Here is a 144179-nt window from a genome sequence, read left to right on the forward strand (position 1 = left end):
GCCTCTCCCTCTGCCCGAGGATGGTAGGGATAAACATGAATGCTTGAGGTGCAGTGGGTGATGGGTAGAACCCCAGGCATCCACTTTGAGGAGGTTCTCCCCTGTGACATGAGCTTGCTGTCTCCCATCCAGCTCTGTCGTTTACTTCATGGGCTTCTATGTGGGCTCCTTCAAGCCTTGGCACTCTGATAAGATGTGCCCTCTGTCCCCATCACCATCCTAACTCCCGTGTGCCACCCCACACCGTGATCCTTCAGACAGCTACAAAGCCTTTGACTATAATTTCATTCATATATATTCTTCAGCAAGAGCAACCGGTCTGGGCCCAGCGCCCCTCCCACTCCATCCAGGAACACTTCCTGTTTGCTTCAGGGGCAGCATCCTCCCAGCAAACAGGCAGGCAGGACCCAGAGCCTAGCTGTTTTGTGAGCCTGACTCTGAGCTGAACTGGCTGGAAGCCTGCATTTCCTATGAGGAAGGGTGGGTGTGAGGATCTGGAGAATTAGTGATGCCTCTCCAAGCCTGGGGTTTGGGCAGAGGCTGGAGGGGAGGTGGGAGGGTTGAGGAAAGGTCATAGGTGTCAGAGGCCGGGAGGGAGGAGAATCAGCATGCAAACGGACCTTCCCCACCCTAGGAAAACAGGAAGCAGGCTTTACCTCCTGACTCTGAGCCAGAAGGAGAGGAACCACACCTGAGCATCCCAAACACAAGTTTCTAGCCTGGGGAAGCAGGGAAATCCTAGTTCCCTGCCAAGGAAAACACCTACCTCGCTTTTGGTAGAGAAATAATGACGTCCAGTGGACATCTGTGTCATCCCTAGGCTTGGGCCAAGTGGCCATGAAGGGCTGGGGCCATAAATAGTAATGGATTGGATGCTGGAAAATTGAATTCCAGTATGGTCCTTGTTTGTTAGCTGTGTGACCTTGGGTAAATCACTGTCTCTCTCTGGACCTCTGTTGATACAAGCAAAGTCTCCTGTGAACTACTGCACAAACTCTCCCATACTAGAACTTGGGTTTCTTGCTAAGACTAGCCGCAAGGAAAAGGAAGACAAGTTTGAAATCAGAAAACCCAAGTTCAAGTGCACAGCCCTCCCCAATGAAGCAAGGGCCACCTCTAGAGATGAAGCTTTGCAGAACAGACTGGTGGCTGCCCTACCAGAAAGGGCCACAGCAAAGGTAGCCTCTAGAATACAGGAGGCAGACACATCTCTACCCTGAGAGCAGAGAGGGCTGTGTGAATGGAATCGTGGGTATTGGTGCTTTTGGAGACCGGAGAAGGCCCTCAGACCATCACACTTCCTGTACAGTTTCCAGAGCAGACTTCACAGTACATCACAGGACCTCAGGACCTCGGGGCCAGCTCCAGACAGTCAGGGCTGCCTCTTAGTGGAACAGTCATCCAGGTTAGAGAGAAGAGAAGCCAGGAGAGAAGTGGACCCCGCTCCCATCAAACCTCACCCCATTGCTACCCTGAGAGGGAGGGGAGGTCACACCTGAAGGGGACTGAGTTATGAACCCAAATCAAGAGGGTTTAATTCCTTGAATTTGAGCTGAAAAGTGGCTGCACCATGTGGTCTGCCATGAAATTCATGGCGGGGGTGGGGGTGGGGGTGGGGGAGAGGGGCGTTCAGAAGCCGGCCTAAATCTACATTCTAGAACCAAGGCTGCATGTTCACAGGCCAGAGATTGTAGTTGAGAAATGAACATTCCAGATGGAAGGCAGGCATCTGGATGCCACAGGCCCTTGAGAATGCTTCCAGCCATGCCGCTTCCCAAACTTGTCTCTCCCTAACCATGGCTCCTGGTACGGAGAGCCCAAGTTTACAGATATGTCTCTAAGAATGTTTCCCAGTCATTTGTCCTCAGAGAAAGGGAATGGTGAGTGGGACACCAACCTCTCTGAGGTTAGCCTGCTCTGGCCATGAATATGAATAACCTGGTCACAGATCTACTGCATGCTAAGCATCTCACAGACAGCACCTCTAATCCACAAGCCTGCAAGGGAGATGTACTGGCTGGTTTTGCATCAACTTGACACAAGCTGGAGTCATCAGAGAGGAAGGAGCCTCAGTTGAGGAAATGCCTCCATGAGATTCAGCTGTACGGTATTTTCTCAGTGATCCATGGGGGAGGGCCCAGCCCATGATGGGTGGTGCCATCCCTGGGCTGGTGGTCCTGGGTTCTATAAGAAAGCAGACTTTGGACTAGGCTGTGGTGACATACACTTTCGATCCTAGCACTTGGGAGGCAGAACTCTATGAGTCCAAGGCCAGCCTGGTCTACAGAGCTAGTTCCAGGACAGTCAAGAGAAACCCTGTCTTGAAAAACAAAACAAACAAACAAAACCCCAACAGCAACAATAAAAGCAGGCTGAGCAAGCCATGTGAGCAAGCAGCACCCTCCATGGCTGTTGCATCTGCTCCTGCCTCCAGGTTCCTACCCAGTTTGAGTTCCTGCCCTGACTTCCTTCAGTGCTGAGGAAGTGTAAGTATAATAAACCCTTTCCTCCTCAACTTGGCTTTTTGGTCATGGTGTTCCACTGCAGCAATAGAAACCAGTAGGTGGGTTTTTCTGTCCTGCCAGCTGGCTCCCAAATAACCTCACAGAGACTTCTTATGAATTATGAAAGTTTGGCCCATAGCTTAGGCTTGTCCCACTAGCTCTTAGAACTTTACCCATTTCTATTCGCATACATGTTGCCACATGACTCATGACATCTACCTGTCCTCCCATGTCTTGCTCCTTCTCCGGCTGGCTAGCTAATCCACATCTCCTGCCTTCTTCCCAGCATCCTCTCTGTCCTGAAAATCCTGCCTGGCTATTGGCTGTTCAGCTTTTTATTAAACTAATCTATGTGACAAATCTTCACAGTGTACAGAAAGATTACTTCACAACAGAAACCCTAACTAATACAGGAGGCATTAACCCCACTCCTACCCATTTTACCAGAGATGACTCAGGGGCTTCCTGAGCAGTGATGTTCCTCCCTGTGTCATGACAAGAAGTTAAGGGACTGGAGTTTGAGCCTGGCTTCAAGACCCTTCCACCAAGGACTCTGAGTTCAGGGGTGTTCGCTAGGCCCCGTGGTGTACAAAGCCTTATGCTGAAGCTTCACAAGGATGCAGAGGAGTACATCTGTTCCACAAGACCTCTGGGCTGGCACAAATTTCCTTGCCTCGAGTACATCATCATTTCCTGCAGAGTCGCAAAAATGCTTGTCCACTACTCCTTCCATTCTGTGCAGCTGCTGAGGAAAGCGAGGCTCACTGGAGTCACGTGACTCGCGTAAGGTCACTCAGCCCCTCAGTGGCAGGATCAGGACTCAGTCTCATATCCATGCAGATGCCAACATCAACCTTGACCACACTGCAAGGGGAGAATGATGAGGAAGGAGTGCATGAAGAACAGAAGCTTTGATGAATCAATGCCCACATTCATATACTTCCAAGGACTGTGGGGGACCAGTCCCCACTTTTACGACCCAGGGTACTCTTGAGTAGGGAGAGGTGAGAAGTATTAGAAAGAGATACCTAGAGGATGAGAGGAAAGACAGAAACACAGGATAGCCTCGGGAGGGCCTGGATCCTTACCCACCAGCCCAGAACTTTATTCCAAAGGGCTTTTTATGACAATGCCAAGGAGAGCGGCAAAGACTTCCCCCTTGCTAGATACAGCCAAGTGTAGACCCTTCCAAGCACCTGGTACTCAGGCCCGTGGTCCAGTCATCCTCTTTATGCAGACCTGCTGGGGAAAGCCTGAATGGGCTCCAACCAAGGACTTTCAGTTTTTAATCATCAAAATCAGCAGCTCCATCACCATGGGCAACATCATCAGGAATCCTGTCATCATCACCACCCCCATCAGCAACGCCATCATCGTGATTCAACACCATCACTCTGTTAGTTACTTCTCTGGATCCTTTCTGACATGAGCATGGGGCAAGTGCGCTTGTTTATAAGGGATGCAGTACATCGTGGCAGGGGAGCCTTGGGAGCTGGGGGCCATCCATGGCATTGAGATCTTGTGGCATGGCTTGTTATATCTTGGCAGATCAGGAAACGGAGAAAGACCAGAAGTGGAGTCAGCCTGTACTCCTGAAAGCCTATTTATATGGCCCCACATCCACCAGCCAGGCAGAGCCACAACCTCTAGGAACCAAGTGTTCAAACACAGGGGATGGCTGGGGAGTGCTTTACATTCAAACCATGGTGACCATTATCAAAGTCATTACCACTGTCACCAATCATCACCACCATCACTACCACATCACAATTATCACCACAATCACCATCACCGCCACCATCATACCATTATCACATGACCATCACTATCATTACCACAGTCACCAACCATCATCAATCAATCATCCAAATGCCTGAGACTATAAGACATTTCACTTCTCATCCTTCCTGACTTGCCCCGTGGCAAGTCAGATGCCACCTTTCTAAGTCTCAGTGTTCTTAGGCACGGAGGCTTTGTAAGTCCCGCCTGCAAAAAGAGCTTTGACCAAGGAGGTCTTTTCCCACCAGTCCTCTCCTTCCTGAGCACCCAGCAATAATGAGGTGGGACTGCAAGCCTGTCCCACCACAGGCTAGACCATCTGCTTGAGAACACCGTGAACTCTGCCTGAGCCAGCATTTTAGCAGCAAGGAGTTGAAACAGAATAGAGCCAGCCTTGAGGGGGAAGTAAATGATATTGTGATCCTGCGTCTCAGTCACAGACAGCTAAGGGTTCCATCAACTCCTTTATCCCGTCTCTGAGACTTGCCCATCTGTTAAATGGGTGGACAACAATGACCTCTGAGGATACTGGAGCAGATGAGGAATGACACACCACCACCCCAGACATGTGCTGTTCCACTAGCAGAGTATGGCCAATACCGATGTCTCAAGACTGTTTATCAAATGTGGTGCAGCCCTCCAGCTAACCACAATGCCTTGGGCTCCGTCTCTGAGCAAAACAAATAGGGGTCTTATCCTCAAGGTCATGCTTCTGGCTAGGAATTATATACAGTTGTAAAAAGCTGGGCCTCTCAGGTCACAGGTTCTGCACCCACCTTGGGTGAAGGCAGGAGGGAGGTGCGTCTGTTTCACACCTGTGCAGACACCTTGTCACTGTGTCCTAGGCAGCAGAGGTCACAGCAGCCTGTGCAATGCTTTCACCAGAGATGAGTGAAGGCACTTGGGATGATGCATGAGTCCTGTACAAACACTAAGCCATTGTACAGGATGGGGCCGAGTATGCCAGAATTTGGGTACCTGAGAGGTCCTAGAATTATCACCTGAAGACAGCAAGAGACAACTGTGATACATTCATTGTCTGTCTTCCTTTGTCATAATGTAGGTGTCATAAGGGCAGGGATATTTGTTTTGATCCTTCCCAGCTCTGTATGTGGTACATAGTAGGCCTTTGAGAAGTCTATCTTGAAGCCAGGAGGTGGTGGTGCACACCTTTAATTCCAACACTTGGGAGGCAGAGGCAGGCAGATCTCTGAGTTGGAAGCCAGCCTGGTCTATAAGAGTGAGTTCCAGGACAGCCAGGGCTACACAGAGAAACCCTATCTCAAAAACAAACAAACAAAATATATTAGTAAGACATGTACTTAAAGCAATACAGAATGTGCTAGACAGCGACATAGTCTGTTGAGATGACATGCTGAAGGTACCTCCATGGTGTGATGGACAGCACTGGACTCATGCTCAGAGAATCTTCTCGAAGGAGGCTTTTAGTTGAGACCTGAATGAGAAGGAAGCAGCCATGCACATGCCGAGAGAAATGCGTGCTAGGCAGAGGAACAGTATGTGCAAGAGTCCAGAGGCAGGAACAGAGATGGCAAACACTCCTGCAGCTGGCATGCAGGGCAGAGAAGCTTGATCCAAAATAGCAGGAGTGAGAGCCCTACAGCCTGTAGCAGAGTTCCTGTGAGACTCTGAGGACAGTCGTGGCTGCTGGAGTGTTGGCAAGGAGGTGGCCTGATCTCATTGGTGTATGCAAGAGATTGGCCAGCCTTGGGTGGCCGATGAGTTTTACTGGGAAGGAAGGCAACAGGGGAGTGCTCCCAGCATCCCAGGCCGATCAGAGCTGGTCAGGGCATGCCACTACCCGAGGCCGCATGGGCAATGCTGTGCTCTTCGTCCTCCGGTCACCTTTCCAGTTCTGCTCTGTGGCTGTGCCTGCCCTGCAGAGCTGGCAGGCCACCCTCAGGAGCAGTTCTCTTCTTGGTTCAGTTGAGGACCAGAGACGATGGTGCCCGGGCAGGGGGAGTGTGCCCTTCCACTGCGTGCCAGGGGCTCCAGCACACTTTTCAAGCCTGCGCATGCTTTTACCCTGGCTCCTCCATAAGAGACACACTTTTGGGTGTGCTTTGAAAAATATTCCATATGCTAATGGAATGTCACCATCTGCCAAAGAAGGCAGAGCTGTTTTTAAAGGAAAAACTATTACAGAAATGAGGTATTCACAGAGGGGCACTAAAGAGCCGACTGTCGCTGACCTGAGGCTGACCTGGGCCACCTGTGTTACCAACATGAAAAGGAGCAAGGAAGTCTGGGACCAATCCCCCCTTCCACCCTCTCTCTCCATTTTTCCTCCACCCTGCCTCCATCCCCCCCCTTCTTAGAGACATGATGAAATTTCCTGAAACAAAACCTCACAGCCCATTCTACAAACTGCTTTTGCCTTTGGTGGAAAAGTCCCCACGGCCCCTTTTATCTCCTGTTCCTGAGGTGCAGACCTGGCCCTGGGCTGTTTGTGCAGATGGGCCTCAGGAACGTTCCCAAGGAGGGAGCCAGCAAGCAGGAGCTAGGGAGAGGCTGGAGGCTGCCACGGGATCCCAGAGTTCTGGAAGGAGTGTGAGGTGAGATTAGGTGTCCAGTGTGTGAGCAGCAGACAGCCACTGCTCCCAGGGAGACGCCTGCATTCTGGTTCTGTCTGTCTGTCTGTTCTGTCTGTCTGAGGCTTACCCTCCTTTCTCCTAACCCCACGTTCCTCCAGACTCAGGAGCAAGCACAAACCCCTTTTCGAGGCATCTCTCCTCAGGTCAGCCCCTCTCTGAACACCTCCATTGTTCGAACTCAAAAGCATTACCTGTCCACACACACCCCTCCCCCAAATCTTCCTTTCTCCTTCCTAGGGCACTGGATGTCCTCTCCAGGGGTACCTACCTCAGGGCCTTTGCATCCCCACAGCCTCATCAGGAACATCCTTTCTTGACTTAGCTTATATCTGACTCCTTACCATTGAGGTCTTGGTCAGGTGCTCCAAACCTCCTCCAACCCCAGCCCACGTGATCGGTTCACAGCTCTCGTTCATCCTAATCAGCCTGGCAGTCTATGTGTTTTGTTTGACACGCTGGAGCAGGCACAGGGGACTGACTACTTCTTCTGTAGTGCAAGCTTCACGAGAGTGGGACCGTGTCCCCTTTCTGTTACAGCGCCACTGAATGAGACGTGAAGCCAATATGGGAGGGAGCCTTGTCCCCCCGCTCTCCCTCCCGCCCCAGGCAAGCCCTCACGACCTTCTTACCTCACCCCTGCCACCTCCCGGGTCCTTCCTTATTCTCGACCTCAGCACTCTTCTCCTGAACTGGGGCAGGAGACACCCAGCTCACTAGCCCAGGACGGAGCCCGATGCCCGAGCACCCTGCCACTTGCTCTCAATCACACCCTGAGTGTTGGCCTAGGCACATCACAGACATTATTGACCAAGAATGTATGCCAGAAGCCAGGTGCGGTGGTGCATGCCTTTAATTTCAGCACTCGGGGGGGCAGAGGCACATGGATCTCTGTGGGTTCAAGGCTAGCCAGGGCTACACAGGGAGACCCTGTCTCAAAACAAACAAAAACAACAACAAAACAAAACCAAACTGCATGCCAAGGCTGTGGAAGGGAGGGAGAAGAGATGAGCGGACGGTCGGCCAGCATGAAGGGACCACACAGCCTGAGGCCTGGTTCCTCTGCACGGGGTGGGGGTGGGGCTCTGCTGGCATCATGGCACCCAGAGAGCATGGAAAGAGAGAAGCAAGGGCCACTTACAGACATCAGCTGTGGCTACCAATATGACCAGAAAATCTAGACAATGCACTCTCCCATCTTTTCCAGAGGACATAATGGCCCTGCTTGCAAACTCAGGGCTCCATTGTGTGTGGGGGGGGCAGTCCTCACCTGGGACCGTCAGCTCATGTTCTAGGCTGGCCTGAGTACCTGTGTCCCCTCCCATGCCATCCCAAACACCACTATGGCCTGACTGGGCACTCTTAGCTATTTAAATACCACTGATGGAGCTACCAGGCATCATTTTTAGGTTATACCACTTATCCCTACAGCACTCTTGAAATACTCCGCTTCCTAGTTATGAAAGCTCACATTCCAGGCAATCAATGTCCTTGCTCACTGGCCTGCCTGTACAGATGACAGTTCCAGTCCGGGGGGGGGGGGGGGGGGGGGGGAGGCAAAGCTGCCCTTTCCTTGCCAGCGGCTAGCTGAGTAGCCCTTGCAGGACACAGCCTGCGAGACGTCAACTGGCACCAAGGGTATTGAGGATGGGCAGGGCAGGGGGGCTCCCCAGGACACTAGGCTGGGCTGTTCCTAAAACCCTAATCTGGGACTTCTGATTCTCCCTGGCCTGCCCAGAAGGAAGTCTCAGAGGCAGTGACAGAAGCAAACTGCTCTTGGAAAGGACTGCAGGTGAGTGGAGAGTAGGAGACAGGGAGCGGGGATTCTTACTCAACTCTCACAGCTGAGAATCCACCAGGGGGAAGTTCTGCCTGCCTGCCTGCCTGCCATGTTCACACAGCTATGCCTAAGCAGTCCTGCTCTTAGATCTGTGAACTAGATCATCAGAGGCCCAAGGCAGGCACTGTGGGGCATGCCTATGATCCTGGAATTGGGGAGCAGAGGAAGGACTGCTCTGAGTTTAAAGGGCAGGTTAGGCTACAGGGGCCATTTCAAAAACAAAAAACTTCAAGGACCACTGCCCTTTCCTCAGGCAGATGCTGGTACCCCAAGACAGGCAGCCATATGTTCCATGATAGCTGGGTACCCACTGGGTACTAGACATCTTAGTGCAAGAAGCCTGCAGGAGTCTGGAGACTTTGGAGCAGAGTAAAGCTAGTCTCTTGATAGAGACCAAGCCAACCCACACCCCAACGCTGCCCTGCTATAAGAGGATCCCAAGTCCATCTGAAGCAGGCCCAGCAACTGGAAACTGTGGAACCCAGTTCTTGGCTCTTTCCTCCTCTTCACCAACATGCTGAGTGACTACTGTATACTACACATATCAGGAGGCCTATAATCTTTCTTGTCCCTTTCCTCCATGAGCCCCAAGTCCTTCACTGATACAGTGTATCAGCAGATCACTAAAAATGCTTACCATCCACTAGTTCAGACGCAAGCTGGTGGAGAGGTTAGCTTTAAAAAAAAAAAAAAAAAAAAGTTGCCAAAGGCTGGTGAGATGGCTTAGCAGAGGACCCAGGTTCAGTTCTCAGCACCCACATGATGGCTCCCAACTGTCTGTAACTCTAGTTCAAGGGGTCCCTCTTACGGCCTCTGTAGGCACTGCACAGCGCGGTGCCCAGACGTACACAGAGGCAGACAGTGCTGGCTAGTGTTATCAACTTGATACAGCTGGAGTCATCTGAGAGGAGGGGACCTCATTTGGGAAAATGCCTCCACTCCGTACAATCCGGCTGTAGGCAAGCCTGTGGGGCATTTTCTTGATTAAAGATGGATGTGGGCGTGCCCAGCCCATTGTGGACATGGCCCCACTGTGGGCAGATGGTCCTGGTGGAAGAAAAACTGAACGAGCCAGGAAGAGCAAGGCAGCAGTCCCCCATGGATTCTGTTTCAGTTCCTGCCCCAGGCTCCTGCTCCTACAGACTCTCTTCAGGAGTGGAGTGTGACCCGAGAGCAGCCCTTTCCTCAAGTTGCTTCCGATCATGGTGTTTTATTACAGTGATAGAAACCCCAAGACAGGGGGGCTGGGCAGTGGTGGCGCACGCCTTTAATCCCAGCACTTGGGAGACAGAGCCAGGCGGATCTCTGTGAGTTCGAGGCCAGCCTGGGCTACCAAGTGAGTTCCAGGAAAGGCACAAAGCTACACAGAGAAACCCTGTCCCGAGGAAAAAAAAAAAAAAGAGAGAGAGAAACCCCAAGACAGACAAACTAAAATACATCTTAAAGAAAAGGTGCTTCTACAAGTTGGGGGAGTACATAATCTAGACTTCTGGGATACCTTGAAATCAGCTCTGGCATCACTGGATCTGCATTCTTGCAGAGTCTTTTGAGCTTGCCATGTGCCTCCCTGAGTAGCAAGTCAGACAGGAAGCAAAGACCCCCAACCAAGAATGCCAGGGAGCTACCAAGGAGGAGGATCATGAGGCAAATGTCCCATTGGACTCTTTATTTAGAAGACAAGCAGGCTGGAATGGCAGGGCAGCTCATCTCTGATGGAAGAGGAGTACAACAGAACCCTCAAATCCCCAGCTCGAGCGGATGGATGCAGCTGTAGCATTTAGGAAGAATGGATGGAGGGGCCGGAGGAAGGGAGTCCTCACCAGCTATGGAAGAAAAGGTCAGGTTCTGTCTTTGAGAGTTTCTACTGCTGTGATAAAACATCATGACCCAAAAGTAAGTTGGGAAAGAAAGGGTTTATTTGGCTTACTCTTCCACAGCACTGTTTATCATCGAAGTCAGTCAGTCAAGAATTCAAACAGCCGGGCGGTGGTGGCGCACACCTTTAATCCCTACACTCGGGAGGCAGAGGCAGGTGGATCTCTGTGAGTTCGAGGCCAACCTGGGCTACAGAGTAAGTTCCAGGAAAGGGGCAAAGCTACACAGAGAAACCCTGTCTAGGAAAAGAAAAAACAAACAAACAAACAAAAAAAACAAAAACAAAACCAACAACAACAAAAACAGACAGAACCCAAACAGGGCAGGGGCCATGGAGTGGTGCTGCTTATGGCTTGCTTCCCCTGGCTTCCTCAGCCTTTCTTATAGAACCCAGGACCACCAACCAGGGATGGCACCACCCACAGTGGGCTGGGCCTTCTCCCATCAATCAATAATTAAGAAAATACCTTACAGGCCTGCCTACAACCTGAACTTATGGAGGCGTTTTCTTAATTGAGGTTCCCTCCTCTCAGATGACTTTAACTTGTGTCAAGTTAACATAAAACTACCCAGCACACAATCCAAGCTACTATATACTCAGCCCCCCCCCCCCCACACACACACACACGAGTCCATCCCTTGCTGTTCCTAAGGACTAGCCCAAACCATGGGGAACAGCTTATTACATTTAACAGTTGGGCAAAAAAACAAGCCAATCTCCACTCTCAATTGAACTGGCAAAAAGATATACCTTATAACCAACTATCAAGGCACTGAACAAGAATGGCATGGAATGATGACCAGAGAGGGAGACAAGTAGCACCCTGTACTTTTTTAGGGGTTGTAAACTAGTTTTCTTATCCAAGCTCATGGGTAAGTCCATCAAAATACTGTTCTATTTCATTCGAAGAGCCTGCTGTCACGGCCAGCTCACTTCCTGCCCCTGTACCTCCATCACTCACACCGTTTCAAGAGGAAGGATCCTCTCACCTGGAAGTACTGGGGCCATTGTCCTAGTTGGCAGAACTCATGCACACCCGCCATGCAGATTTGATGGTGAGGAGTCCTCAGCTCTTGGAGCTTTCTGGGAGAGCGGAAGGTGAGGAATTCCACAGCCAGAATCATCGAGTCAGCTTCATCTATAGAGCAGATGACTTTGAAAATCTACCGTCAGGTAAGTCTCTTAATTCTTGAGAGTACAAAACTGTTTTTCTGAAAAATGTAACAGAACAGCGGAATACTGCAACACTTTATTGAGAGTATTGGCTTTGAATTAGTAGCTGAAGTAACAATCGCCATGAAGCCAGGTCAGGTGTACTGCATAATACTCATCTTGATTTACTGACATTACTTAGCAATTTATTGGACAAAGGTCAAACTTTTTTATTAAGCACATTCCACAGTACAAAGCCGTCATGATAATATCTGTACAATTTAACAGTTTCAATAGCTGTTCAGACACATATTTATTTCAAACAGATAATTGGCAAACATAATTAATTACCGTTAGAATTAGACTACCCCAGTGCTTTAACATTAATATAGCAGTAATTTACAGTTGCTTGATTACGGTTAGCAAAATAAAGTCCAGAGTACAACTAGGAATTACTGCTGTAATCCCAGAAACTGGAATTCCTTGGGTACCCAAGTCCCCTGCTGTAATTTAGTAGGCACAATTCAAAGGTCGTGTGCATATGTGAAGGCCCTGATCTCCCAAGGATGGACAGGAACTTCTATATTTAACATGCAAAAACAAGAGAAAGTCCGATTGTTCAGAATTCACTTCCCCCCTCCCTGCCTCCCCTGGGCGTTCCTGTCAAGGGGTGATGAGCTGTGAGGTGGTGTGTTCACACCCCTCTTATAGACAGGGGCCTACTTTCTATACATTTGAGCCCCCACCTCTCAGAAACAAATGTAGAAGCATGTGAGAACAATGTATCCAAAAGAAGAGGGAGAGAGAGAGAGAGAGAACAAAGAAAGAAAGAACCAACAAGGAAAAAGCAACGTCAACCCAGGAAAGCAATCACCGACACACACTGATCCATCCCCACAGCATTCACAATGCCAGGACGAGCGAGCGAGCGGAGCCCAGCGGAGCCCAGCGGAGCCCAGAGGAGCCCAGCGGAGCCCAGAGGAGCCCAGAGGCCTCTTCTCTCTCCTGCAGTGTGCTTCCATGGGAAGAGGCTCCACTCCCAGGGAGGGGCTGGTTGGTCCTTTAACGGTTACTTACTGACATTCCTTGATCTTTGGAAACAATGGTGAGGGGCAAATCAAAACCTAATCTTTTAAAGAGGGAAATGTTGACCAATGTCCTGTCTGTGCCTCTCACACCCGGGAGCTTTGAGAACTGAGGTGATGAGTCACACCAGAGCTGACGGGCCTGAGGCTGTGCTCCACACAGGAACAGCTGACCTGCTCCGCAGGTTCTGACTTAGCAGCCTCCAACCCCCTGGCAGGCAGAGTGCAGGGGCCCAGAGGCAGGAGCCCCGTCAACGGGGCTGCCTTCTCCCTGTCTCCCTGCCACAGCAGGACATCGGACAGAGAAGCCAATGACCCCGTGATGAGGTGATCACTAGCTCTCAGGAGGGGTGCTCATGAGGAGCAGAACAGTGACATGGAGACTGCGAAGATGCCTGTCCACTGCAGAAGCCACAAACAAACAAACAAACATCCTGATAAACTTCTGAAGTTCCATCTGAACACAGCACACACAGGACAGTGACAAATAAAACGCAAAGGAATACTGCAGGAAGGTTCTAGGAATCACAGCAACCCTGGAGTCAGGCTCTCGGGCCCACTGCGGCTGAGCGACACACTCCACAGCAGTGTCTCCCGTGCGGGGCCCGTCGGCAACCTTGAGCTTCAAGTGTTATGTACATTATATCTACATGCGGGTACAGTATTTTAAATTAGGAGGCAAGCACGTGGATAAAGGTGTTACTCTACCAAATATCAGGAAATGAAGAGGGAACAGAGAACAGTTAATAAAAGAAAATAGCTATATCACCTGTGGAGAGGTAATATAACTCACTTATTCTTTAAATTAAAAGAAACTGGTACAGAAAGGAAGTGTAATCCAAAAATACTAAAATAATCCAGCTGTCCATTGTCCGACACATTCCTATGCACATCAGAATGACAGTGACCTGAAGGTCTAAGGAGAAGCTGCTGCTGCTGCTGCTGCTGCTGCTGCTGCTGCTGCTGCTGCTGGAGAGGAGCCCTGAACCCCCAACACTTCACCAAGAATGCAATGCTGTTTTTAGTACCAAACCAAGGTTCAAAGCGATGTAAATGAGAGACAAGTCTTCTCCCACGGTCGGTCGCTTTGCTTCTGAAGAAGAGGCCACGTGTCCTTCCGTGAGCATGGGCGTCGGAAGGAAGCGTTGGTTCTTCACTGAAGGGAGGGAGGCGGGAGCTGCTGCTCTGCTTGCAGTCGGTAAGCTAAGCTGTCCTTCTCCAAGCAGAGCCGGGGTGGCCTGGGAAATGGTGGGGCTTGAAGAGTGGGGCTGCTTTGTGTCTACCCAGCATCTAGAACCAATTCCAGCCCCAGAACTCAGCTGTGAACGAACTCCCTTAGGCATGTGGTAGCCATGTAGCCAGTAGTTCAAGACCAGGAAACCCTGGAGAAGAAAGGAGACCAGATATTAATTGGACAGGACATGGAGAGGCACAGAGGGCAGGCTCAAGAATGGAAGGGAAAGACCAGGAGGGAGGCCATGCTCTGAAGACTTCACTCAACGAATACAAGACTCTGCCAGGTGGATTTTTCAATGGTCTTAGAAAGAATCTTCCAAGAGAAAGCAGTGAGGGAGAATTTGACTGTGTGGGCAGACCCAGTGTTAGCACATGGGAGAGCAGGAACAGGAACATCTGAGTGGCTCTCAGGTCCCCGTGGGTGGCTTTCCCTGACACACAGCAGGTGTCACCAGCCCACCATGCCTTGCAGTCTGGGGTCCCAGAGCTGTTCCCTCAACCAGCACTACTGGTGCAAGGGAGTTGTCCAAGGCAGCCCAGATCTGCCCCTCTTGATGCAGACCTTTGCTTCTTCAAGGCTGCACGGGAACTGGCTGACATGCCACAGGCTGTGTGAGCTCTGTCCGGACCACTCACTCCCGTCACTGAAGCACAGAAGCAGCCCAGTAAATGTAAACAAACGAGTGCAGCAGCTACGCTCCCATTAAACTGATTTAGGGAGGGTGGAATTTTAACATCATTGAATTTCTACATGGCGCCCAATTTTCTTTTTGATATTTTTCAAGCGTTTAAAACTATTTTTGGCCTGCGGGGGGCAGAAAAACCAAAGCATACAACGGGTCCAATGCAGTGCTTGGCAACAGTGTGTCAGCCCTGAGCAGGGCAAACTTCTTGAGAGTCGTTCATGGAACTCAATCTTGACTGAACAATACCTGAAATCATGGGACTCTGGGTGACTTGGTATTAGGGGTTCTCATTCTTTCCATGAGAAATTCCCCACAACTTCTCAATTTTACACATAGACATTTTGTACTTTTTAATAAAAAAGAAAATACTAGTAAAAAGCTACAAAGAATTAAGTAATACTTTTAAATTAGGAGGATTTAACCACAAGTCTTTATATACATATTCACAGAAGTATGGGTAAGTATTAAGTCTACAAAGTGTGATGCGCACAGAATCCAGTGTGATACGCCTCTGGTAAATCTTCAAGTTGGGAATGCTGTTCTCAGTAGTCATGGGTATCTGGGATGTGGGCCAGTCGGCCATCTCTCATCCTTCTAAACTGAGCATATTGGTGAGCAAAACATCCTGTCACCAACAGTGTGATGGCTCTGTAACAGGGCAAAAGGACCTGCTTCCCAAAGCACCTGCTGCCCTCCCCACGAAGGATGGGTTTCAAGGCTCCACCGCACACTTCAGTGATCTCTCCTTTCTGAGATGGCAATGGCTGTGGTGGTGGTGGTGGGAAGAGGAGGAATTTGGATTGTCCTCCTGTGTGCATGCGTATATGTGCATCTGTCTGTCTGTAAGCCACAGAACCAAAGGACCAGGAAAAAAGGTTGATTCCTGCACTCCAAAAACAAACCTGAAGAACTATCCTGGTGTGTAATGGCCATGACCATTGAGGAAATCACTTAGGAAGCCAGTTTTTAAGACAGCAACCTCATCCATCACCTGTTAACAATGACATGAAAGCCCACGGTATGCAGGGTCCTGTGGTGAGACCATCAGGACCTCACCTGTTAGATCCAGAAGAGGCTTATTCACATCACCAAGGAATTCAAAGGTAAAGCCCAGAAGCAAGGCCTTGAACAGCCCACATAGGGCTGGGGTTTGAGCATACTCACCAGATTGGGCCAAAGTGCAGACCGCTATCTGGAGATATAGGTGTAGGTTCTGGAGGGAGAGCGTGTCTCATTCTGGGCACTGGGAGGCACGTTTAAGAAATCCCAAATCAAAATAGTGTCATCGTGGGAACTGCTGATGATCTGAAACTCATCAAACTGTAGCCGAAACACGCGTCCAGAGTGTTCCTGCAAAAGAGCAGCTTGACTAACAGTGCCATCTTTAGAGTCCCCACCTCCATAGCCAGGATGTAACTCAGCCTGCAGAGTCAGCATTTATCCGAGCTTCCGGCATGACTTCCCAGCCACTGAGCTGTGCCCTTTCAGAGAACAAATGCTCTGTTTTGCCTTGTAGGGTTTTCTTTTCTTTCCTTTTTTTAAGTTATAAGCATTATGTCCTACATTGTGGACTAGTCATATGTCACAGAAGGAAAGCTATGTGATCACCTCACACAGAGGCCATCAGAGTTAATACCCACTTGGAATCTACTGCAAAACCAGAATCAGAAGTGCGAAGTTACTATAATGTTTCTTTTTTCTTTCTTTTTTTAAGACAGGGTTTCTCTGTGTAACAGCCCTGGCCAGCCTGGAACTCCCTTTGTAGGCCAGGCTGGCCTCAAACTCACAGAGATCTGCCTGTCTCTGCCTTTGCCTCCTGAGTGCTGGGATTAAAGGTGTGCACTACCACACCCTGCTCCTATAAAAAAAATTTTTTTAAACATAAGCAAGAAAATCTATGTTAAACCACAGCAGAAGAGCTGGGCTGTGGTGGCACATGCCCTTGATTCCAGTATTCGGGAGGCAGAGCCAGGAGGATCTCTGTGAGTTCAAGACCAGAGGCCTGGTCCACAGAGCGAGATCCAGGACAGGCACCAAAACTACATGGGAAACCCTGTCTCAAAAAACCAAACAACAACAACAACAATAACAACAACAAAAAAGCCTGCTGAAATTTTTCAAGAAAAGTCCAGCACTGTTTTCAGATGTCTTCTTTTAAAAAATCCAACAGAATCAATATTAGATCTCAACAGCTTTGGTAGTATTACAAAAGATTGACATATCAAAATAAAGTATTTATTTGGTCTTAAAACAACCAAGATACTCTGCCATTTACGTTGACATGTGGATGATCAATCACCTGGAGGTCATTACCTAAGTGGAATAAGCCAGGCACAGAAAGACAATGATCCCACAGACTGAATCTCACAGCAATGAGACAAAAAGGAGGACACCGGAGTGGGAAAAGGGGGAAGGGCTGGATGGAAAGAGAAAGGTGGGTCAAATCCAACGTTCATCAAAGGGTCCAAAGCTTCAGTTAGACTGCAAGAACCCTGTCAATCGTCCACTATACTACAGAGTAACCACAATAAAAAGCAAAGTGTTGTATACTTCAGAATTTATGAAGAGTAGTTTTGCTTTTTTTGTTTTGTTTTTTGCAGGTAGGAGACAGGGTCTTATGTATCCCAGGCTGGCCTCAAACTCACTATGTAGGCAAGGAGGACCTCAGACTCCTGATCCTCCTGCATCTACCTCCCAAGTGCTGGGATTACAGGTCTGAACCACTACACTTGGTTTAAAAACAGATTTTTAATATATTTCTATCAGAAAGAAATTAAAATTGATGTTCTCATTAATTAGTTGGTAATTTTTCTCTAATGTATACTATAAACAAAAATATCACATCATACTCTCTAACAATACACAATTATTTATTAATTCAAAATAAATTTTAAAAATTAAAATGTTCCTATGTGCCAAAGCAATAATCCATAGAATAGTGACTGAGGGGAAATTCTACCTTAACAGTACACAAGTGTGCGGTTATAAAACATAACACAGCCGCACACTAGAGACTCCCCCACGGCTACAAGAGGTATGTAGCACAAGCTATGAGGATGCCTGCCACCTACAGAGGACCCTGCAGTAGTGTAAAGTTGCTATGTTCTGGCTGGCCAAAATTACCCATGAATCTCTAAAAGCATGGTACAAGACACAAGCTTTACTGGGTACCCCATCACCCCAACAAATCACATACCACCAAGGTGCGCAGACACAATGTGCTTGCTGGGGCCCGAGGGTCAAGAGCAGCTTGCAAGTCCCAGACTTTAATCTTCCTGCAAAGGAAAAATGAGACTGGGATTAATGCAAAAGTTACCACTGTCTACACTATGGGCATATCCATGACAAGGCAGAGTGCACCTCCAAGTCTCGGCCAAACCCAGTGGGCAACATACTGGTGTTTCTATGTTCTAGATTTTGAATATCTTATTTTGGAAAAAGAACCTAAGCCTTCCCAGAGTTCCTCAAACTTTGAAGGGATGTTACTGTTAAGGAGATAAACAGGCAGAGGACTTTGGGTTACCAAATTCACTTCCTAACTAGATATCTATGTCACCAAATTCATTACTTGGGGGACTGAGTGCAAGATTCCCAGGATGCCTTTCTCCAAATGAAGAAATGATTAGAGCACTAATGCCCAGTGAACCAAGCCTATATAATGCAGGACTGGGGCTCACAGCTTCCATTTGTCATTGAGAAGAAAAGGAGAAAAGAGGAATTTATTACTGAGTTCAAGGGAGGGGGCAGTGGTGTTCCTGTTTATTTAGAATTAAGCAAAGACCAGAATTCCGTTGTGTGATCTGTATGTGCACACATGTATATTCACATGCACACAGGTCTGGAGTGAGTTCTCTCCTTACCAGGGCTCCAGGATTGAACCCAGACCACCAGGCTTGTGCGGCAAGCACCTTCCCTACTGAGCCATCTTGCAGGTCCTACTCTCTTTATGTTTCTGGTAACAGTCAGCATATAAGCTAGAACTCAAGTGCCTGGCTACGGCGTGGTTGAGGCAAGCTTTACTTCATCTTTCTGGGCCTGGGCATCCACATCTGACCCACTGGTATGACGGATTTTCTCACACAGAGTCCAGCATGCACAGAGCTCTTTAAGAGACAGTAGTTGTGTTCCTGACAAGGCTATACCCATGCATGTGCAGACCAAACACATACCCATCATAGGCACCACTGACAATCCTCTTGTTATCAAAACGGATGCATCGGACCAATTCTTCGTGCCCCTCCAGGACTCTTAGACAGGCACCGCACTCAATATCCCATAGCCTTAAACAAGAAGCAGTTGTCTATGAAACAGATTCTCACACGTGACTCATGCCCTCCTCAAGTTCTGTACACCGGTTCCATACAGGTAAGACTTTTCATTCTCTTCAATTCCATATTCCTATCTCACTCCTGGATCATACCACACACATACATACATACATACATACATACATACATACATACATACATACATACATCTCGATTTCTAACATTTGTGCTTTTAGCACTAATTTAGGCGGAAGCCTCACTTTGTTATTTTTTGTTTTATGTAATTTGAAATATTTAAAAGGCACTTTATTTTTTAATCAACTCAGCAAAAACACTTCAATTATGTTTAGTCCCTGGGAATTCTCTTGGTATCTCAGTGGATAAATCCACAGAGCCAGTGGCCTGTGGAGATATGGATGTGAGGCAGGAAAGGAAAAAAGCATGTAGAGCAAGCTCACACACAGCCAGGGACTCGAGTCCCGGTGGTCTCCCAATCCTGATGAAACTCAGTGGTGCCTCGTGTGTACTAGATACCAGGGTTGCTTGGTTTCTAAAGGCTGGGTCTTGGACTCACTGGGTGTGCAGTGTCTTAGAAAAGCAAACCACCAACCATATTAAGCCTTCCCCTTTGTATGATCCACGGGGTATAAACTCATATGTGTTCTAATTCTGGAGTAAGAGACTCTTTTGGTTTTGTTTTCTACTGATTGATTTTTGTAAAAAATAAACCAATTCCAGTTTCTGCGTACCGGATGGTGTTATCTGACGATCCACTGACAACCAGCCGGTCCCGGTACTGTAGACAGGCGATGCCCCGCTTATGCCCATTCAGAGTGCGGACAAACTCACAAGTGCTCGTGCTCCACACCTGTGGACAGACAGCAGCGCTGTTAGGAAGCCACCAAATCCCGCCACGACACAACTTCCAAGAGAGCTGGGCAGGGAGATGTCCCCTACCATCCTAGCATTCAGGAGGCTGAGGTGGGTGGATAGCAAGCTTAAAGACAGTGTGGCTACACAGTAGGGAGGGAGGGGCACATTCCAAGAAAGATCCCAAATTGACTGACGACGGAACTTTCTTCTTGGTTAACAACGGGCTAGGGTAGAAACTGGACAGCATGAGCTTTGCTGGCCGTGGGTAATAAAACTGGAGTGAAATACAGGGGAGTTTAGAAGTCTAAACTTCGAGGTTTTCACAAAGACAACATCTCCTGGAAGGCTAAGGTACCTCTTCCCATGGAGGAAGAAGTCGGTGCCGTTTTGTCTCCACACCAGCTCACATGACACACTTAATGTACGGACACGCAAACTCTCCACCTCCCACAGCCTCCTGTCCTCACCAGGCTCTTGAGTAGCGCCATATATTCTGGTAGATGACTCCTAAGATTCCACACATGATATGAACACTTCCCTCTTGTCAATCTGTCTGTAAGATGCAGATGCTCACAGGCACACTTACTATGTGATGAGCCAAATAAGGAGACACAGTGGCTGGAGTTCCTGGGCTGGTGAACCAGCTGCATGTGCAGCTCAATGGGAAAGCAGCTATTCTATGTCCACCGCCCATGCCCTGCATAAACACTCCATTCAAAACAGATCAAAGATCTAAATGGAAGCGCCTAGTCGGGCAATCGTTTCTTAGGTACCACAACAAAAGCACACACAACACGCACACAAAATAAAGTGGATGTCATCAAAATTAAAAGTTATTTGTGATTCCAAGGGTGATATCAACAAAGTGAAAGAATGAAAGAAAAATCATTTATCTGATTAGGGGGCTCATCTCTATAATATATTAAAAAAATCTTTAAAAAAAATTACAACTCAACCATAAAAATAAAACTAAGTTTTTAAATGGGCTTAAGACTTAAACACATTTATCCAGAGCGAGTACATAGTGGCCAATAAGCAAGAAAGCACTAGCCACTGAAGAGTGAAAGCCGACTCCAGATACTACTGCAGTGCACCATGGCTACGGGTCAAAACAAGACCTGAACAAGTGTGGGCAAGAGTGTGGAGCAACCTCCCCACGGAGGTGTTTTCTAATTAGGCCTGAGTGCTCCTAACTGTCATGGTTACGTTAATGCACACAAAATCTAATTGTCCCACTTCCAGAAACCTAAGTTTTGATGAAACATGGCCCATGGTTTGTGGGGCGAGTTACCAAAGCACAGAGCACTGCCCAGCACAAAGCCTTACGCTGGCAGGACCATAGCATGGGACAGCCACACTGGAAAACCATTTGGCAGTTCCCTGAGATGTCACTCAATTAAGAGAACTAACTGAACGTGCAAAGATGAATGGGCAAGTGTTTACAGCAACATCATTCATAACTGTCAGCCAAGGGAAACAAACAACAGTGCATCAGCACATGAGGGGGAAACAGTGTCATCTGTTCAGAGTAACGACGTGCTTGGCCACCAGAAGCAACAAAGCCCTGGTCTGTGTTAAACCCTGCATTACATGAGAAAGCTAGATACAAAAGGCCACAGGATGTACAATTCCCTTTACATGAAATGTCTAGAACAGGCAAATTCAGAGATGAGGGTAGACGCTGAATACTAGGAGCAGGTGGCTGACTCTCCTGCACAGTTAATGTTGTAGGTGAAAGTGTATACAAACCAGGCTGGGGGGATGTTATACAAAGCTGTAAATGCACTAGTAATACATTTGGAAAAGCCAAATTTTCAGGCATGGAAATTATAGATGACTAGAGCTGTTACTAAGTACGTAAGAGAGCTAGAAGGACCTCACCAGGCCCAACCCCTTACTGATGAACTGTTGGCCAGGGGTAGATTCTGAGAGGGGGCTCACTGTCTGCAGTTGTGCGCCCACCTCTGAGTCCATTAGGTTCCAACAGTCAACTGGCCAAACTCAATGGATCACAGAACAAAATGAACAGAGATGAATGTGGGAAAGGGACTGTGGGGAAATGCAGAACGGGGAAGTGGGAGGCTGGGTGAAAATGGTCAGTGTGGACAATGTGTGGTGGAACTGTCAAAGAATCAATTTAATTATGAGTAAATGTGTGTACACACACACAAAGTGAAAGCTAAACTTTAAAAATAAGTTAACACAGATAAAGGAGTCATATACCCTGTTGGTCACCTTAGTCTACAATTGCTGGTCCCATTTTGCCTTTCATCTGATCCAACCTGGCTTCTTGAAGGCAGGAACATGTCTTGTTCATCAGTCTTTCCCCAGCATTTACCCAGGGCCTATACAATAGCAAGCTCTCAGAAGAGAATAAACCAAGTCTGAGCTCCACATGACCAGTTTGAGCCATGTCATGGTAGTGGTGGTAATTGAGTTGATAAATGTAAAGCTCCTATACATACAGCATGCTCAGCTCAGTCTCTGCCCCTCAGGAAGGTGACTTAACAACCGGGCAGTGGTGGTGCACGCCTTTACTCCCAGCACTTGGGAGGCAGAAGCAGGCAGATCTCCGATCTCTAGGCCAGCCTGGTCTACAAAGTGAGTTCTGGTACTGCCAAAGGCTGTTACACAGAGAAACCAACAATGTCGTCTCTTGAAATTGGCAACTCTTCTCTATTGGGACCAATGACTTTTTCCTTCTTGTCTTGCCTGTAGCTCCACAAGCATGTGAAATGGGAGGGTCTCATGGGAATGCATAAAGAAGAGACCTTGCCACCCAGTGCCAGCCACCGCTGCCTATTCTCTGCCGTTTAGGGATGGGAGGAGCCAGGGTAAGGACTGCAGACACACTCACTTTAATGGTCCTGTCTCCAGAGGCAGACACAATGTACTTATCATCAAAGTCTACTACATTGACAGCAGCACGGTGGCCAACCAGGACACGGCGTAAGGTGATATCCGTGGCCGAGGCCATGTCCCACACGGCAATGGACCGGTCCTTGGAACAAGTCACCATCAGTCCGTTGCTGAAGCGTAAGTGCAGTACAGCTTCATTGTGATGGATCAGAGTGTTGAGCACTTCACCCGTGTTCACATCCCAGACTCTGGAAGAGAACAGAGAGTTGTGACAGGGAGAGCCAGGGAAAGGGGAGGTCTGGGTTCGGTGTCACTTAGTGTACCAAGTGCATGCTACCAGCAGAACCCCCGTACCCCAAGTATATTCTGCCAGACTGCTGCCAGAAGAACCCTGTACCCAGGCGCACGGCATGCAACAGAACCTGGGCAGCAGCCTCCTTAAAGCTGACAACTGCTAAGATGCTTTAAGAAGGAAGCTAACCCTGGCTGGGCTCAGGCTAGTCTCACACTCAAAGTAATTAACTCAGGGATGTCTTCAGGTTTGTACAGGTGACAAAGACATCCCTCAAGTCAGGAGGCTTTCAGTGAGTCTGAGACAACAGGAGGAGTTGGACGGATGAGGAGCCCAGGGTGATCCCAAGCTTAAGGTTTTCTTTCATTGGCCTCTGGCATGTTGAAGAATCTACTGCTTATATTTGCAAACTAAGCTGGGGCGTTTCATCAAATCTCTTTTTATCTGACACTTGAACATGCAAAACAAAAAAAAGCCCCAACATCCTAAAGGATGCACTGACAGAGCAGAAGACGGCCTTGAAGGCTGAGCAGTGACCAGACAGCAGCCTGGAGGCCACACCAGGGCACGGCCAGTAGCTGTGCTGTGGGTGGGGCTAAGTAAAGAGTCGGACAGTGGGATACGGGACAAGAAACCCAAAGGGAACATCACAGAACCCGGGGATGGACTGAGAACTAGCCAGCTCCTCCAAAGTGCCTATGACTAAGCAATTCTCCCCAAGCATCTGAGATAGCTGAGGTTAGCCCCTCCTTTCCGCTCCTCATTCCCTCCAGTCCCCCCAGCCCCCCTCAGCCTTCGCTGTATGATGCTCTTTGGCTCTGCTGGACTCTGTCACCTCACTGCATGTCAGGTAGAAGGAGGTGTGCTTTCCCAGGACAGGGCAGATCGCGGTAACATTGCCTTTCTAGTCTTGAGACTCAACTATCAGTCACCGCTTCCTTCTGCAATGTCTCTTCCACGCTGCCCCGGGATGGCAACTGAGAACTCAGCTTCCACCATTGCAAAGGCTATAAAGACAGTCAGGAGTGACCCAAACTCAAGGTTCAAAAATGGACTGGTTCTATGACTCCAAGAAAATCATGTGCCCTCCCAGTTTCCTAATATACCTGCAGAGATGAAGGCAATACCTAAAAGAAACTCAAGCAGACACCAGAACTCACTTTCCCAAGGGTCTACAAACTGCCTGATTCGTTCAGTTCCTGCACCCCTCACGCTCAAGAACAACTGACTTTTTCCTCTCTGCTCTAGATGGCAGGCTCCTAAGAACAGGAGGCAAGCTAATATAAAGCAGTGTGATTTTATAGGAGAATATACTGCCAACTCTACAGAACACAGCAAGAAGAACAAGACACCTTTATAAAAACTCAGCCTTCTGGACTATTTGCTTAACATGTCTCCATCAAAAAGTCTTGAGATACAGCAAGTAAAAATATGTACAGAGCAGCAGGTGTGAATGTATGTGTACATACACACACATATGAACGTGCATGCATGCAAAAATTCCTGAAAACAGTATGCATCTCTGTCTCCTCAGGAATGGCCGTGAGATCAGAGAACGAAGCCAGACCACTCACCTCACTGTCGAATCTGAAGAACCAGTTACAATGACTCGCTCGTCATACTGGAGGCAGAGGACAGAGCCCGTGTGTCCTGTTAGCACTTTCAAACATTCCAGGCTGGTTTTATCCCAGATCTATTGAGACAAGATGAACCAGAGCAACAATTTAGTGCCTGCATTTTACACAAAGGTTCTCGTGTACCCTGCACTCTGAATCACAGCAGAGTACATGCAGGGTGCAGGAAGCAAGGTGAGTATCCAACGGGTAGGGAATAACAAGAGGAACCAGAACTCGGACAACACCAACCGGCTCACAGAGCAGACACACAGCTCTGCTAATGGGAACACTTAGCTACTGCACTCACTTAGCAGCAGCTCGATAAGGGGGTTTTAATAAAAGCGGGGAAGAGTCAGCTCACCCTCTGGTAAATAATATGACAGCCTCTACTAGGTCCGTTTCAAAATGCATACCTGATAGTTTCAAAATTTTTTTAAAAAAATGGAGTGTTTGTTTCCTGAAAACCCCAAACAAACTATCAAGAGTTCTTAATAAGAAAAGACAATGTTTTATTACAAGTTAAGCACTTAAGAAACAAAACAAAAATTGGTTATGTGGTGACATGATCCTTGTTTCTGAAAATGAAAAGGAAGTAAACACTAGTGATAGTCATTTCCACACCCTGAGCTGTTTCCTCCCTTCTTCACTACCTCCACAGCTTCTCTTTCCCAAACCGCCACCCCGACCCTGCTGGACCGTGCAGCCTTTCAACATTGCTTCTTTAGCTTAGCAGGCGTTTACAGCTCTCCATGGCTTTCTATGGCTTGTACAGCAAATTCCTTTCAGTGCTGAAAATACCCCACTCCCTGGATGAACTGCAGTTATCCATCACCACCGTAGACACCTGCTCATTTCCAAGGAGGGGAAGGGAGGAGAGGGGAGGTTGGGGAACTCTTTCTCATGTATATGGATGAAGGTGGATGGGAAGACCACTGGACTCCTGGGCACAGGGGTAAGAAAGGGTGATCTCCGGGGGCAGGACAAGGGAGTCTGAGGGGATATCGTAAACAGAGAACATCAAATGTGAATGTGCTCAGAGCCAGGGAGAAGTAAGATGAGACCAGGAAATGCTGTTTCTGGTGCTTTTCAGCAACATGAGAGCTACTGATGCTGAGAACAGAAACAAACCTATCTATGCAGAGCAGCAGAGACTCCACACACCAGCACTTCAGCCCCGCACAGAACCAGCAGCTCACCTTGATGGAGTTGTCCCGGAGGCCACTGATAATCTTGTCGTCGTCGTACTGCAGACAGTAGACACCTTTACTATTTTCCGAGCGGCACTGGATCCTCTGCAAGTTGTGTCGTCCACACCGCCAATTCGATTCTATGGTCTGGGGGAGGAGGAGGCGAGAGGTGGCTTCTGTGAGGGAACTGCTCTGCTAGGTTTCACATTCTGGTGTTGCTTCCAGAAGAGGAACACCACGGACACCTAATTTTGCTCTTTTCCTAGTGAGACACTAGTCAACAATGCCTCTTTGGAAACCCTCCCTGCCTGCCTGACAGCTGTCACAGGATTTCCAGGGAGATCTGGGTTAGATCTGAAACGGACTAGACAGAATTCAGTATGTTTAAAGAACATCGTTGACCCCTAAGATACAAAGAAATAACTCACCGAGTTACTCCCTAATGCCAATAAAAACCCTTGGCAGAAGACTGTCCCATTACTCAGTCCTATGCTCACGACCCACACAGCAAACTTAAGAGTTGTCTGACTGCGGTACGGGACCTTCCGACACCACACAGAGAGAACTGACTGAACTGTCACCCTCAAGCTCCAGCCAGACTGCAACCATTAAATGAGAAGGGAACTCTGCCAGGCGGTGGTGGTGCACACCTTTAATCCCAGCACTTGGAAGGCAGAGGCAGGGGGATCTCGGAGTTGGAGGCGAGTTCCAGGATGCCAGGGCTATACAGATAAACCTTGTCTCAAAAAAACAAAGGAAAACAACAATAAAAACAGACAACTTCAGCTCTGGGTTCCAATCCTCTCATCGTCATGCACTGTTTAATGAGCATATTCCAGAACTGAGGGTCAAAGGTCAACAGGACGCATGCTGCATTAGAGGCATCGAGCCAGCTGTGAGAGGAAACACTTGGAATCTCAGAACTGGGGAAGATGAGGCACAAGTCAACAAGTTCAATGCCTGAGCTACACAGCAAGACCCTGCCTGTCTCAACACCAACACCAACATCACACACACACACACACACACACACACACACACACACACACACACACACACACACACACGATCCTCACTTTTAATGGTTAAGCTTTTTTCCCCCCCTTGGCCTTGTAATGCAAAGGCAATACATTCAACAGAAACTGTACTTTGAATTTTGACCCTTTCTCTCCCTGACTAATCACTTGGATGCTGGATGTCAGCAGCAAGCCACAGTCTGCCACTAGCTCACAAGAGGAGAACAGCTGGAACCCACAGTGCAATGTGTCTCTGAATCAGCTTAAATATGTTAAACTCATTTCAAGCTACACTACTTTCAACTTACCATGGGCTTATCAGCTGAAACCTCATGGTACATTGAGGAACATCTACACTCTGAACTAAATTTATTTGGCTAAAAAAAAATGCCAATAATCTTGGTAGTATTTCTCATTGTTTTCCTTTTATAAATAAGGAAACGGTTTAACCTGCCTAAGGTCACAAAAAACGGTAACTGGACTACTTAGACATCAAACCCGTTCTGATCAGCAGTTCCTAAGAGGAACATATTCACTGGTCTAAAGGATAGTCCTTAGGCAGAGAACACAGAATACAAATACATCACTAGCAATTCAGGGGAGTGTCCACAACCAACAAGTACTACAAACTCTGGCTGCAGGACCTGAGGGCCACCAAAGGCACCGTGGCCTGAGACCCTGGCCCAGTTCAATGAAGAAGTAGAGGGTGTCCACCAGAAGGCCTAGGCTCAAGGAGCAGCTAGGAGGGACTCCCAAGATGAAAAGACCTAAGCCTCTCCTCAGTCTAGCCAGTCTGGATTCTTAGCCTTTGAAGCCAGCCGACAACAGAAATAATACCCATCCACACTCAACTTCAAGTCCAGTTTGAAAAAAACGATTTCTGAGTAGCTAAAGCATAACTGCTTGCTGTGCTGAAAAAGATAAAATCTCACCTTCATTCACAATAAAGGCCCAATTACTGGTTCTCCTGATACCCAATAAGCCACATTTCCTCTTAATTTGAAGATTGCTTTCTTCTGAACTCTTTAAAATGCTAACATTCACTGAATGTTTCAGGGCAGGCACTACCATTCCTAACACTGTCCTATTTTTATACATTGCCGTCCCTGGGTATCCATCCATAGGGGAGGATACAATCTACAATCCAGCACAGATACCAAAATCTATTTTTGTAAAATAGCATAACTATGTAAAAGAGCATAATTTCTGTTTGTGTATTTTTTTTGAAAGGTATTCCTCACTATGTAGTCAAGGCCTTCAATTCTCAACCTTCTTGCCTTGCCGTATTTTCACATACCTAGGCACGTTTTCCTGTATACTTCAAATCATTTCTAGATGACCATTAACAATAAATGATATATAAATGTTGGGAGGTTTTTGGGGGTGATTTTTATTGTTTTCAAGACAAGGTTTCTCTATAACAGCCCTGCTATCCTAGATCTCGCTCTGTAGACCTGGCTAGCCTTGAACTCACAGAGATCCGCCTGCCTCTGCCTCCCAAGTGCTGGGATTAAAGGCGTGTGCCACCACCTCCTGGCCACTGCCCACGTTTTTATAGAGAAAGAAATGGAGAACTGGAGCTACTAATACATATATTAATACATGTGTACTTAAAAGGGCAAGTGTCCATCACAAAGGTCACAGATGTGTGACCCTTGTACTTAGCAAGAAGAACCCTTGTCCTAAAAAGAAGGACAGCACTCGTTCAATAATCGGAGACAACAGTAGTGTAGAAAAGCTCTTGTGTCCACCTGCTACCATCAGGACTTCCTAGGCCAGGCATTATCTATAGTGGCTGGCAAAATGTCAAAACCAGGAAAACTAACTCACTCCCCCCCCCCAGACTGAACAACCATCTCAAGACCTCAACCACCTCTCAACTCATCTCTATGAGCAACTTTTTAAAGGAGTCCAAAGTATAAAAGCTTAAACAAGCCCAAATGTTTAGAAGCTTCTAGAGAAATAAGTGTATTTTTGGATAATGACTGGCCACCTCAGCATGCTAACTACTGCAGGGAAATGTTGATCTAGGAAGCCAGATATACTAGTAAGGAGTCTACTCCTAGCCTAGTCAATAACTTTGGGTGGTAGTTACTCATGTTCAGGTGACGTCCTTATGGAGGCACAAGAGTGGATAGAAATGTGTGACTCCACTTGAACCCAAAGCACTGAATAAATAGCATGTCCTATGTAGACCAGACACTGTTTTAAAACTGCATGGTCTCCACGGGACTAGACTAGGTCCTCTGCATAAGCGAGACAGTTGTGTAGCTTGATCTGCTTAAGGGGACCCCTGGCAGTAGGATCAGGATCCTACCCTAATGCGTGAGTGGGCTTTTTGGAGCTCACTACCTATGGTGGGACGCTTCGCATAGTCTTGGGGGGGGGGGGGAACGGACACAACACGGGACGGACTTGAACGTGCCTCTACTGAATGTACCAGGCTCTGCTGACTCCCCCATGGGAGGCCTTACCTTCTTGTAGGAGGGAAGGGGGGGGGTGAAGTGAATAAAAAATTTCTTGATTTAAAAAAAACTGCACAGCTACCTTTGGGCTATAAAATAGTGTGACTCTAAAGCAGGCTTTACTTTGTAGTTCAGTGACTAATGAAGCACATTTACATCACATGAGAGTTTAAAGGAAAAAAGTGCCTTTCATGCAAACAGAGGAATGAGAGGACTTCTTACACACTTTCTCACTACTCTTCAAGGTATTCTCTAGAATGGGAAGAGGTGGCTATAATGTTGAACTGTATCTAACACACTGAGGGAGGACACAGACAGGGATGAGGGAGAGGAGCCAAGATGACACCACATGGTCACCTAGGGCTGAATCCATTCCTGAAACACCTGGGTGAAGCCTTGAAGCTGAACTGTCCCATCTACTCCTAACCCTCACTGGGGAGGACAGGACTTCACACATGCACCACCAGACACCCTATTTTCTGTCTAAGTCAAAAGGAAACTGTGGTATGGTCAAGCTTCTCCATGCTCACAATGTTCCTAACTTTCTAGGACACTTTTAAATTTTCAGGCAAAGCTCAGAAGACTCTTGATGAGTCACTCTGGGGAGACCCCCATTAGGGCAAGTTTTTCAATTTTTAAGTTCCTGAATCCAAGGTAAGTATAGCTTACTGGAACCCGACAGGAAGTCTCTGACGGCCATGTAGCCACCAAGGGCACTCCTGAGACTGCCCCTCCTTAGTTCTCCAGGCCACCCACACATGAAAGCAGCACTTGCTTGTGATTACGCCTACCCAGAACACTGCCACCATGTCTGACGACCTCAACTTCTTTCTTTTTAATTCTTCTCAACCAGGTTTTCACAAAAACTAGACTTTCAAGCCTGGCAGCCCTTGGTGGTAGAAATGATCCAAATCAAAAGACAGCCTTGACCCGTGGTACTGACTGAGCACTGGCTTCCACCTCTGTGCAGCAGATCAATAGAATCTGTTCCCCAACAACAAAGGGCCATGTAAGACTAAAACATGTGATGTGCTCATCACAGCCTATGGGGAACACTGCCAAAAACAGTTGTAATTAAAAAGGGAGGGTTCTCCCGAAATTGGAGGAAGTATAGTGCTGCTCTAGGCTGCTGTTTGTTGCTGGTAGCCTACATTTCATAGTGGCCCCAGCAAGGTGCTCAGGCCTCAGATGGAACTCAGCTATTATCTGAGTTCAGCAGCAATAAAGCCGGTCACACAGGTGTCCTCTCCAATACCTGCCATGCCATGAGCCATCCTGTGGTACAGCTACCGTAGAAGAGAGTTTCATGTGTTAAGAGAACTTGTAAAATCCCCTTACCCTGCGCAAAATTTCAAAATACTGGGAAAGTAGCCATGATATACAGAGTATACAGCGGCATTTAAATTGGCAATAGAGTGAAAACAGATGTCTGAGTATGGAGGAATAACATTATTTTTAGAAGCCTAAACATAACTGGGTGGGTGGGCAAGTTTCAGCATTTTCTAGTCAGGACAATGTTAATATCAAGTTTGCAAACCACAAAAAAAGTTTTCCGCTTTCTCTGAATGAAATGCGGTTTATTAAAAGGTGTGATACAACACACCGTCATTTCCCATGGCCAGCTCCAAGAAGAGTGCTCCAAAGCCACTCACTTACCTGGTAAATATAAAGAGTCACTACTCTGAAATGGTAGAAAAGACAAATCCAAGTTCAGGGCATTAACATGTTGGACTGTAAGAGTGACCGCCATCTGCCTGCAAAAGCGTTTGGAGTACGGGGTGGAGGGGATGGGGAGTCAGGACCCCAGTTCTGGGGGCTCAGCTCAACCAACCATTCTTCCCAAGTGCCTTGCAGTGCACCCTGAGCCACCCTGAAAACAGACTGGCATGGACTCTGGACAAGGACGGGGGGTGTGTGACTGCCTCTTGGCAGGACAAGCCTCAGGTTGACCATGAGTTCCTTCTCAATTTAGAGGCCCCATAAACCCTCTGTGTGGCAAGAACACCCAGGAGAGGGGAACCTTTGCAGAAAGGGAAGAATGTGAACTATTCTCCACAGGCTCTGATTCTCACTTCCCCATTTTCTCAACAGCAGGAGCTAGCCACACAAAGCCAGGTTGTCTATTTTTCCTTAAAATATAGCCAATTTCTGGTGACTAGATGTGGAAGGCAAAGTTCAGAGAGGAACATTTTTCCTCTGTGCTCATCAAGCTGAGAATGGAAGTATTTTGGGGGTCGGCAAGCTGGTAAAATAGAGAAGAGGGGAAACCAGAGTGCTGTCCCAGAAGTGCCTGATCTGTGGAGTGGAAGGGGAAAGGACAGACTGTGTGAGGGCGAGGGAGCCGTGACACTTGCCTGACATCTCCTACCTTTGGACAGTGTGCTTAAGAACCTTTCATCACTACCTTTTCCCTAACAGAACTGAAGCAAGGCCAATGACCCTCATCTTAATTCCTAACCCAACAGTCAAGGAACTGAGAACTGAGTATCCACACACTCAGAGGAAGATGGAAGTCTGCAGGAATAAAACATGCCCTTCTCCTTCACTTCCTGAAATTTCCACTTTGGAAACAGCAAAAAACTAACTGTGAGCCTAGGGCTAGACAGACTTCAGCTAAAAGCCCACCTCTCCTATGTAACTTGTTCTAAAGCTTCTTCCAGTCTGTGTTCCTTTATACAGACAGGGATATGGCTTGGGCATTGTAAAATTATTCCAATTATCTATGTAAATCCCCTAGCACAGTCATGGTCGACTACAGAGGTGACAATCATGGTGTCACCTTGCAGGTGACGCTTTCCCAGCAGTCATGTGGACAAGGCCAAGCTCGTCCGTGTGCCTCACACTATGATCTATGGATCCCAAGAGGGAAGACCTTCTATATATGAGTCTGTATGTCTGCCCTGACGGAAAATACATGAAGGGCCAGGGAATACTCCCTACTTACCGTGTGTGTCAACGTATGTGGATGGCTGTGGACTGAACCACTCACTGTAAGCCAGGGAGAGTTTACCTTGTCAGCCCTTCTTTCTTACATTTTCAATATAGACTTGACCTACTTTTAAGGCTGTCTAGGCTATCTAATGAGAAAATATGCTATAAACTGCTAAACAAAGTAAGTGCCTTATTAGTGGTACACTGCCTCTGTCACTATTACTATTAGTGAGTACACCAAAGTATAAGCGTCATCCTTCATACTAAGAAATTTAGCCACAAAAATCTGGAGGAGACTCTTGTGGCTGGGCAGTGGGTTTTCCTAAACCACACTTTAAGAACCACTGGGAAGACCACCATGATGCAGAGGTTTTGTGTCAAACAGTGTTTCCTCAATGGCTCCATTTCCCATCACATCTGCCTTCTCTGTTAGCTCTAAAGTATGATTTCAGTCTGAGGAAATGGGGTGGTAACTGCTGTCATGCTGTCAATTATAACGGTAGTCGTGGCAACTAAATAAAATAATCTCCATCACCAAACCTCAATCTGATAAAGGTTCTCTGGAGTCTGTTTGTTAATAACCGGCTTTAAACAGCATCCCCTCAGAAGGAATGCCTTCTTGGGACCACTCAAGAAAAGTTGGAGAGTTTCTTCTATCAACAGCCTCCCCCCACCACCACCACCAAAGAGCAGAAAGGCATTTCCGAGATGTCTGGTACACCTACCCTGAGCAGCCCTTCCCTCCTGAAATGCAAAAACACTAACCTATGATGGCAGTCCGCTGAGCACTGCAGGACATTAGTCCACGTTTGGAACAATAGGTCAATTAATTCCTAAACTTTATCTGGCAGTGGCTTTAAATTACTGAGCCCTCCCTAAAAGGTTAGTTTTTTGGTCATTTTAGAGAGCATGCACTTCAGACAAAAGTTTCTCTTTTAAATGATGATATCCTGTCACATGCAGATGCACCATTAATGGGATGGATCCATTGGTTCACATCTGCCTGAGAAGGGGCAGAGGATGAACTCTACAAAGGCACATGCTTCTCCATTAACTAACTTTGGCACAATAATTTTTATGTTCATCACCTGGGGGAGAGGATTACTTCACATTTTGGAGACCAGCTGTAACTTTATGGGAGATGCGGCACTGCCCGATAAAAGCTAAACTTTTCTACCAAAGAGGAAACGGTGAAGTAACCAAGAACAGGGAGAACACATGTGAAAGAGTAATGAGAACTGCCTGTGCATGTCCTTCCTGGTTCAAGGGAAAGGGCTAAGGAATAAAACGGACCTGGAGCACGCCAACAGTGTCAGACCCCGCTAATGTCTCTCCTCACCACGTGCACAGATCTCCGCTGGCCACTGACACACACTCAACTCCACAGCGGCCCCAAAGCACAGCCTGCCTGACAAGGCCCCCTCACACTGCTCACAACAGTCTGAGGCGTCTTTATGAAAACCCATGCACGACTCTGAGAGCGACTGCAAGCACGCCGTCTACGAGGACGGCTCAACATAACAGTGAGTTCACGTCAGCAGTGGGCCTGGGAGGAGTGCGGACAACTTGTCAATTAGATACAGTTTATCCCGGATTAAGGTTTTAATTAACTGGCAGCCTCAGAGAAGCATTTCATGTTTTTGAAAAGTTGTATTTCTATAAAAAGGCATGATCAGCTCTGAAGAAGAGCCACAGATTACACACTGTAACATTTATTTCCAAGGCTCAACTTTTAAAAAAAATATGAGTTCCATGAGTTTAGAACAAAAGGACCTTTAAAACAATATAAAAAGTTGAGAACAAGACCCCAAAGGGTGCAAAAACAATTAAGTGAAACAGTTACCTCTATGTCCTGGATAATCTTTGGGTATAGTGATCTATAAAATGAATTGGGAGGGCCATCTGTAGGTCTGTTTTTAAACAGGTACTGATCCCTGGCAATGAAAACAAACAGATGTTACATTTGTGCACATAAAAGAGCAGATTTTATTTAAGCATACTTACAAGGACAACCCCATGTTTCATGTCTTTCCTTGCACTGAATGTTAACAGTTCAAAAGCAGGATTTCTGACAAACTGCAGTTTCCATGGTAGAGACAATTTAGTTCTGGCATGATGCTGGTCTTTTGTTTTCTGAGTACCGTCACACAAATAATTAAGCTTTCGTTCTAGGCTGTCCCCCTCCCCCGCTTATAAATTTTATTAGTAAAATCTTGCAAATAAAAAACAGGACACACTGAAATTAACTAGTTGCAAAGTCTATACATACATCTTAATGAGCTTTTAAAAAATTACAATAGGCATTCTGAAGCTGTGGACCTTCACACTGGATTTTACACTTTCACTATCAAATATATTTTTGTGCTCTTATCTACTATAAAAAAACGAAAACTCCATGCCGAAGTCAGATCAAGGACACCGTCAGCCTGCTATCCTTTGGCACTGCTCATGCCCGTTAGCCACATTCAGTCTTTCCTCGGTCCTAAAACTTAGCTCTGCGTGCTCTCTCTTCCCCGTGTGCTGCTGCACCCACGTGCACAGTAAGTGCTGATGAAGCTCAGGAGAAGTCCTAGTCCACATTAAACTTCCTCCCATAAAGAAAATGCAACTCCCCACCCCCCCACCCCCACTCTTCTCAGTCCTGTGCCTGTCTGCAGCTCCTTCTCTGCGCTGACGGAGCCAGGGCACTGACAATATACAGAACTATCAGCTGTATTGAAGCTCACAGGCTTTCTTGGAAACACCTATGGCTGTATTTCCATTCTTCCCCAGGAGCAGTGAAATAATAAATAGTGAAATGACACGACTCAGGCTGGTGGTACAGCTCAGTGGTAGAGCAGCTGCCTACCATGAATGAGCCCCAGGTTTAATCCCCAGCAATTACAGCAAATAACATTACTTGACTCTCATATTTTCCTTTAAAAACAGTTTCATGTATGGGGGTTTTGGTTGCACGTATGTCTGTGCACCACACGTGTGCCTGGTGCCCATGGAGGCCAGAAGAGGGTATCAGATCCTCTGGAAATGGAGCACCAGACAGTTGTGAGCTGCCAAGTAGGTGCTGGGAGTTGAACCCAGGTCCTCTGCATGGGCAGTGAGTGTTCTCAACCACTGAGCCATCTCTCCGGCTCCAACTCTCACTTTTTTTTTTCTTATCTTTTTGTGATGGGATCATTGCCTAAGTTTTGAAAAAGTGTAATTTCACAGCTTTAAAAAGATGAATGACTCACCCATCTGAGGTATTCAAAACTTTATAATAACAAATGCATACATGTCAGAAGGGGGAATTCTAACAGCTTTTAATTCTCTTGACTAGTCATTTTCCTCCTTGTTTAAGTAGACCGACACATTCACAAACAGAATTGCCTTGAGTAATCGAGCTGACTGTCCACCAAGGGAATTTTTTCCAACCAAGCACCCATACTTACCACCCTCTTCTCTCTGAGAGGCCCTTCCAGAGAGGGTCAGTGCGCACCATCCTCTCAATCAGCTTCTTCCAAAGCATGCCTTCTGAGATCACTCGCTGCCATTCTTTACACACCAGCTCTGCTGCACACAGAGACCTGGCATCCAGGTAGGAAAGAATGTTTTCTGCTATGTGATCTAAGCCTTGCTCTACAAAACAGAAAAGCAATGAAAAGAATGGGTAGGGCAGAGGACACAGAGCAGCCCTTCCCTTCAAGTAAGAATGAGTAAACCCTGAGGCGGGAGGCAGGTCAAACAGCCAGGAGCAAGGCATGGACAAGCTTGTCAACAGGTGCAGCCGACAGCAGCTGCTCTTAGTGTAGCAGCTGCCCTGGGACAGCTCTGTCTTTCTCGACACGGTGAGACTCTTTCTTCCTTTCTTCCCCATTTTCCTGCCAAAGCCTCACAAGCCAATGCTTCTCCAAAGTTACAGCTGAGGCACAAAAGGAAAACTCTCAGGCTGTGCTCTGAAGCCACGACAGGAAGTCAAGATGTCTTGCTTCAAAACCTGTGCTTGTTGCTTATAGTCACTGTCTATTACAATAAACCACACTCCACTGTGAATCCTTGATAGCTCCAGGGACCAAAGGGTGAGGCTGGCCCATTTGTTCAGGCAGTGGACGAAAACAACTGCTCACATCATCTTCTCATCTCCCTCTGATGGACAACTACTTCCTGTTCTGAGCAGATGGGAAAGAGCCCTCAAAACAACAGCCATGTGCTTACTCACTTTAGGATTTTGGACTGAGCTAAACAAGACACAGAAGGGTGAGCCACAAGAGTCCACTGAGTCTGCTGACCTGAAGAACCCACAACAGGAGAAAACCAACTCCCAAAAGTTGTCCTCTGACCACCACAGGAGTGCTGTGACACACACACACACACGCACGCACGCACGCACGCACGCACGCACGCACGCACGCACACACACACCAAAAATATAAGTAAGATAAACTCGCACAATACAAGGGTCCTTGCAAAGAGATTCATGCAAGATCCAGGCTTTACCATGGAGATCACTGTGCGGAGCACTGTTACCACCTGTTATATTCCTTCTTGTATCCTCTGGAGCTATAGGAAGTACAACTCATCCCCGAGCCTGGAACATTCGAATTCCATGTCCTAAGTTCACTGTGTACTATGTGTACACTGTGCCGACACAAACCAAACCCTGAAACATCCTTGTGCCTTGGTTTCCTATTGAATGCTGGCGGCGGCAGCGTTCGCCCTTTGGCACAATACCTGAAAGCCGGCTGATGAAAAGATTTCCAAGTAAGACAGCATCCCTGGGGGTGATGTTCTCTTTTTCAAGCTCAGCAGCACTAAGCTTAGTGTTAACAGCCAGGGGCAGGTGAGCACTGGTCTTCCATTGCCTCAATTCCCAAAGTAACAAACACAAGGTGATACATAAGGGATTCTTTCCAGGCCAGATGTGGTGGTGGCCCATGCCTGATATTTCAGTTGGAGGAAGGAGGAGGGGGAAGGTTTGCTTTACAAACTGAGGTTGCCTGCATGTCTCAGGATGACAAGGAATTTTGAAGCCCTTCATATAATAATTCTATTCTGGACTAGATCTAAGACCCACGCTCCACCCTGATAATCAAAGCTACATGGCACCACTGCTATCCTGTCTACTTGAATTCCCTTAGAGTAATGGTGTCATCAAAGACTGACCTCCTTCCCCAATGGCCATATCACAACAGATTCCTGAGGTGGCTGCAGGGTTAAAAATCTTTTTTTTTCTTATATACCACTTCTATTTAGTGGTAGTTTGAGCTGTAACAGTATGCATACTTTGATGTAAATAAGTACACTTGGCAATTTAAATAATTCTTATTAAATTATTCTAGATTTAGTCACATGTAAAAATACATATGAAAATTTAAGGTATCAGAGATATCTGAAAATGTTCCTAGAATATGTATGAGTTTAGTTTAGTGAGAGTCTTATAGGCAGGTACAGAATAAAATTCATGTCCCAGATTTTCTGACATGTAGCACCTCAAAGTACTTAGCTTTGTAATACCCAATGTTCTCTATTGCTGTCGCAGATGCTGAAGTAGTCTAGATTATGAATATCTATTAAAACAATAAATCCTATTAGAAAGAAGTAAAACAGCAAGTTAAAATCTTACGCCCTTCTCCCCAGTTGCCATTCAAACAATTCCCCTTAACTCTGCATTTGACCACTGGTGGGAGGGGGTGGCAGCGCTTTATGTTGAGCTTCACTATAATCCAGCTCCCAAAGTTCCATAGGGCCCAGCCACTTCAGTCTCTAGAATTTGGGTTTCTAGCATCCAGAAATGGGAGTATTATTCTTCGGCAGACCTGCATAATGAGCAGATTCGATTGTCTTTCTGAGAACAAACCTATGAAATGGGTCAGAACCAAGGACAGCACCCAGGGCAGTAGCTTTTCCCCTGCAGGCTATTACTGATGAATTCGGTAATACTCAAGGGTCCTGACACTCAGCCACCAGCTCTCTCCGTCATCTAAACATATCTAGTCCAAATGTGTCAATTCAGTCCTCAGGCGACACTGCCATCTTCAGACCGTTCTTCTGACCTTCACTCAGGTAAAAGCAGGCAGAAGAGGAACCAGGTGATTGGACTGCTTGCTCACTGGCTGGCTGGTACTTACTAGGTTTGCAGCCTTTCCTTTGCAGGTTGGCACCAGTTGCTTTGGGTCCCTCCTTAACATATACAACCCATTCTCAGTGGAGAAAAATGACCACACACACACACACACACACACACACACACACACACACACACACACACCAACTGTCAGCTCTAAACCCATATCCAAGAGATCTTTCCCATCCTGTATTCACCCTTTGAAGCTTACACACCCTCCCTAATCTTTTCAGGTGCCAATGGATTTTTTTGTTTGTTTGTTTTTTGAGACAGGGTTTCTCTGTGTAGTTTTGGAGCCTGTCCTGGATCTCACTCTGTAGCCCAGGCTGGCCTCGAACTCACAGAGATCCGCCTGCCTCTGCTTCCCGAGTGTAGGGATTAAAGGCGTGCACCACCACCACCCAGCGCCAATGAACTTTTTAAAGTAAGATGTGCTAAAGAGTAGCAGCCAATGTAACAGTTGACATCCTACAAACACTTGCCCAGCACTTCAACCCCGGAGACCTGTTCCACAGTATCTTCTGGGCCCCATCAGGCGCGACTCTGGAGCCCAGCTGCATGGAAATACTCAGTCCCTTCTTCTCACACCTCCGCAGTTCGGAACATCAGTCCTCAGCTCCATCACCGCCCACAAACTTGTGTGCAGGATTTCTAAATATATTCATGTTTTGCTTGGTCACAATTGTTCTTTCCTTTATTACTTGAGTGCATTATTCTTAGGGACGGAAAAGAACTTAAGGTAAACAAAAGTGAAAACAGAGCTTTTTCTAGTCCCGTTATGCCATCGACTTCAAGTAAGCACAGTACCCCCTCATCCACTGTAACTTCCCTCCAGATGGTGGGATACTTTATCTTCAACTCTCTCTCTGGATAACCTGACACGATGTGGAGCTCAGTATTCTTGATACCATTCCGCAAAGTTCAGACACCTGTGAACCGCGTGTTCCTGCTCCCCTCTCCTGCATCTTCTCTGTGTAGTCACAGGCATACCCCTCTTTCCACACCACAGCTAAGACTACCGTTTTCAATTTCAGAATCTCTCAGCTTATCCCAACTATAATCACATTAAAGTCATGCTTAATCACATTTCTCTAGCCCTAAGGTAACACATGTAGGTCTTCTTTGGATTTCTCTAATTCTGGGGGCTCACTGGACTTCCTCTTCTAGCTCCTACACAGGATATCAACAGTCCACTTTACATGCCTCCCATGACTTCCACATCACTAACTAGACACTCCTAAGTGGTCTTAAGCATGCCCTAACCCATCCCCTTTTAATACCCCTATTCTGGAAAAGATGAAATGGACAGCAAGGCGAGCATGCATTAGAAAGAAAGCTGTCTTTCCAGGTCTCAATGGCACAGTTCCCATCACTTGTGAAGAACCAGGATAACAGCACCAACTTCCAGTTTACTAACAAGCCAGAGCCTGCAACCACGAGATGCTAAAGCCATGTGTTGCGTTAGAATCAATTAGGGTCACTGACTTTCAAAAGCACAGTAACAAAAACAGATCCTTCAAACTTTCTACTCAATCAACCACTGGAGAAGGCAGCCTAGGGATCCATACTCCTCGAAGTGCCACCTAATTCTGACCATTTGGAGACTATTGGTTTATAGCAAGGGCACCTATGTAGTCTTGGACCTTTCCTCCTCATTGAGTCCTCACAATTAAACCACCAGTAAGTTTTTGCATACGCAAATCGCTTCCATATTTCCTCTTTCAAATGCCATCGGCTCATTTAAACAGCGTCCTGGTGACACCTATGGCTAGGTTCCTTTCCTTTGGTTACTATAAATTCCCATCATTCTCACAGGAGGCGGCATGCTTTAGTCTTACAGAAAATGCAAGAGCTGGTAAACCACATAAGCCGGCTACATTTTGTTTCAGCCAACTGCTTATGTGAATGGCCATAAGCAGATCTATTATCCTTTTTGGATATCATTAGTTGATACCATAGGAACAATCTTAAGTGCTGAAGGGAGTTAGATCACATAATCTGCAAAGTCACTCTCCAAGATAAATGCTCTAAAACCCACAGTTTACAGGGAAGGAATCTCAAAGGTCCATTGGGAGGACTAATAATGTAAGAGACATAAAGGGCCAGATATAACAGATACTCAATAAATATCCTTAGTTGCCTCTCCCCACCCCCGCCCCCAAATACAAGATTCTTCAGTAGTCATCCTGAAGAGCCGTACAAACCTTGCAACTTGCTGGTTTCAAGTCCACCAAGGAAAAGGAGTCACACAGACTTTCTTGTCTTTTAACCAGGCTGAATGAAGCGCCTCGGGGTGTTAAACTAAGTCCTTTCCTAAACCATGTAACCGGCTCTCATTACTCTATCGTGCTGAGTGAGCCCTCCACCCCCACTTCCTAGGGCAGCATGAGGACAGAGACTGCCTGCCCCAGAATGCAGCTGATGCCGACTACAGGCACCCCACAAGACCGGGAAAATGTCAGCATAAACTCAAACAATTAAAAGGTACTGATCTCAAAGTGCAGTGTGTAAAAACCACCATATCCAAAGGAACTTCAAACGTGTGCTGTCAGTTCAACGCCCTTGACGACGGCCAGTTTGACAGAGCTGCTTCGATCCTACAGCAACCTCCAGTTCTCTAGAAACCTCTCAAAGAGCAGCTGCACCTCCCCTCCCCACCTCTGCTGCTCCTGTTCCATAGTCACACCTCCCCTCCCCACCCCTGCTGCTCCTGTTCCCTAGTCACACCTCCCCTCCCCACCCCTGCTGCTCCTGTTCCCTAGTCACACCTCCCCTCCCCACCCCTGCTGCTCCTGTTCCCTAGTCACACCTCCCCTCCCCACCCCTGCTGCTCCTGTTCCCTAGTCACAGCCCTGGTTATGAATCTGAAGTTAGAAACTCTGAAAACAAGACAGCCACCTACACGCAGTGTGTCGAAGCCCAGGAGTGTGTGGCTCTAAGGGCTACAAAGGAAAGAAGCACAGGTCACAAATCCAAGGGCTTCCCGTGACACTATCCAGAAAACCAAATGACAGTGCAAACACCTACACAGAGCACCCACCAGGTACCGGACACATCGCACGCACGCGCGCGCGCGCGCACACACGCGCTCTCTCTCTCTCTCTCTCTCTCTCTCTCTCTCTCTCTCTCTCTCTCTCTCTCACACACACACACACACACACACACACACACACACACACACACACACACACAGTCTGGGTCTGAAGCCTAGAGGCCATCTAACGCCAACACTCACATTCTCCACTGTGATGCTGGGTATTCGGCCCTGCATCCAGCCCCGAAGTCTTAGCTCATTCCTGCCCCTCTCTGTGACCTTTGATCTAGTCTGTCACATTTACAATCTATAATGGTTTTCTGTCCTTCCTTGGGGCTAGACAGATGAATAACCACAGTCAGGAAGCTAAGTGCTTCAACATTTTTAATTGCACAGATACCTCACCAAACTGATCAGCGAGACTTATCATCCCTTTTGAAGTACAATCTGCCTCTATTTGAAATGGTATAAATTTCCCCTTTAACAACAGTTCTTACAAACCACAAACTTAGCCTGCAGAAATTGACATTGCAGACTAAACATTTACCATGATTTTTAGAAAACCGTATCATAATTATCACTTTTTCCACTGAACCAAAAGGAGCCAAAAACCACAAACATTTTCCATTTTTCCTATACTGACAGGTACAATGTTCACAGTTAGCTTTTTAAAAAGCCAAAACTATAGACAATTTTTTTAGAACTAATGTTTTTCACAATTAAAAGTTTAAAGTGATTGTTAATCTTAACAGTAAAAATTCAAACTCAAGGTAAATGAGTCAAAGTCGCTCTGCACCTCACTGAACAGCACACGCGCCCACAGTCCTGTCTTCCTGTAATGCTCTACAGCACGGGTCTGGGCTAAGAACTAACGCCAGGTCTAATCCAAGTCTACTAGTCACACACACAAAACCAACTGGGCCAGCTTGTCCCTGGCTATTAGATTCTCATGTATGAAATGCACTGACGTGTGTATATATGTTCAGATAAAATCCTGTTAAAACAAATAGCATTTTAACAGAAATATTTCCATGTCCCAGCCAATAGTCCATTCATTTCATATAACATTCAATACCACAAAATTCCACTTTAACAGAGATATGGACAATGCCTTAAAATTCACTGTAATGAAAACTGAATTGTATGCAATTATCCTAACCATATTTATATACATAACACATGTTCATCTGTTCTGCCTCTTCTCCAAGGCTGGGCACTCCCCAGAAGGAGTTGCTTCAAACTACCAGGGGAACTTCAACAGTGCCACCTTGTGGCTACTCTGTAAACATAAGAGGCAATCAGCCACATCTAAACCAGCTGGAAAACCAAGGAGAGGGAAGAAAACGAAAACAAACAATGAACAGACTTGCTTGAGAAAACAGAGGCTTGGCCTCATTAGTCAGTAGTCACTGATGAGGAACAACACAATCATCAACTTGAAAGACATCCCTGACCCTTCCTGGAGCAGCTCAAAGGCCAAGGCTCTGGAGTGCTGTGCTAGGTACAGGAGTTACACACAAGAATCCCTTCACCTATACCCTTCTCTCTCACACAATGAAAGGCCCCTCCTCTCGCTCCATAATTAAAAGTGAATTTTATGAATTGAGTTACTGTCCTGGTTAGTTTGGGTTGTTTTTTTTTTTTTTTTTTTTTTTTTTTTTTTTTTGCTTTGTTTTGTTTTTTTGTCAACCGGGCACAGGCTAGAGTTATAAGAAAGCAAACAGCATGCCATGAGAGAGAGCAGGCCAGATAGCAGCATTCCCTCGTGGTCTCTCTGCTTCAGGTCCTGCCCTGGCTTCCCTCAATGGAGGACTGTAAGCTGCAACAACTGTAAGCTGAAATCAACCCTTTCCTTTCCAAGTTGCTTCTGATCACGGTGCTTGATCACAGCAATAGATAGTAAACTAAGACAGTTATGATCCATTTACTTCATACTCAGGCTAAATTAAGGATTTTCCCAGAGGAATCTTAACTCTGAGTGATTTTATCCTTTGTGCTTACTTTGAACCAATGCCTGCCCGCCATCATTTTACATCAGCACATAGCAAACAAGCCACGTGACCCAAAGGCATTTTACTCCATTTTTCTGATCCTTGTCATTCTAATCCGCCTAATGAGAAATTGAACTAAGCAACTGAATGTTCGAATTCTGGATGGAAAAGGTTCCGATTTGCTTTTCTAGAGACACGAACGGAAAACATCTGAGGGAAGACAGGACGGTACTCTGGCATCAAGGGAACAGCAAAGTCAAGCCTTTCTCCGCTAACTCTCAGATGGTCTTTACACTCTCACTGTAGAAAACCAACACACACACTCGGGAAGAGCACAGAGAAATCAGCAGCTTCTCAGTCACTCCAGCACCCACACTGCTGCTCACAACCACCCCTAACTCCAGTTCCAGGGACCCAACACTCTTCTGACCTCCATGGGCACGAGACGCACACGTGGTTAACAGATATACATGTATACAACACTCATACACATAAAATAAAATAAGTAAATAGAAACAAAAAAGAAAAAGAAGCTGGACAGTGGTGGCGCACACTTTTAATCTCAGCACTCAGGAGGCAGAGACAGGTGGATCTCTGTGAGTTCAAGGCCAGCCTAGTCTACAAATCGAGTTTCAGGACAGGATCCAAAGCAAGAGAGAAACCCTGTCTTGAAAAACGGAAGGAAGGAAGGAAGGAAGGAAGGAGGGAGGGAGGGAGGGAGGGAGGAAGGAAGGAAGGAAGGAAGGAAGGAAGGAAGGAAGGAAGGAAGGAAGGAAGGAAGGAAGGAAGGAAGGAAGGAAGGAGAAAGGGGAGGGAAAGGGGAGGGAAAGGGGAGGGAGGGAGGGAGGGGAGAAGGACACACTACCATTATTTTTTCAGTTTCTTGGCCCTTTCCTAAATTATCCCTTCAGATACAAGTGAATAACCTCAACTCCAGGCTTGCCAAAGTACAGACTTAAGGAAAAATAGATGTGCATGTGCACCTGTATGTCTTCTGTATGCCTCTCCCTAGCTGGCCATGAAATAATCCTCCTATCTTAGGCTGATGGGTGTCAGGAAAGCAGGCATGAGCTACTATGCCCAGCTCCATACATTTTTTAAAATTACACGTAAAAGTAAGTATAGACCGTATGTATATTAAAATAAAAACATGTATCTTTAAGAACGAAAGGCAACTAAAAGCAGTACCAGCACTGATCGACACACCACACGATCAACCACAGGAATAGCCTGCATTTCTTAAAAGCATATCTACTGTATTTTACTATGGCACTTGAAGAAGGATTAAAATCTAACTACAAATACAATGGATGTCGCAAGAAATGATGGCTCACAGTGCAGTCACAGACATCCACTCAGCTCTCCCCAGGAACTGTCAGGACGAGCCCGGTTACCTGGTAAGGCGGTGATAAAGTCCCGCTGCAACATGGGCTTCAGGTAAGAGTTAATATGTCCATGCTGATAATGACACATTCGTGAGATAAGATGCTCCACAAATTCCACCTGATCTGATTCAGACCACTGGTCAAAGTACTTAATGCACAAGTCCTTTTCTTTCTGGTAGTTCCCCTCTGACGGCCTCTTTCTGGAGACAATCACAGATGACGTTCCGTTACTTATCTGTTTTGGAAAAATAAAGAAACAATAATTAGCTTGAAAGGCATTTAATCAGTTTCACTAGAAATACCTTTTGTCCTATGAATTTAACCTTAAAATGCCAGTTTTAACCTAAACCAAATTCATTTCTTTGTTCATTCATTCATTCATTACATAGTTAAAATGTATTCAGGGCCTATGCATATCCTCAGATTAATGAGCACAGTCATTGCTGAAGTTGTAGCTGTTTCCAAAGCCGACTGGAGACTGAGCTCATCATTCCCCACTGTTTACTGCAAACCCCCCCCCCCAATCATTATCAGGTAACTCATTTTGGAGGCGATTATCTTAGAGGAACTAACTGCCCAACTTGACAAGCTGAAATCGGGTTGGCTAGTAGCAGTCTGTCTCACTTCCTCAAAATTAAAAGCTAATATCTCTCTTATATTCTCAAGATAGGCTCCAAGATCTCAGCTAGATGCCTAGACCCATGGATAATACTAAACGCTACATGTTTCTACCTATACTTATATACATACTTATGATAAAGCTGAGCTTATAAGTTATACATAGTAAGAGACTATTGACAATAGAACACTTCAAACAAAATACTCTAATGTTATGTGAATATGCACATACACTCTCCCCCACTACACTTCTGAGATGTTTCCTTTAATATTTTTAGACCGTAGCTGATCACAGGCACCATGTCCGATTACAACTGGAGCAGTTTGGGCTACTACTGTACATCAATAGTAATGGTTCTCACACCTGAGCAAGCATTAGAGTAGCTTCGAGCCTATTACCACAGACTCGGATTCTGTCTGTCTGGATGAGAGCCTGAATCTGTATTGCTAACAAGTTCCCGGGTGCTGCAGAGTCCATTAGACAGACTGCACTTAAGGAACACACTGAGAGCCCAGTCTATCTCAACAGAAGAGGGTTCTGAGAGTAAGTCCATCTGGAACACTCCACTTTCTCTTGAGAGCTGACCCCTCCCTCCATACTGGCTGCCATGGCTAATAAATGCGGGCCCAACAGTTTAGACTTTCCATCCCTTTTGTCTGACTTCTCAGAAAATGGTCCAAAGTAACTCCTGTATCCCGGGAAAGGTATTCACCCTGGATGGTTTCTATATGACCAGTGCACTCCTTACAGCAACACTTTTCTCATCAATTCGGTCTACCTTTCCCTGTAGAGCACCATCATCTAATCTGATGGCCAATGAGATAGCTCAGCCTGAGTTTGATCTCAGGAACCCACACAGCAGAAAGAGATCAGACTCCAGAAAGTTGTCCTGTGGCCTCCTTACTTGTACTATAAAATGAGCCTGTTAATTAATTAAATTAACTAATTTAAAACTTGTAATTGAAACCATAGGAGTCTGGGTAAAGTCCTGGAGAGGGTTCAATTCTAGCACTACTCCCCTAGAAAGAGGAAAGAAAAAAGCCCTCCATAACACTTCTGGATGGCAGTACCCCACAATCTAGAGGCTGGGAAGGTGGCTCAGCAAGTAAAAGCACTTGCTGTGCAAGCATGAGGCCCTGAGTTCAAATCTCCAGAACCCATTAAAAATCCAGGCATGGTTGCACATGCCAGTAACACTAGCATGAAGGCATGTAAACAAACAGACACCAAGAACGCATTGACTGGCCAGAAGAGCTGAAAATGCAAGCTTCCAGTTCAGCAGGAGACCCTAGCTCAAGGCAGGAAGGCTGCGAACAACAGCAGAAGACACACATCTGCAGACTCACATATATGCAACCATACACACCCTCTCACAGCACCGTAACAACACGGTCTACATCCCTAGACTCGAAGCCACCAACACTACTAATGCTAGGAAACACAGGGCCTTCTAGTTAAAAACAATCACATCAGTGTTTTGTTTTGGTTTGTTCTGGTCTTCGAGAAAGGGTTTCTCTATATATCCCTGGCTGTCCTGGAACTCACTCTGTAGACCAGGCTGGCCTCAAACTCAGAGATCCGCCTGCCTCTTCCTCCTGAGTGCTGGGATTAAAGGCGTGCGCCCTCACCAGCCAGCCACGGTAGTGTTTTGTTACACACTGCCAAGCCGCTTGTCCACTGCTCGTCTGATAGCCTACTCATAGTTAAGACAGTAAAGGATTTTCAGACCTGAAGAGATGAATTACAAATGGCCATTAAATCCGTTATAAACTTGTTTCCAAAGCCTTACGTGGAACGAAGAGTTTTCATTAATGGTATGTTCTATAACTAAACTAAACTCATTGAAGAAAGAAGGGAACCTCTAAATATTCGACGGAAACTTCTGGCTTTTCTTGACAAAAAGCTTTTCAGTTTCATATCTCAAGTAAGTTTTTATGTCTACATTTAGAAGTAAGATCAGAAAGCATTCAGCTTCCACTTAATTTCCTTTAACCATCCATGTCCAACTCTCCAGGCCACCCCAATTCCTGGAGCAAGGGGTAAGTCAATTAGCACCTGTTACCACCAGAGGGCAGCATTGAACAAGCATTTCAAAGTTCTGGTTGTTGGAAGGCATTCCCATCTAACCAACTCAACAGAAGAATGACACAAAGTAAAAACCCTTTGCTGTCATAAATATTAACAGGCATAAAAGGAGATGTATACATCATTTTAAGCATAACAGTATCATAATGTTATAACCGGAAAAAATAGAAGTGACTGTCCAATTGCAAACAATTGGTAACTCACATTACAACACATCATCTACACAGAAGGGCTACAGTGTGGCCGGCCCTACAGGCCAGCTTTACGTAAAGTAGACTGCACTAAGAGAGGGAGCTTTTGAAACCATGGGAGGAACAAAGGCAGATGTGGAGTCTTACGGTGTTATGAACACAATCATCTGTGGAGAGGGGAGCACACCACGACAAAATAAGGCTGCGTGTAGAATGTCAACTGTGAGACTTCATGTGTTCTTTCCTTACTCAACATCTGGATGACAATTGTCCAGAACATCTGCTTTCACAACAGGTTAAACAGAATTATGGCAACGGCCTGCATCTGTGTTGCTTCTTAACACGCCCTTTCTCGTTTGATAGGCAAAGGACTGTTATTTCAATCCTTTCCCACCAGGTGACTGACTAGGAGGAGGTGGACAGATGAAGACCCAGATTTAAAGAGTTGGGAACCACTGCAAACTGAAAGGTCAACAGTTAAGAGATGCGGCCATGCAGATGTGGAAGAAGGTCACGAGTGTTCCTTTTACACATGGCGTTCAAAAAAGACAAGCAGGGCACATGCAGATTTAGGAGCACATTTTCCAGCTTCTAGTTCCAGCTCTCTGGTGGGCCCAGACAAACCCTGCTGAAATTATTTTACCTTGTTTCACTTCCTTTTAAATTTGTGCGTAGATTATTCTTGCTAACTAACCTACCTCAATCGTTTTTAATCCAATGAGCCCAGGTAACTTCCCCCGCCCCCACTTTGTTCTATATATGTTGTGCCTTTACTCACGTCCTCACGAAGGAGAAAAGGTTCACCAGAATGCTTAATAAAAACACTCAACCATGTTCCCCAGACCCCCACCCCGCACCGCCTCAAATCCTGGGAGGTTGGAACAAACAAGCAGAGAGAGGCAAACAGGGACTGAAATGAAAGAAGAAAGTGCCCCACAGGAAGAGCAGGGTAGAGTGGAGGGTGTGCGAGCGGAAGTGCAGCCGTTCTAACCGTGGGGCAGGACTGCCATAAAGGTTTGCCCTCGGCTCAAAGCTAAATGCTCCCACCATTCCCAGATGGAGGATTTCCACATGGTCTATCTTGGGCCAGAGTCAGTATTTCAGGTTATTGCCCTTTTGGAATCTTTCAGGAAAACTCCAAAGTTATTTTACTATAGTAAGGACACTTCCCTGAGGAAATGATGGTCTGGCTAATAGGGTGGCTTCTGAATCCAGCAGCCCTGAGCAAAGTTGAGGCTGGGCTCTGATCTCAGTGAGGACACGAGCAAGGGCAGAACTTATCTATGGTAATCTGCTAGCTTATGGTGCCTACCTGCCAAAGAGCACTTTTCTTTGGGGACTCATCTTCATTGTGATCTTCCATAACTGAAGTGTTCTAAGGGGGAAAAACAGGTTATTTGAATTATGCCGAGTTCTGCAAAAACCTAAATGACTGCAAGGCATAAACTTAGATCTCAAACTAGAGAATGGATGCTAAGCCAAGAGCTCTGGCTTGTGGCTAACATGCCATTCTGGGTCAGGAAGCTAGCTTCATCTTCCATACATCAAAAGTGAGCATCCAGTCTTCATTCTGGAGGCTGGCCATGACTGGAGCAGCTAACGTGTGAGGTGGGGTGGAAGTACACCTTCATCATCGTTGTTCTATGGCTTGTGGCAGAGAATTCCGAGATTCCCAAGTTCCCAATGGTTGAGCAAGATGTCTCCTAGAATGCCTGCTGTTCAGTATTGTACCCCATCCACCAGCAATCACAAGTGACAAGGCCCTCCAAGCACCTCCCTCCACAGCTCTTTCTCAAGAGGACACTGTTAGTCACTAACAATCTGGCTTGCCTTCAGAACATTTTTTTTTCTTCCATTTTTGTATTTATTACACAAAGAAACTGTGTAATTATCCCTTCTGGTGACCTAGTGGCTCAGCAGATGCCCATTAACTGGAGATTATCATGACTGGGTTTTCCCTTTTGAAGCTCCTACCTAACAGCTAAGTGGAGCCTTGGTGAGAAGGGGGAGTGGGGGGGGGGGTGCTCTCAAAGGGGGGGGGTTGTGCTCTAAAAGAACAGCTCACTAGCGCCCAGGGACTGTCTCTCTAAGGTTCCTTTCCCAAACCTAGAACTCTCAAAGACTGGAGCACAAAACTTAACTCCAACATCGGTCCCACAGCATTTTCCGGAAGGTTCATTACAGATATGGTTACCAACATAATGGGATCTGGTTACATCTTCAGGGCTGAGCTTCCTTCTCAAACCCTCCTTACTTTTCCTTTACCTTTTAAGTCCTGAAATGTTTGGGCTCCACCCACAGAGAACTGCCCAACAGACCAATGGGAAATCCCCAATGGTGACCTTGAGTCACCACTGAGTAGGAGTCACTACTGTCTACCTTGGTGGCACACAGTAGGAGAGCCAGAGCAAGAAGCCAGACTATTGACTTGGTCACTCAGTGTGGGACCTTGGGCAAGGGAAGTCACTCATCAAACAGAGAGCCACAGAGTGTGGTGAAACCACCAGTGCTGTGTCTGGCGCTGAATCTCTGGTCAGAGATGCCCTCCTTCCCTGCGTTGAGGACGCTATTTTCCCAAGGCTACTTATACATGTTTATAACTTCAGTGACCTGGGCACGGTAGAATGGAAAATCTTCCTCAATAAAATCTAAAAGTCCCAGAATGGCAAGGCCAGTGACAGGGTGCAGGAAATGGGGATGGGGATGGGAATCAGTGGACACTCCTGAACCAGAAGAGGGAAGAAGTGAACAAATGCTACGCTTGTGAAGCACCCCCATGTCACTATCCTTACAGCTACCTGGAAGGGCCCTGGAGACTAACAAAGCCGACAGTTTTCCACAGATGAACGGGCAAACTGAGACTGCGACTCAGGACCTCATCCCTGAGTATGAAGTTACAAAGTGACTGTCACAGCAGCAGCAGCCAAGAATGACAAGGAGATGCCAGGCAGTGGCGCACGCCTTTAATCCCAGCACTGGAGAGGCAGGGGATCTCTGTGAGTTCAAGGTCAGCCTGGTCTACAGCGCGAGATCCAGGAAAGCCAGGGCTGTTACACAGAGAAACCCTGTCTTGAAAAAAAAAAGAAATACACTGCCTGCTCTTCTGGAGGTCCTGAGTTCAACTCCCAGCAACCACATGGTGGCTCACAACCATCTCTAGTGGGATCTGATGCCCTCTTCTGGCATAAAGTTGTACATGCAGATAAAGCACTCAGATACATAAATAAATAATAAAATCTTAAAAAAAAAAAGAAAAACAAAGAAATAAAAGGCAAGGAGACAGATGCATGGCTGGAAGAAGCACAAGCAGAGCATGGAGTGATGGGAAGTTAAGTGGAGAGCCAGGCTCCTCATAATTCATAGGTCTGTAGTATACTCTAAGCTTAAACTTTCTGGAATTGAGTGTCTTGGTTCCTTACTGCCTGAGTATGGCAGTTAGAAAGAGTGGTTCTGACCTAAGCAATGTGTGGTAATTTGAATGAATTGGCTCCCACAGGCCCATAGAGAGGGGCACTATTAGGAGGTGTGGTCTTGTTGGAGGAAATGTGTCACTGGGGGTTGGGCTTTGAGGTTTCAAAAGCTCAAGCCAGGCCTAGTGGTTGACGGTCTCCTTCTGCAGCCTGCAGATCAAGATGTAGAACTCTCAACTCCGGACTGGAGAGACGGCCCAGCGGTTAAGAGCACTGACTGCTCTTCCAGAGGTCCTGAGTTCAATTCCCAGCACTCACATGGTGGCTCACAACCATCTGAAATGAGATCTGGTGCCCTCTTCTGGCGAGCAGGCATACATGCAGACAGAACACTGTATACACAATAAATACATCTTAGGGGAGAAAAAAAAAAGAACTCTCGGCTCCTTCTCCAGCATCATGTCTGCCTTCACAACACTATGCTTTCCACCATGATGATAATGGACTAAATCTCTGAACTGTAAGCCAGCCCCAATTAAATCTTTTCCTTTGTAAGAGTTGGGTCATGCTGTCTCTTCACAGCAATAAAACCCTAACTAAGACACACATGATGTCTTTCCTCACTCAAGGAAGAATCAAAAATGCCAGGAGTCCTGCAGACTACACCAGTAACAGCCATCATTACAGTGGAGGTTTAAATTCATCTGTTTAAAATAGCAAAAGCATTATTTGTACAGCTGAGAGGAAACTAGATCTTCTGAAGAAATGCCAACTATTCTCTTCAGGCTGGACTACAGAAGCTAACTGATTCCACTTCAGTGAACCCTCTGAGGGCATATTTTCAGCTTCTCTTATATACTTGAGAAAAACTACCAACAGAGGGCAGCACTAAAGCTACACGGATGAGGCTGGCTGTCATGACGTCACCATCTCTACAGCTCCAGCTCGGGCCCTCGTTTTGCTAAAAGCACCTGACCACTGGACCACAGTCCCAGTGAATCACTTCCAAACAGTATTTAATTCTACACAGCATGAGAGATGTCAAGAGAAAAAATGACCTGGGGTCTAAGGAAGGCTGAGAACCACTGCCTATGTACATGAGCACACACGTCACCTGCTAGAGGTCTCCCACATCCCGGTAAGTGACCGACTGACTGACTCCCACCCATTCTGTGAGGAGCTAGAACTCTGAGTCAGTGTAGCAGTGCTTCCCTCAAGCAGCCCCAGGAGTAACATCTGCTGTGATAGCTCAGCATGCACCTGCCAACGCTGGACCATGGCACAGTCTCCGTCCTCCCACTTCAACAAAGGAAAGAAAGGGCCACTCTGACAGTTGCCAGCAGAAGCCACTTCTCCATCACCTTTCTCAATCTGCTCTGCGGGTTTGTGGGGAAGTGGTGACGGCAGAGAGCTGTTTGTGCCATGCACACGCGCGCGCGCACACACACACACACACACGCACACGCACACGCACACGCACACGCGCGCGCACACACACACTTTCTATATCACTGGGTTTGACTTCTTAAAGGCAACAGGTCAGGGTTCAGGTGCAGTCAAGGTTAGTGATACACATCCAAATTCTCAGGTGAAACCATGGGGTCAGCCAATCAGGTTGAGAGAGGTTGAATACCCATCTGGCTCCCTCAACCCTGCCTGCTTGTCATCGCTTCTTGTCTTCCACATCTATCTGCCAGAGGCACAAGATGCAAATAAGTAAAAACTTAAACCTACCTACTCTGAACCACCACCAAACAATACCATCCAGAAAGCAGCAGCTGAGATCTGGGGAGGCTGCCCTGGGTACTACTGGTATTTAGGGACAGAAAACATCTTGTTATGGCAGCTGCATTATGAGACATAAGAGGCATCCCAGGCCTCTACCTATGCCTGAAGGAAGCATGGCAATGTGACCATCAAAACTGTCTCTAGATTGCCACTTGTCCAGAGAAGAGGAAGGCAAAATCACCCTGCCCACTTGAAAGAAGTCCTCTAGGAGTGTGTGCTGTGCACTGGCCTTCAGAAAACACCACAGTCCCTCTGCTTGGCCCCAGGGACAGTATGTGAGGCTCTTCACATATGGTGTGACTGGTGCACGGTCATGTAGCTCTTTGTGGAGTGTGAGGAGATTATATACACACCTCTGGGCTAAGTCCTGCTTACCATCAAACTAGTTATTTGAGAATCTTTAATTACAAGAGTTCTTACTAGAGGTCCATGGGCTTTAGGAAAACTTTTATGAGTTATTTGAGTAATTTTGGTTTATGTCTCTGTTTAAATCTCACTGCTATGGCAAAATGGGGTGGCTATGTGGCAGGCAGCAAAAGCCTAAGGAAAGACGCTCCACTGATGCCACCACAATGTACCCAACCCAAAACGCAAGACTCCAGAACTGCCAGATGCCACTAGAATCGAATGCACTGCTGGTATCTTCTGCAAGTGACATTCAATTACATTAAAAACAGCACCATACACCTTACCTGACAGTTCCTCCAAGGGCAGAACTAACAACGGCTCCATTTAAAAACCACGCTGTGCAAGCGCCATGGCCACGTGGAGGAAGAAGGCAGAGAGTGCCGTTTGCAGTTAGTTGGTCCTCTCCTTCTGTCTACTGTGTGGGCCCAGGACCAAACTCAGCTCAACAAGCTAATTTGCCTTTACCCATCAAACACTGCTCTGCCAAACAACATTACCATTTAATGATGGCCCACAACAGTCAGGCTTTGAAACTTTGAAAACTTTATGTGAATTTCCTCTATTCCTCACCACAACCTATATGACAGTACATATATTACACTCTAGTCTACCAATGGTGAGAACCCTGACTCAGACATCCTATGCAATTTGCCTGTGTCTCCCACCAGTAAGCGGCAGGCTTCAAAGTCAGCCTCTTCCTACATGCATGAGTACCCCCTCAGCAACAGGGCACACACAGCAGCTGAAGCCTTGTGAAGTCCCAATCTTGTTCTGAAGACACTTTTTCTACTATCACAAGCAAACTCCAGGCACTGAGAATATGGCCTTCAGAAACACCATTCTGTACAGGTCCCCAGTGTAAGGGCTGCAATCTCAGGTTTGAGAGGCTGAGGCCGGAGGATCATTGGGTCTGAGGCTAGAGGGTGAGTTCTAAGCCACCAGGGACAATTTCGTCAGACCATGTGTCTCTGGACTACAGGTAAAAAGAAGGCTGGTACACCTGGGGAACAGAGTGCTGGCCTGGCCCGCACAGGTCCTGGGATCCACTCTCAAAGCAGACCCACCCAGCATGCCGAGTATGAATCAAGCAGGATAAATTTTCACCCTGAGGAAGAAACATGGGCTTGATCAGTTGGATCAATTAGTAGGATCTCCATTAAATGTATCCAATCAAAGATAAAAGAATAAAAAAATTCCCATTTTTTAAAAAAGCTACTTTCGAAAATGTCCTAAGACACATGCAGTAGTCTGTCTGTGACAAGGGCTCAGCAGAAGTGGCCACCTTCTCCTCGGTGACTTTCTTGACACGTCTCCCAGACTGGAACGGGAAAGCTCGGCAGATGTCAAGTGGTCTCAGTGCTTCCTGCCTTCTCCAGCAGTCCTGACAATGCAGTCTGGTTCCAAGCCCCCAATCCTTCCTCTCGGCTTGCCGATGAGCAGGAGTGTCTTTGCTGCTAAGTGCCACCAACCAACACAGAATATCTTCACTTCAAAACCTCCCTACTCTGAGAATCATCTAAAAGGAACAATCTTTATTCTAAAAAACTGCAAATTCTGCAGTTAGTAAAGACATTCCACCCTGACAACAATAAACTTTCCACACAAAAATAAGTCTCTTGTGTGCTTTTCCAACTGCTGATTGTAACCCACGAATCAATTTAATGGGCTACAACCAGCATTTTTAAATTTGAAGAGGAGGGGGGGGGGCAGGAAGGGCAGGAGGAGGAGACAACCACGTTAGGCATACACCTAACCCACAGAGTAAAGCACAAATTCCCAGAAAAGGCTCTGGGCACGGCGGATGGGTGAGATGTGTAGAAAAATCCAAATTAGACCGAAAGCAAAGACGGTCACTGCAAGCAGCATCACACGCAATCAACTCTGAATGACAACAACTTCTGAGTCTCTGGGAAGTAGAGGTCAAAAGAGGATGAAATGGGCTTTTACATACTTACAGAGTAAAATTTCACAAAGGACACCAAAAAGTTATCAATACTTATTAATGTGGTTTTCAAGACCTTTCTCTGTCTTCTCCTAGGGGAAGGGTTTAAGTCATTGTCCGAGTTCTCTGTGTTTCCGAGACAGGTCTCAGCTGTCTGCGGGCCAGGCACGGGTGCTGCACCCACCACACCCAGCTCTCGCTGTGGCTTTCATCGGCCCTCCCTAGTGATTAGTGGTTCCTTTCCACCCAGGAGTCCACGATATTCACTTTCCTGAGTCTGGCTTCCTCTCTTTGACACTGTCTCACTAAAATTCTTAAATACAACAGGAATCTGTTCATTTTGCTTCTGTACATTATTCCAAGAATTATTACCACTGAGGATGGAGCTCAAAAGCAGAGTGGATACCTGCAACAAGGCCCTGGGTTCTGTCTCCCACACTCCAGAAGTGTGGGAGAAGCCGTGAATGCACTCAGTCACTCCCACCCCAGCTTTCCTTTCGTCTCCCTTGGTGCTTGGGGTATGACCTAGGGCCTCGGGCCAGCGAGCCAAGCACTTCTGAGCCACGCCCCAGCCCACTTTCAGCATGTAAAAATAACTGCCGTGTCTTCTGGTGTGCTCTGTGCAGTGCCAGGGTCTATTTACAAGTGCAGCTGGGTCACTGCAGTATCTGTTGACACCCCCAAAGGGTATGCCTAGCTACAGTTGCTGAGGGGTCTTCAATCACAGCATTTCTTTTTTCCCTCTCCTATCCCTACAGTACTGTTGATTTTCCAGCCATAGGTGATATGTAGTTCCCTTTCTGACTTAAAGTGTAATTGATAAACATGTGACATAAGTAAAAGAACAAATTACGGTACGCAGATGCACAGCTGTGTCTCGGTATCCATGTAGGCCTGATCTCAGAAACCGCCCCCAAACACCAAAATGGAAGGACAACTGCACGTGTGCACTTACGCGACATACACACTCTTTATGTCACCTCGAGACTCCTGCCTATCCTGCCCATGAGCTGCTGTGTGAACAAGCGGCCATCACACTGTACTGTGCAGGGGTGGTGACAGCGGGGAAGGGTGTACACAGCCATTACAGACATCAGCAGGTGTTTGCTTTTGTGTTTTTAGTATTTTTACTCTGAGGTTGGTTCAGTCTCCCAGGGCAGGTAAACAGCCATCTGTATACCACAAAATGTGAAGACAGTCCAACTATTACAGACTGGCGAGACTTCTCTGTAAAATTTATTTCTATTATCTGCGTGCTTGCCTCCATGTATGTCTGGCCTCTGTGTGCATGCTTGACACCCACGGAGGCCAGAGAGGACACCGGAAGCCCTGGACTGCTGCTACAGACAGCTGTGAGCTGCCATGTGGGTACTGGGAACTGAACCCGGGTCCTCCCCAAGAGTAGCAAGTATACTTAACCACTGAGCCAACTTTCCAGTCCCTGGAGATACTAATTTAACAATGTGCCACATTGAATTAAGATCTCATCATGCAAATAAGACAAACTTTAAGAATAAATAAATGAATAAATAAAATTCACTTAAACGTTTACTTAGAAATGTAAAATAGACAGCAAGGAAAAGCAAGAGATCCACGCCAAGACCACAGACACATGCTCTAGTCTTGGGGAAACAGAAGCCAACTACCAAACTCTCCAGCAGGTTCGCCCTGCTAAATGCCACTTGGCATCTCTGTGCCTGCACACTCCTTCACAAAACAGATGACAAGAACGTCACAAAGGACCTCACCGCAAGAAAACTGTCAAAGATACCCCAGCACTCAGAAGGGCTCCTTTAACCTGTAACCGGCACAGAATGGGTATGGTTGGGTCTGTTCACTCTACCAGCTTAGCACTTAGGATACCTCTTGGCATCTGTAAATGCAGAAGTAAAATATATGTCCATAATAAATACTAGCTACTCTCCCATCTTCCAGAAACCACGCAGACAGAAGTGGCGACTTCATAATGTAAGGATTATGCCCTTAATTACGTCACTAGCCTGCAACGACATCCCAGCCTAAAAGGGGGGCATGCTCTCTGTGCCCTCTCTCTTTCCCGTATGGCCTCTCCTTCCGTATTCTCCCTCCTCTGCACGGTCTCTGTCTCTCTCTCTCTTAATAAAGCTCTAGAAAGGTAACCATGGCTCGTGATTCTTCCGCCACCACAACATCCGTCGGCATGCAGCCAGCCACTTAACCAACACATAATCCTTGTTCCTTTCCTCTATATGGCCTCTCCTTCCGTATTCTCCCTCCTCTGCACAGTCTCTGTCTCTCTCTCTCTTAATAAAGCTCTAGAAAGGTAACCATGGCTCGTGATTCTTCCGCCACCACAACATCCGTCGGCATGCAGCCAGCCACTTAACCAACACATAATCCTTGTTCCTTTCCTCTATTTCCATGTCCTTTACAAGATACACAGGAAGAAAGAAAGCCATGCGTGCTATTTCTGACCCTCCCATGCTAGAAACAGAGTCACCTCAGAGACAGGCACCCTTTCTTTTCCTCAAGCGCTGGTTACCTAGGCAAAAAACCTCAATTGAATGTGAAGTGTTCCAAGGGGCCAGACAGTGGCTGGAGTGTAGTTCAGTGGTCGGGCTCTTTCTTGCCTGTACAAGGTCCTGAGTTTGCCTCCAGCATGGGGTGGGGAGAGAATTCTGGCATCTGCCTGAGACAGCAGACAAGTCTAGAAAGTACACTTATTCTTCAAGAACGCCCTTAAAAGTAAAACTTTTTAATTTACTCCAAGAAGCCAGGGAGGAGAGGCTTTCTGTAGAAACAGCAACAAAAATGTCTCAAAAGCACGAGGTCATGAGGAACGCACCACAAAGGCAGTCATCTACTGAAGTACAAAGACTGACCCAGAGAGCCGGAACCCCAGTGCAAAGCCTGCGCCCCAACTCAAAGCTGTCAAGTTACAAACATGACTCGGGAAAGTCACTGGACCCCTCTCTTGGGTAGTCTCTTCTTTTTATAAAATAGGGAGAAATCCTGCCTGTGCTGCCGGCATAGAAAACATGGAAACATCTACAATAAAACACTGCTCATGAGTCAATTCAAAGCTTGCACAATGGTTCTTTATCTTCGTTTGCTTCTACTAAAAGAAAATAAGAAGCACCTACCAGTGACATCTGCCCAAGTTAGAGAAATACCATACCACATCACAATCACTACTTAATTACTGTCCAACTATAGCTTGTCAGGTCTATCTAAGGTTAAAACATAACACCACAGAAATTACAGATTATATCCTGATGGTTACATTTACAATGTGGTAGCTACCATTTGCTAAGGAATGAAAACTGGGGAAGAAAAAGGAAAACAAAAACAAACAAACAAGGTCCACCAAAAGCTGGCCTTAAAGAATAGAGATAGTGAGCCGGGCGGTGGTGGCGCACACCTTTAATCCCAGCACTCGGGAGGCAGAGCCAGGCGGATCTCTGAGTTCGAGGCCAGCCTGGACTACCAAGTGAGTCCCAGGAAAGGTGCAAAGCTACACAGAGAAACCCTGTCTCGGGAAAAAAAAAAAAAGAATAGAGATAGGCCAGGTGGTGGTGTCAGCACACACCTTTGATTCCAGGAGGCAGAGGCAGGTAGATCTCTTGAGTTCTAGGCCAGCCAGGGCTACACAGAGAAACCCTGTCTCAAAAACAACAACAAAAAACCACAAAAGAATAAAGAGATAACAGATTCAACACAATGGGAGCCAAAGTATCATTAGGCTTCTGTGGGCGAGCCTTCTCCCCTGCCCTCCCTGCCCTCCCCCACCATCCCCTGCCACAGACACATTGAGCTGATTTAAAAGTTCATAGAGAAATATAAAGGTCCCAGGAGAATCAAAGCAATCTAACAAACTAAGCTAGGGGATCCACACCCCGGAATACCAAGTACTAGCATGTAACTATAATAAAGGACAGCTCCACAGACAGACATGTAGACAAACGATCAATGGAAGGACACTGATCCAAACACAAATCCACAGATTAAATTTACCTGACTAAGCACTGGTGACCCTTTGGTGCAGTAGGAAGAGAATGGACTTTTTAGTTAAAACACCACAGCACCTGTTATTTTAAAGATATCTTAAGCCTTCTCTCACACAATCTATTCTACACCAGAGATCTAAATGTAAACAATAAATAATAAAGCTATTACTATTTACCTACAACATTCTTAGAATCTTGGGATGGGCAAATTTTCTTAAACAGAACACATTATTTATTGTCAAGATAAATGCGATCATTTATACTATAGTTAAATAACTCCCTCCATAGAAAGCATTGCATGTATGGGTGTGCACATGTGTGTGGATGTGGGTGGAGACCAGAAGTCAATGTCAGCTGTCTTCCGTGATCGCTAATGTATTTTTGAGACAGACATTCTCTGAATCTGGAGCTCCTGGGTTCAGTGCGGCTGGCCGGCCAGTGTGCTCAAGGAGCCTCCTGCCTCTGCCTCCCCAGAGCTGCGGTTACAGACGTGCACCACTGCCCCTGGATTGTTATGGGCTCTGGGGTCCCCCTGCTTGTGCAGAGACACTTTACTGGGTGAGCCATCTTTCCCAGCCTCTGACAGCATTAAGTGAGCAAGAAGTCTGCATATGGTGACAGTGAAACACGCGGCAAGGGACTGCACTGCACACAACAATGACACAGAACACATCTTTAAAAAACGTAAATTCCATACATAAGTTAAATTCCAAACAGGTAAAGACTTACACAGGAATTACACACACATGCATAAATAAATATATTCTTTAAAAAAATCCAAATAACCACAGTACTGCCTCATAGAGATAAAACTACAAAATGTGTATGCACACACATGAAAACTGTTTAAGACACGCTCTAGAAATTGTTTGTGCCATGTGGTGCTGTGTACCTATATTTGTGTTTTAGTGGCTACAGTTTACTCCAGCCCATAATTTGTGAGATGAACAAGAAGTAAAGACACTGTTTTTAGCTCTATTAAATGTAACATGATAATGAACTTTTGTGCCTACAACTACCTCTGATTTGGGTTCCTTCCCAGAAACCCAGCAGATGCTTAGGAACCTGTATTTCATAAATGGATGACCAAGCCGACTTTGATTCTCTAACTTCTCGTGTTTTTTCCTGAGAACAGATTTCACGTCCTTTATCTAACAGTCACTTTCACTCTTCACATTTCCTGCTCTGTGACCAGAGAGGACACTACTTCCTAACAGTCACTCGGAGTCTAGGAATAGTCATGAAGCCAGCTTTAAGCTTCTTCAAACAGATTAATGGCACCAGAAGAAAACTTGGGAATCTGAAGAAGAAATGAAGGAATAAATGCAAAAAAGAAAAATGGTAAAAATCAGACTATATACACATTAAGTTTAACTAACAAACAAAAGATGTTGCTAAAAGAAATTAAAGACACAAACATTTAGATGGAAAGACAACACAGTCAGTATCACCAGAGTCAGAAACACAATGCAATCAATCTCCGTCACAATCTCAAGTGCTTTTGGAATAAAGAAAAATCCATCCTAAAACTTTCATGAATCTCCCACAAGACCACAAACAGGAAAAAAAAAGTGTGAAACAGGAACAACGCTGGGTTTCAAAGAGTTTGAAATTCAAGCTTACAAAGCAGTGGTAATCAAAACGTGGCTCCTCATAAAGACACAACAGAACAGCCAGCTGCAACAGACATGCTCAGAATACCTAACTTCAAGACCCATCCACTATTAAAAACTGTCCGGCGACACTTTAAACACGGTTGCCTCTGATTTAATTCCCAGCACCCCAGAAGATGCTTGGGAACCTGCACTTCATAATGGATGACCATGAGGGATACTGAAGGTAAGACTTTAAAACATCTATGCAATCCCAGCCCCCTGAAGACAGAGGCAGGTGGATCTTTGTGATGTAGCCTGCCTGGTTTACAGGTGAGTTTCAGGCCAGCCAGGGGTATGTAATAAAACCCTATCTCAAAAAATATTTTAAAAAATAAAAAACAAAAATGTACCTAACACATTAATTAATGTCACAAGATGAAATATTTCCCCCATACTCAAGAACAAAGCTAGAATGTCCATTCATGTACCAAAACAAATTTTACTAGTCGCAGCCAGTGTAGCAGAGCAAGAAAACACAAAACACTAAAAATATCACTGACAGCATACTTGTATAGGAGGAGCTGGAGGAAAGGAGGAGGAAGAGGAAACCCATACAACAAAGTAACAGTAATACATGACACTAGCAAAGCCACGGGACACAAAGAATGCAATCGTCAATAGTAACACACCACCCAGGCACTCAGCAAAGCCAGAGGGCACAGACAGCAGCAGCAGCAGCAGCAGCAGCAGCAGCAGCAGCAGCAGCAGCAGCAGCAAATGAAACGGAGCCTGGGCCCTGCTGGTGCCTCTACAAGCCACAGGCAGCACAGACAGGACATCAGAGTTTGGTGTCTGAGTGTCACAACTGATGGGGTGAAGGGTGCATGGTAAGGTGCCTTTCCAAGACAGTTCTTAAAGACAAAACCTAACTATGGACAGCACTCTGGGAGAAAGTCCTTACTTAATAAAGAACACAGTCTACAAAACTCACACAAACCACACTTACTGGAAAAAGTCAACTTTCTGGTTAAAGTCAGAAACATCAATACTTTCAATAGCACACTAGAAATCTGAGCCAGTGCAAACACGGGATGAGAGGATGGTAAAACTTTTGTTCACATATGACTTGACTAAAAAAACAGACTGAAAAGGGGGGCTGGAGAGAGGGCTCAGTGGTTAAGAGCATCGTCTGCTCTTCCAGAAAACTGAGTTCAGTTCCCAGCACCCACACAGCGGTTCACAAATGTTTGTAACCATCATTAATTTTAACTGACAACCACAAGATGTTGCGAAAAGAAATTCAAGACACAAACATTTAGACACCCTGTTTCCACAGATCACAAGACTTAAGCTGTAAGTATTACCACAGAGTCAGAAACACAATGCAGTCTCTGTCAGAATCCCAAGTGCTTTCGGAAGAAAAAAAAAAATCCATCCTAAAAAGTCTGTGACTCTCTAACAAGACCACAAATAGAGGGGAAAATTGTGAAAAATAGAAACAAAGTTGGGTTTCCCAGGGCAATCAGATTCCAGAGCATCTGATGCCCTCTTCTGGCTTCTAAGGGCACCAGACACACACAGACATACATGCAAACATCCATACACATATTTAAAAAAAATAAATAAAGCCAGGTGGATCTCTCTGAGTTTAAGGCCAACCTGGTGTACAGAGTGAGTTCCAGGACAGCCACGGGTACACAGAGAAACCCTGTCTCAAAAGCGAACAAACAAAAAAGCACCCAACCCAACCCTAAAAACCTCAAAGAGGAACACAATACATCATGGGTAGAAACTAAGAGAACAGAGTCCTAGAAGGAAAGTATCTGGGATCTAGCCCAGGGACAGAAGGCTTACCCAGCATGCACAAGGACTAGATTCAATCCCAACCACTGGGTGGAGAAAAAAAAAGAAAAAGAATCCTGAAATGATTCTCCATACACTATTCTCAGGACAAGACATCTCAAGAGGACAAACTGATGAGGTGGGCAGGTCTTAGAATTAGGGACCAAACTTCACACTGCCTATTAGAGAGATTTAAAGTAATCTGCTTCTCAACTGGGCCGAAAATTGACAAAAGCTGACCATATGCTAAATCATAAAGAAATAAGCCCCAAAGCAAGAAAGATTAGAAAATGATAGTTTGTGATTTAAAGAACATCTTAAAACTAGGATTTTTTTATGATAATTCCTATTAAAAAGTAATTCTTCAAAAACTAATGCTAGAGGGCCACATGGTGTTCAGGAATGGTCATGTCTGTGGACTGGTTGCTCTGTACTTCTCTGGTTTTTGCTTTATAACTTGCTGTTGGAAAAGATAGCTCAACATTATACAGATGTTTTCCCCCAATTTACAAGTCAACACACCTCCAAAAGAAAAAGAAAAACCTTTTCATGGGGCAAAATAAGTAAATATTCAAGCTCATATGGAAACATAAACCTGTATGAGTACTCAGAAAAGAGGGAGGGGGGGGGGAAAGGGAGGGACAGGAAGGGAAGCTTCTGGGGGGGGTCACCCAGCCTCTCCAATGGAGGAGCTTCTGGAACACTGAAACAAGGAAACTCTCAACCTCTGCAAGCCTCAGTCTCTGTCCCCAGCACTCACAGTCTTTTTCTGCAGTGTGAAAGTTAAGGCATCAAGTCAACAGCAGCGGCTGTGTCCGTGTGACTGTGTTTACACAGCCAGGGCTGGATTTGGACTGTGGGTCAGTATGCCAGATTCTGGGCTCACAGTAGAAAAAGCCCAGAAATAGACCCCAGTACTCAGGAAAACTTAGCCCAGGATAAACAGTGGCATCTCAATGACTGGAGAAGCTCTGAACAAGTCCTGTGGGGACAACTGGCCAGCAACTTGGGAACATAAAATTAGATCTGCACTTCACAGAACCTACATCACATGTAAATACTGGGGGGAAACATGGATTAAATTGTTATAGCCTAGGATAGCATGCACAACCCTTCGGGAGGAAAATCTGGTAACATATACCTCTTCATCTAACAATGCTGCCACTAAGAATTTTCCCTGAAGAAATACTAAATTCAACCATACTATGAAAATATCTGTGTACACTGTTTCTGGGCATCAGCGTTACAAGGCTGGCACCATTATAGTTTCAATTATCTCATCAGCTCAAGTTCGTTGTTTTTTAAATAGTAAAAAGTGTTCATTTAGTACATTTACCTTTCAGTAATGTATTTCCTAGGTCCTAAGACTAAACAAGTGAAAAACTGGAGAAAGTCCAAGTCATATTTCTCAGTGTTAGAAAGGGAATTACAAACTAGGCATGGTGGCCCACGCTTTTAATTCCAGCACCAGAGAGGCAGAGGCAGGGAGATCTCTGGGTTCAAGACTAGTCTGGTCTATAAAGCGAGTGAGTCCTAGGACAGTCAGAGCTACACAGAAAAATCCTGTCTGGAAATGCCATAAACAAACAAACAAGCAAACAAATAATGATCGAACAATCAAAAAGAAGTTACAGATATAGAAAGGGTTGTCTAGTTGGGTGTGGTGTCTCAGTGAGGCTGAAGAAGTGAGGAAGAATGCTACAAGTCTGAGGTTAACCTGGACTACACATGCATTGCAAGAAAAATAAGGACAATTTGGAGGCAGTGGGTACAGATGAGCAGTGTAGCACATGCTTAGCATACAAGAAGCCCTGGGATCAATCCTCAGCACCAGCGCCACCCCCACCCATCACAAGACAGGGTTGCTCACTATGTAGATCTGGCTGTCATAGAACTTATTACATAGACCAGGCTGGCCTTGAACTCACTTGAGATCCTCCTGCCTCTTAATCCCAGCACCAGGGAGGCAAGGTGTGTGCCACCACTGCCCGGCTCAATTTTTTTTTAAGAAGTGAGCACTCAGTTCCCTAAAAAATGTAAATTAAGACACCCATTTTTCTTACTGGGTTATTACCACCAATGTTCCAGAGGGGAGAAAAAACAAAAAGCTTGCCAAAACCCAGTCCTTACACGCATTTGGAAACTAATACTCAAGCAACTGCAAAGCTGATGTGGTGACCATACCAGTCAGTAACTCCCGACTGGGAGGCTGAGGCAGGAAGACCTTACTGAAGGCTAAATGGAGGAATGGGGCTATATGTACTGGGATTGAGGGTTTGAACTCTCGGAGGTTTCCAGAGGGAAACAAACTCCATTTCCTAGCACCTTGGCTGGGCCCAGAAGCAATGGCGTCCCCACAACACTAAGCATGGACACTTGTACCTGAGTATGGGAGAACCCAAGAGTCTGGAACGTGTTGCAAATAAATGTACAAAGCACTTAAAACAATGATAAAGACAGATCAAACAGATGCACGAGATGCCCGTGAAGCACCATTGCCAAACGGAGCAATCTGACCATCAAAATAATGGCTAGCAGACTCCAGCCTACAGAAGAAAACCACCTATCCTGACACAATACATGCAAATGAAATGCCACGGAGACCATACACCTCCATAGTTTCAAAGGACCTCTCCATGAAACAGTGAGTTACAATGAAGTGAGTTTGCTGGGCTCTATTTAGAAGGCAAATCAAAACTACACATCCATATAGGACATTATGGAGAGCTTTGGTGAAACTTAGGTTTCACCTGAGGCCTGAATGCCAACAGTGTGTCATTGTTTACTCACGGCTCAGTTCCACCAGACTGCAGGACACTCTCCCTGCACTAAGACAGAGGGGCAGGACAGCAACCAGCTTTGCTTTCAAGTCTTTGGAAACACTTCTGTAACACACCTGCAGCTTTTCAGCAAGCCTAGGACCAACTCAAACAGAGAAGGAGCAACCTTGCCAACGGCCTGTTCACATTCATAGCCAGCACTTCCAATGACGGGAGCACACCACTCAGAACGGATACGATCAAGCATCTGAAACGCCCTCCCCCCTTTCAATGTAGAGAGAAGCAGGTGGGTCTGTCTAGTTACTTGTTGATTTATGCAGTGCTAGGGTCCTGCACATGGTCAGCAAGCTATCACTACATCCTCAGTCCTAAGAGTTTCTCTCTTTATTAGGGTGTAAAAAACCACTTTTTGTTTTGTTTTTAAACATTAAATCCTGGACTAGGGAAATAGCCAAGTAGATAAAGTGCCTTACTGGAACCCATGGAGAAAGGCAGGCAGGCAGGGCAGCCAATCCCAGCATTCGTTCTGGAAGTAGAGACAGAAATCCCTGGGGCTATGAGACAGCTAACTAGACCTGCCAGGATCAGGGAGCATCAGGCTCAGCACCAGACCCTGCCTGCCTCAAGAGTGGAAGGACAGCCAACATAAACTGTGGGCTTCCACAGTATATCCATACATATGTGAACACTCAAACAGATGCTTGCATGCCTACACACACTTAAATCCTTTCTACAAATTTTTTTCACCCCCAGAGTCCTTCTTTGCCCCACCCTCCTCTTCCTCTTCTCAACTAGTTCCCCACCCCACCACATCTTTTCCTTCCGTTTGTTTTTGGGGTCCACTGAGATTAATTAGGGCACCTTACCAGCAGCTACCCCACTGAAGAAAATCTCTCCATTAATTATTAACTGCGCTTGTATCTGCCGGAGGAATGGGGCCTGCCTCCGGACCCCTCCTCTGACTCCCTCTGGCAGAATGCTGAAGGCCCAATGTTGTGCTGGTCTTATGCTGATAATCAGGCCTGCTGGAGTTCAAGGAAGCGATGGCCACCCCTTCTCCCATCTCTTCGTTTCTTTCAACCTCCTCTTCTACAATGTCTCCTGAGCCCCGGAAGCGTGATGAAGATGTCTCATTTAGAGTTCAACTTTCCAAGAGTCCGTTCTTTTCAGCATTCTGACCAATGAGCCTCTGCAATTACCACTCACTGTCCCCTGAGAAAATATGCCTCTGTGACCAACGCTGATGCGGTGCTGGTCCCCGCGCAAAACCAAAACTATTTCAAAGGTGCATCAGGTGCACTTAGCAAAACCACAGCAGTGGCTTCCCCCACTGAGGCCCGTGGATGGCCTCCCGGTCAAGTTCTGACCAGGTTTACAGTAGCAGGGGTGGATGTGGGGGGTGGGCCATGGCCTCCTCAGTCACTGGCTTCTGACCAGGTTTAAAGGGGTTGGGGGGATTCCCTCCTGAAGTGCCGGCCTCAAATCTCATCAGAGAGTAACAGGTTATCCCTGAACACCCCACCCCTTAAACTATTACTGGCAGATGATCTGAAGGAGAATCTGAGGCCAGCAAGGTGGCTCTGCAGGCCTGATGAGCTGAGTTCAATCCTCAAAAGTACTGTAAAGGTGAGGGAGAGAACCAACTCCACAGAGTGTCCTCTGACCTCCAGGTGTGTGTATACACACACACACACACACACACACACACACACACACACACACACACACACACAAAGAAGCACCTCGAGCCAGTGCTGACTGAGGACACTAGGTTCATGTGTCTCCCCAGGCCATCCATGATAGTAAGGAGTGCGTCCCTGATACATACTTCCTATGGTGACTACAAGATTCCCTGGAGCAATTTTTCTCTGAAGAAAGTATTTTTTCTTGAAACTCCATGATTCCTTCCTACCTGTCAGCACAGATACTATTACTATAACTCTTAATTTTTTTGTTCCTGTTGTTGTAAAGATGAGAGATTTTAATTTTTGTTTTGCTCTTTCTTTCAAATGACGCAGCTAACAATTATCTTAGGATAAAAGCAATTTTGCAGACTCCAGTAAAGGATGCCTGGCTTTCTCAAGGGGCAGGAAGCTTCCTTACATAGGGCAGTGCATGTTTACCCTGCACCCTGTCTAGGACTGTCAAGAGTGATAGACTACAGGGGTCCCCAGGCTGGTACAAAATGTAGGAGAGAGTATAGCATCTTAAGTATTTGTGAATGGTGCCATTCTAGTTGAATTATCAACACAAAACTCTAGACACGGTGCCCAGGTAGCTCAGTTAGAAGACCTGGGCTAATGCTGGCACAGCTGTGTGCCTGAAAATGTCTCTGGGGCTCTTTCTCATGGCCAAGTGTATCCAAAAGATCTTCTTTCATAGGCCATGACTTCAGCTGACTCAACATATACTCAAGTTGCTGTAGTGAAGAGCTGCCATGTGTCATGAAGTCAACTCCGATGCCACAGGGTAACAGGCTTTCCAGACTTCTCCAAATAATCATGTGCCACCTTGGTGAGAGTTTGGTGAAATGTGCCCACAAGGAGAACCAGGTGGCAAGCTCTGCCAAGCTGGCCCTGAGCAGTCCCAGTGAAGGCAGGGAAGAGGTGACCTGCATTCTACAATAACAAAAACAAGACTCCAAGTGCCTCGGTTAAGTACCAAATCGAGGGATGCTTTTAAATTAGGTCATGAAAAAGTATAGGAAAAGGCTAGAATAAACATCCTAAGTAGTCAGGAGTGATGGTACATGCCTGTAATCGCAACACTCTAGAGGAGGGACAGGAGGATCTCTGAGTTCAAAGCCCACCTGGTCTACATAGTGAGTTCCAGGACAGCCAGTCTACATAGACTCTGTCTCAAAACAAACAACAACAAAACACCTATACCTAAGTAAGTGTACAAGGCATGAAGAAAAATGAAGCCTGTAAACTCATAAAACAGTCTCAACTATATGTAAAGCATGTATATAGATTCAAAACTAAAACAAAAAAGGCCAATATGAAGTATGTCACCTCCCTCACTTTCCATTTTTACCCCAATTCTCTACTATTAACTATACAGTCAGAAAAGATTACTTTTAAAAGCAAAACAAAATTACAACTGGCTTAAAAGTAAAATCAGTTTTCTTCCAAGGTTACTTTCCAACTCATGGAAATACTTAAATTTATAGAGCTCAGAAAACCAAGTCCAAAGTGGTCCTGCTTATGCAACCCAGTGAAAACCAGACCACAGAATCAGAACCCTTCCCTCTCATTCCAGTTGACTGTGCCCACTCCTAAGTCACTGAGTAATTACGGAGTACCTACTACCTGCCAGGAACTAGTCCAGAAACAAGTCTGTTTACCAAGCAATAAGCAGGAAAATATGACCTGTTTATTCTCTGAACCCGGGTTGGGATGGGGCGGGTGTGGTAAGGGACAGAAAAAACAAACCAACAATCTAATTTCAGCCAGCACTAAGTGCTACAAAGAAAAACAAAAAAATCTAAGAGTGAAGGAGCAGCAGCCGCAGGCTGTCAGTGTAAAGAGCTCAGCAGAAAGGACTCAGAGCAGACACTTGGTCCTCTGAGCTACCTGCCCAGTGACATAGAAGCACTTCTCATGCATGACCAGCCCAAGACTGAAAAGCCTGTTCCCAACCTCAAATACGGACAAGACTGCAGTGACTGGACTTGAACGAGCAACAAGGTTCCTGCGAACAGAGATTAGCCTTCAGTCCTGGCAACTCCCTTCCGCCTCTCAGTTGCAATTTTCTCACATATAAAACAGACAGAACAGGGCTGGAGAGACGGCTCAGCGGTTAAGAGCACTAGCTGTTCTTTCAGAGGACCTGGATTCAATTCCCAAGCATCTACGTGGCAGCTCACAATAGTTTGTAACTCCAGGGGATCTGGCACCCTCACACAGACATACATACAGGCAAAACATTAATGCACATAAAATAAATCATTAAAAGGATTAGCTAGGTGGTAGTGGCGTATGCCTTTAATCCCGGCACTCAGAAAGCAGACATAGGTGGATCTCTGTGAGTTCAAGGTCAGCCTGATCTACAAAGTGAGTTCCAAGACAGCCAGGAATACACACAGAGAACCTAGCTCAACAAAACCAATAAATAAATAAATAGATGAGTGAGTGAATGAATGAATGAATGAATGAACAAATAAATAAATAAATTAGACCTAACGGTGCCTAGTTTACAAAGTTGTGCAGAGGGTGTAAGTGGACAGCTCAGGAACTTGTGTATGCAGGTACATTCATTGACTGTTGAGTTCTCCACACACTGAATGGATTTTCCACCAATAAACTAGACAGAATGATTCTTTATGAAGTACTTTTCCACTGCTGTGAGCAGATAGTTTCATCTTCGGAGCCAACCACAGTCCTAATCAGCTCTAAATTCTCATCAGGTACTGGCCCTATAAACAACACTAGTTTGACCAGATTGACAGCATGTCTACTCAAGTAACTCTCTCCTTTTCTCTTTTCCCTGTATCACAACTGTCTCTGTCCCCACTTAAGCTTAACTAGCTCCCACCTGGCACCTCTCCCCCAGGTGTGGCTTTGTGATTCCCCAGTTCTGTGCATCCTCTTGCCTGGGCTATGGTGGTCATTTGTCTACTCAAACACTAAGCCAGCTGCTGCTGGGAAAACACTTTTTCAGATATGATTAGCACAGACAACCAGTGAACTCACAGTAAAGCTGATGAACTGTTTTCCCACGATGTAAGATAGCCTCGTCCAATCTTGCAAAGCCCTAGGTAGAGGCTAAGATTTTCAGGGGAGACAGGAAAATCCTACCTGCTTTGCAAAGCTCAAACTTGTCAGCCCCACACTCAGGCGGGCTGGTTCTTACGCCTCTTTCCTGTCTCCTTTGAGGCCATGGCTCTGGAGAAATGCTGACCGGCATGCTGGTCAGTCTAGAACTGGTCTCCCTGATTCCTTTTTCATCTTGGGGTGACACAGTAGCCAGAGGGAGCCTGCTGGGATGTTAGATGGCTTTCTGGTAAAAAGTCTCTGCTGATTCCCTGGCTGATGACTGGTGCTTCCAGGACTGCCCTGCCGCCTTCCATCCGCAGTTCACCTCTTCCTGTCCCTACTCCACCCCCCAGCAGCCTCTGCTGCTCGCCCAGCACAGATGCTCCCACTCAGACCTCTACACTTGTGGGACCCTCTCACCACGCCCTTGCTGTCAGCCTGCTCACTATTTCCTCCAGTGCTCATCAAAGGCCTATCTCAGGGGCTTCTACTCATCCATGGGAAACTGAAGCCATCTCCCAACGCTGAGCACTCAGTGCCTCGGAACACTAGTGTTCCCTTCCTCCTATCTCTCTCTTGCTAACATGGAGAGGTTTCGGGCTGGGAACGTAGCTCAGTGGGAGAATGCTTGCTAGCAGGAAGGAAGCTTCAGCCCCTTCCCTGGCACTACAAACAAATACATACAATAATGTGCTTCTCCAACAGTAAGCCTTTTGTCTGTTTCACACATTCCTGTTTTCTTAGACCCTGTGATAGTAAGGTGCATAAGTAGGAATATCATAAATATTTGCTGCTGGGGGAAACAAAGTGGGTGTTTGTTTGTTAGTAACTAAGGGTTTGGGGTTTTCTATTTTTATTTATGTGTGCATATATACCACACGTGTGCCTGTGTGCACAGGAACCAGAACAGTGTGTCAGATCCCCTGAAGCTGGAGTTACAGGCAGTTGTGAGCCACCTACTCTGGGTGCCAGGAACTCAACTGGGTTCTCCGGAAGAAACAAGTGCTCTTAGCCACTGAGCCATCCGACTTTCTAGTCTCCAACAAAGGGTAGTTTTAAATTTATTCTTCATGAGTTCCTAGGTTTCCAAAAGTTCGCACTAGGCAGTATTTCTGTACAATCATATCAGACAACCTTTCCACTGAACTTTAAACCTGCTGGTAAGAACTTTTGGAAAATTCAAAATTTTCCAGTGAGTATCTTTAGGAATTAATCATGAATACACATTGAAGTTTAATGACCTCAATGATGACTGATAAGAGACTGATTCACGTATTATAACCTAGATAATCAAGCCAAACAGTTATTTAAAATGTGGGCCTGGTGGGTCATGCCTGTAATCCCAGCACTCAGGCAAAAGGATGCTGAGGCAAAAGAATCAGGAGTTCAAAGACAGCCTGGACTACACACTCGGTAAGACCCTGTCTCATCGAACAAATACACAGAGGCGCTCAAGTTCACTAACATGTGCCGTATTCTTCAGTTAACTATATCTAAAAGTAGTTTATTACTGAGAATGCAATATAAAACATGAACATTCATAAAACAAAATATATGTAACATAAATAAAAGGTCAAGGCAAAAATACCACAGAATGAACAATAAAATAAAGTGATATAGCTAAATTATTTTTTCTGTATTATCTATTATTTTATTACCTATTTTCATTATTATCTATATCTATTTATTATTACCTACTATTTAAATGTCAGAGAAAAGATGTCACTTCATAAAATAAACAATTATACACCAAGAGAAATAAAATCAGCAATTTTACGAACACAACAAATGGCTATATAGTGTGAGGTTTATATCACAATTTTTTTTTTCAAAGAGAAAAAAAACCCACTTTCATGTAGTCGTAAGACCCATTTATCTATTTCCTTGCCCTAAATTACACTGTAAAGCTTTATCCACCATGAATACCGCTCTGGAATCCATCAGTTGTCACTAAAGCAAAGCAAGATGCAGTGTTCCTGTCTCCCTACTGACATGGCGCGGCAGCACTGAGCCAGCTGAAGAATGTACTAGAGTGTGGCCATCTGCATGTAAACTCAAAGTATAATGGGAACCAGCATGTGACAAGTGACAACTCCTCAATAAAACTTGGAATATTTTTAGCACGTATTTTTTGAGTGGGGAGACACATAAAGGTTAAAGGACAGCTTGTGGGAATCAGTCCTCTCTTTCTAAATGGAAGCAGATAGAAACAAGCATCTTTACACCCCACCCTCACCCCACCCTGCCCCGCCCCACCCTGCCCTGCCCTGCCCCAGCCGTCTTGACAGCACTATGTATGCCGGCTTTCTGAGTTAGAGTCTAGGTAGTCCAGGCTAGCCCCAAACTCCCTAACAACCCCAACTTCCCTGTGCGTGCGGGGAGGAAGGGGGTGCCACTCATGCTTAGCACTGGCAGGCCTGTCTTAACATCCTTGCAACAATGGGGTGAAAGAGAGGAAAACGAGATTTCCCACACCTTCCTACACTTGCCGGCCTCCCGAGTACTGAGATTTTAAAAACACACCACCATAATATGGGCCTTTTTATAGCCTTCAGTACCAACTGTTCCTGTTCATTCTTAACTATATTTTTAGATGTTTAAATGCTGACAGAAATCAGTTGTTTGTCAAACATTTCCTCCCAGTTACAACATCTTAGTTTTGCTTTAAAGAGTCCCAGAAAACAGCAAAGTTGGAGGTCTGAAGACTGTTCAAGATTAAGATTAGTGTCTGTATATACTTAGGAAGTTTCACAGCAAGAAGTTTTCAAATAAAATCCTCTGGAGAAAAGATCAATCCAGAGGTATACTGGGTAAGGAAGAGTTGAAGGAACACAATGCCCAGCCTCTTCTAAGCCTCTGCTGACTCGAATATCAAACTGGGCTCCTTGGGACATTGGAACACAGCATCATCATAACTGCGCAGCTGCAGGTGAAATAAAGGTGGTGACTGGAAGTGGGGTTTCAGATGGACTTGGAAGGGAGGTATCTGTTTTGTTTGACCTACTCGGAATTAGCCCGAGGCTTTGTGAGAGCTACATTCAGCTACATCTCCAGCCTGAGCACTTGTATTTTGCAGTTTCGGTTTGTTGTTCTTGTTTGTTTTGTTTTATTTGGGGTTTTGCTTGTCTGTCTGTTTTCATTTTTCAAGGCGAGTCTCGCTGTGTAGCCCTGGCTGTCCTGGAACTCGTTCTGTAGACCAGGTCTGGCCTCAAACTCACAGAGATTCACCTGCCTCTGCCTCCAGAGGGCTGGGATTAAAGGAATATGCCACCAACGCTCGGCTGAAAAGTGTGCTTTTTAATGCTCATAAAACATTAAAGACTCTAACACTGAGAAATTCCAAAGGTCATCCCAAGCCTCCATATTTTTAGACCTGAAGTGCAATGAATAATCATAAGAAATAACAAATCTTCAATGTTTAGCAGAAAAAAAAGACAGGAAAAAAATCAGGGGAGTCCACTGTCGGGCCAGAGGCATAGGATCTGAACAAGAGGGAGGAAAAAAAAAAAGGGCCACATCATCTGCCTGTCTTCTAGCTTCCCTTTAACTTGCCCTGAACTACAAACAAAATGGTTTCTTCTTCAATAGAGAACTCCCTACAAGCAAAGAAATGGATTTCTGCCCCTCAGAAGCAGGCCTTCAGCCTGAGGCATTTGGTATTGTTCTCTAGTTGGTAAAGAACTCCCTTCCTTCCTTCATTCAAAAGGGGGGCAGGCTCCAGCTCAAGCAAGCCGAAGATCAATCTGGGCTTACCAACTTGGAGACCACCTGCAGCTATCAAGGCACCTCACTCCCTCCAGTCCCAGAAGCTGCATCCGGTGGAAATTTAGCATTCCCAGCCCTCAGGCTCACCATTGAGTTTGTTACACAAAGGCAGCTGGGAAGGAGGCCCGAAATCTGAGTGGCATGATCCTCACTGAGGTTTCCAACAAACATCCTACCCTGAGGAACGCGACCCTTATCAGTCTACCGCAGATACACAGGCTCTATACTCAGTTTTTAGCTTTGCAGTTTTGACGTTAAAAATAAGGGGAATTTGTTTCAATTCTGAAATGATTGCTGCCAAGTTAAAGAAGGCATTACAGTCTGGGGCAGCCGTGCAGTTCTAGATTCATAACCCAGTTCTGTTAAATAAATACATAGCTTAGGCAAGCCAATCCAATTCTTTAACTTCAAACACAAAGCAGCAGCCCAGGTCACTTCTCCACAGAAGATGCAGTGAAGGGGAGGGGTATGACTCAGTGGGAGAATGCCTGCCCAGCACTCGTAAGGCCAGGGGTTCAATCAATCCTCAGCACCAAAAATCAAACAAGAATCCTAGGTCACAACACATAGGAGGGAGAAAATAAAAGGTATGGTCATCAATGTTAATCATGCCAGAGTCCTGGCAAATCAGTGCTCTTGGATTATCTGATCTAAGAACCAACTCGTCAAACCTGGACTACTGACTCAGCTCAGCTAGATTCTGAGACATTCAGGCATTCCAAGCCAACTGATGTAGAACATGGAGAGTGGGTCAAACTTCCACTGCTTAATATGATTCTATGAGCGTTTGTGGTCAGCTACCTTCAGAGGGCTCGCTTGTGCGCTCTCTCTCTCTCTCTCTCTCTCTCTCTCTCTCTCTCTCTCTCTCTCCATCTGTAGTTCAGTCTGGATTTTCACTTGTGGTTCTGCTTACTGCAGTAAGTTCCTTGACAGCAGGAGACAAATCTGTGCCTCTCATCTACACACTGGGGAACAGTCCATGCATAGCCTACCAGAAACATAGTCATGGCATTAAATTCTCAGAAATCCACTCAGGCTTCCTAGCTCTAAGATTCAGGAGTGTTCATTTTGGCAAAGGGAATGTCTGAATTTAGCAAGCTTTTCTTCTTTTATGTTAAAATAAATCACTAAACAAACCATACATTATATATCATTAGTACAATTTCCACAAATGAAGCTATGCTAAAAAACCAGAAAGAGGGAAATTAAAAAAAAAAAAAAAAAAAAAAAAAAAAAGCCACCAGTACAGAGGGAAGAGTCTGCACTGAGGCAGCCTGGCTCTCAAACACCTGCTGCGGCACCTCACAGCCCTCTAAACCCAAGTCAGTCAGCGCACAGCATCTCAGTCTAGTGACTGCATCATCTGCCTCGGTTGCCGCATGAGGAAAGGGGACAGTTACACCTGCACCTCACAAGGCTGTCACAAAGCTGACAGATGTGAAGTACACAGTGTTGGTAAAAGACTCTGCTAACCCTCTTCACCAGCAAAAAACATCTGCACTCGCTAAAGTACACCTAGCTACAATGACTATATTCACTCCTGCTTTTTCAGAAAGTACAGCCAGCCACACGGGACAACAGGTTGAAAGCTGCGGTTACTATTGGTCGAGGTGTCAACTTCAGACCTCTACAGCCCAAGCAAAGTCAACAAGGCTCTCCCTTTTTAAATGACACCCAGCGCCAAGGAAAGCCATCTCTGTAACAGAACAAAGCCTGCCGGCCCATCAACAGGTGCTGCTGCCTGGAGACAGCAGCGAGGACCAAAGGCCAAGGCTGCAGCCAGTGGCACAGCACTTACCTAGTACACAAGGCCCTGGGTTCAATCCCCACCAAAGACCAAGACAAGAGCTACATTTTAAAAGGAAAGTAAAAAGTAAAGCTCTACGTGCACACTTTTTGTTTAAAATAGTAACCAACAATAGTACATAAAACAGTAAGTGAAAAGGAAAGAAATCTCCTAGGTTCACTTTCCCACGGAACAAAATAATGACTTGCTAACTCCAATCGGCGGCGAGGCCCTTGGTTCATTTCACTAAGCTGCACGCCCTCTAGTAGAGGCTAGCCAAAGTAAAAGCTTAATAATCAAAACTCCCTACGTGCATCTAACAGCAATACTGCTTCCAATCATTGAAACAAGGTCCAATGAAGGCAACATTTCATCTTTTTTTCCTCAGAGGAAGGTGACTTGGAAGAACTTTGAGGCATTCCCTATTTTCAGGAACCCGTACTTCCTCCCACTCCCAAGCACTTCCAGAGAACCCGAAGCACCAGGACCCACACATGGACTGGTGCCTATGCTGCCTGATTACTTGAACTGAATACGGCAAAGAAACCCCCGATGATAAGTACAATTCTTCCCTACGTGTACTGCCAGCTCTGGCTAAAACTGGGTCAGCCCGCCACAAATCAAGGGCAGCCCTCAAGCACCCACTGAGGAGACAGACTTTTATAATGCAAATGCCCATTCCGTAGTGTTAGGCAGAGTGAGCACTGCAATCCTGCCTGCCCTTTCAAGGCAAAGAGCCTGCGTGAAAGAAACCCGAACCCTAGACTTCGGACCCATCTTCCGTAGAACCCCAGCTCTCGGTTAACGGAAGTGCCAGCACAATTTTCTAAAGATAGCAATTTCAATCAATTACCACACCAGTGCTACTCAGAGGCTTGCAAGAAGCAAAGAAGAGCCCAACATCAATATAAAAGAAAACTTCTTCCTTCCAAACCCCCAGCACCTTTAAAGACTGTACACACGAATAGAAAGCCTTAAGAAGAAACAGTGAAATCATCCATGGCATCAATATCCCTCTAACTCGTTTCCTAAGTCTGGGCAGTATCAGCAGAACACCAGGAATTTAACACTGCTTTTAAAAGAACACTATACCAAACTGTATGAACTATGCAGTGATAAAAGCTGATGTTGCTACTGGCACATTTAATTAAACACACTCTCTAAACAGATTCTCCCAGGTAAAGCCATGATGGTTTTGGCCTTGGTTTTATCAGAAGTCATCAAGAGAGGTCACCAACTACACTCCTGCTACAGTGTTATCCTCAGCAACCCCTCCCCCACCCCTCCAACAGCCCCACCCAATATTACTTTATCTGTGGAATTCTCTGCCGGCCTTGGCCTGGAAAACTGGGTGGACCCTGTGGACAGGTATTACTCTGGCCATTTTTTTGAAATTGGCTCAAACAGATGGTTCCCAGCAGCATAAAGCTGTGGTCTTCATAAACCTCAATTTGAGGTTTATAGAATAATGTTAACTAGTGATTCCCACCCCCTTTGGAATGGAGAAGAAAAGACAAATCAAAAGATATTTCAAAATAGAAAAATCATCATTTTAAATATGAAACCCTCCCAACTTAAAACTGTTTAAAGGTGCCAAATGGGAGATATCAGAATAGTCTGTTTTGTTGTTCAAAGGTTTAACTATTAAACATGAGAATCACAACTTTGAAGTGGGGCGGGGAGAATTAAAAGGCAGGAGCAGAAGAGGGGAGCAAGAAAGGGCCCTTCGAGACCTGTTTGCTCGGAAGGGCCCTCTTAGTACTCCTCGGGGTGTCCAGGCTGGAGGAAAGCAGAGGGTTACACAGAACATTTAGCAGACTTAACATTGGATTAAACACACTACTGCAAGTTTCAACAAATGTTCATGGCATACGTAAAACACATTTACAACAAGAAAGAAGAGAGGCACCTGGAGACATCTGACACTGGGCATGCTCTGCAGGCAACTCAGTGCGCACATGCTCTCTACCAGGTTGGCGCAGCCTAGCCACAAAGACCTTGGCACAGAACACTGCAGGATGACAAAAAGGAAGGAAGAGAAGAAGCAGTTAGAGGTCGCAACAAGTCACTCCTTCACACAGGCAGTGTTAGTCGGGGCAGGGGCGCACCCATGCAGTTTAGAGGGCAGGGATGGTCCTGAGTTTCCTGAACCCTGGGGAGCAGGGCCCTTTCTGTCTTACGGACAGGGATCTTGTACTGCTAACCATTCATTTCACAGGATACAGTAAACAGAATCAAGAGGGAGAGAATGCTTCCATGAAACCCACTAGAGGGAACCATGAGTTTGAGAGTAAAGCAAGACCACTCGAGAGTGTGACAATTCCCTAAGAGTAAGGAAGGGGTTCTGGTCTCTCATACAGTCCCAACTGCTTAAGAAACCACTATAGCGGGCCTTCTGAATGTACCCCTACCCCAACACTACACTATAAGAAAACGGAGACTCAGGTGTTGAATACTTTGCACAAGGACACACAGCCTAGGAGGGAGAGCCAGGACTTTAAGGTTGGTTTGTTAGCTATCAAATCCCACATTCTTTCCATAAGACCAGGATGCCTCTATGGAAAGCCTTTGGTGACCCCAACATTCATTATGCCAATTCAGTTTTACACTTCTCTACAGTATAACTGCAGGAGACTTAAGAGAATGAGGCAAAGGAACAAGACAGATAAGTGATACAGGCAATTAAAACTGCTTGAAATACATGTCATTTTCAGTGTCATCAACATCTCTGCATTCTTCCAAGTTCTGTGACCTGGAACTTTTTATTCTGGACTTTACAAACTTGGTGACAAGACTAAGAATTAAAAGCTTAACTCACTGACTCCATTCCACCCTTAAAACAAAACAAGAAAACTTGTTGCTTCCAAAGGAACTAAGAAAATGAAAGTGAGCATATATTATAGCTAATATACAGTAACCATCAGACTATAGCTTTATACATATACTGGGGGTACAGGGGAGACAGGGTTTCTCTGTGTAGCCCTGGTTGTCCTGGAACTCACTCTGTAGACCAGGCTGGCCTCAAACTCAAGCGATCGGCCTGTGCCTGCCTCCCGAGTGCTGGGATTAAAGGCGTGCGCCACTGCCACTCCTAGGCTTACGCTGTGAACGCCCTACGATCAGTACAAGTGGATTCTTTAGAATCACCTAGAGAGCTTTGCTTGAAACAGACAGACCTGGGCTCCAGCATTTCCTGCTCACTAGTTACAGCTCACTCACAAGGTAGATATACTGGGGTTATTTAGAAAGGGCCTGTGTGAATCCAGGACACAAAATCAGAGAGAACAAAGGGAGGAAGCTACGGGGCATTTCTCTAAGCAATGCAAACAGCACACATTTCCAGGCTCGGTGTTGATTAAAGGCTTAGCATGGTCAATAGGGTGGCGAAGCATGTGCTGCTCCAGGACAGGCTTTGTTGCTCAACAGTTCCACAACGTCGAAAAGAAACCACAGGAAGACCCGAGAACATTTTATCAAGGACGGTGGAAGTGGCTGCCATTTACTGAGCTCCTCTGACCGGTTCCTATTAGGACAACTGTCACGGTAAACTCTCAGGTCACTCCTGAAGGGCAGATCCTATCTCGGTCAACAGGTGATCTACAAAACACCATCTTGTCTAAGGTTCTGAGGAATGCCGGCTGGTTCTACCACAGCAAGCTCTCGACCTGCAGGAACTATTTATTATGCACACTAGTTCTATCAGAATGTTTTACTGTGTGGTCAGAGAAAGCCCCACACCACATGTTCATTACCTGGATTAGTTAAGGTAAATAAACTCCCAATAGCCTCAATAGTTCAATTCAGGATTCTCTTAGCATTTTGGTTGTTGTTTTTCCTTATTGGAAAAATAGTCCTGGGGATAGAACCCAAGACCTCTGCACATGCTAGGCAAGTGTTCTACAACTGAGTAGAAATCTCCAGCCACAGATTTAGCTTTCTTTCTGGAATATTTAGTTTGCTGAAGCACAGAATCACTCAGCTCCTAGGCAAGAGAGTAAAGACCATATCAGCATTCTCTAACACCAAATTTAACAAAGCTCGCTTGCAATCAAGTTTCATTTATTCAGTAAATAGTCACGTTCCTCTCTAAAGCTTCCTTTCTGCACCTGCAGCAAGGACTGAACTGAGTCTCATGAGTTCCAGGAAAGCTTCCTGAGCTATACACCCAAATCTGCTTCACAACTTTTTAAAAAGTATTCCAGAAGACTTGTTTGCTTGCTTTGGTGTCTTTTATTATAATTTTTAATGGGGGGGGGGGGAGGCTAAATGCCATGACACAGGGGTAGAGGTCAGGGGATGGCTTGGAATAGTCAACTCTCTCCTTTTACCCTCCACATGGTTGAAAGGGTTCCCGGGATAGAATTCGGGTCATCAGATCTAGTAGCAAGCACCTTTACCTACTAAACCATCTTACTCGCCCCGTTTTAGTCTTGTTGAGACAGAATCTCACTATGCAGCCTAGGCTGACCTCAACCCCGTGATCCTCCAACCTGAGCCTCCCTGCCGCTAGAACTTCAGGTTGTTTGCCGGCTCGTCCAACTCTATTCAGGGGGGAAAAAATCCTCTAAAGGACTCGCTGATGATCTGTTTCAAGAGTTTACCTTCCTATCATCCACAGTCGACACTACAGAAGAATGGTAGGAGTGATCCCTAAGAGCTGACCGTGTCTCATGGTGCTAACCACAACTCAACACCATTTCAATCTTTATACACAGTACTTTCCCCAATATTCAGAATAGGAAAATGGGTTTAAAGAGATGCAACTTTCGGGCTGGAGAGATGGCTCAGAGGTTAAGAGCACCGACTGCTCTTCCAGAGGTCCTGAGTTCAATTCCCAGCAACCACATGGTGGCTCACAACCATCTGTAATGAGATCTGGCGCCCTCCTATGTATACATAATAAATAAATAAATCTTAAAAAAAAAAAAAAAAAAAAGAGATGCAACTTTCTTGTCTAAAAACCACAGAGTGCGAGGTCTGAGCTGGGGCTGATCCTAGTAATCCTAAATTAGAGTGCCAGCTCCCCAGCTGCTTGAGAACAGGAGCCGCAGAGACAGCAGGCTCCCAGGCACCGCCCACCTGGGGCTGTAAAGCAAGAGCCAAACCTAGCTAGCAGTCAGAAATCTCAACTTTCAGCTCACCCAGCTCTGCCATCTACCAGGTCAAGATGAGGGTTAAGACAGCAGCGATACTTAAAAGGCCTTAGAATCTATGTTCCATGCCCACACCCAGCTGTCCTGGAGATAGCTGACCGAAGTTTCACACTGCTGGAAACAGTCTTTACTCAACAGAAAAGGCCACTGTAGGAAACCCCTGCACCTTGTAATAAGGACGTTCACATATGCTGCCCTAAGCACCAGAAGATAGGGGTCCAACCTGACAACAGGCAAAAACAAAACATTCACTAGCCTGAGAACACCAAATAAAATGCAACTAGGACCTTAACAGTAAATTGATTCTTGACACTTCTAATTTACATTTTAGGACTTGGTTGGAAATTCATGTTGTCTTTTTTTTTTTTTAATAATTAAAAATGTCTTCTCGTCAGCTATGTTCACAATGCAACTACTCCCTCCTTCATATATATATATATATATATATATATATATAATAACAGTGAAATATCTTATCTACTGTCATAGCAGGTCTGAATGGCATATTTGCCAGTCTTAACAAATATGCACTGACCTGGTCACTAACCCACCAATACCAGGCAAGCCTTTCTTCTTGCAACTTTAGCATCAAGCCCCAGAGACTTTCACAAGGACCATCCCAGGGGCCATAAACTCGCCACTATACAGTTGTTACCATTTCATATTTAGCTGCTTATAATGCCCAGGATTCTAATTTATGATTACTCATATTCATAGAAAACATGAAATTATTCCTACTAGGTTCTGGTATTACCGGCAAATATACAATCAGGAGGAATACATTTTCCAACTCTAAACTCAAATAAAACACTGGCCAAGGAAGCCAACAATGCTTATTGACTCTGCCACATTCATCACCATCTGGGAAACACTTAAGTCAATAAAAAACCGGAATAATAGCTCTTTGGCATTTTTCAAAAGCAGAAAGTTTATTAAAGGAGGTAAGAGAGACATGTCCTAGGCTCTCTCTATTACCATAGGAACCACAAATCAAATGACAAGTAGCTGCCAACCTTGTCTTCTCACTGGCCAGCTTGCACAAATGCTCAAGGCTACCGCTGGTCTAGTTCTAGATGGCACTGTTCCCAATCTCCTGCCCTGACTCCTTCTCAAAGAGGCAATTCTTCTAAAGCTGTGTACAGAGGTATGTTCCATATCTCTCGAATGTTTCTTGATTTAGAAATCTGCATTATTAGTTTCCTAGAATCCCCTCAAGTATTTTTCTTTAAACCACTTCCCACCAAGTCAAATCATTAACTTCATCTAATTCCTATCAAGATGCTAGAGATGACCAAGTTGAATGTCTTCAACCCCATCACATTCAATAAAAATGTATCTGCACTTACATCTACCTACACAGAAAAAAAAAAAACAAAAAAAACCTTCCTCTAGACACAGGAAGAGACCTAGACGATGTATAAGCACACATATACACCACAAAAAGGCAACCTATCCAAAGGAGGAGTCGACCAAGCTGAAAATGATGAAGGGCAGCCAGGGAAAGCAGGAAAAGATGAGTTTCCAGCAGAATGAAGAGCCTAAGCTTAACTAAGCAATGGCACAGCTTCTGCAAGGGCAAAGCCAGTGGAGGAATGACACTTAACGAGGGGCCACAGAGACGGCTCGGCAGGTAAGAGCGCTTATGCTCTCCGGGATCCGAGTTCAAGTCCCAGCACCCACACTGCGTGTCTTACAACCACCAGTTACTCAAGCTCCAGAGGATCTGACACTTATGGCTTCCATGGGCACAAGCACTCATGTGCATATACCTACCCCTTACATCAACACGCACGCGCGCGCGCACACACCCACAAATTAAATAAAACAAATCTTTTTTAAAATGGGTCATGGTTCTTAGCCCAACAAGTAGGTAATAGAGGACACTATCAATCCAAAGCGGCTTCAAAAAAAAAAAAAAAAAAAACCTGTTTCTAGAATGTGTAGTAAACACACAAGTATGAAAAGTCTACTAAAAAAAAAATCTGGGGCTGGAGAGGTGGCTGAGTGGTTAAGAGCACTGTCTGCTCTTCCAGAGGACGGGGTTCAATTCCCAGCACCCACATGGTGGCTCACAACTGTCTGTAACTCCAATTCCAGGAGATCTGGCATCCTCACACAGACAGACATGCAGGCAAAACACCAGTGTGCATAAAATAAAAATAAATAATTAAAAAAAAATAATCCAGGTAACAGGCAGAAGCAAATAGTACAAAACCACACCTGTCTTTAGTAGATTACTGTAAATTTTGTTCGAACTAAGTATGAGCGCGTGGATCATTTACTTCTGTTAAGCAAGGTATTTAAAAACTTAATAATCAGGGACAGGAGAGAGGGGCTCAGGCGTGCCTGCTGCACAAGCATAAAGACCAGTAAGTGTTCAGATCCCCAGCACTCAGAAAAGCTGTGTGGAGTGGACACACTTGGAACCCCTCGCACTGGGGAGGCAGCAGCAGGAGGAACCCTGGATGGAGTTCTCCTTGGACAGTCGACTAGCTCACCACTGAGCTCCGGGTTCAGGGACCAGCTGTCTCAAAAAGCTAAGGTAGAGGGCATCGAGGACGGCACTGCCTCCACACAGCCCACAGACACCTGTGGACGGACACACGCACATAAACACACACACACACACACACACACACACACACACACACACACACCCCACAAAAATGAAAACGCACAATTTGAAGAAAAGTGAAAAGGCTATCTCAGGGCACTACAAGCCATTCATTTATTTCACTTTACACACTGCAAACTGTGCTCAGCTACAAGACGTGCAGGAGGAGCCAGTACTTGCCAACACTCAGTACATGTCCTTTCCCCAAGACTTCCATTATACCCTCCTTATAGAGGGAAAACAAGGGTGTCATGGTAGTGAAATGGGGATACTAGAGAGGGGAGGACAATAGAACACCCATTTCAGGGGAGGGAGGCAGTGGGCAGTAACATGATCTCCTGAAGTTTAGAGCTTCAGGACTCACTCAAATTTCTCTTCAAGACTTCATTCATCTCAAGACAAACAGGACAAGCATTAAAATTAATCAAAATTAGGAACTATGCTATTGTGTCTAACTGCCTGACTTGTCACTTGTCAAGAAACAACGGTGTCTGCTACAGCAAAGACCACAAAGCTTTTCCAGTCTCAAAAGACTTAGCACCTAGGCTTCTAATGTTAAACAGTGACCTGTAAAATACAGCAAACAGCTGGGCGATAGTGGCACACTCCTTTAATCACAACACTCAGGAAGCAAAGGCAGGTGAATCTCTGAGTTCAAGGCCAGCCTGGTCAACAGAATGAGTTCCAGGATAGCCAAAGCTACATAGAGAAACCCAGTCTCCAAAAACAAAAAACAGAAGATACAGCAAACATTCAACAAAATAATTATTATTTTTAAAATAAGGCCTGGTAACCTGAGTTCAGCCCCCAGATCGTACAATGGAAAAAGAGAACCTATTCCCCAGAGCTGTCCTCTGACTACCAGTCACATCATGGCCCATTCACACAAACATGCACACACGCACACAGTAGTAGTAATAATAATAATAATAATAATAGTACTGTTAATTCACAATTTAATTGCATTTTTCATACCTTTAAAAAATACAATACTTGCCGGGCGGTGGTGGCGCACGCCTTTAATCCCAGCACTCGGGAGGCAGAGGCAGGTGGATCTCTGTAAGTTCGAGGCCAGCCTGGTCTCCAAAGTGAGTTCCAGGAAAGGCGCAAAGCTACACAGAGAAACCCTGTCTCGGGGAAAAAAAAAAAAAATACAATACTGATCCATACCTTCATGTGTTAACAGTCTTTCAAATAGAATGACACTTTGTTAAAACAAAATTGGACAATGTGTCATGTGACCATGACAGTTCACATTTAATTCTTAGCATGTGTACTTTAGAATTGCATATGTACTTGCCACTGACATTACACCAGATTATTTTCAAGCTGATATTGACTACTGAGATATACAATAAGGGAACAAAATAAAAAGAGGTAAAGAAAGATACGGGGAAGAAAAGGGAGAGCACAATAAGGAAAATGGAAATTTACTAACTATCTGCTGAGTTTGAGAGATTCAAACAAGGCCAAACAGTGATAGAATTAGAACTCAAAGCCAGAGCCCAACTTATTCTTACCCACTATTCTCTCAGTTCTCCAGGAAAAAGACACTCAAACCCCAAAGCTCACAAAACCATCATGATCTGCATGAGCATTTCTGGAAGAGGGAGAGATGAAGGCTAACGAATTTGTTTGTCTGTTCATTTTACATTGCTAGAGAATGAACCCAAGCCATACACGTTAGGGAAGTACTGTCAACGACCTATGCCCCAACCCTTCTTTTTGCTTTATGAGCAGCACAGAGTTTAATTAAGGTTGCTACAAGGGCTTGGGTGACGAGTTATATACAGGAGCACATGCAACTAAACTGTCAGTACCTACACCACTTAGGAAAAGGTCTCTCAGCCGGGCGTGGTGGCGCATGCCTTTAATCCCAGCATTCAGGAGGCAGAGGCAGGAGGATCTCTGTGAGTTTGAGGCCAGCCTGGTCTACAGAGCTAGTTGCAGGACAGGCAGTGCTACAAAAAGAAACCCTGTCTCAAAAAGAGTCTCTCCTCTTGCCCCGCTCATAACCATGAACTGAATTAGCAAGGTGGAACCAGGAGAGTAAGGACCATCCTCTACTACGTAGTGAGTTCCAGGCCAGTCTGGGGTATATGAAACCCTGCCCTTAAAAAAAAAGTAGATCTAGAATTCTGACTCCAAACCCCCTGCTCCCTTTTCTAATTTACACTGCCTATCATTCACTGTTAATATTAGACTCTCCAAAGTGGCACCTCCCTTGGTGAATTCACCCTGCTGCTCATCTCTCAGTCTTGAATGGACTGTAACTGGGGAGCTGATATGACATAGCCTCTGAGGTGAGGCCGCACAACATGGATTCACAGTGGGAAAAGCACGTGCACCATTGACTCATCAATTTACAAGTAAGATATTACATGAAGGGGAAAAGACAAAGATGTCCCTTAGATCAGACCACTATTCACAATAATAAAGAAAACTCCAGCAACAAGGACTAATCAATAAATTACGGATTACTCATAGGAAAGGCATGTTTCTGCCACACAGGACCATCCAGCAGAAGATTATTCATGATCCAGACAGGTGTTCATAGAAAAATTCCAATACACAGAAGTAATTTGAAAAGCTTTACATGAATAAAGGCAGTAACTCAGGACTTACAATTATGATCCCATTTTAATACATATAAAATACTCAGAATAAGATGCAGTTATTTTTATTTTATTCTTTCAGTCAGCCACATACAATTGTAAATACAGCGTCCATGCTTCTGGATCCTATCTCCTGAGCGTGCTTCATATGCAACACTGGCCTTTCCATCCTCACTGGGGATCTGGTCACAGCAACCCACCCCTTGACTGCAGGCCCCTGACCTTCAACAGAAGGGACAAGCAGATGGGGATAAACAGCTTTCAGTTTGGCTACACTTATTGGCAAAAGCAGTATCATAGCTACCAGATAACTGAGTTCCAGTCAGAAACCCAGTCTTCCATCTAAGAGGAACAGTACTTTACTGTGGCGGTCCACGCTCTACCATGTTCTACACCACGAGGACTTTAAGCTGACAGGACAAAGTGGCATATTGGTTGTCATATTTGACCTAGAAACCGAGGCAAGCCGCCATCGGCTACTTCTTTCCTTCCCATTGGCTGTGGCTCCATGGGTTTGTGCCCTCAGGGTCCCTGTGTGCTGCAGACTTGCTAACCAGCTTGACACTACTACAAGGTGGTGGCCACAGAAAGTGGTTAGGTCACAGGGAGGAGCATCGTCACACTGAGAAGAAGCATGTAGGTCAGGGGTTCTCGGGTGGTCTCTTCTGAATGATCTTCTGCCATTCTAAACACACCTCTCACGTCACAAGATCCTCACGGAGACCAAACAGATGGAGCGGCAGATCCTGGACTGTCCGCTTCCAAACTGTCATCTACACAACCTCTCTTCTTTGTAAGGACCCAGCTTCAGGCATTTCGTCACGACAACAGAAGACAGATTAATATACCACCCCAGGGACAGGGGCAAGCTCGTCTATTCCAGGTCCTTCTACCTCACAAACCAAAAACCTTCGAGTGTCTTTGGAAACCTCTACATAAGATTCTAACTCCCTTCTAGCATACCAAGTTTTCATGTGAGAGAGTGCAAAATTTATCATGTTTTATATAGAACAACAGAACATATGGGAAGTCAAAAACTTTTCCCCATATGATAAACACTCTCATTTTCTCCTAGGAAGAGAAAGCTATTTCAGGAAGATAGCTTGAGAACAATTAACCTTTTCATTTTAAGTTGTTTATTTATTCAAAAATATTTGTTGTACAGGCCAGTATACTAAATGCTTCAGCAAACATTGTAAGAAACCATTAAACCAAATATTCTGGTGTCAAAACTATTTATGCAAATAAAGCTATATTTTCCAGTTTACTAAAGGGAGAAATATAGCTAATTCCTTACAGTACAAAATGCTGTAAACAAACCTCATCTCACTGGCTTAGCACTAAAATTAGTTGGTATTTGAAAAATCTTTTGTAGATCAACTGCAAAAGTGATTCCTGCTATGAATCAATGCTTAAAATGGAAAGCAAGGGTCTGGAGAGATGGCTCAGTAGTTAAGAACACTGACTGCTCTTCCACAGGACCCGGGTTCAATTCCCAGCACCCACATGGCAGCTCACAACTGTCTATAACTCCAGTTCCAGGGGACCTGACACCCATGGCAAAACACCAGTGCATACAAAAATAAAATAAGTTAACTTAAAAATAATTCAAAAGAAAGGAGAGCAAGCTGGGCATGGGACTCAGGAGGCAGGGTCACCGTGCCGAGCTATACAGCCTAGGTTACACAGTAAGTTCCAGGACAACCTAGACTTTACAGTAAGTTCCCAGACAGCCTAGGTGAGAGCAAGACTGTCAAAAACAGAGGACAAGAAAAACCCAAATCAAAGCGGTGGGTGGTGGTGCACTCCTTTAATCCCAGCACTCGGGAGGCAGAGCCAGGCGGATCTCTGTGAGTTCGAGGCCAGCCTGGGCTACCAAGTGAGTTCCAGGAAAGGCACAAGGCTACAAAGAGAAACCTTGTCTCAGAAAAAGAAAAAAAAAAAAAAATCAAAACAAAACTAAACTATGAATTCTGCTAGCAGCCTTGGGAATTCAAGCCTTACACCATCTAAACAAGCCTCTGCAATCTCTAAATATTAATAACTTTCAGGAGTTAACCAGTCTCCTCTCCCCCAAATAAACACCACCTTCCCCCAATGGTAGGGCCTCAATGCCCACATTTTTACAAACAGACTTAGCAGTACTGATCAAAATTTTGCTTCTTCAAGAACTCAGAAGTGAGGAAGCACAAGCTTGGCTACCATGGGGCATGTTTTATTAGCCCTTAATTTTAAATTTTTATTACATTTCTATTGGTTTATTTTGTGCACATGACAAGTGTGTGGAAGTCAGAGAATAACTTAAGGGAGTGGGTTCCCTCTTTCTACCCTGTGGACCTCAGAATGGAACTCCATCCTCAGGGCTTCACCTTGGCAAGAGGTGGCTACTGGTCACACACCCTAAACTGACCATAATTGAAAGAACGCTGCATGCTCTACAGCCCACTAGGTACCCAGAACAACTGAGCTATCTTTCAGGCCAGCCTCAGGAAGATATTCCTGGGCTAGTTGTGAGTCTCCCCGCCACCCCCTACGAGACAGACAGACAGACAGACAGACACACACACACACACACACACACACACACACACACACACACACACGTCTGCTTCCTGCAGGTAACCAGGTAAAGGAGACTGCTGCTCACTTCTTGAAGCCAGGGATTTCACTGGATGCTGAAGCTGAAAAGGCCTTTAAAACCACTGTGTTCCTCCCATCCTTACACTGCTTCTCCAGCCAGGTCCTCTACACCTCTAGCCTTAGGCTGTTAGTATGTAGCCATTCAAAGCACACAATCCTAACAGCAGATGATGGCAATGATGGTAAAGTCAGCCTAAAAGCTACTGGGTGATTGTGCAGGTGTGGGTGCACTTCAACACTGTTCTCACACAGACAAAGCAGTGAAGCCATGCAAAGGCCCTATATAAATTTCAGAGATGCCGGATGCTTATCATCTCGCCACAAACCCTTCTTAGCACCACTGTTTCAATAATTCTATGACTGATTTAGCTATAAGCAAATAATCAAAATACTCCACAAACCAATAACACAGATGTCACCAACATAAGGAATTGTCCAATAACTAAGCAAACACAGAATGAAAAGGTGTGATGGTACACACTTATAACCTCAGCAACCAGGAAGCAGAAGGAGGCCTTCGAGTTCCAGCTCAGCCTGTGCCAAGCAGAACAATTTCTGAGCCGCACAACATTTAAGTGGTGGATTAGCCATCTGTAGGAAGGGGCTGGGACATGGCTCAATCAGGGATGTGCTTGCTTTTCAAGCAGAAGGTCCTGAATTCAGTCCTTAGAACCCATGTAGAAATGCCAGGCATGGTGGCACAGCATGTAATCTCAGGGCTGGGAGGCAGAGATTAAAGGACACCTGGGCTTGCCAGCCAGCCAGTCTAGTCTACTTGGTGAGCCCCATGCCAATGAGAGAAGAGACCCTGTCTCAAAAGAGATAGACAAGCTTCCTGAGGCTGCCACCCAAGATTGACTGTCCTCTGGCCCTGATTCACACATACACACACAACCACGCACATACCAACTCTCATTCAAAGGGGGTGGAAGGGAGCTGGGGAGTTAGCTTAGTCAGTAAACTGCTTGACTTCGATCATGGGGACTTGAGTTTGATCCTTATAAGCCGTGCGGGGGAGGGATGGGTGATAATGTACAACTGTAACCCCAGAGCTGAGGAGGCAGAGACAGGCCGATCCTTGGGGCTCCCTGATCAGTCAGCCTAGCCTAATCAAGTTCCATGAGATAGAGATACTGTCTCAAAAACCTAGGTGGAGAGCATCTGAGAAAGGACAACCAGGACTGACTTCTGGCCTCCATACACATGTCTACATGGAATCTGTAGAAATAGAAACAGCTACCACAACTGGGAGGTGAGAACGAGAGGCAAAGATGAAATTACTGCCTCTTCGAAAATAATCAGCCGGGCAGTGGTGGTGCATGCTTTTATTCCAGCACTACGGAGGCAGAGGCAGGTGGATCTCTGTGAGTTAGGGGCCTATCTACAGAGTGAATTCCAGAATAGCCAGGGCTATTTTTACAGAGAGAAAATTGCCCGGCAGTGGTGGCACATGCCTTTAATCCCAGTCAGGAGGCAGAATCAGGCAGATCTCTGTGAGTTCCAGGCTAGCCTGCTCTACAAAGCAAGATCCAGGACAGGCACCAAAACTACACAGAGAAATCCTATATCGTAAATGAGAGAGAGAGAGAGAGAGAGAGAGAGAGAGAGAGAGAGAGAGAGAGAGAGAGAGAGAGAGAGAGAGAGAGAATATAATCAAATTAAAAAGCGAAAAAAAATGCTTTAAATATATATAACAGGAAAACTACTGAAAGTTATTAATTCTCTCCTCAAAAACTCTACTTGTTATAGCCAGATGTTTTATAACAAGAACCAACAGATTATAAGCAATTGGCAAAACAATAAATCAATGTATAACTTGGTGTTCTCAGGTCCTTACAGTACCTGTATACAACAGAAGCTCAAATATCTGCTGAGTGAGCAGCAAGCCAACTCTAGAAAAGTCTACAGGGCAGGCTGGAGAGACAGCTCAGCAATTAAGAGCACTCACTTGCTGTTCTTCCAGAGGACCCAGGTTCAATCCCCAGCACACATGTGGCAGCCACAACTGCTTGTAACTCCAGTTCCAGGGGATCCAACAGACAGACACGCATGCAGGCAAAATACCAACGAACAGTCTAACAGGTGAAGTAAAAATCTGACCATGAGGCTTGGTAAACAGCTGCAGTTTTTTTTTTGCTACATCACCCAATCACAGTGACTGCTCACACACTCCAAAGTTGAAGCAGAAGATTGTGTGGGAGACAGAAGAGAAATTTCTCCCCCAGTGAGCTGGGCAACAGAGATAAGAAGAGAGTTGCTGAAGCCGCCTCGCCTAACCTGGGTCCACATACACCTTTCTTCTCGGGTTATAAATTCCCTTGGGGGCTTTAAACAGTTGTGAGTTTTCTATGGCTTTCAACTGGAAAGTCCTAACAAACCTACTATTTAGTCCAAACAAGGGAACCTGCTGTAGTGTGCACACCTGCAATCCGGGCACCCAGGAGGCGAAGGCAGGAAAAGCACGGCTACCTCATTTACATGAGACCCTATTTCCAAAAAAGTACTAAGAAATAAATTTTAAAAAGCCTAGGCTGTAAAAATCTGGCATTCTACAGTTGAACAGTCTTAACCCTCTATCATTTATTTCCCTTCCTATAGAGCCATGAAATTTGCTGACACTGTAAAACTAAAGGGTCTGAAACCCCATCCCTGCTGGAACTGCAGATACAGAGCAGGGAAAAGCAGTAAGAGACTGAAGAATGCAAACTCTAAGATTACGAAAGCAAGCACCCCAGAAGAGAGGAGCCCACACTTTCCAAAGACCTGTGGAACCCACACTGAGCAACCAGACCTACATCTTCACGGCAACGGGGCTACTAACCACTGATGCAAACAGCCAGTGTCCTAAGAGAAAGCGTGTTTACCATGAAGACACAAACTCCTACCGACAGCACACAGCTGTCCCTTCTCTGTCGGCCAACAGTGGGTTCTAGCCTCACCTCACCGCCAGTTTCTTTCTCCTACTCTCTCGGGCTTTATCTCCTTACATGGCATGGCACTGTAATCACACAGTACAGTTTAAGTCAGTCACTACATTTGTGAACTGAGACCAAGAAAAACACTTAAAAGCAAACTACGTGACTGGGGCTGGAGAGAAACTTGGCAGGAAGTGAGCTTGTTGCTCTTGCAAAGGAACCAGGTTCCGTTCCCAGCATCACATCAGGTGGCTCAGAACCACGTTGTAACCCTAGATCCAAGAGTTCATGCCCCCTTCTGGCCTCCTCAGGCACTGCATGCTCACGGGGCACATCCACATACTCAGGCACATCCACATTAAATAATTTTTTAAAGATTTTTAAAAATTATAGACTAATTACTACTTATTGTCATTAATACTAGTGTGTTATGACTACCTACCGTGGGTAAACTGTACAGATTTTCACTAAGAAGTTCTATGTTGTGTCAATGACCACTTACTTAAAAAGAATACACCTGCATATACATTCACACAACACACACACACACACACTTTTTAAGAAAGAATGAATGAGTCTTAAAACCCTGCTGAACAAAGCGAAGCATACATAGCCGAGTACACAGTATATACAATGTTCTATGACTGCCCGTGTGACATTCCAGAACAGATTGGATTAACCAACAGTTACAGAAAGCAGGACACGGGGGGTGGGGGTGGGAGAAGGATAGTGACTGTAAAGGGAAGTAAGGGAGGTTTTTGAAAGCATGGAAACGAACCATATGTTGATTATGGTGGTGGTTATAGGAGCATATGTATTTCTGAAAACTCAAACACTACACTTAAAATAAGTAGGACATTTAACTGAACACCAGCTCTAATAAGTTGATTGAATAAAAAGCAAATCAAGGCTACAATAACGATACCAGCACACAACCTTTCGGCTGACTGACAGGACTGGCAAAGCATCAGTGTCAGATGAAAATGGAAAGCTACCTCAGGGAGAGAAGCTTCAACTGGACCACTTCATCCCCCTGTGCTCACCCACAGCCTAGCTCTCCAATCTCAACTGTCTTATCGAAATTCCCTATCATGCCCAATAGAAACACAGATTCTGCCTAGTTAGAAGTGTTATCAGACAGGAGGTGGTGGCACACGCCTTTGATCCCAATGCTCGGGAGGCAGAGGCAGGCGGATCTCTGAGTTCAAGGCCAGCCTGGTCTACAGAGCAAGTTGCAGGATGACCAGAGCTATACAAAGAAACCCTGTCTCAAAAACCAAAACAAATTGTAAAAAAGTGTTATCCACAGGAGCAGCCAAAAATTGGAAGCAACTCCATTATTTATCAACATTAGCCAAGTACTCAGCAGCCCAGCTAGTCTAGCCACCCAGTAAAAAAGAGCAATGTACTAGAAATGGAAAATGCAGAGGGGCAAATTACATATGCACAAAACAGGAGAATTTCACCAACATAATCATGGGGAGAGAGCATGCCCATCTAACTGAAAGAGAGAGCAGTTAACCTGTACATATCTTTGGGAGAGTTGGCCGGCAATGGGAACTCTTCAAGGGCTTGGGAAATGGTCTCTATCACATTCTGAGTGGCAGTCATAGTATGTGTTATGAAATTCACTGAGCTATATAGTTAAGGTGTGTTATTTCCTGTATATAAGCTACAATCAACATTAGTATTCACACACATGCGTACACACACACCACCGTTTTTAATCTATCATTGTTTGCTTCCTTTGTTTCCCAAGAGAGTCTGTCCCTCAGAGTGTCTGGGATGAAACTGCTCAAATCTGATACCAAGCAACCAAGGAGAACTTCTGACAAAATGCTGACAATACAAATGGTCTTGAACCGGGCGGTGGTGGTGCACACCTTTAATCCCAGCACTTGGGAAGCAGAGTCAGGTGAATCTCTGTGAGTTCGAGACCAGCCTGGGCTACCAAGTGAGTTCCAGGAAAGGCACAAAGCTACATAGAGAAACCCTGTCCCGGGGGAAAAAAAAGTGAACAAATGGTCTTGAGATGGTATTTTTTAAATATATGTAACAGAGGTTGTAGGAAATTTAAATAATACATTATTTTTTTAAGGTTTATTTATTTATTATGTATACAGCACGCATGACTACAGGCCAGAAGAGGGCACCAGATCTCATTACAGATGGTTGTGAGCCACCATGTGGTTGCTGGGAATTGAACTCAGGACCTCTGGAAGAGCAGCCAGTGCTCTTAACCTCTGAGCCATCTCTCCAGCCCAATACATTATTTTTTAAAAGAACTACACAGAACTACTAGAATTTAAAATTTTAACACAGTTAAAGAGATGTCACATAAAAGAATAACAAGATAAATATTTATGTACAACTTTCAAAAGTACAATCCATGTAGAAATTAATTTTTCTTATGCAGTGTTGGGACTCAACTGCAGGGCCAGGAGCACACTACACAGGAGACCTACCACTGAGCTACAGGCCTTAACCAGGCTATGTATTTTGCCACCTACTAACAGAATTAAAGTTACAGTGACAACATACTGATATCTACCAAATTGATCAACAGATTATAAAAATCAAATGGCCAATTTCAAGAATGTGATCAGTGAATATATATATCTTAGCTGTAAAAAGCATTTTAAAGCTGTTTTTGTTTTGTTTGCAGAGCTAAGAACTGAACTCAGAGCCTTGCCCATTTAGGCAAGAGCTGGTACTACTACTGAGCTAAATCTTCAACCCTAGGACTTTGTCCTTTAAAGTTTTAAGACCTCACAGGTCTGGCAAGATGGCTCATGGGTAAAACGTGCTTGCATCTTGCCATGTGGCCCTGAGGACCTAAGTTCAATTCTTGAACTCATGTCAAAGAGCTAGCTGTGATGACTCACAACTACACCAATAATTCCATGACTCCTATAGTGAGATGGGAGACAGAGACAGGAGAACGCAGGGGAGGAGAGGACCAAGCCCCAGAAGCTGTTCTAACCCCCAAGCACACCAGTGGCCTGTGCACGTCCACACTCTCACACACAAACAGTATGTCTTTTCTTTTTCTCTAAGAAAAAGTATATTCTTTTGTCAATCCATAGGCCTATCATGCTCACATCTATCCGTACACTCTATCCAATCTATATCTAAAATGACTCATCTCCTCCTCTTCCACCATCTGTTACTAGCTTGCCGTTTCTTCCCTCAAATAATGCAACAGTCTATTAACTGCTCCAATTTTTCTTGTTTCAATGCAGCCTCCAAACTGACTGCCAGAATAATCCTGTAAAGCACAGATGCTGCTCCGACTTCTATAATCCACATCCACCGCACTCATCTTCTGGTCCATGTAGGAATCACAAACTCACATGTATCTGCAGATGTCATCAAGAGAGCATGACGGGGCCACAGTGGACAGGAAAGCACAAGTTCTGGTTCAAAAGGCTCCAGTTTTCACACAAAACCAGAAATGGATGTTGACATGCAAAGTCCCAATCCTTAAGATCTGTGCAGAATAAAATTCTCTGCGGACTCCTACCTGTACGTACAGTAGTCTGTAACTTATGACCTAAAAGAAGTCCGAGATTTAGTTATAACCTTGGAAAGATATTATATCATCTACCTCAAATGTTTCACTCAGCTGTACTCAGCAATCCATGGGACTACTTACTCATCCTTCCTCATAGAAATCACACACCTTTGCCAGGCATGGCTGACACATAGCTGTAGCCCTAGTCCTTGAGAAGTCCAGGCAGTAGAGTGTCATAAGTTCAAGGCCAGCCCAGGCTACATAGCTATACTCTCTCTCATAAAAATGTGAGGGACAGGCCAGGCGGTGGTGGTACACACCTTTAATCCCACCAGAGGCAGGCGGATCTCTGTGAGTTCAAGGCCAGCCTGGTCCAGAACAGGCTCCAAAGCTACACTGAAAACTCTGTTTGGAAAAACAAAAACAAAACAAAACCATGAGGGACAGCAGGTACCTGCACTCACATGCACATAATTAAAAACTAAAAGGGGTGGGGTGGAGTAGAGAAACAGATCAGTGGTTAAGAGCACTTGCTTTTGCAGAGGACCAGGGTTCAGGACCCACAGGGTGATTAACAACCATCTGTAACTCCAGTTCCAGGGAATCTGAGGCCCTTTTCTGACCTTCATGGACACCAGGCACACATGTGGTGCACATATATACATGCAGACACATAAAATAAAACATACAAAATCTAAAAAAGTAGAATTCATGTTAAAAAGGAAACAAGAAAGACAGCCTTCTAGCCATTGTCGTTTCGTTACCTTTGCTATGGCAGCCCCCTGTCCCAGTATATCTATGCCCATGTCGAATTTCTGCCAAGCCTCCAGCCTACGGAGCTGGAGAGATGACGGCTCAGTCTTGTTGTGTAAGTATAAGGCTAGGAGTTCAGATTCCAGCAGCCATGTAAAAGCTGGGTGCGTCCTGCGTGTGCTTTAACCATAGCATAACCTAGCCCAAAAGGTACAAGCTCCACGCTCACGAGAGACCCTGACTTAAAGAGCAAGGCCTCAGAGTGAAGGGAAAGACACCCAACACCTCCCTTGGGCCTCCTGTGCACACACACAACACACATAAAAACAACACTCACACACAAAATAAGCAACTAAACGTCCCTCAGGAAACTGCCTTCCTTCTAATTCCCACAACACCAAATAAATTCATGTCTCCACACAAGACTGCAAACCACTTGAGCAATATACATGCTTGACTCTACTCTGTATTTCCGCATTACCAAAGAAAACATGCTCAATAATGACTGAATGAAACTACTTACCTACTTAGGGAACAATGTGCACCTCAATTTGATGGTCATTGTGTTAAAAAGATCCCTTAGGTTTTTCAGTATCGAGACTATCAAGGTCAGAGGGAGGAAACTGTAATATTAAATTTGAATGAGAAATAACATGAACTCATAGTTCTTTTTTAACATATTTCTTAGCCTGTCTACCACAAGGGTCTACAAACAGAGACAACAAATAGTTTCTAGAAATAAGCCCCATAAAAAGCCACAGTGTCACACAACATAGACCTAAGACAATTTGATCCAAAAAGCCAGAAAATACACAGGCTGGTTGGGGGTGGGGTGCACATCAAAAGAAAGTGGGAGCTAGCTAGAAGGGGTTCTCATTAGCCAAATCTGGGACACGGAGAATCAGTAAAGCTGGTAATTGACTGTTAACACACCAAATAAACAAAGGCCCACGAGAGTACTGTGGCACAGATAGAGAGGTGGAGAATCAGGCTAGTTCTGTGAACACTAGCTGATAAACAGAAAAAGAATAACAACTAGACCACCATTTTGTAATTATAAGGAGTGACTCCTTGTTCAGGATATTGCAGTCTCTAGGTGAGGAGCAAGACTGTGAGAAGGTACCAAACAGTGCCCTGCAGACAAACGCACCAAGAGCAGAGGAGAAAACTGCAATGACTACAGAGACCTGGCTGCTGCCACCTTAACCAAGGGACAATGCACAGCTCCTAATGCCTCGTGATGGGATCTGATGTGAGACACGTTTCTCCAGCGATGAAGCATTCCTACCAAAAGCTCCAGTTTACAGGAAGTACAGACGCTAAAGAAGTAAGTTCAATGACACCGCAAGGAAATACTCAAATGAATGCAGAACGGTGCACATCGCTGCCCATGTACAAGGCAACTCACTAAACTGGGCTCTTCTGAGAAGTCAGTGGGGAAAAGAAGGAAAAACCAATAAACAGCCTGTTCTAAATTAAGAGACTAAGTACAAACTTAGGGGCAACAATACCATAATGCTTGCAACCTACTTAATTTTTTGGTTTTTGTTTTGTTTTTTTCAGCAAAGGAAAGATTTGCACCAGGGTAAGAAAGGAGGAGGTAGGGGAGGAAAACAAGAAGAGAGAGGAAGCAACACAGAAGATGCCAAGGTGGTGCTGAGCCCGGGGAAAGAATGCTTGCTCCTGTTTGACTCCAACTATGTGCATCTGCTATTTCTCATGCCAAGTCAGGAGGCCAAGTCAGTCAGTGCCAGAGCAACTACCAGGCAAGCAGAAAGCCCTGGGGTTGGGGTGGACAGGGAGGAGGACCACAGTTTTTAAAACCTCCACTTTAGAAGGCCACTTAACCACCATTAGAGACTCAGGAGACAAGGGCAGCCATGGTAAAGCCCGAATGAGGTGCAATGAGGAAGACCACATTCAAGTCTTCGCACACGCTGGGCAAGCCACTGAGCTAAACCCTTGCCTAGGGCCAGCCCTTCTTTCAAAGGACCTACCCAGCCCACCTTCTCCTCAGAATCTGCCCTAAAGTTACACTCTTCAAATGTGAACTGGCATATGCACAAAATTATTTTTGTAGCATTATATGTTATAGCAAACAAAAGACTGGAAATGACCCACACACCATCCATCATTCCAGACTAGCTACACAAATTACAGCCTATTTAGACAATAAATCAGCTTGCATTTTTAAAAGTATCCCTCAAAAAGCGAGAGCCCTTTGGAAACTGATATGCCAGGTGATCACATCATATTTTACACTAAAATAGGGAAGATTCAGGGACTACACAGATGGCTCAGCAGTTAAGAACACAGAGACCTGGATTTAATGCCCAGCACCCACTCAGTAGTTCACAACTGTCTGTAACAGGGCTTCCAATGCCCTTTTCTGGCTTCCTCGGTTACCACGCACATGTATGGTACACAGGCATGCATGCAGAAAAAAAATTACACATACAATAATATTAAATAAAATAATTTTATAAAAAAAAAAAGGTTCAGGCTATGCATGCATGACAGAGCATTCCTTTAATCCTGGCACTCAGGAAGCAGAGGCAGGCAGTTCTCTGAGTGTTCAAGGGCAAGCTGGTCTACATAATAAGTTCCAAGCTACCCAGGACTCTAGTGAGACCCTCATCTCAAAATAACAACAATAATAAAAACATTAGTAATAATAAAAAAGTATATACGAATATAGAAAGATAATGCATGAATGTAGAACAAGAGCCTTGCAATTTCTTTTGCACTATGTACTCTATGGTTCATACCACACATACATATAATTCACTTTAAAATGTGTCAAAGCCGGGCGGTGGTGGCGCACGCCTTTAATCCCAGCACTCGGGAGGCAGAGCCAGGTGGATCTCTGTGAGTTCGAGGCCAGCCTGGGCTACCAAGTGAGTTCCAGGAAAGGCGCAAAGCTACACAGAGAAACCCTGTCTCGAAAAACCAAAAAAAAAAAAAATAAAATAAAATGTGTCAAGTACTAATGGCCATCTCCATCGGTCTTAAGTAATTAAGGTAGAAATAACATGTAGTTAAAAAGAATTGAGTTCAAAATCCCTCAAGAAGGGCATGAAGAAATAGCTAAGCAGTAAGGAGCATTTGATAGTCTTGCAGAGGACCCATGTTCAGTTCCCAGAACCCATGTGGCAGCTCATAACCATCTCGGACTCCTCTTCTGACCTCCATGGGCACTGCACACATACGGTACACATACATACAGGCAAAACACCCATACACATAAAATAAATGAATAAATCTTTTTCTAAATCCCCTGAGGAATGGTGAATTTGAGGCCAGCACGAACTACACAAGGAAACTCAAAATGAACTCTCTAAAGAAGTGCTGCACTGGAGACCAACCCAGCACCTCAATTAGTCCAACTCAGCTCACTTGGACTCCAGCGCTGCACAGCTGTTTCTTTAACTGACACGTAGGTAAAATGGCTGACTTGTATTTAGGCTCCATGTTGTGATGTTTGAAAAGTCTTTCAAAACACCGTGTTGTACTCTCCAGAGCTGGGGAGAGGCATTCAGAACTGAATGCTGGCTAGGAGGGTGGACAGCATTTTCCTACCCTGCTTGGTTCTTTTTCTCTCGTTTTAGTAAGCAGATGTAGAACTGAAATTGTGTGAATTAATGAAGGATGTATGGTGGCTTTTTGAAAACATACTTTAAAAACTGTGCCTCTATTGATCAGCCAGTTAAAGTAAGAGAGAAGACGGCACAGGAATGTATGTGATGATGTCATCTGGGACCGGGAACAGCAAGCAGGAGTAAGGAAATCAGGGTGGCCACATCACAGCCCATCCCTGTGTTGGCATTCCCAGACACAGTCTGGGTTTGAGTAATCTCATAGCTCTATTAATAAAGGCAGATACATGAAGGCAAAGGCTACCAAACTTCTCTATTTGGTGAGCTCAGAGCAATGTTACACATAGATACCTCTACCCTTAGATCTTCTCATCTCTAGGCAAATCAAATTCGTTATTCCTCTCAGCCAACATAACTCATTCTTTCTTCTCCCCTAATCTCGTGCTCTATTACAGTATAACTCATCCTGAGAAAGAAAGCAAACATCTACCCAAGGGCCCAAGGCAGAGAGAAAAATCTAAAACTTATGATATTTACTCAATTCCGCTGCTACTAAAACCAGCCCTTAAACTCTGTAGATCCTCCACCTGTAACTTCCACAAAGCCACAGACAGCCCCCTCGCCAGCCCGCTGCCCCCAAGCACTTTGGCTCACTTTTATCACTGGCCACTAAGCCCAACAGATCTCTGCCTTCAGTCTCTTCATCCTGCATCTACTTGCCAAGCTAACTTCCCAAAATACCATTCGCTTGTGTTACCTTTTCTACTTCAAGAACAGAAAGAAAACAAAATGAAAGTAATGACGCAGGAGACTAAAACAAGCTCCACGGAAAAACATGCTGTAATGCAGGGAGGATGTACTATTTATTGGGTATGTGGTCCTCAGAGTATGCTCCTATTTACAGCATACTATGTGGTCAAGTTACATAAGCTTAGTAAGTCAACTATGTCCTTAAGAGTGGAAAATGGACAGAAAATGGGTCACAGCAGTGACAAAGGAACTCATGCAAAACCAGGGGCCAGGGCTGGGGAAATGGCTCAGAGGAAAAAACTCTTGTCCTGCAAGCTGGAGGAGGGGCATCAGAATCCCAGCACAAGTGGGTGCGGCCTCCCAAGGCTTGGGAGGTGGAAATCGGATCCTTGGAGCAAGCTGGTTAACTAGACTAGCCAATTCATGAGTTCTGGATTCAGTGAAGTGCACTGTAATGAGAACTGAAGCAAATAAAGTGGAGAGCAAGGGAGAAAGACATCTGACATCAACTTTGCATGCACACGAACACATACACACAAGCATGCATATACACATGAATGCATGACACATACACATGCAAGAAGAAGAAGGAGGAGGAGGAGAAGGAGGAGGAGAAGAAGGAGAAGGAGAAGAAGAAGAAGAAGAAGAAGAAGAGGAGGAGGAGGAGGAGGGAAGAGGAAGAGGAAGAAACAAGAACCTCTCAGACTTCTAAGTCAAAAGTCCATTCAAGCTGAATATGCTAAGTGACCTAAAGCAAGTGCTCTGAAGCAGGCGTGGTAGCATGCAACTATAATCCCTGCACCGAGGGAGGGTAAAGGAGGCCCACAAGTTCCTGCCCAGCCTGGACTACATACAAAACCCTAGCTGCTCAAAAACAAAGAAAAGGCGGGTGGAGAAGAGGAAAATTCAAAACCCCAAATGCCTTAATTAGAAAAGGGTTTGGAAAGTGAGGTTTTTGCCATCAAGAAATCTATCCACTCCACAGGAAACCAAATCCATCCAGCAGATATCTTACTTAACAGACTGAGTCCATGACATGACCTGCTAGGCAAAGCTCACCTACCGCAAGAGAATGTAGTCATTGACTAGAATCTGCAGGCCCTTCCGAATTAAACATATAAATTAACATCTAGCAAATCTTTCTGTAAGTGTATACTTAGGTGTCGGGTGGTGGTGGTGGTGGTGGTGGTGGTGGTGGTGGTGGTGGTGGTGCACACCTTTAATTCCAGCACTGGGGAGGCAGAGGCAGGTGGATTCCCATGAGTTCAAGGCCAGCCTGATCTACAGAGAGAGTTCCAGGACAGCTAAGGTTATACAGAGAAACATGGTCTCCAAAAGAGTATACTTAGGCTGGGGATGTAGCTCAGTTGGTAGAGTACTTGCCTAGCATGCACAAAAGCCCTGGGTTTGATCACCACCATTAAATAAAACAGTATAGTCATGCATGCCTGTAATTCTCAGCACTCCCAAGGTAGATGCAGAAACATCACTAGTTCAAGGCCATTCTCTGCTATAGAGTGGGTTCAAGGCTAGCCTGAGCTACATGAGACTCTGCCTCAAAAAAGGAAAAAAATATATATACTAAACATGCCAACTACATATTATCATTGTAAACTTATAAAATTAGTTTCTGGTCTTACACAACAGTATTGTAAAGCTACTGATGTCAACCCATCCCTAGGATAACGACGCACTTTGAGCACACTGAATGGATCTGATTTCTGAGGGTGCTAAAGGCATCATCTTGGATGATGACAAATTCTAAAATTACATGTGCCTATTTAAATATAAACTGAGTTAGTGACATTACAAAATTGTCACATATGCCGGTACACTGACACACACCTGTAATCCCAGCCCTCCAGAGAACTAACTACACAGGAGGATCAGAAGCTCAATGTAGCCGGGGCTATGGGGCAAGACCCAGTCTCAGAAACAGAAAGCAGGAAGCAAACACTTTGACGACTACCGACTGTTATTCTGAAGAGAAGAGGTTTCAAACATCTTGACCATGCAGGGTTTACCACACAGATGAAAGACCATCCCAAATTCACTATTGGGGTTTGCTTGGGAAAGAGAGCGCCTGGATAGCTAACAGGACCTGAAGGCTAGACTTTTTTTAGGAGAAGGGCAGAAACAGACATTCAACAACTGCTTCCTTTTGTTTTTTTATTGAGACAGTATCACGCTCTATAGCCAAAGCTGCCTGGAACTCACGGCCAGACTCCCAATACGAGGATTGCAGGCTCATGAGCTGCCACAACCAGCGTCAACATTTCTAAACGTAAGGAAATTGTACACCCTGTTCAAGGAGACTTTTGCCTGTATACTTGTGAAGAGCACAGAGGACAGAGACCCATTCTCTAAAACCATACTGCCTGGATGCCTCTCTTACCTCTGCTCTTGAGCACATTATTAGCAACTGTATGCACTGGTTTCCTCGCAATGAAGGGCGAGGAGTTCTTGCCTCCCCAGGTTATTGTAAAGATACAATGATTTCATATCTAATCTGTAACTAGAGAGTAAGTGCCCAGGAACTATTACCTGCTCTTCTTTCTATACTACAGCCACCACCCACCACTCATAAGGTGGTATGGGAAATGTTTACCTAAAATATTGGCAAATGCAAAGAAATCTAACTCAAACAGGTCAAAATGTCAGTCTATAACAGAAAATTTTCAAACAGTATAGGGTGTAGGCAATCTAGAGGAAATGTAAAGTAATGAAAAGGTTGTGTTTTCAAGAGTTACCTGACAATATCTGACAGATGACAGGTCAAATGAAGTGTATGCATTTGAGCTATAAGCTTTTTGAGTAAAGCAACAGTAAATACTAAGAAGGGATGGGAAAGATGGAGGGTTGAATTCATTGGCGCTCCTTGTATACAGCACACTGCATTTCAATGGACTGTGCCTCTCTTGTGCTCCTCAATTACTTTCACAGTCACTAAAGAGCTGATGAATTTTCAGAAAGCAAGCAGAGCACCAAAAATGACCAAAATACTGTTCTGCTAGTTTATGTCAACTTGTCACAAGTCAGAGCCACTGGACAAGAAGGAGCTTCCACTGAGAAAACAATTCCATAATACAGGGCTATCAGCAAGCCGCCTGGCCAGGTTTTTTCTTAATTAATGATTGACGAGGGCCTAGTCCATTGAGAATGGGGCCACCTTAGGCTAGTGGTCCTGGGTTCTATAAGAAAGCAGGCTGAGCAACCCATGAGGATCAAGCCAGTTAGCAGCACCCTCCATGGCCTCTGCTTCAGCTCCTGCCTCCAGGTTCCTGCCCTGTTTGAGTTCCTGTCCTGGTTGAGCCGACTCAACTCTTTCATCCCTAACTTCTGGTCTTGGTGTTTCATCACAGAAATAGTAACCCTGACTAGGACATGCCAACAATGAGCTAGCATGTCCTCTTCAGTGAAAATCCACTGTGAGGGAATGAAGAGATGCTCAATGAAGGGCTGCTGCACTTCACGAGGACCCAAGCTGTCCATTAAATTAAAAAAACATCAAAAATAAATACAAGTCATCTCAGAGCTCGAGGTAGCACACCTATCATCTGAGCACCTGCCTCCTGCCAGTGAAGCAGAACCAGAGAGTTGGGGTTCGTCAGGAGACCCTGAATAAAAAATAAGGTAGAAGAGCTATTGAGAAGGACACTCGCCATCAACCTGGCTTCCACATGTACCCTCATCCCTGAAACAGACACAACGAGCACACTTACTTCACTTAAAAAAAAAGTGAGAATCCAGAGGCTTAAGTTCAGTCTCACTGGACAGAAAGGTCCGGCCAGGCCTGACTCCAGCTCTGCCATTCCCTAGCTGCACGGCCTGGGTTACCTGCCCTTCCTCAGTACCTTCGAGCTTCACTCCACTACCTAAAATCCAAGTGAAGCACGCACCAATGAAGAAACATGCCAAGGGCCTACTGACAGACAGGGCCTAGAAGTTAGCAATGCGCCCAACAGCTGCTGTGGAGGGAGGGAGGGGCTCTGCCTGAGAAGACCCTCTAGGAATGCCCAACAGACTGGCCAGGCGGCAGCGGCGCACGCCTTTAATCCCAGCAGAGCCAGGTGGATCTCTGTGAGTTCGAGGCCAGCCTGGCCTGGTCTACAGAGCGAGATTCAGGACAGGCACCAAAAATTCATGGAGAAACCCTGTCTCAAAAAAAAAAAAAAAAAAAGAAAGAAAGAAAGAAAAAAAAGAAAAAGTAATCATTCAAGAAAATGTCTCAAAATGGTCACTCATTTTATAAACTATCTCCCCAGAACCCCCAAATCCCTGCTTATTCCCTATTGAGACTTTGCCTAGAAGACATTTAAGCCTACAGCTGTATTGCTCACATTTATGCAGTTCTTCCTGGTAATTCTGCCACAGCCCCTTCATTGACCCACATACACACACAGCACTAAGCACAAATATCCACTATGTCCTCCACCCCAGCAATGGAAAAGGATGGACTGGGATTACAGGTGTAAGCCACAATACCCAACTCTAAAAAGATTGTTTTACTTTTGAAAGGTCTCTCGGTGAGGTGAGTCCCACAAAACAACACACACAGGGTGACGGCTTACCTGGAAGTACTCTGCACTTCAGATCCACCACTGACTGAATGGGGCATCCCCTTTCAGACTAGTCTGAGAAAAGACAGCGGTCAAGCGTCTTCCAAGACTCTCCGTTTACTGTATCCAGCTTTCTTCAACAAAATCCCAAACATGCACTTCGGTAACTGTTGAAAGACAGAGAGCAATCCATACACCCACCATGGCACCAGCGGCAAACGACAGCCACCAAGAATGGAAAGAAAGGCCGATGGAATGGTGGATCTGAGGACAGACCTTGGACATGAAGGGCCTGGGGCAGTACCCCTCAGCCCAGCACTGAGAGAAATAGTGAAATACAGCTAATATTAACATTTACTCATGATAAATAGCATACAGTCTACAAATGAGAGCAACTAAGACCGACTTAACCATCCACATAAGCTGTCCCCGATCATTCAATACAATGACAGTAATGTCAGTTTTCTATGACAGCTCTTCCAGCACTACAAAAGCAGTTTGCCGGTCACAACGAAAATAAGCGAGGGTTCAAATAGCTCCCAGTGTTTACTAACATTCCCATCAAAGAAACATTTGGTTTGCCGCTGAAGAGACATCAAACCTACATACATTACTCAAATCCTTGATGTTCAATCGGAATCCAGAACCTTCTTAAGCATGACAATCAAGGTAAGAGTGAACTTACAGGTCACTAGAGGCCAATACCCTACAACAGCTGATCATCAGGTAAACCAAAGAGACAATCAAGAACACTAATCAATAATTTACAAGATGACACTCATAAACATTACAGCCAATCCAAATTCTGTTCATTCTTTTCCTACCATATGAGCTCCCCATTAGACTGCAAATCCTAACCAACCATAACAAAAGAGAAAAGACATTAAAGAGGATGGACAACCAGAGAGAATATGTAGATTCAACTTACTTGCCACACGACTGCCGAAGTGCCCTGCAGTATTGAACACCTATGGGCAGCTGAAGGGCCTATTTAATTCAAGACTGTCTCCCGAGTCCCCTCCTACAGGAGCTGAAGCCATGGCATTTTCACAAAGCACAACTGCCCCGAGTACAAGGGTCAGGCAACTCATTACTTTTGGGACAGAAGACATTAATACTCTCACAGGCCCTAGGGTAATGAGAATTTCATCCTGGTTGACACAAAGAGCAAACTCCAGATTATTCCACATAGAAAGGCATCCCATTACCAAGGAGCCATGTAACTGCAAGGTCCCAGGCACTAATGTCATAGCAAAACACATCCTAAAGGTGCCTTAGTCCCCTCCGAGCAGCAAACAAGTTCCTGATAAGGACTTTCTAATCCTTCTGAACTCTGACTTCCAAGATGCGGTCGGTGACAGTCCACAGGCGACATCGACAGTGCTGACGTCAGCACTCTGGGCGCTGAAGGAACTGAACGCCCATCTGAGGGACTGCATCACAGTGACCAGATACACACCCTGCAGTCCTCACAACTTAAAGAAAGCATGCAAACAAAGCACGCCTTAAAAAAAAATTCAAGTTGTTCCTCACTAGTTGATGTTCCTGAGTCAAAATGAATTGAAGCCGGGCGGTGGTGGTGGTGGTGGTGGTGGTGGTGGTGGTGGTGGTGGTGGTGGTGGTGGTGGTGGTGGTGGTGGTGCATGCCTTTAATCCCAGCACTCAGGAGGCAGAGGCAGGCGGATCTCTGAGTTCGAGGCCAGCCTGGGCTACAGAGTAAGTTCCAGGAAAGGAGCAAAGCTATACAGAGAAACCCTGTCTTGAAAAACCAAAAAATAAAAAATGTAAAAAAAAATGAATTGAAGACTGAGGATGAGGCTCCATTGGCAAAGGGTTTGTTTGCCCAGCATTCGAAGTCTTAGGGCAGTGGTTCTCAACCTTCCTAATGCTGTGAGCTTTGAATACCTTTTCATGTTGTGGTGGCCCCCAGCCATAAATTTATGATTTTCATTGCTCCTTTCATTGTAATTTTGCTACTGCTCTGATCTGTGATGTAAATATCTGTGTTTCCTGATGGTCTTGGGTGACCCCTGGGAAAGGGTCGTTCCACCCCCAAAGGGGTCACGACCCACATGTTGGAGAGCTGCTGTCCTAGAGTCCGTCCCTGTCACTTCATTAACCGGATGCACATCCAGGTAAGCCCAGGACTCCAGGTGTAGAAGCAGGAAAAGCAGAAGTCAAGGGCATCTGTGGCTACACAGCAAATTCAAGGCCAGTCTAGTATACATGAAACTCTGTCTTAATTAATTAATTAAACTGGAAATCCAGGTGTGACAAAAGTATCCAGTGAACTATGCTGGTAGCTAGTTGCTAAAACAATATAGTTAGTCTGCTTTTTCAAAGAGCAACTTACATCCACACTGCAGGGCAGGACACAGCAAACAAGCACTTCTCCAGACAACTCGTTTCTCACCCTACTGAGTCCTCTGGCCTTTCCTTGTACTGGTGAGTTAATTTTTCACCCTCCCCTTCAAAGAAGTATCTCTGTAATGCCTAACCGGCCTCAAGCTTTGCGAAGATTAACAGATGAAGGTAAGAGATCGAGGACTAAATTCTCCCTGTCTCTTCTCAGACAACCGAAGTATACATTATCATCAGTTCTTAAAAGCCGCCAAAGGGTCTCAGCTTAGCTCCTTCAAAGTCCAAAGGCGAGTGTAGAGCCCACTCTTGGCTCTCCCTTCAGGAGAGCAGAAGCTTTCTGCTAGGGCCCAGCTCTCCCACATTCATGGGATTTGCACCCTTCTCCACTCACAAGCTGGTGCTTTTCTTTCTTCCCACCATTTTTCTCATTAACTTCCCAATTTCTACCTCACTGCACTCTGGCCTGTGAAGGCCTTTATGTGGACTAACGGTGAGAGGGAATCTCATCAGCAATCTTCCTGCTGACATCACAAAACTCTACACCAAAGTTAACTTTTGTTAAAACAGTAAGGCCAAGGTGAGAGACACCAACTGGACTGTCAGGTCCTCCCAGTCTGTCTCTCATTTGCCTACAAAGACAAACTTCCTGTTAAGCAATTGTGATCAAGCAGAAACTTAACAGAAGGTAACAAGCTCGTTCTTGACCAACAGGTTTTCCCCCATTGTCAACTAATTCAATTAAGAACAATTCAACCCGGAAGGAAAGCTTGCTTATTCAATTAATGGCCAAAATCACCTGGTGCTTTGCCAAGAATGAAATAACTTCATTTCCCAGAACCCCATAAACCAGTGAATGAAACATTATTCAGAATATTCAATGATCACATACACTAACCACCAGTCTCTTTCTGCTGGGATACCCAACACTGGGCGAGGGTGAAGGTAGGGATTTCCCTCTGGAGCTACAGCAGAGGTCTGATCAGACAGGCCAACTGATAGTTCCCACTAAACATCATGGTATCTCCCATATTTTCCACACCATTGTGGATACTGAAAATGTTATCATTTCCCTCAAAGAATGACTCATGGTATCTATGGGCTCAAAGCAAATGAACGGTAAACCTCTAAAAATAAAAGCATAGGCATGTAAATAGCTTTACAAATAAACACATGCACAACTCATGAGGAAAAAAGCTAACTTTTCCCACACCATCTGTTCTGAGTTTGTTTTATAAAATGTAGGTCCCTGAAGGCTTGCCATGGAGGCACACACTTATAACCCTAGCACTTGGGAGGATGAGGCAGGAGGACATCAAATTTGAGGCAAGCCTGGGCTAAATAGTAAATTCAAGGCTAACCTGGGTTATGAAGTGAGAACCTGTCTCAAAATTTTTAAAGCAATTTAGAAGAATTTATAGATAAAAACTCGGGGTTTGCCAGACGGCTCCTCGGGAAAGGAAGACGGTCAGGCAAGCCCATCGACTCCAGGTCAACCCCTAGAACCCACCGAGTGTGCGCAGAAATGACTCCACAGAGTCGTCCTCTGACCAGACTCCACATTAACACCCATGGCTTCACAACACATGCATGGGTGCGCACACAGTCACACACTCACACACAGTAACACAGTCGCATACACACACACACACACACAAATACACACCTCAGACCTGTGCGTGCACATAATGAAACATCTTTAAAAAGAAGCATCATCCAGGTGCTGTGGTATACACCTTTAGTAATCCTAGCACCCAGGGGACAGACACAGGAAGACTGTGAGTTTGAATCTGAGTTTGAATCCCTGCACTTGCAGGTACAGTTAGAAAGGGCTGTCCCCCTGCAAAGTCCTTTCACATACATGTCTCTCCAAGCCTTCCCAATAACTCAGAAGGATAGCCAGGTTTCTGTATGTGTGCAGTTACACTGCAATAAGGCTTCCTTTAAGGAAGGTCCCATGGCAAGTGCAGAGCTCTGGTAGAAAATCAGGTGTTTCACCCTGCAGCCTGTGCCCTTTCTGTGAGTTAAATCACAAATTTTAAGGTCAGGAAACCCTTGCAGCTTATCAACTATTCTCACCAACAGATATAAAAAGAACGTGGCTTCATTTCTTGGCTAATCACCAGTCTAGGGTGCATATAAATCAATCTGTATATGTATAGGTACATACATGATGGGTACATGTCTATGTGAGCTACACGCCAACTTCCACTTTCCCTCACCCGTCTTTTTCTTGTATATACATCTTTGTGTTAAAGTTATCAAAAGAAAATCTAAAAGGCATCATGGTACTCAAAAAAAAAAAAAACCCTAACATTAATTGAAATTAATAAATAGCCACCAAGCACCACACACTTAGCACACGGTGAGGGAAAAGGAGGCTATCAGCTGCAGCTTCTGGCTCGGGTGTTTACACACAACTGCCATTCTGTGTAACAGTCAGTAGATGATGTGAAGGCCATAAAGTGAGGACTGCTAGGAGAACTGCTAACAGAGAAGAGTTCACCCCCAAATGAACAGCTACTACAGAAGCATTCTGTGTATGGGAAGGAGCTGTGGTCAGAGGAAGGGAGGAAGGTCTCATCTCCCAGATAAAGACCTTATCATTTAATGGGGGACACAAACAGGTAACTACAGTATAGGCATAGACTAGTCTAAGTACCACTAGGTAATTCATTCATTTAAGGATTAGTCCACAAAAATTGGGCTATGCAACCAAACAAGATGCTATCTGCCACCCACCTTACAAACTGACATCAAAAAGGTGGCCTCCATTATGTCTCCTGGGCTGATAGAGGTTTATCAGCATTAGCAGAAGGGAAGATTGCTGAGATGTGACCTAAGCCAATTTGGCCAGAGGCTGCTCAAAGATGGAGTTCTTTCAGTAAACAGCAGCTGCCTTCAAAAAAATGTACTCAAGGCAGTTTATCCCAGTGCTGACAACGGAAAGAGTGTGAGCCGAGTACACAGGACCAGGATTCCCCAAACTCCGGCTGAAGCACAGCCGAGAAGCCAGCAGGAAGAAAGGCTGAAGGGAGACAAATTCAAAGAGGGAAAGGAAATGGCAGGAGGGGAAATGGATGGGAAGAGGGACAGGAAGTAGAGTCAGCAGGCCTGGAAAAGCTTCCCCAGGATCCCAGCATGCTTCCAAAGGGCTCCAGAACTCACAGCCCCAAAAGCACTGCCCAAGGGCCACATGTGTGCGGGTCTAGGAATCTGTGTCAATGGCCTAGTTAGTGAGTATCCTGGGCTAGCTCTCTACTTAGTAAAGGACAGGCTACAGCAGTCAGGGCCACCCCTGTCAAATCTGAAGGACATTTAGCCTACTGCAAATCCTCAGACAGATTGTATATTAGAGCCACGGCCCCTTTAGACAGGTCAAAGATCCTATAAACTCATGTGGTTGATATCACTTGGGCCCTGCTGAAACCGGCGTCTATTTATGCACATTTGGTGAGTTAGCAGCCACCAGAGAGCTATGAGGGACAGCTGCAGACATCCTATTTCTTGATAGATTCACTAAACAATTGAATTTGCCTCACTAAGTCAAGGACAGGAAGGGAGGAAAAACAAAACAACTGAATCAAAAAGAAAACAGAGAAAAACAAATAATTTACCTTATCAGTTTCTTTCATCTCCAGTTTTGCAGACTGCCTATACTTTAATAACTCTAAAGATAGCGCTATACTGCACCTTCTTAAGAAGGACCACTATGTTCTAGTCTGCATTACTTCGTCCACTTAAGAGATTAAAAACAAAAGGAAATGACTCAATTAAGGTCTCTTAGCAGAGGGGAATCTTTCAACAGCTAATAACTCAGTAGAAGTGTAACTAGGCAAGTTTTGTTTTGTTCACACCCATGAGACAGAACTATCATCCTAGCCAAGTGGTGGTGGCACATGCCTTTTTAGTCCCAGCACTCGGAGGCAGAGGCAGGTGGATCTCTGAGTTCAAGACCAGCCTGGGCTACAAAGAGAGTTCTAGGACAGCCAGGGCTACCCTGAGAAACCCTATCTCAAAAACAAACAAAAAAAGGAACAACAACAACATAACAAAACTATCCACAGAGAAATCCTGTCTCAAAAACAAACAAAAGCCGGGCGGTGGTGGCACACGCCTTTAATCCCAGAAATCACAAGGCAGAGCCAGGTGGATCTCTGTGAGTTCAAGGCCAGCCTGTTCTACAGAAAAAACAAAGCAACAACAACAAAACAAAACTATCATCCTTAAACTTGTTTTTGTTTTTTGTTTCTCTATGTGAGGCAAGGTTTCTCTATGTAGCCCATCTGTCCTGGAACTCACTCTGGCCTTGAACTCCCCAGAGATCTACTTCCCTATGCTGGGATTAAAGGTGTAGGCCACCACCACCCAGCAATCCTTAAACTTCTTTAAAATTACATTTATTTATGTAAGTTGGTGTGGGAGGGTGTTTTCCGGGGGTTTGTTCTCTCCTTCTTCTATAAGTCCTAGGGAATGACATTTAGGTAGTCAGGCTTGGTGGCTGGCACCTTTACCCACTGGTTTGTGTCCTACAACCGTTAGCCGAATTTTGCTATCTTTTCATGGGAGAAAAACTAGCCATCTCTCTGTCAAGCTCTTATGAGTGCTTCCTAAGGAGTGCCTGTACATCAACTCATGCTCCCAACTGAATGTGATGCATAATGAAGTTTGCACTCTCTCCAGTGAAATCTGTAAACCAGACACACAGCCTGGTGAATTCTATTTCCAAAATGGATCACTGCTGTTCTAACTCACTTATAATAAAGATGACTGTTACAAAGAAGTTTAGAAAACAGGTCCATAAAGCTGACCCAACACTAGGCCAGTATAAAGCCATGAAAGCCACATGGTAATTAAATTATTCACTATCAGCAACTATAAATTCATTGTCTCTATCAAGAGTTTATTTATCACCTTGCCGAGGATGGTGGCACAGACCCATAATCACAGCACATGGAAAGCAAAAGCAACAGAATTGGGAGTTCAAGGGCAGCCACAAAGTCCCAGGCCAGCCTGAGCTACAAGAGACCCTAGGAGAGGGCAAGGAGTCAGTAAAGGGAGTGTGTGTTAAGAAAGAGAGGGGGCAGGCAGATAAGAGAGAAAAGAGAGCCGGGCGGTGGTGGTGGTGGCGCACGCCTTTAATCCCAGCACTCGGGAGGCAGAGCCAGGTGGATCTCTGTGAGTTCGAGGCCAGCCTGGGCTACAGAGTGAGATCTAGGAAAGGCGCAAAGCTACACAGAGAAACCCTGTCTCGAAAATAATAATAATAATAATAATAATAATAATAAGTACAAAAAAAGGACTAGGGGGAGGTAGTTTAATGCAGTTGCCTAGCATGAGCCAAGCTTGGCTTTGAGCTCAAGCACTGTAAAAAGAAACAGAAAAAGGTATATAGTGGCTCACACCTGTAACCCCAGCACCCAAGAGGCTGCCAACAAGACTGCCATGAGTCTTACCAATTACAAGAGAAAAAGTTGCATCAAAATCAAAGTAGAAGGTTGACAATTAAGAACTGAAGATGACACAAAGCCAGTTTCCTCTTTTTAATGCAGTGCAATCTAAAATAGCACAAGCCATATCTTGTCAACCATTAGGTACCAAACTCACAGAGGCACCAAAATCACAAATATCTGAGTCCAGAAGAGGACTCACAAAAATTTGAAACATTTTATGCTCTAGGCTTCCAAAATACGATCAATTTAACCAGTTCTCCTCTTTCAATCATGTTATTTTGAAGTCATTATTACATGTATTTTCAACCAATTTCTGGAAACTATAATTGAAATGTAGTGATACAGAAAGCCAGGTGAGGCTGGATTTGAAAGGCCTTCTGATCTGTCCACCGACGCTGGGCCTCTTCAGTGGCTAAGCACGTGAGCCATCTACTGCACTGAAACACACACCTACCACTCACGGAAAAGACTGCCCAAGGCTCCTAAGAGACCCCACCTAGGAGGGAAAAATCCTTAAAACCATTTTAAAATTGATCATGACTACTACGCCTTTTATTAAATGGTGGGTTGACATCTCTTCGGGCGTAACAGCACATATTATCACACAAAGTCTAAGCCCCTCATCATGGCTTCATGGTTCTAACTAAGCCTGTGCTCTACCACTGAGGTGCACCCCAGCATCCAAAACAAAACTTTTTAGTTATATGCATAGAAAGCAAGTAAATGTGGGACAGAGTCTTTCTTTAGTCACATACTAACAGACCATGCCTTGGGTTACACTGTATTTCTTATAATCTTTTGAAGAAGAGGTGTTTTGGTTGTTTTAAGTGAATGTGTTTCAGTATGAAGCACTGGTCACTCTGAAAGCAGATGTACTGTTTATCTTTAAGAAGATGGAATATGTCTGAAAATACTTTGCCAAAATAGAGGTCAGCAAGAGGGCTCAGCCAAAGGCATTTGAACATACAAGCCTGCCAACACGAGTTCAATTCCCAGTACTCACGTAAAGGCAGGACAGAAGTGATTCTACAAGTTGTCCTCTAACCACCAAATGCCATTGTGGTGGTGCATGTATCCATTCACAATAATACATAAACAACCATTTTTAAATGATATTTTGCTAAAATAACCCACTTCAAAAGTTTGCCCAAACTGCTGTAACCAACCATTTGATGCTGAAAAGGAAAAATTCCTCAATACCTAAAAATCAAAATCCCACAAGTGACAGAATCCCTCTGAACACACACACACACACACACACACACACACACACACACCAAGAACTACCAGAGGTCCCCACACACACACCCGCTAATTTTCAACAAGTCCAGCAGACATGAGACTACCTCGGTATTTATTTTATGCTACTATACTTCCATTTTAAAACGTACACCTCAACTCCCTGGATAACATCATCCACAGAAACCATGAGGCTATCCAACAGACTTTCAGTATCACCATTTATTATTTATAGCATTAAATGGGGGAAGTGGCTCTGATGTCACCAACCCTACCCAGTGGAATCAGTGACTCAATAAGCATTTTCACACTGGAAAGAATCTGACTAGGAAAACGTTTTGCAAAGTTCAGTAGATCTTGTAGCTTTCCTCGCTACCATGGGACAGATACTAGTTGTTACTGTATTAGCGGAGATACAAAGAAACTATCAACGGTTTCCTTTGTATGGCCATTTGCAGAGGCTGACTGCCTCCCAACTCTCCCAAGCCTGGTCTGATTTCCCTCACATTCAAATTGGCAGGTAATACCAGCCATATTTTATTTCTTCCACCAATGAGCAAATTCTTCACTTCTCCCAGCCACTCACTCATAGTCCTGTTTCCAAAAACCCTTCTGGCACCAAGTCTGAGGTCAGAAAGGGGTTAGGGGGGTCCGGGGAGACCTCATCAGTCTGGCTACCAATGGTTTCTAACAGTAAAAGGGATCGTTGCTTCTCTGTGGGCCAAGAATGCCCCCTTTTTTTTTTCTTTTTAAGAGCGGGGGTGGGGGGGCGGTGATGAGGAAGACCCCTTCCCCCTCCCCTCTCATTTCCCAAATGATAAAGTTATGGTTTCCCTTTCCTGGAGGATGGAATTTAGAGTACCTGGGGCCTTGCTATACAAACATCCTTCACGGCAGGGTAGGAAACCCTTTGTCCAAGAAGCCTGACACCACAGGGGCCCAGAAAAGAGGCTTCATATCCCGCAAGCCTCAGACTCGAGGGCACCCCCAACATCCCAGCCCTACGGGGCCTATCCCGGCATCCACACAGCCGTAGCTTGGGGAGAAGGTGCTGAGAGCCCCCCTAACACCACCCCCCGTACGCCTAGGTTACGGAGGCCGAAGCGGCCCCAACTGGTCTCGGACTCCCTCCCACCACCATCACCCTTGGCTTAAGCGCGGGTGGGAAGCGCGATGCGGGCCTGCCTGGAGGAATGGGAAGGGAAAAGAAATCTTCTAAAACGAGTGCGATGGCAAGGCGAGAGTGAGCGGAGGCTCACGGAGGAGCGAGGCAGGGGCGCCCGAGACCGGTCGGAGCCCGGCAGGCGGTGGAGGGGGTTGGGGGGAGCGGAGGCCCGGACAGCCTGGGAGCGCGAGGCGTCAGCAACGAGCCACGGCAGGGGGCCGGCCGGGCCCGGGCGGCAGGGAACGAGGGCTGGCCTGGCGCGGACGCCGAGGTGGGCAGGCCCCCGGATCGCCAGTCGGCCGGAAGAACGGAGGGCCAGCGGGCCGCACTCACCATGAGCTCGATGGTCTTGTCCTCAATCACCGAGTCGGGCTCCATGGCGGCCCCGGCGGCCCCGCCTCGCTCTCCCCGCTCAGCAGCGAACGGCCCGGGCGGAGGAGGCGGTGGCAGCGGCGGCGGTGGAGGCGGCTCTCGCACCCACTCTAGCTGCCAGCCCGCCCGGGCCGCCGGCAGCTCCGCCCTCCCACTCGGCGGACGCAGGACGCGCAGCTGACTACAACTCCCGACAACCACTGCGGCACGCGCGGCCTTGTGGGAGCAAGAAGCCGTCCGGCCCACTCTGCCGGGGCTCGCCACTGTAAAGGCTGCGCTTCGAGGAGCACAGGGCTGGGAGTGCGGGACGTGCAGACCTGGAGAATCTAGGGCTTGCTCAGGGTAGGGCCTCGTGAGTGCCGCGACTACTTGTCCCAGAAATCCCCGCGCGCAAGGTCTCCTTCCGGCTGGTCGTTCCTGACTTCCTGGCAGCTTGGGGCTGCCCGGACCCGGACGGAAACTCGAAAGCAACTCCTTACTTAAGTCTGAGATCTTTGCGGTGCGACCGATTTCCGCACATGCGCCCTGGGTGTCTGCAGTGGCACTCGCGTAGGTGGCTGCTCCGCCGCTCCGTGTGTGTTGCATTTGGTAGGGACAGGTGGGCCCAAGGTGCACTAGGAAGTGTAGGAGAGGGCCCGAGAGCCCGAGGACGCAGCCAAGGGAAGATGGACATCTCTAGAGGAAGTGTTTGGAGATGAGTGGGGAAATAGGTGTATGAAGATCCGCTACACTGACTGAGAGGAGCTGAGCCGGGAGAAGGAAGCTGTTCGTTCTGAAAACATTTATTTGTAAACATTCAGTTTCTACTGCCCTAAGCACTGGGAATCAACTTGGAACGTAACAGGAGAGACCCCTGTTCTCAGGAAGCTTAATTCTAATGGAAAGACAGCAGACATTAACCGAGAGTTAGAGGGGCTATGAAAGAACACAACTGGAGACTTCCAGGGAACTCTGCCTCTAACTCTGTGATCTTCCCCAAGTCTGTCAGTACCCTGGAACCAAAATCCTCCAGGAACACGCTGATAGTTGAACAAGGTGGGTTTATTTCTACCTGAAGCACAAGAGAACATATGTCATGATGAATCGTGGACGTCTCAGTAGGAGACCTTAGGTAATGTAGAAGAGGATTTGAAGAGGCCCTGGAGCGAAGTGGGAGTAATTCTAAGACTGGACATCGCAGTCTTATCTGGGGGAAGTTAGATTGAAGCTAAGTAGTAGTTGGTGACACTCCCTCATGTTAGCCAGATTCAAGTGTTTAGTCTTTGTAGCTGTATGTGTGGCTTGGATAATGGTCATGTTTTATCTGTGTTCACAAATAATTATGGAGTGAGTGGTCTTGTTTTTGTCTTGATCCATAAGATAAGGCCACAGAATATCCTTATGTAATGTTGGTGGTCTGTGAAGTTGTTTATGTTTTACAGGAGACCTAACTGTAAGGGCCAGGCTCTGGCTATCATCAAGGGCCTGGATGATTGTAGCCAGCCCATTTCTCAATGGCAGAGACTGCTTTCCCGTTTCTCAGATGTTTTTCAATTCTCTGCCCCAGTGCAGTGGATGACTTTCGAACTCTTCCCATTTCCAGAGATCAGTATACATCCAAAGCACGGTATAAATTCCCTACCATTAGAGTTTGAAATTTTATGATCTTTATCTAGTGGCTTTCACCAAGAGATTGAAAGAAAAGCAACCGAGAAAAGCCCAGGATTAGAGTTCCTGCTATTACCTTGCTGTCTGGATTTCACCAGACAGGAGGACAGGTTAAATGACCTCTGTTTCAGTTACCTATTGTAACATAACAAACTGTGCCAAGACTTGGTAGCCTAGAATAACAATGGTTTATTTTTTACGATTGCATAGTTTAGCCAAGTTCATCTGGATCAATGTGATATAAGCTGAGGTTACACATGGGCCTGTAATCAGTTGGAAACACATTCAAAATGATTTCTCATCCTCTGGAGCCTCTCTTTTCCACTGGCTTCTTATCATTCAAGCCTCTGGAGGGTGGCTCGAAAAAGGACAAGACCGACCGCCGGGCGGTGGTGGCACACACCTTTAATCCCAGCACTCGGGAGGCAGAGGCAGGCAGATCTCTGAGTTCAAGGCCAGCCTGGTCTACAAAGTGAGTTCCAGGAAAGGAGCAAAGCTACACAGAGAAACCCTGTCTCGAAAAAAAAAAAAAAAAGAAAGAAAGAAAAAGGACAAGACCAATCAACAAATGTTTATGAAACTCTGATTGCTCGATTAACCAAATTAAGTCATATGTCCATAGTGAGTATGGGAAGTTCTGTGGATCTTGAAAGATTAGTTCTTTGGAATTCACCAATATAACAGCAAGCCAAAGACCTTGAAGGACCCAGCACTTACCATACAGTATAGCATGTAGAGGTCACGTGAGTATGATCCTCCCATGCATATGTTTAGCCTACACTGCCATCTTCATTGTTTTAAAAATTGGCATGCCAGATATGGGCCTGGTGGGGCACAACTTTAATCTCAGCTCTCGGGAGGTAGAGGTAGGAGGATCTCTATGAGTTCTTGGCCAACCTGGTCTACAAAGCCAGTTCCAGGACAGCCAGGGATGTTACACAGTGAAGCACTGTCTCAAAAAAAAAAAAAAAAAGAAAAGAAAAGAAAAGAAAAAGGGGAGCAGCATGTCCCTAACCTGAAGGCCCCAAGTTCAACCCATAGCATTGCCAAAATCAATCAGTTAAAAGTTTCAAGCCGGGCGGTGGTGGCTCACGCCTTTAATCCCAGCACTGGGGAGGCAGAGCCAGGTGGATCTCTGTGAGTTCGAGGCCAGCCTGGACTACCAAGTGAGTTCCAGGAAAAGGCACAAAGCTACACAGAGAAACCCTGTCTCGAAAAACCAAAAAAAAAAAAAAAAAAAAAAAAAGGTTTCACATTTTAGGAGGACTAGAGAGATGGACTCAGTGACTTAAGAGTGCTTTCTGTTCTTACAGAAGACCTGAGTTCAGTTCCCAGCACCCACATTGGGTGCTCACAATTGCCTAGAACTCCAGTTTTAGGAGAGCTGGTGACCTTCTTTTTCTTTTTCTTTTCTTTTTTTTTTTTTTTTTGGCATTTGAGGTGCTTGCTGTAATCCTTTTCCTTTCTGAAAGACCGATCACAGAAAATACAAACAAACTCTCCCTCGGTTATTTTAACTGCCAACCCCTCCTTCCCACTTTTTGAACTTGCTTCTTGTGGCACTGGCCGAGCCCCATGCAGCCCAGAATCATCACTTCCCTCGGACATATTATCACTCAGGTCACTTCCATCATGGCTGTGGATGCCTTCGTCTTCATCAATGTCCAGTGACTCGTTTTCAGCCAAAGTGATAGGAGTCGAGGCCGTTATGGTTGGTGATGGGACAGGAGGCAATGGTGACGCCGGTTCGGGTGCTGAGGCTTTCACAGGGACACTGTCTGGTTTCTGCTCAGTGTCCACTTCCATTTCACAAAGCCCAGCTGAACCAGTCTGACACTTAGCATGTAACGTTTCACCACCTGACCCATTTGAGTTTTGTTCCGAGGATAAGACACTGGTAGATTCCTTGGGAGCAGCAAGCGTAGCTAGACTCTTGCCAGCTTCCTCTGTTCCCACTTTCTTGAGAGGGGCCATTTTATTTCCTTCCCCATCAGAGCCAATTTCTTGGTCCTTAGGTGTCTCGTCTCTTCTTGAGTTTCCCTTTGGAAGATCCTGTGCACGCCTGCTTCCCTTCAGAAGACCTTCTTTTTCTTAATTTTTTTTTAATTATTAAGAAATTTTCTATTCATTTTACATACCAATGACAGATCCCCTTCTCCTCCCCCACAACCCACCTCCCATTCCCATCTCCTCCAAGGCAAGGTCCCCCATGGGGAGTCAGCAGAGCCTGGTACATTCAGCTGAGGCAGGTCCAGTCCCGTCCCCCTGCACCAAGGCTGTGCAAGGTGTCCTACCATAGGCACTGGGCTCCAAAAAGCCTGCTCATGCACCAGGGACAGATCCCGATCCCACTGCTTGGGGGCCCCCTAAACAGTTCAAGATAAACAACTGTCTCACCTATCCAGAGGGCTCAGTCTAGTCCCATGGGGGCTCCACAGCTCTTGGTCCACAGTTCATGCATTTCCACTAGTTTGGCTGGATGTCTCTGTATGTTTCCCCATCATGATCTCAATGTCCCTTGCTCATAGAATCTCTCCTCTCATCACTTGGACTCCTGGAGCTCAGCCTGGACTGGCGCCCTCTTCTAGCCCCTGTAGCTAGAGTTTGTCTCTCCGGGTCCCGCCAAGACTCCGTTTTAGAATCTTTTTTCTCAGGTTTTAGGTGAAAACTCTTGTCGCCCCACGTTGGGCACCATTTGTAACTAGAGTTTTTCTCTCCAGGTGCCACCAAGCCCCGGCAGTCTGTAGTCCACTTATATAATAAACATACAGACACTTATATTATTTAAACTGCTCAGCCATTAGCTCAGGCCTACCATTGTCTAGCTCTTACTCTTATACTCAGCCCATTTCTGTTAATCTATATGTCGCCACGTGTTCCATGGCTTTACCTGCTTCCTTTACATGATGCTCCCTGGACGGCAGGCTGGCGTCTCCTCTCCACATTCCTGTTCTCTCAGTTCTCCTCTCTCTTAGTCCCGCCTATACTTCCTGCCTGGCTACTGGCTAATCAGTGTTTTATTTATCAATCAATCATCCACAGCAAGCCCCTGTAGGTACCTGAACTCACGTGAATATGCGTCATCTTAAACGACTTCACGTTTAAAATCTGTGTTTTAATTTCTCTTGAAAAATTAGAGTATCTGGCTTTGAGATCTGTGATAACAGTATACAGTTGTTGTTCTTAAACTAAACTCAGTCTTACAATTTTACCAATAAAGACTTGGAAATCAGGTGCTGGGGTCAAAACCTGCCAGCTCAGAGAGGCCGAGGAGCAACCAGCTGACCTTCCTCCTTAGCCAGTGTCTCAGATAGAAAGAGAACTTCTCTTCTGCCGACACAAACCAAAAAAAACCCACCAAACTCAAAGTATCCGTCTTCTGAAATCCCTCTTAATCTTTCTGGCTGCTGCCTGTCAACTAGTTGCTAGCTCCACCTCTTGACCCAAGGTTGATTTTATGTAATTAACAAAATCTCAGGGTTCACAGTGTGATCAAATACCTGCAACATACGGTGGTTCAGTAGCAGCTACCTTTCTTTTGGAAAGTGTGCCTTTGTATAAATAATGTCCTTGTAGTCCGTTATCTGTGTCACAGTCCATTGTTTGCTGCTGCGTTAGAACATGTGAGAACAGATGACTTACAAAGAGAAGAAACTGAAGCTGGGCAGTGGTGGCGCACACCTTTAGTCCCAGCACTTCGGAAGCAGAGGCAGGCGGATTTCTGAGTTCAAGGCCAGCCTGGTCTACAGAGTGAGTTCCAGGATAGCCAGGACTACACAAAGAAACCCTGTCTTGAAAAAAACCAAAAAGAAAATAAAAAAGGAAGAAAAGAAACTGCTTTGGTTCATAGCAGGAACATGAGGCCAGGCTCTGCTAGGTATAGGTGAGAGCCTTCTATTGGGCCGTGGCAGACAGTGGTCATCACATGGCAAGACAGAGCAAGCTAACCAGAGAAAGCTCACTTCCATAGCCAAGCAACTTCCTTATTAGCCCATTAGTCAACGAAAGAGTTAAATATGAGAGTAAAAGTCCTCATGACACAAGCACCTCTTCACCCTGTGCAATGGGGGTTCCACTTCACCTGGAACATGCTCCTCATCTGAATGCTCCTCATCTGAACACTAAATCCCTATAGATACCTGAGTTTGCAGCCCTGGCATCAGAAAACCTCAAAGTTTTGGTTCGTTAATTAAAATCTTATGCCTTCTGAAAAGAAAAAGAAAACTGGCATTGTGGGTTCGAATTCCAAAAGCTCAAAGGGATTAAAAATGCATGTTTATGACAGAAGTCTTACGTAAGCCAAGCCAAGGCTTACCTCCTAGCTCTGACCTCTTAGACAAGAACCTGAGTGTGCAGGTATTCTTGCTGCTTCAGGCTTGATGCCTCTTGGAGATCAGATCTGATCATAGACAAAGGCAGAAAGTCCTAAGGCAGTTTGTCTCCAGAGCTTCAGACAGCTCTGGACCAAGATTTGCAAGGCATGTTGACAGTGAAGAGGTTAGTGCAGATCTATGACCCTCTGTGTGACACCGAGATCCTAGTGATGTCACATTACCATGGCAGTAGGTGCATGTATCACACAGTGTAAGGTAACAGCCAAGGGGCCTGGCGTCACATTTCGTAGTCAGATGTGTTCATATTTCTGAAGTGGCCTCTGTGTGTGCCTCTTGGCAGTCAGCTTCAAAACCACTCTTCCTAGCTGGACTCTGAGAGGCTGGACTGTGTGAGACTGTGCTTCATATCATCAGCAGAGAGCATGCGCACAGCGGAGTGAAGGGCTCCTGGCCCTGCCTCCAGTGTACCTTCTCTCCTTATTGCTCTAGAGGCCCAAGCAGCAAATGGCCTCCAGACTGTCACATGTTTCCCCTACCCCTTATGTGTGTCTGTGTATCCTGTGCTCACGTGGTGTGTTCATTCTGTGTGTCTGTCTCACGTGTATTCCTCTTTTTCTGTGTGTGTATATATGTGCGTGTGTCTTCTGTCTCACGTGTGTTCATTCCCTTTGTGTTTGTCTTTTGTCTGTCTCAACGTGTGTTTTCTCTCTCTGTGTGTAACTGTGTCACATGTTGTTCGAATCTTAGATGGTCTTTTAATAAAAAAAAAAACCCAGAGTCGGGCAATGGTGGCGCACACCTTTAATCCCAGCACTCAGGAGGCAAAGACAGGCGAATCTCTGTGAGTTCAAGGCCAGCCTGGTCTAGGTTCCAGGACAGGCACCAAAACTACACAGAGAAACCCTGTCTCAAAAAATAGACAGACAGACAGACAGACAGACAGACAGACAGACAGACAGACAGACAGACAGACAGATAGATAGATAGATAGATAGATAGATAGATAAAAAATAAAAATCCCAGAGCCAGATACCAGGGTGAAAGCTGAAAGATCAGAGGAGAGCCGCCAGCCACTAGTTCTTACCTCTACGAAATCCTCAGCCTAAAGAGAGTGAGTTCCTGTTTCCTCATGCGTTATGTACCTTTCTCTGCCCAGACATCACTTCCTGGAATTAAAGGCATGTGTGCTTCCCAGTACTGGGATTAAAGTGTGTACCACCACTGCCTGACACTGTTTTCAATGTAGCCTTGAACTCACAGAGATCCAAATGGATCTCTGCCTCCCGAGTGATAGGGTTAAGGGTGTACACCACCACTGCCTGACCTCTATGTCTAATCTAGTGTCTGGCTCTGTCCTCTGATCCTCAGGCAAGTTTATGATGGGTACACAATATAACACCACACTCACATATGTTCATTCTCTCTCTTCCTCTCCCTCTTCCTCTCTCCCTCCTTCTCCCCCAACCCCTTTCTCAGTATGAACACCACCACCCTAGCTAAGATGATCTGCCCAGTGGCACCTCAGTAGGGTACCAGCTTCCCAGCCCCAACTTGTATTCCTTCAACAAACTTGAACAAAACTTGCTACTCCTGGGTTCCTGGCCCTCAGAGACTAGCGAGGTCATATTTGTTATCTTCAAGCTGTTCTGAAGCAGATGTTACATGGCTACAGATAGCTGGGGGAGCTAGTTCATCTAAAACAGTGGACTCCGTGAGAGCACTTTGAATCAAAATAACACAAACTCCTTATAGAATTTATGTCTTTTTATTTCTGTCTTTATTTCTGTCTTTATTTATTTATTTACTTATTTACTTATTTATTGTGTGTGTTATGTCCACATGTATATAGGTTCTCTCTCTCTCTCTCTCTCTCTCTCTCTCTCTCTCTCTCTCTCTCTCTCTCTCACACACACACACACACACACACACACACACACACACACACACACACACACAAAGATATCAGATGTCTTCCTTTCTCCCCTTTTGGTATTTTGGTTTGGTTTGGTTTTTGGTTTTTTCAATACAGCGTTTCTCTGGGTAGCCCTGGCTGTTACTGGAATTCACTCTATAGACCAGGCTGCCCTCAAACTTACAGAGATCCACCGGCCTCTGCCTCCCAAGTGCTGGGATTAAAGGCATGCACCACCACCACCGCCCTTCTTCTTCTTCTTCTTCTTCTTCTTCTTCTTCTTCTTCTTCTTCTTCTTCTTCTTCTTCTTCTTCTCCTCCTCCTCCTCCTCCTCCTCCTCCTCCTCCTCCTCCTCCTCCTCCTCCTCCTCCTCCTCCTCCTCCTCCTCCTCCTTCTTCTCAGGTTCTCTCACTAACCCTGACCTCAGCTGACTGGCCAGTGAGCTCCTGGAATCTGCCCATCTCTACCCTGGAGTTATAGGCATGTGCCGCAATCTCTGGCTTCTACAGAGGGGCTAAGGACTCAAACTCAGGTCCTTTTGCTTAAATAGCAGGCCATCTCTCTCCAGTACTTTCCCTTTCTTTTGACTCTTATTGAAGGTATTCATGGGTGGCATTTTAAAATACTCTCCATCCTTGATGAGTTTTCTAAACTCAAGTATATTATACAAAATGATGGGGCTGGAGAGATGGCTCAGAGGTTAAGAGCACTGACTGCTCTTCCAGAGGTCCTGAGTTCAATTCCCAGCACCCACATGGTGGCTCACAACCATCTGTAATGAGATCTGGCACCCTCTCCTGTCTACATAATAAATAAATAAATCTTTAAAAAAAAATGATGTGTAACATGAATCTTAAAAGGTCTTATTAATAAAATCAAACCTGAAGCCAGGTATTGGGGTGAATGCTGGAAGATCAGAGAAACAGAACAAGCCACAGCCACCACCTCGCCAATTCCTCAGCTGATCCTGTTCCCTCAGACTGGAAGCCTCTGTGTCCTTATTCGAATGAATCTCAGCTAAACTGCTGCTCTAAAGCCTAAAAGCTTAACCAGCTCCTAGTTCCTGGTCCTCACGCCTTAGATACTTTTTTGCTTCCTGCCATCACTATTTGGGATTAAAGGCATGAGTCACCATGCTGGCTGTTTCCAGTGTGGCTTTGAACTCACAGAGATCCAGATGGATCTCTACCTCCAGAATGCTAGGATTAAAGGTGTGTGTGCCACCATTTTCTGGCCTCTATAGCTAGTGGCTGTTCTGTTCTCTGACCCCAGATAAGTTTATTACGGTGCACAATATTTTGGGGAACACAATACCACCACAGTGATGATTATATGGAGTAAGATTTTGATTCATTTCTTTTCCAACTAACATCTTTTAAGGCCATTAGCAAAGAGACTATTAGTGAGACATATTAAAAGCAATACTTATATTTTACCCATATGATAAGATTATGTATCCTTTTCCATCTATCTATAGAATCCAGAAAAAAGAAAGGTAACTATGAGAAAGACTGTCTAATCTGGCTGCCTAGTGAATTATGTGTATGAGTATGTGTCTGTGTGCACATGAGTGCAGGTACCTGTGGAAGCCAGAGGCATTGCCGGACATGGGTGCTGGGAACAGAACTCAGGTCCCCTGCAAGAGCAGTACCCACTCTTAACTACAGAGCCATCTCTCCTGCGACAGGAGGATGCATATTAAACTACATAAGTAAAAAACATTATTTCTGTCAGTTTACTGGCAAATATGTACTGAAATTAATATTTGTATTTTTCAAACTCTTTTTGGGCTTATCACATTTAATAAGACACCTGCAAATGAAAGCCTAGGATCAGATGTAGAATTGACTGTGCCACCATCACAGATTAACTCTGTGCATTAGTCAGAACTCAGTCAGAAGCTGGGTAGAGTAGTACATGCCTGTTATCCCAGCACCAGGGAGACAGCAGGAGGGTTAGGAATTCAGAGACATCCTCAACATCCTCAGCTACACTGTGACTTCCAGGTCAGCCAGAGCTACATAAGACTCTGCCTTTAAAAAAAAAAAAAATTAGAGGCCATTAAGATGGCCTCATGGGTTAAAGCCACTTGCCACCAACCCTGACAACCTGATTTCAGTCCCCAGGATCCATATGGTAAAGGAGAAAACTGATTCCTGAAAATTATCCTTCATCCTTCCTATGTGCATCCTGACACACGTACCCACACACATACAAACACAAATTAGTTTTTATGTATGAGTATCTGCATGTGTGCATGCACACTCCATTTATGCCCAGTTCCCAGGAGGCCAGAAGAGGCATCAGATGCCCTAGACTGGAGTTACAGATGGTTGTGAGCCACCACACAGGTGCTGAGAACTAAACCCAGATTCTGCAAGAGCAGCTAGTGTTCTTAACTGCTAAGCCCCTCTTCTGCCCCAATAACTTTGTTGTTGTTGTTGTTGTTTGTTTGTTTCGTTGGTTGGTTGGTTGGTTGGTTGGTTTAGTTTTTTGAGACAGGGTTTCTCTGTGTAGCCCTGGATGTCCTGAAACTCAATCTGTAGACCAGGCTCTCTTCAAACTCAGAAATCTGGCTGCCTCTTCTTCCCGAGTGCTGAGATTAAAGGCTTGTGTCACTGCCTGGCCCCAATAACATTTTCAATGGGAAAAGAAAAAAGAAAGGGAAAAAAAGGAGAGGATCAGAACCAACCAGAGTATAGTAAGGGACTGACTTGGTATCATTGTCTGGCCTGACAAGCACTCTTAGGAAAGCTGTTGCCTTCAGGATACGTGCTGGTCTCAGGGTGGGGCCCTCAGGAAGGGGGATGGATGCACAGTGGCACACTGCCATTGTGTCTTGCGTCTCCCTTTGTGGGCATGTGTTCTGTTCAGAGGATGAGCCTTTGTCAGAGTCAGATATACACGAGGAATCAGAGAAACAGAAGAGGGCGGAAAGGCAGGCTGTGGGGTTGCAGAGCCAGCCTCAGCAGACCGTTGACACTGTGCTACATGGGCAGCATAAGACCGGCGCTTCCCTCCTGCCGTGGTTTGACTAGGAATGCCCCCGCCCCACAGACTCCAGTGTTTGAGTGTGTGGCCCTATCAGGGGGTGTGACCTTGTTGGAGGAAGTGTGTCACTGTGGAGGTGGGCTTTGAGGTCTCATGCTCAAGCTATGCCCAGTGTGGCACCCCTACCACCTGAAGATGAAGATGTGTAACTCTCAGCTCCTGGTCCAGCATCATGTCTGCTTGCACACTGCTATGCTTCTCGTCACGACAGTAATGGACTACATCTCTGAAACTGTAAGCCAGCCCCAATTAAATATTTTCCTTCCTAAGAGTTGCCATGGTCATGGTGTCCCTTCACAGTAATAGAAACCTTAACTAAGACACCTCCCATGCCCCATATCCTGCACGCAAATCTCTTTTGTGTCCCATTCTAAGCAGAAACATAGAGGAGTGGAATTCAGAGAAATGTCTTAACAGCCTAGGCAAGCTGACATGATACCAAGTTTCCATAGCTGAAGTATCCTCACTAATAAACAAACCTTGTTCATGTGCTCTCTGTGTAGGTAAGCTAACCTTTGTCTGAGTAGTACACAATCTGGAAAACACATCTCTACTCTTACAGGGAGGAGACAGGTGCAGAGGTGCTCACTAGCCAATAACTACCATATCTCAGAAACACCGTTCTTGTGCATCCTTCATTGGCCAGTACTCAGTCACATGACTCCAAGTTGGCAGGTAGTCTGCGCATAGACAAGGTTTCTCGGTGTAGCCCTGGCTGTCCTGGAATTCACTCTGTAGACCAGACTGGCCTCAGACTCACAGAGATCCTCCTGCCTCTGTCTCCCGTGTGCTGGGATTAAAGGCATGTGCCACCACTGCCTGGCTCTGCACGCTTGCTCTTTGAGTACAATAGAAAACAGAAAATGTAAAGCCCTGGGTTTCATGTCTAGCTGCAGAAAAGAGGGTAGGGAAGGGATTGATAAACCATACATGATGGTCCCTACTCTGCAATGTATAGTCATAGTTCACGACAAGGTGCAGGATAGACCTGGCAAAGAGAAAATCAGCCAAGGCTGGAAATCCACCTCATTCTGTGGGCTGATCTGTATTCTCAAGGGAATGGCTAGGCTGAAGCTGCCCACACAAGGCTGAGGCAGAAGAAGGGAGAGTTGAAGGGGAAGGTACCAAGAGAGATAGCAGTGGATTGCAGCACCCTGACAGCCACATGTACAGGAGACAGGGTCCAGTCATTCAGCCCCGCGGAGGGGAGCTCAGACGCGAGCTCAGACGCTCCTCTGACCACGAGATGACCAACACCAGCACAACAACGCAGGACAGTTCCCGCTGTGTAATTTTTGACGTAACTTAGAATTCCAAGAGGTCGCGTTGAGACAAGTTACACTCGTGTGAACAGGTTACCTCAGTACTCACAGAAAAATAAAAATAATGCAAAATCTATCAGCAGCAGCAAGTGATAATCATGCACAGAAATGTTACGTGAATGATTTTAATGAATCATGTATTTAAAAGATATAATTCTAGCAGAATCTGTACTTATTTGACCAACTGTGTTTAATATTTGTAATCACATTTTAATCCAGAAAGTTCTCATAGAGCCTGTGATCATACAAGGTAAAATTATAACACCACTCAGGAGAGAAATATAATAAAGTGGTAACAAAAGATTTTTGTTGGGGAATACTATTTTAAGGTGTGTTATTTTTGTTTATGTTGCATTTGTTTAACTCTGTGAAGCTGTGATGCTTTGACTGTTTAAAACACCTGACAGTCTAGTAAAGAACTGAATGGCCACTAGCAAGGCAGGAGAAAGGAAAGGCAGGGTTACAGGCAGAGAGAATATATAGAAGGAGAAATCTGAGAGGAGAGAAGAAGGAGCGAGAGAGGAAGGAGGAGGACATCAGGGACCAGCCACACAGCCACACAGCAAGCCACAGACTAAGAGTAAGATTTACAGAAGTAAGAGAACGGGAAAAGCCCAGAGGCAAACTGTGGATGGGAAAATTTAAGTAAAGTTGTCTAGAAACAAGCCAAGCTAAGGCCAGGCATTCATAAGTAAGAAAAAGCCTCCGTGTATGATTTATTTGGGAGCTGAGTGGTGAGCCCCCAAAAGAGCTAAAGACCCAAAACATCCAATAGCAGACTTTCAAACAAAAGAAATATGTACCATGATTGGAAAAAAAAAATTCTACAATTTAAATCCTTACAAATGATCTCCCATGGGGAGCTGGATTTTTTTTTTTAGAAAAAAAATTTAAAAAAATTTTAAAAAATATGTAATAGCATTGTCTCAGTGTGCTGGATGTAAGAAAAAAAATAGGATGAAATTCTTTCCATAAAAATATAGAGTTGGGGGTGTGCATGGAATGATTTAGCCGGGTGTGGTGATGCACACCTTTAATCATAGCACTTAGGAGGCAGAGGCAGGTAGATCTCTGAGTACTAGGCCAGCCTAGTCTACCTAACAAGTTCCAGGACAGCCAGGACTACATAAAGAGTCAGTCTCTCTCTCTCTGTCTCTCTGTCTGTCTGTCTCTCTCTATGTCTCTCTCTGTCTCAATCTCTCTCTCTTTCTCTCTCTCAATCTCTCTCTCTCTCTCTCTCTCTCTCTCTCACACACACACACACACACACACACACACACACACACACACACACACACGAGAAGATTTGGAAGGGATGAGGTGGCAGGTAAGCACACTGCTGTGGCCAGCTTCTGCCCTTCCAGAGGGGGTGTTGATGTGGAGGTACTGAAGTTTAGTTGTAAAAACAGACCTGAGAAAAACTCAAGAGCTTTTGACAAAGGGAACAAAGGGTAAGAGAGTGACCCAGGGCCAAGCACAGCCATGGCACAGCACGGTTGAGGGGTGAGGCAAAAGAAGGGGAAGAAACAGAAAACAGCAGCGCAGATCTCAGCACCATGCTGAAGTGCAGCCTGAAGAGACAAGAGCCGGGAATCAGCACAGTCCATGCCACTTCGGAAGTTTGTTCTTCCTGGCATATGACCCAAGTGCAGTGTCCAGGAGCCATCTTTAAAAGGTTTTGCCTCTGGCTGGGCAATAGTGGTGGGCACCTTTAATCCCAGCACTCAGGAGGCAACAGCAGGCAGATCTCTGAGTTAGAGGCTAGCCTGGTCTACACAGCCAGGACTACTCAGAGAAATCCTGTCTGGAATAAAGAAAAAGAAAAAAAAGGTCTTGCCTTTTCTTACTGCTTTGGGAGTCAAAAGTCACCACATTTTCCTATCACTTGGAACTGTTACCAGAGTCATAGCTGACCCACCAAATGTTGGTCTTAAAAGAGGGTGTAGACGGAGTCAAAAATGCCAAGTTCCATGTGGTAGGAAGCTGTTTTGAGATACAAAGGGGACTATAGAGCTAGGATATAGGAGGAGACTGCAGGCAGGATCTTATATGGGAGTTTCAGAAGAGGAGGCAGTACCCAGGTCCCCGTACTTCTCCTTGAGCGTAGCCCCACAGGGGTGCCCTGGCCCCTGAGTGGGCATTCAGAAGGCACTAGAGACCCAGATCTAAGGCAGAACCTCCAATACCAGCACTGCCATAGGAGTGTGCAGACGAAATAAGCCCCCAGGAAACTGGTGCTGTGGAAGCTCTGTTCCACCCCAGCACGTTCTGGGAGGCAAGGCAGCCAAGAGTGAAACTGGCTGTGCCCACAAACCCCTCCCTCTGGTGGCTAGCCTAGTGACACAGTGAAGAGGGAAAGGTAAACAGTGCATGACCTGTGACCTCTCCAAAGGGAATTGCAGTCACAGGAACGAACGATAAGTACCCAGTCGGCTGGTAACCTTCACCTCTGCCGACACGACTGACCTCTGATGGGAAGGAAACTAGGATGTTTTTTGTTCATTTCAGTAAATTTTTTAAATGTCATACCTGTTTGGTTGAGTAACTACATTTTTTCTTTTACATCTCACCTCATTTCCTCACCTTTTAATGTTTAATTTTAAAATTTATTTATTTTTATTTTATGTGCATGAGTGTTTCCCTGCATGTGTGTATGGTGTGTAGAGTGCCCACAGAGGCCAGAAGAGGACGCCAGATCCTCTGGAGCTGTGGCTGCAGATGTGAGCAGCGGTGTGAGTCCTCAGCAAGAGCAGCAGTGCTCCCCACAGCTGAGCGGACCCCCGAGACTATTCCACCCCTACTCCTCTTTCTCATCTGCTTTTATAAGCTTTAACTGGATTATTTTCACTCCCATTTCATTTTTTCTTTCCTTTTTTGTACATTTTTCTATATTCTTTGTTAACTAGTAGTGTGTGTGTGTGTGTGTGTGTGTGTGTGTGTGTGTGTGTGTGTGTAACACACCCTCCACTCTTTCTGACATTTTCTGATCTATGACCATTTGTTGGCTTTAACTGACTACAATTGTATGCATTTTTATATCTGGTTGGTTTGGATATTATTACTGCTAGAGCAATTTGTTTTCCCTTCTCTGAGTGCTACTGGAGACTGAGCCCCTCAAAAGAAGGCTGTTCACTGAGTCACTGAGGTTACCAGATAAAGCTGAGGAAGAGTCCCAAAACAAGAATGCAAAATCAACCCAGAAACACCAGGAATGGGCAACACAGGGCCTCCGAGAGATGGTAATTGCTCAGTCACCAACTCCAAGAATACTGAAATGATCAAAGTCCCAACAAAGAGTCATAAACCTACCTCTAAAAATCACCAATGGCTTAAAACCAAATTATCAATCTGGGGCTGGTGAGATGCCTCAGCGTGTAAAGGCACTTGCCGCCAAGATTGACGACCTGAGTTCAATCCCTGCAATCCACATAGTGGAAGGAGAGAACCAACTCCTGCAAGTAGTCCTCTACATTTGCGCGCGCGCGCGCGCACACACACACACACACACACACACACACACACACACACACACAGTGACAGTTTTGTCAATTTAGCACACATTAGTGTCCCTGGGGGAAAGGGAACCTCAGTGGGAGAATTGCCTCCATCAGATTGGCCTGTAGGCAAGTCTTTGGGGGCATTTTCTTGATTAATAATTGATGTGGAAGGGTGCAGCCCACTGTGGGCTTTGCCCTCTCTGGGCTGGTGGTCCTGGACTGTTTAAGAAAGTGGATAAGAGCACTGGCTGCTCTTCCAGAGGACCTGAGTTCAATTCCCACCAACCACATGGTGGCTCACAACTGTCTGTAATGAGATCTGGTGCCCTCTTCTGGCATGCAAGTGTACATGCAGACAGAACACTGTATATATAATGAGAGAGAGAGAGAGAAGGAGGGAGGGAGGGAGGGAGGGAGGGAGGGAGGGAGGACGGACTAAACAAACCATGGAGAGCAAGTCAGTAAGCAGTGTTCTTCCATGCTTCTTCAGTTCCTGCCTCCAGGTTCCTGCTTTGAGTTCCTGCCTCAGCTTTTTTGGATGGTGTACTATAATCTATAAGTGAAACAAACACTTTCCTCTGCAAGTTGCTTTGGGTCCAAATGCTTTATCACAACAGAGACACACTATAACACACACACACATAAATGTAATTTTGAAATTCGTATACATATGGAAGACAAAAGCAAGTAGGGCTAGCTATGGTTGTCTCTGATAATGTAGTCTCCAAGACAAAATTAGTCCACAGAGATACATGAAGGAATATCTCACAGAAGTTAAGAAGATGGCAGACTCCATGTGCCAGACTCTGCAGCAGGTAACCCAGAGAGAAACAGCTTTCAGAAAAGGTAAGTACCAGTGAGAATCTGCACGTAAACAGCAAAATACAAAACAACAGGAAAGACTCCAGTCTGTCCTAAAGGGACTGGGATGTTCTGGGGAGCTCTCCTTTCCCAGTGATTGTGTCATAGCTTAAGAGACCCTCAGAAAATTGGCACTCTGTTCTTGGTGATATATTTCAAAGAGAGCAGTAAAGGGGGGGGGGGACTCACACATCAGTGATGGAGGGGGAAGAGATGCTGGGAAACCCCTTTCTGTTCAACTCCCAGAGCAGTGGTGAGATGCCATTTTTTAAAAATACCCCTCAAGAGCCAGGGAGATGCTTCAGTTGGCAAAGTGCGGAAAAAGCAACAAGACACGAGTTTGCATCCCTAACACTCAAGTAAGAAGCCAGGTGTGTCGGCACACTCCTGAATCCCTGTGTTAGGTGGAGACAGGAGTATCCCTGGAAACAGCTGCCTAGCTGGCTTTGCCAGTGAGCTCCCCATTCAGGAAGTGACCCTGTCTCTAGGACATGGCTAATTTGGTAAAGATGCCACTGCCATGCCTGCTTCTTCAAATTTGATCCCCACAACCCACATGATTGTGGGAGAGAACCAGCTCCCAAAAGCTGTCTTCTGACTTCCACATGTGCCATGGCACACAGACAGACAGACAGACATGCATGCATATATTACAAATACAAAACAAGAGAAGACCAGACCTCGAAAGATGTCAGCTAACTCGCAGTCACAGTCTGCTAGGATGTCCAGGGACGAACTTGGGGAAGGTGGGCAGCAGCTATCAGAAGAGCTGAGTGACCTCCAAGCATGTCTAGCTTCACTGGCAAAGCCACCTCTACAAAGCAGGAGACAATGTCAGGTTCCATTTTGGAAGGTCTGACTTGGTGAGAACTCCCACCTCGAGAGGCAGACATGGGAGCCATGGTTTGGTTGAAAACAGACTCCAAAATCTGCATTGTGTTTTCAGTAAAGAGCATTTAAGCCAGGAGGTGGTGGCGCATGCTTTTAATAGTACACAGCACTCTGGAGGCAGAGGCAGGTGGATCTCTGTGTTTGAGGCCAGTTTGTCTATACGGTTGAGTTCCAGGACAGCCAAGGCTACACAGAGAAACCCTGTCTCAAAAAACAGCAAAAAGCAGTTTAAATTGCCTACAGATGGAGGCAGTAGTCCTGGGGGACAGAGGAGACACACCGAGACATCCCTCGTCCAGACTGGAGCAGCCGCAGGGAGCAACTTTGAAAACATCCCTGCTTAGCTGGCCAGTTGGCAGCTGCACTCTGGGAAACTCAGAGTTCAAGTGTATAATTACACTGAAACCCTGCAGCAGAGCCATCTTCAAAAGAAGAATTCCAATCAATGTCTGTGGGACGGGAGGTCTATCTGTCAATGACTTTTTCAACTTTTTCTCCCTCCAAGTTTTTTTGTTAGCCAAAGTTTTCACTGTAGAGGTTTTTCACTCTCTTGTATTCCAAATATTTTGGGGTTTTTTCCCTCAGTTTTGAATGTTTTGTTTGCTTTTGGTTTTTGTTTGTTTGTTTGATTCAAGATGTCTTGTAACTCTGAAACTGAGAAGAAAAAAAAGGGGAAAACTCTTAAAGATACAAACCTAAGAAAGAATGTTCTAAATGTAGGCACTCACATATACAACACAAACCTATAGACAAATTCCCATGGTGAATATTAATGCAAAAGTTCTCAATAAAATACTTGCAAGTTTAGGAGCTGGAGAGGTGGCTCCGAGGACCTGGGTTTAATTCTCAATACCTATGTGGGCTCTCACCATCTGTAACTCCAGTTCCAGGGGATGCAATGTCATTTTCTGGCCTCTATGGGCACCAGGCATCTACATGGTGCACAGACATACATGCAGGCAAAATACCCACACACAAAAGATAAAATAATTTTTGTTTTGTTTTTTTCCAAATAGGGTTTCTCTGTGTAGCCCTAGCTGTTCTGGAACTCACTCTGTAGACCAGGCTGGCCTCAAACTCAGAGATCCACCTGCCTCCGCCTCTCGAATGCTGGGATTAAAGGTGTGTACCACAACACCCAGATTTATGGCCCCATTTTCAAAGGACATGACCCTATACTTAAAAGACGATAAAGACTCCAAGGGCCAGCAAGGTGGCTCAGCAGGTAAAGGCAGAATTCTTTCTTATAAAAATAAACTCTAGGCCGGGCGTTGGTGGCGCACGCCTTTAATCCCAGCACTCGGGAGGCAGAGCCAGGCGGATCTCTGTGAGTTCAAGGCCAGCCTGGGCTACCAAGTGAGCTCCAGGAAAGGCGCAAAGCTACACAGAGAAACCCTGTCTCGAAAAGCCAAAAAAAAAAAAAAATAAATAAATAAACTCTAGCTGGGCATGGTGGTGCATGCATGCCTTTAATCCCAGCACTCAGGAGGCAGAGGCAGGCATGAGTTCGAGGCCAGTCTGGTCTACATAGTGAGATCCAGGCCAGCCAAGGCTACATAGTAAGACCCTGTCTCAAAAAAAAAAAAAAAAAATTGCCAGGCGGTGGTGGCACATGCCTTTAATCCCAGCACTTGGGAAGCAGAGGCAGGTGGATCTCTGTGAGTTCGAGGCTAGCCTGGGCTACAGAGTGAGTTCCAGGAAAGGTACAAAGCTACACAGAGAAACCCTGGCTCAAAAAACCAAAAAAAATTAAAAATTAAAAAAAAAACACACAGTCAGCAAAGTAGCAGGATACAAAACAAACATAAAAATAACATACATCAGTAATGAACTTGTTGAGAAATAAGTCGGGGGAGGGGTTCCCTGTTCACAATAGCATCAACAAAATAAAATACACTTGGCACAACCTCACCCCCCTTTCCTTTCCCCCTTGTCCCCCAGCCAAGCACTGAACCCAGGCCTTCCCTGTGTTCACTATGCAGATGTTCTTCCACTAAGCTAACCCTCCACCCCTACCCCCCCCCTTTCAAAGGGAATAAGAAACAAGTTCTTCTGAAACCAAATATGAGTGACCATGATCCAGGAACACAGATTCAGGGTACCCTAAACAGCTGCTGGTTGTCACATGCTCCAACCCTGGCTGGTTGTCACATGCTCCAGCCTGGCTGGTCCTCTAGCTGTGACCCTGCTCAGCAGGCTTCCAAAAGGACTGGAGAGAAGAAGTAATGTTTCCTCCTCCCGAGGACTTTGTACTCATCAACCATCACCTCTCTTCCCCCACCTCTGTAACCCTAGGTCTGCTGCAGATTCCATACATGAGAGACTATATAGCATTCCCCTTTGGGTGTCTGTCTCAGCAATCCCGCCAAGTTGAAGGAATCCCTCCTCTTTCAAGGCTGAGTAGTATTCCATCGTATATCTAGACCACTTTTTCTTCCCCACTCTTCTGTTGATGGACACTTATGTTGGCTCCATTTCTTCACTATTGTGAAAAGTGTTGTGATGAGCATGAGTGTGAACATCTCAGCCGGGCAAATCCCAGCACTACTAGGGAGGCAGAGGCAGGTGGATCTCTGTGAGTTCCAGGTCAGCCTGGTCTACAGAGTGAGTTCCAGGGCAGCCAGGACTGTTACACAGAGAAACCCTGTCTCCAAAAACAAAAAACAAAACAAAAGTGTGGACATCTCTTTGACAAACTGAGGTCAACTCTTATGGGAAAATACTAAAGTGGGATTACTAGACTGATGATAGTCTTTTTGAAGCTGCTGAGAAGACCTTCTGGCTTCCACATCTTGCCTTAAATTGGTGAATGTCTGACCTGGTTTTTTTTCCCTCTTTCACATAATAAAATCAATAATATCCATCAACAACGAATTAACTCTGTGGTTCTTTAAATCACCGCTTCCTGTCACAAGCCAGAGTGACTCCTTTCAGCCACAGCCAACTCTAATTTCCCATAAGGCATTAGTATCCTTGCTACAGCACTTGTGTGATTTCACCACTTACCCCCAGTGACAGAGTCCTGCTGCCTCCTGGCCAGGGTGCTCCAGTTCCAAAATCTCACTCACCCGGAGTCCATTTCTTAGACATACCAGCTCCATGTGTCTCCATTAGTCCTTCGAAAGCAAGCTATGAAAGGAGAAGCTGTGTACAGGTGGTCTGTTAAGGAACACTCCCAGGAAGACTGGAAACTGAACAGGAGAAGCCAGCGAGGGAGGGGAGGCTGAGCGAGGGGATCGGCAGCTCAATCCCACAGGGAGCTTTGGAGTGTCAACCACACCTTGGGGTTTGTCCTGACTTGTTGCAAAGGAGCTGGCCTTTCATACTCCCACTCCACTGGGTCCCTGGCTAAGACCCATGGCAGGGTGGGCGGATGTTAGTTCCCAGGCATTTTTACCTCTTGGTGCCTGTGGGCAAAGGGGCCTTGGTAGCCCCAACGCAGACCTTTGAAGGGAGTCTCTGGTGTGGACTGCTAAGACAAAAGCCACAAAAATGGGTAGGGCCAACCACAAAAGGGGATCCAAGCTACAGTGGAGGGGGTTGGGACTCGGTGATGGGCTAGTGCACGAGGCTCTGGATTCAGTCTCCCACACCACGAGCCAGAGAGCCTGGAGGGGCACCCATTTCCTCACCACATGCTCCTTTCTTCCCTCCCCTTCCCTCCTCAGCTGCCTCTCTCATCTCCAGCTGCAGGGGAGCCAGATGCAACCTAGTGAGTGGGGAGAAGCACGAAGGATGACGTGGACTGTGATCCCGATGGGCCGGCCGGGCACCTGTCCCTTGACCAGACCCTGTGTTCTGTGTTCTCAGGGGGCTATGCTCTGAGAGGGCAGGAGGAGCTGAACTTGGAAGAGCTACTGTCTCATCCTTCACGGGCTTGGAACACAGCCTCTTCCGAGGCTGCTCACTGGAAACGGGGGGGGGGGGGGGGGGGCGGGGGGGGGCATATGTTTGCTCTGCTGTGTGCTTCCACAAGGTGGGACAGTCACATGCCATCGGGCAGACTGACAATTTGCTCTGTCCAGTGACTAGAGGGGGATTCAAGTGGTATGTTTAGTTGAATGTTGACCAGCCATGCTTTCCTTAAAAAAAAAAAAAAAAAATCAACACAGCGATAGAACTCAGGGTGCCACACATGCTAGGACAGCATGTCTCACACTGAGCTTTCCCACACATAATAGGACAGCATCCTATTGTTGAGCTATGTTCCCAGTCTGCTTTCCTTTCACACTACAGGCTTCTAAGTATAGTACAAGCTTGAACTGAGTGAGAAAAGTTTCAAATACACAGGTAAAATCTGGCAACTGGGTTTGACTATCATCACTATCACAGCTTTATGACACTTGGTTCTTTTAATATCTTTTGGGTTCAGCTATCCGCTGAAAATTTCAAATCATCTTGTGTTTCCTCGAGCCCAGTGAGTTTGTGGGAATCAGGCCACTCCAGTATCGAGGCCCCTATTGGTCTGTTTCTTTTCCCTCCCTTTCCCCCTTCTATCCCTTCCCCTTATTCTCCCCATCTCCTCTCCCCTCCTCCTATTCTTTCTTCCCCCAGCCTGACCAGCTCTGATTCCTCTGCAGTCTGAGTCCAAGGGAAATGGCTTCACCTGGACCCCTTCACTGTGCACTTGGGAGGTTCTGGGCTCATTGCCTCGCGCTTGTAGCCCTGGAGACCGGTCAAAAGTCCAGCTCTGCATTTCTGTTGCTCCTTCTAGGCCTGGGAATCCATGAAGGGTGAACCACCCAACCCCTTCCTGAGGCCCCCATCCCTGCTTGAATCCTGGCCAGGCAGTCCTTCATTATTGTGTGGTCTCACATGCCTTCAAGCAGAATTGCTTATTTTACCCAGCTTTACTTTCTCCTTTTTCAAGGTTAATTTTATCACTTATGTATGTATATGTATGTGTAGACATGTGCACATGTGTGAGAGTGCCCGCAGAGGCCAGCAGAGGCCACTGGATCCCTTGGAGCTGGAGCTACAAGCAGTTATAAGCTGCTTGATGTGGGTGCCGGGAATCAAACCCAGGTCCTCTGCAAGAGCAGCAAGTGCTTTTAGCCCCTGAGCCCCTTGCCCAGACTCTCTAGTTGTCCTCAGGGCTAGTGCTGGTCTGGATGACCTTATCTACCATCACTGGGCACAGACATTCTGTCTCCATGGTTACTAGATGGACGTCTTGTTAACCAGATCTAATGGAGCCCTTGGGTACCACAGAGCTGAGGTGTGGTGTCTCTGCAGCCAGCATTTGAGGCTCTGCTGAAAAGTCTAATTGCCTAGAGACCCTGCAATCTTTCTTTCCTTGTAAAATCTCAAAGCTCTGTGGGCTGGTGCACTCAATAGTGCCTCAGTGCACTCACTCAATAGTGCACTCACTCAATAGTGCCCCAGTGCACTCACTCAATAGTGCCCCAGTGCACTCACTCAATAGTGCCCCAGTGCACTCACTCAATAGTGCCCCAGTCCTCCTTGGCCTATTCTTTGCCGCTCTTCTTGCAACTCTTGGGGTAAGGCTGTCTTGGCCTGGCATTCTTGTTTGGCCCAAACTCTCTTTCTCGCTTAGCCTCATGCTTTTAAGCCATTTACTCCAACCAGCCTTAGTGGAATATACTGGTTTATCCTCCAAGACAGTGTGCCTCCTCTAGGGGATGTCCCCTGGTTCTCCAGGGCAGCATCAGTCTGAACCAATGCTCTGTTTTCCAGTCCCATCTCCCTGAGGGTGAGCATGCTGAAGACAGTATCCAGACATTGCTCATGCCTGTATCTCCGGCACTGGGTGCGTTAAGAGGGGCCAATTAACATAGGATGATCTCATTTCCCTTAATGCATGGGGGGGTTGTCTCAGTCACCTGAATTCTTGGAACCTCACTTCTCTAGCCTTTAATGGCTAGCATGCCAGGTGCCTACTCATTTGCACGCCCCAGACAGAAGCAATTGATGATGTGTCCACATCAACAGCAGTCAAGAGGCCTGTGCAGCACCATGGCCAAGGCCTGCCCTCTGCTGGTCACAAGATTTCCAGGGCAGCAGCAGCTCAGTACTACGCGGAAGTGGACTCTTCATTCTTTTGTACCTTGTGAAGTCCTTTGGTATTCTACAACAAATACGAAGTCCTTTTTAAAGTAATATTTCAAAATATGCAACAATGAGGTATATTGATTATAAATAAAATCGATCATAATGGGGCTGGAGAGATGGCTCAGAGGTTAAGAGCACTGACTGCTCTTCCAGAGGTCCTGAGTTCAATTCCCAGCAACCACATGGTGGCTCACAACCATCTGTAATGAGATCTGGTGCCCTCTTCTGGCCTGCAGTCATACATGCTGTATACATAATAAATAAAGAAATCTTTAAAAAAAAAGAAAGAAAGAAAGAAAACACACACAAAAAAAATCGATCATAATGAAGAACAGGTATCAAGGATTTGGAAAAACTGTAGCTACAGTTTGTAAATGATGGGAGTAACATGACAGATGCATGTACACTGTTAATCGGATCTAGCAGTACAGGCCTTGTCACTACAATTTAAAAATGAGGACAAGGGTGCATGGTGGAATGTCCATGACTCCTGCCTTTAATCCCAGCATTAGGGAGGCAGAGGCAGGCAGATTTCTGAGGCCAGCCTGGTCTACAGAGCGAGTTCCAGGACAGCCAGGGCTACACAGAGAAACCCTGTCTCGAAAAACAAAACAACAATGTTGTGGGAAGATCTTTCTGTAGCCTGTGAATATGTATTGCTCTTATTGGTTGGTAATAAAGCTGTTTTGGCCTATGGTAAAGCAGGATAAGGTTAGGCAGAAGAATCAAACTAAGGACTCAGAGGAAGAGGGGCGGAGTCAGGAGAGACACAAGGAGAGGCTGGAGAGGCAAGATGCCAGAGAACTGGTAGGCCATGGACCACATGGCAATAAACAGATTAATAGAAATGGGTTAATTTAAATGTAAGAGCTAGTTAATAATAAGCCTGAGCCATCGGACAAACATTTATAATTAATATAAGCCTCTGTGTGGTAATTTGGGAAGCGGCTGCTGGGTATTTGGAAACAGGTAGAACAGAAACTCCACTCCATTTACACAACAACAACAACAGAATATTGAATGGTCAGAGAGAATGCTTCTTTCCTCTCTCAACTTCAAGAAGAGACTGCAGAGTGTGACCTTCTGCCTGATGGAGGAGGCTCTTAACACTTAGAGGATAAACCCTTCCTTGCTAGGCACACATGGGCAGCATGCCTGCTTCCCCACACCAACCAGAAAGAAGGACAGTGCATGCAAATTACCTTGTTATTTTATTAGAAGCATATTTACATTTTTTTGTTTGCAGAGAACACCTTACAAAATTTTACATGATGATTGGAAATGACATACACATTACATCTATCCTTCATGAAGGGAAATATAAGTTAGTTATATTTACTCAGCTAAAAACATTTCTGCCTGTCCCTATACAGAAAAGATTAGCACAGGACACGAGGAATACTGTGTAGGCCATGTCTGCAGCAGGCATTGCACATAAGCTAAGTGATGAGGCTGGAAGACTAGGCTAGACCCCACTCAAAAAGGCACAGTAGAGCTACCAGGGCTCAGGTGGCACTGATTGTGGATGCAACAATCGCACAAAGGACAAGGACAGTGTGAATGATAAGTCGGGGAATGATCAAAGACTTTACCTGAACCACAAAACTGGCATTTTGCCTGATAGCCACCGTCCCCTAGATGCAAAACAAGCAGGTTGTAAACAATGACAAGCGGCCCTGCCCACTTGCCATCTCTGGGTCCTGCAGGTGCACTCTGCCAGTTCATGTTTCTCAGCCACTGTGCACCAGAGAGAACAAAGTCAACTGTTCCTCACCACCCCTCGGTTTGAGACCTAAAGGTAAGCTGACGCTCACTCCCCTGAGAACTATCACCCTTCTGGACTCTGAGCTTCTTCACGGCCCACGAGATCTGGGAGCCCTGAGACCTGTCTTCCTATTTTTCTAGCCCAGTCCCTCCATAGCACCTGGTTATTATCTGGGGAAACTTCCCAGGGAATTGCCTCAGCACTGGGCAGCTGATGGAGGAGACATCCTGCAGAGGTCTCAGCCGCCGACCAGACTCAGATGTCTGAGTCTGCAGCAGCAGCAGCAGCAGCAGCAGCAGCAGCAGCAGCAGCATTGGGAACTGGCATCTTCCTGAGGCAGCCTGCAGCCCGCAGCCCGCAGCCCGCAGCCCGCCATTGACGTGTACTGTCACAGACCACTTAGGCATCAGAGTCAAGAAAGGTTTGCGTTATCAGTGAACGCAGGCTGCGTGGAAGAGCTGCGTTTCTGGGTTACGACACATGGTAACCTGTGGGGCTTAGCATCTCAGGAGGCCACCCGAGCAACCCAAAGGCCCAGAGGCTCAGCATCTTCGCTTCTGCATGTTCCCGAGGGCAGGAAGCATTTCCGGGGGAAGAGTGAAACCCAAGGGACCACCAGGCTTAGTTGAAATGTACAGTAGGACTGCGGAACAAGACTAGGGCACAGGACAAGAGCCTTCCCAGGGTACCCGCAGACAGGTGGGCAAGGGCGAGACTGGCATGTGCTAGGCAGCAGGCGTTGGCTGTGGAGGGGAGTTTACCCCTGAACACAGGATCCTGTGTGCAGCCAAACGAGTAGCAGGCTGGCGGTACAGCGTGTGCCTTCTCTGGGTCCTGGTGCCAGCACTCAGCATGTCTCCACCAGCTGCTCCACCTGACGTGCTCAGTGGCCCAGGCTCAGGCTCAGGAGGCAGCAAGCAGGTTCCATAGAAGGCCAGGTCAGAGGCAGCCAGGGCGGTGTCAGGAGGGGAAGTCGTGCGTGTGCGAGAGAGAGAGAGAGAGAGAGAGAGAGAGAGAGAGAGAGAGAGAGAGAGAGAGAGAGAGGATGAATGAGAATGTATGTGCACAGGGAGACAGAAATGAGATGGGATAAAATGATGCCAGGAACCAGCAGGATGAACATTTCTGGCCTCCCTCCCCCGATTCCCTCCCCCCACGTGCACAGTCATCAAGCACAGAGTAAGCTGGGGGGAAGCAGGGCATGAGGAGACCCCTGAGAGCTGACTGCTGAGAACTGAGTGGCTGTTAGGGATGTTTTCCGACACTGTGGGGAACTGCTGAAAAAACAAACCCACAAGGATTTCAATAAGGACGAGTTCACGGTGATGTCATTGGTAGAGCTTGTGCCCACACACAGCAGAGCTGGTGTTTTGGCAAACAGGAGGGGATACACCCATAATGCCCCCTGACCCCGACAGCCCAAATCACTTCCAGGTGATGGGAAACTGAGTCCTGTCGAAGTCATCCATCAGAAGCACCAGGGTGGCTCCGGGGACAACCAGGGCACTGCAGGCTGAGGGGCTGGTTCGAGCCGGCACAGAAGCAAGAGGAAGAGGTCCTGAGTCACTTGTTCACAGAGCCTGGGGAGCCCCAGAGGCCACACTGCCACGTTGCCCACCACAGCCCAGGGATGGGCTGTTAGGAAGCATCCCCAGTGCTGTAGTGGAAGAATTTGCTGGCTCTGTTGGGTGTGGTGGGTCTGGGCTCCGCCTCCTCGCTTAATTTGAAGAACATTTCCTGCTCCCGCTTCTTCTGGTTCAAATCCTCTTCCAGGGCCTGGGGAAGAGAGAGCAGATGGCACTCAGTGGGATGCCAAGGATGCCAATCATTCCAATCATAGAACAGCATGGCCTTCTCTGGACGGCTCCCACCCAAGCTCCAGGGAATGGGTGCAAGGTCCATCCTTCCTCTCCCTGAGGTAATCACCCTCACCCCTTGCCAGGTGCCTTGTGAACTGCTCAGTGTGAACAGACCCAGTGTAAATCCTGAGGAAACACTTGTTTAGAAGTGGTCAGGGAGCCTGGCAGTGGTGGCACACGCCTTTAATCCCAGCACTTGGGAGGCAGAGGCAGGTAGATCTCTGTGAGTTTGAGGCCAGCCTGGTCTACAGAGCGAGTTTCAGGACAGCCAGGACAAAAAAAAAAAAAAAAAAAAAGGTGGGGGGGTTCAGGGGCACAGACTGGGCTCTCCTGAGTGGAAAAGAGCCAAATGAATAAAGAAAAGCCAGGGGAGAGGATCTAACAGCAAGAGAGTCAGAGATGGCAGACTGACGCCACACTTCTTATCAGGACCCTGCCCGCTAGGAAGACAGGCCCCTCTGAGAGTCTGACCCTAGAGATATGTCGGGGGTAAGCTCCTCAGGCCATGGGAGGCAGGACAGGCGCTTCCTTTGGGCAAATGCTCATTTCTCCAGATAAACCAGATCCTACCAGAAAAGACTTCCCAAAGGTGCTCAACGGGAGCACCAGCTCAGAAAGAAGAGAGAGGCAGTGGGGAGCACGGACCAGACAACCTGTCGGAGGGGAAACTGGATTTACGAAAATCTTCACTTAAAGGCTGGCAATTTAAAAAAAAAAAAAAACAAAACTGAAAAATGACATTGGCTCAATGTTATGTAATGCATTTGAAAACCACACAGCCCAGGGGGCCAGTGTGTGACCCCTGGTGGAGGGATCGTGAACAGTTCTACTTCTGTGTAGGCACAGGACGCTTTAGCACATCACCTAAAGCTAGGAATAGATGAGCATCCCCATTCCAAAAGTCCAACGTGTTCTAAAAATCTGAAAACTTTGAAGTTCTAGTTTGAGGCCACAGTGAAAAAAAAAAAAACCCACTTCTGACCTCCCAGGATGGGTGGTGATCAAAAGGAAGGTATGCCAAAAATACCTTCCAGCTGTGCGCAAGGAGGACTTGGGAGACACAGCTGAGTTGATCTAGACTCGGGTCTTGCTATGGGGTGAGTGTGAAATGTCAGCAGAGGCTGTGTGCCTGAATACTCAGCCCCCAAGCTGGGGTGGGACAAATGGCTGTCGAAGCGAGGGCCATGGATGGGGGGTTGGGGGGGGTGTACGGGGACTGGAGGGGTATAGATCAGCCCTGCTTCCCGCCGTCTGCCTCCAATGTAACCCGTGCCTCAAAGTCCAGTGTAGCCAAAATAAACCTGTCTGGTGTTCTACCACAAGACAAGGGAAGTAACCAACTTCCCTTGGTTACTCGTCCCCAGACATCTCATTACACATATGCAAATACTCCAAACTTGGAGAAGGATCTGAAAGCCCAAACCACGCATCTGCTGAAGAGCTGAGGGGCCGAAGCCTGCAACTCAAGCCCTGCCTGCCTTCCACCCACCACAAGCGTTCTTCGTTCTTCGGCAGAGCCTTCGAAGGCCAC

At 45.9% G+C, this 144179-nt stretch overlaps 2 protein-coding genes and 1 long non-coding RNA gene across 9 annotated transcripts in view; all 3 read right to left on the reverse strand.

Annotated features, from left to right (window-relative positions):
• LOC121831728 (uncharacterized) overlaps nt 1–4752 on the reverse strand; it is an 8458-nt gene extending 3706 nt beyond the window's left edge. Inside the window, exons 1-2 of the long non-coding RNA XR_006075271.2 lie at nt 3701–4752; nt 2949–3368 (exon numbers count right to left, since the gene is read on the reverse strand). This is a non-coding gene — a long non-coding RNA (uncharacterized LOC121831728). The remainder of the gene's footprint in view (nt 1–2948; nt 3369–3700) is intronic.
• Nucleotides 4753–11845: 7093 nt separating this feature from the next.
• On the reverse strand, nt 11846–118034 carry Fbxw11 (F-box and WD repeat domain containing 11). Of its 6 annotated transcripts, none has more exons than XM_015997605.3 (14): nt 115399–118034; nt 77651–77752; nt 48995–49057; nt 44797–45022; nt 35706–35892; nt 34121–34211; nt 25875–26012; nt 24637–24755; nt 22769–23018; nt 19788–19906; nt 18940–19050; nt 17967–18045; nt 15935–16120; nt 11846–14230 (listed from the first exon to the last, which is right to left on the reverse strand). In XM_015997605.3, the coding sequence occupies exons 1-13, from the start codon at nt 116020–116022 to the stop codon at nt 15959–15961; spliced, it is 2271 nt and encodes a 756-aa protein (XP_015853091.3). In that variant the 5' UTR covers nt 116023–118034; the 3' UTR covers nt 11846–14230; nt 15935–15958. The 6 variants fall into 6 exon arrangements, with proteins under 6 accessions (XP_015853091.3, XP_015853093.1, XP_006978940.3 ...); XM_015997607.3 differs by lacking the exon at nt 77651–77752 and adding an exon at nt 104863–105017 and having other exon boundaries at nt 115399–115576; XM_006978878.4 differs by lacking the exon at nt 77651–77752 and having other exon boundaries at nt 115399–115598.
• Nucleotides 118035–140216: 22182 nt separating this feature from the next.
• Stk10 (serine/threonine kinase 10) overlaps nt 140217–144179 on the reverse strand; it is a 97935-nt gene continuing 93972 nt past the window's right edge. For both annotated transcript variants that reach the window (XM_006978877.4, XM_076578065.1), the window contains one exon: nt 140217–142565. In XM_006978877.4, the coding sequence (XP_006978939.1) occupies nt 142428–142565 (138 nt within the window). In that variant the 3' untranslated portion in view covers nt 140217–142427. The remainder of the gene's footprint in view (nt 142566–144179) is intronic.

Source organism: Peromyscus maniculatus, chromosome 8 (genome assembly GCF_049852395.1).
Source record: "Peromyscus maniculatus bairdii isolate BWxNUB_F1_BW_parent chromosome 8, HU_Pman_BW_mat_3.1, whole genome shotgun sequence".
NCBI classification, from domain to species: Eukaryota; Metazoa; Chordata; class Mammalia; order Rodentia; family Cricetidae; genus Peromyscus; species Peromyscus maniculatus.

Bases quoted from the DNA above. Each gene is read 5' to 3' on its own strand.
- Fbxw11 (XM_015997605.3), bottom strand. From the start codon at position 116,022: ATGCAACACACACGGAGCGGCGGAGCAGCCACCTACGCGAGTGCCACT. The intron at 26,013-34,120 runs GTAACTGTTTCA...CTCCTCCCCCAG, and splicing joins AGATTATCCAGGACATAGAG to ACCATAGAATCGAATTGGCG. The intron at 24,756-25,874 runs GTGAGCTGCTGG...TTGTCTCAATAG, and splicing joins TCCGGGACAACTCCATCAAG to ATCTGGGATAAAACCAGCCT.